This window comes from Mytilus californianus, unplaced genomic scaffold (assembly GCF_021869535.1).
Source record: "Mytilus californianus isolate M0D057914Y unplaced genomic scaffold, xbMytCali1.0.p SCAF_8, whole genome shotgun sequence".
Taxonomy (NCBI): Eukaryota; Metazoa; Mollusca; class Bivalvia; order Mytilida; family Mytilidae; genus Mytilus; species Mytilus californianus.
In genome coordinates this window covers 110,936,918-111,078,686 of record NW_026262734.1, presented here as the reverse complement: position 1 = coordinate 111,078,686, position 141,769 = coordinate 110,936,918, and the positions used below count along the sequence as shown (strand labels likewise).

General features: G+C 32.3%; 3 protein-coding genes and 1 long non-coding RNA gene across 4 annotated transcripts; all 4 read right to left on the bottom strand.

Annotated features, from left to right (window-relative positions):
• Positions 1–3,741: 3,741 nt before the first annotated feature.
• On the bottom strand, positions 3,742–18,664 carry LOC127712977 (ankyrin repeat domain-containing protein 50-like). Its single transcript, XM_052219559.1, has 4 exons — positions 18,613–18,664; positions 10,910–10,984; positions 5,028–6,992; positions 3,742–4,532 (listed from the first exon to the last, which is right to left on the bottom strand). Exons 1-4 carry the CDS (start codon positions 18,662–18,664, stop codon positions 3,742–3,744), a joined length of 2,883 nt encoding a protein of 960 aa, XP_052075519.1.
• A 29,273-nt stretch (positions 18,665–47,937) lies between these two features.
• LOC127712976 (ankyrin repeat domain-containing protein 50-like) lies at positions 47,938–55,299 on the bottom strand. Its single transcript, XM_052219558.1, has 3 exons — positions 54,687–55,299; positions 53,909–54,211; positions 47,938–53,375 (listed from the first exon to the last, which is right to left on the bottom strand). The coding sequence occupies exons 1-3, from the start codon at positions 55,093–55,095 to the stop codon at positions 52,945–52,947; spliced, it is 1,143 nt and encodes a 380-aa protein (XP_052075518.1). The 5' UTR covers positions 55,096–55,299; the 3' UTR covers positions 47,938–52,944.
• A 2,098-nt stretch (positions 55,300–57,397) lies between these two features.
• On the bottom strand, positions 57,398–63,968 carry LOC127712975 (ankyrin-1-like). Its single transcript, XM_052219557.1, has 4 exons — positions 63,932–63,968; positions 58,735–60,320; positions 57,611–58,332; positions 57,398–57,401 (listed from the first exon to the last, which is right to left on the bottom strand). Exons 1-4 carry the CDS (start codon positions 63,966–63,968, stop codon positions 57,398–57,400), a joined length of 2,349 nt encoding a protein of 782 aa, XP_052075517.1.
• Positions 63,969–71,416: 7,448 nt separating this feature from the next.
• On the bottom strand, positions 71,417–100,970 carry LOC127712611 (uncharacterized). Its single transcript, XR_007987206.1, has 3 exons — positions 100,660–100,970; positions 95,135–95,186; positions 71,417–71,511 (listed from the first exon to the last, which is right to left on the bottom strand). It is a non-coding gene; the product is annotated as an uncharacterized LOC127712611 (long non-coding RNA).
• Between the last annotated feature and the right edge of the window lie 40,799 nt (positions 100,971–141,769).

Here is a 141,769-nt window from a genome sequence, read left to right as displayed (position 1 = left end):
CCAAGTTTAATGAAAAGTCTTCACTTATCATTTAACGACTAAAATCCCTTTTACATTCTTGTTCTTAAATAAGGCCTTATTAAGAATGATTCATTTTACAATTAAGCGCAAGACATAAATGATTTATATAACATTAGATATTTTTTCAAAGATAGAGTCAGAAGATGGCTAATTTAAGGAGACAGCAGTGTTTACCGATGTTCCAATGTTAAGCTAAATGACCAAAGATATTGGGTATACAACAATGAGACAACAACCTAACACAACAAATCAAAAGTAATGTTGAAATTGCAATCTCAGTGTTAAAATACAATCTACAATGTGTTGAATTTTGAATTCATTTTTGTATGTCTATCATTTTTGGGAAGTTTGCTATAGCAATACTTTCCTAAGGCGTCGGCCTCAAACTTCCGGTGACAGACTATCGCAAATGTTCTGCTCCAAGATAATGTAGTACTAGTGTTTGATTACTGATTTTAGGAAGATGCTTTTGAAATTTTGAGTCCTTTTGAAAAGATTACAGCTTGAATAAAAAAGGAATGAATGTTCACCGATAATTCAGGTGAATTTAACTTCATTTTGAAAATGAGTATCACAAACACTACTTCGCGGATTTTCCATGCGCTGAAGAGAAAATCAAAAGAAATCTACGCGAGACATCGTTTAATTCATGAATATATCGTGAATGAACATTTTCCCGCGAAATGTTTACTACGTACGATATTTACAAATGTTTATTATTAAATATAAAGCTCGAGTGTATCGAAAGAATCCCGTATGACTGACATTACTGAATGCAACATGTTTTATATTTTGACCAAGCTGTGAGATAATTTATTTCCACAAAACACTGGTCAAGTTGAATTTTGGTGGCGTCGATTTTACAATTCTAGAGTTATGCTCCTTAACAATTGGAAAGGTTGCTTGAATTTTTTGTTTACGATTTCTGACTTTACTTTGTCTCCACCAACTTTTATGAATCTTGTACACAATGCTCATTATCACAAAACACTGATTAAATTTGAATTTTGGTGGCGTCAGTTTTACTGTTCTAGAGTTATGCCCCTTTACAAATTTAAAAATTGCTGATTTTTGTAGAGCCGTTGACTTTTGTCGAAAAAGCGAGACATAGCGATCCTACATTTCGTCGTCGGTGGTCGCGGCGTCCACAAATATTCACTCTGTGGTTGAAGTTTTTGAAATTTTAATAACTTTCTTAAACTATCCTGGATTTCTACCAAACTTGGACAGAAGCTTTTTTATGATCATATGATAGTATCCAGAAGTAAATTAAAAAAAAACAGTATTTTACTTATAAATGGAGTTAGTTTTTTCTGCCAGGAAACATTGCATTCACTCTGTGGCTACAGTTTTTAAAATTTTGATAACTTTCTTAAACTATCCTGGATTTTTACCAAACTTGGACAGAAGCTTGTTTATGATCAAAGCTAGTATCTAGAATGAAATTTAGTTAAAATTTTGTTCTTGTTTTTCCGTATTTTACTTATTAATGGACTTAGCTTTTCTTCCAGTTAACATTACATACAGTCTGCAGTTAAATTTTTTAAACATTTGTTAGATTCATAAACCATCCTGGATTTTTACCAAACTTGAACAGAAGCTTCTTACAATCAAATGATAGTATAGAGAGGAATATTTTTATTATTTGTGTCCTCATTTTTGTCGAGCCTGCTATTTACAGCAAACGTAGGCGAGACACCAGGTTCCGCGGAACACTTACAATTTGTTTTTCAATTCCGTGATCTAACTTTAGTGTGCCTCAACCAAATGTTACGAAACTTATACACAATACTTTTAACCACAAAACCAAGACCAAGTTTGAATTTTGGTGCCGTCATTTTACTGTTATGGTTAAGGTTATGCCCAGTTACAAATGGAAAAAATACTATAAAATCACAGGCCCTAGATATGGCATGGGCACATAAAGAAATTAACAGAGCTTATTGTATATTTGATTATTTTAGATCTACAGTTTAAGGTTGCAATAGAAAATATCAAAATTTTATATGACAAACATATGAAAAAAAGTGATATTGCTGAAAAGAAAATGGTTTAGTTAAAAACATCAAAGCTGTGATTTAATACATATTTGAAATTATACACATCTATAACCTATTTGAAATAATACACATCTACAGTTACAAACTTCCTAGAGGTGCTATCCAGCACTTTGATTTCCAGTAGTTTTTTCATGCATACGTTTATTTATTTCGCAAGGACAAAAACGCTCACTTTGATAACGTTGTCGATGAAAGTATTTTTTTCCAATTTTAAAATTTTACTATGAATCTCAATTGCACAATCAAGTAAGTAATCAAACAGATTTTTACTATATGTTGTACAAAAAAAAAATAAGTTGTTTTTCATTTGTTCCGTTGATTGATAGCTTTTATTTTGTCAGTTTTTATGGACTTCCTCTTTTTGAATTTGCCTTCGAGTTCAGCATTTTTGTTATACTTTTTTAAGAAGCAATTGAGAACAATGGTATTCTCTTCCTAGCAGTAACGTTCGATAACTGAGTATTTATCGTTTTATAAAAGTGTTTCTACTAGCAATTACCATTTATTTGTATAAATACAATCTTTGACACATAATTACATATTATCTTTTGAACTAATCATCTCATTTCTTGAGATTGCATACATAGAAAAAATAACAACAAAATTATTTTCATTTACCTGTGTATAATATTATTGTAAATGGCGGATTTTTGTTTAAGGTTATTGTTGTTTTTCTGAAATTTTTTAACATTTCATAGCGGTATAATACTGTTACTTTAATTATTCATCCCTTATTTTATTAATATTTATTGAGTCTGTATTTACATTGTATCATAGATCAAATTTATTCGTTCAGTGTATGTTTACTTGTGTTAATATGTCTTTTGATTGAGTTTAGCCATATCAATTGATATTTTATAGTGTGTCTTTCTATGTTGTGATGTTACACTATTGTTTCAGATAAGGGTGAAGGTTTGGTACCAATGAAACTTTCAAACCCGCTGCAATTGTTTGCACCTGTCCTAAGTCAGGAATCTGATGTTCAGTAGTTGTCGTTTGTTGATGTGTTTCATAAGTGTTTGTCGTTTCTTTTTTTTTATATAGATTAGACCAGTTTGAATGGTTTTACACTAGTAATTTTTGGGGCCCTTTATAGCTTGCTGTGCGGTGTGAGCCACGGCTCCGTATTGAAGACCGTACTTTGACCTATAATGGTTTACTTTTATAAATTGTAACTTGGACGGAGAGTTGTCTCATTGGTACTCATACCACATCTTCTTATATCTATAGAAAACATGCAGTGATTTAGCTGATTTTCTAAAATAATCCACATGGCATTAAACAACATTTCATTTTATTTAGATGGAAGTTTGAATAAAAGAAATATAAGTATACGTCTTGAGGTTTGTTAATTAATTAATCATAGGCTCCCAAAAATCTCTATAACTTCTTGAAAGAAATATACAGTAAGAAAAAAATTACAATGTATAGAATTGTCAAAACACAAATAATATGAAAGTATCTGTGATTGAAAATTCATGATTGTCACATTAATATTTATTTGCACTTTTTCTGAATCGTAATGATTCAATTCCAAAATGGCAATTCTCCTGTGCCACATTAAGAGGATTTTGACATTTACCATTACACTTATTGATATTAGCTGAATGTTGTAACAGTTTTTGTTAACAGCATCAACATTTCCTTCCTGATTTGCTATTTAAAGAGACGAATAACCATCAACACTACAGTGGTTGACATCTGGCGAATGCTTAAACAGTTCTTTAAGAACATCAGTATATCCCTGCTGACTTGCTTTATCCAGAGGTGATGCACCATCATTGGCACACTGATTTACATCAGCTGAATGTTGTAACAGTTCTTTAACAACATCCACATGTCCATTTTTACTTGCTATAAGAAGAGGTGATACACCAATATTGTTACATTTATTGACATCACCTGAATGATGTAAAAAGTTTTTAACAGCATCAACAAGTCCTTCCAGACTTGCCCAATAAAGTGAAGAACAGCCATTGTTACCACAGAGATCAATATCAATATCATCACACCGCAGAAGTACACGTACAACCTCTATCCTGTTGTTGTAACAAGCAATCTGTAGTGGTGTGGTACCATCATTACTACATTTATTGGCATCAGCTGAATGTCTTAAAAGTTCTTTAATAAAATTAATATGTGCGTCCTGACCTGTAATTAACAAAGGTGATACACCATCATTTGAACATTTATTTACATTAGCTGAGTGTTGTAACAGTTCTTTCACAACATCAACATGTCCTTCCTGACCTGCTATAAACAGAGGTGATTCACCATTATTGGTACATTTATTAGCATCAGCTGAATTTTGTAACAGTTCTTTCACAACATCAGCATGTCCTTTCTCACTTGCTATATACAGAGGTGATGCACCATTTTTGTTACACTTATGTACATCAGCTGAATGTTGTAACAGTTCTTTAACAACATCAAAATGTCCTTTATGACTTGCTATACACAGAGGTGATACACTATATTAAGTACATTTATTTACATCTACTGAACGTTTTAACACTTCTTTAACGACACAAATATGTCCTTTCTGACTTGCCCAATAAAGTGAAGAACATCCATCATCATCACACAGATCGATATCAACATCATCACACTGAAGAAATACACGTACAACCTCAATCCTGTTTTTGTAACAAGCAATCTGTAGTGGTGAGGTGCCACCATTACTACATTTATTGACATCAGCTGAATATTGTTACAGTTCCTTAACAACATTCACATGTCCATTCTGACTTGCTATAAACAGAGGTGATATACCATTATTCTTACATTTATTGACATCAGCTGAATGTTGCAACAGTTCTTTAACAACATTAACATGTCCTTCCTGACTTGCTATATACAGAGGTGATACACCATTATTGTGACATTTATTAACATCAGCTGAATGATGTAACAGTTCTTTAACGACATCAATATGTCCACCTTTACTTGCGCAAAACAGTGAAGAACATCCAGCATCATCACAGAGATCAATATCAACATCATCACACTGAAGAAGAACATGCACTACCTCAATACTGTTGAAACAAGCAATCTGTAGAGGTGGAATGCCATCATTGTTACATAAATTGACATCTGCTGAATAATGCAATAGTTCTTTAACAACATCTACATGTCCATTTTGACTTGCTATATACAGAGGTGACACACCATTATTCTTACATTTGTTTACTGCTGCTGATTTTTGTAACAGTTCTTTGACCACATGAACATTACCTTGTTGACTTGCCCAATAAATAGATGAACGATCATCATTATCGCAGTGATCAATAGCAACATCAGCATACTGAAGAAGAAGATTAACAACCTCAATCCAGTTGTTGTAACAAGCAATATGTAGTGGTTGGATCCCATCATTTCTACATATATTGACATCTGCTGAATGCTGTAGCAGTTCCTTAACAACATTAACATGTCCATTCTCACTTGCTATATACAGATATGATACCCCATTATTTTTACAATGGTTTATGTCAGCTGAATGTTGTAACAGTTCTTTAACAACATCATCATGTCCTTCCTGACTTGCCCAGAATAACGAAAAGTAACTATCATGTGTACAATAATTGATATTGCTTTTTCTGTATATCAACCATTTGACCAAGTCAACAGTTCCCATATAGCAACACCCTCCGAGGGCTATATCTATACTGTTCATATCTTGTTGACATGCAAGTTCTTCTTGTTTTGATCGATCCAGTTTGTTTATATAGTTTATGAACTTCTCTGTAAATGAAGGAGAATGCATGTTTCTATTCATAAATACATTGTCTACATAACCGTTCTCCCAGTCTTTAAGTAATCTTTTTATGTATCTATTGATATGATTATCAGATATTTTAATAACAAACTCTATATATGTGTCTATGTTACCAGGTATTTTCCATAGAAATCTTTCACATATGAAGTCAGTTTCAGAATGATCAATAAAGAGCTGTAACATATTCTCTCCAAAGTTCTTGGCCAGAAAATCAAACAATTTATCATGGATAATTTTGTATGTACTATCGTCTTTGACCACATATGTACCTTCAAGTGTTTCAAGGGATTTCTTTAAACGTTTGACTGATGTTCCTTTATTCAGTTCACACTCTACAAGTAAATCTTCAATCACTGCTGCTAGTTCCTTATCATTATTGGACAGGTTTTCTTCTGTAATTGTGTTATTAAACATTACACAAAGGACTAAGCCACAATATTTCATCTTACCATCATCACCTTCAATATACAGGTTTTTAAGTTCATCTTTAAAAACATCAAATGGGTTGCTGAAAAAATTATCTAGGGTTACATGTTTGTGGAGTTTCTGTTTCTGATACAAACTACATAAAAGTGGGAAAAAATCATATGTCCCTGATAATTCAATAACCTTATCAGTATTTTCATTGATGTACATTTCAGCTAAAGCTAATTTTTCAGTTTTGTTTAGTCTGAATTCGAGAGAACTTAAATCAATTTTATTCATTTTGAATATAGATATACTGCTGAATTTTTCATCTTTATAAACTTCTTGTCTACATGTGGAAATAATTTTACAACATTTGTCTTCAAGAAGAGATTTAATATGGTCAAGCCTTTGTATCCACTCATTGAAGATCTGTTGATTAAGGGTATACCGTCCACAAACATCATCAAAGACAAATAAAGTGTTCCTTTGATGTTTAAACCATTGTCTTACATCGTCAGGAATACTACATGGTATTATGATATAGCCTTGTTCCATCATCTTCAGGGCAATATGTCTTGAAAGGAAACTTTTTCTAGTGCCCGAATTTCCAATGATTGTTATACAACTTTTTGTCATGATAGTTTCCATTACTTTTTTTTCTGCCTCTGTATTAACAAACTTTTGGTCATCCTCAGACCACTGTTTCAAGCGTTTTTCAAACTGCTCTGAAAAAATATAAGACCAATTGTACTGAACATCAAAGTATATTTTTTTTCAAATCATTGTCAGTTTGATTGAAAAAATATCTCAAAGTAATATTGTAACTATTTGTCTTTGTACTGAATTAGCACAGACACTCTCAATATAAGATGAGTTATCTGATTTTTGCAGCATTTCTTTAAAATTAGAAGACCATTTATTTTCACAAATTTGAAACTTTCTACAAAATAATGGTTCATCGGCGTAGGTGCCAATTATGTTGACAATTCTTAAAAAATGGATTATACAACAAAGACACCACGAATGTGTCGCCAAAAGCTTTGTTATGCAAAAAAAAAAAACAATTTAGGTGTTGTAGTATAAGATATTTAATTACTGTCAGTTTTGCAATCAGAGAAAATATAGAAGATGCTCTAAAGTATTTCTCTTGTATATTTAAAATTAATATATCTAGAGGGTTGGCATGTGCAAAAAAATTATTTTTGTCTCGTTAATCTGTTGATAATGCCCTTAATATGTTCATCTGTAACAGTATCAAAAGGAAAACCACAATTAATGTTTCTACAGTGGTGCTCCAGATCAACATATGTGGAAGTCCAAAATCAAAAACGTTGAAGAGCATATAGGACCAAATAGGACCACTTTAAATAAAACAATATCCGTATTTTCATGACAGTATATTAGTACTGGCTACTGGGACTAACATTCAACCAACAGAGGTCTAGACTCAATGGTACACAGAAAAAAAAGTTGCTGCTTTATGTAGAAGGGATTTCTAAATAAAGGCAACAGTAGTATACCGCTGTTCGAAACTCATAAATCGATAGAGATAAAAACAAATCCGGGTTACAAACTAAAACTGAGGGAAACGCATCAAATATAATACAACGACACAACAAAAACAAAACATTAAAATGTAACACACACAGAAACGAACTATAATATAACAATGGCCATTTTCCTGACTTGGTACAGAACATTTTAAGAAAAAAATGGTGGGTTGAACCTTGTTTTGTGGCATGCCAAACCTCCCGCTTTTATCGCAACGTCAAACACAACACCAAAACGACAACATCACATGACAGGACCACAATAGAAATAAATGGGAGAACATATAGGACAAAGAAACACACGAATAATAGCTAACAAAAGGTACTAGGCTTAAAATTCAATACGCCAGACGTGCGTCTCGTCCACACAAGACCAACCAGTGACGCTCAGATGAAAAAAGTTTGAAAGCCAAAACTAAGATTTTGATATATAAACAAAAATTAAAAGTGTTGTACCTTTATTTTTGGTTGCTTGAAGTATGGTGTAATGCATTTGATAAAGGAATATACCAAACAGACCCTTTTTAAGGTGGCAATGTAATCATCAAACTTTACGGTCTCAATGAGGGAATCACCAGCACAGTAGTCAGCGTTTCTGTGTTGTCATGAATTATCATTGATAAGGACAACATTTTTAATTAACTGTTTTTAAAACTTGAAATTTTTCGAAATACTAAGGATTTTCTTCATAAGGAGTAGATTACCTTATCTTTATTTGAGGGAAACTTTCGGAATTAAGGTTCCACGTTGCTCTTCAACTTCTGACTTCATTTGGCTTCACTTTTTTTATTCGAGCGTCATTAGTGAGTCCTTTTGTAGACGGACCGAACGTCCTGCGTACAAAATGTTAATCCTGGTATCTATGATGATTTATTTACAAGCACTGGGTAGATGCCACTGCTGCTGGAGGTTTCCTCTCTGAAGGTAGAACCAAACCCAGTAGTCAATACTTCTGTGTTGACTTGAATAATCTTTGATATGGTCATAATTAGAAATTAACTGTTTTTTTAAAACTTTGAATTTTTCGAAATACTAAGGATTTTCTTTTATACACTACAAACCAGCAAAAGTCTAAAATGTCCTATATCTTTTCTCGACTACAGATTTTTACTCGACCAGTCTGAATTGTTCTAAATTTTACCCAATATTACTAGACCCGAATGTTAACTATACTCGACTGTACTGATTTGTACTTGACCTTATCTTTGTCATTGACAAAAGTCTGAACTATTACTCGACCTGTCAGAAACGGTCTTTATCCATTCCAAGACCTGTACTTGACCAATACTCGACCAGTTCTCGACCTATTTTTCAGTCTGCACCATACTCGACCAAAGGTCTGAACTAAACTCGACCAAAGTCTGAACAGTACTCGACCAGTCTGAACCATACTTGACCAAACAACCTATCAACTTATTAGTTTTAACTTTTAAACTGACACGACAACAGCAACAATATACATCCTTACATGATTATCAGATTTATCAAATAGAGATAGTCAAATTATCTAATTTTAAAGTCTCAGTCTAGGTAAAAATTGATTTCTTTTATCTGAAAAATATACCTGTTTTAAGGATAATAAAACCTTATTAAGATACCAGAGGGGCAGTCAAACTCATAGATCGAAAACAAACTGACAACGCCATAGCCAAAAATAAAAAGACAAACAGACAAATAATAGTACAGATGACACAACATAGAAAACTAAAGACTAAGCAACACGAAACCCACCATAAACTGGGGGTGATCTCAGGTGCTCCGTAAGGGTAAGCAGATCCTGCTCCACATGTGGCACCCGTTGTGTTGCTTATGTTATTACAAATTCGGTATATAGTCTAAAGACAAGTCACATAGTAACGTTCGTTGTGATGACGTTGTTGCGGTTCCAATTGAGATAAAAAAAAAACGTCGTATATACCCCGGCAAGTTCCTGACTATATACTGACATTTCTGTGTTGTTATCCAATCACAAAACTCGACATATTTGTAATCCGTAATATATATATATATTCTACAGATGTCGTCGCGATGATAAGGAATACAGAAAAGAACTTGAGATGCGCTGTTTGTTTTAATCACACATCGTTGTCAATATAATGGAATTTTATGCGACTGTCATACAAGTGAGAGGTTTAACTAGCTATAAAACCAGGTTTAATCCACCATTGTCTACATAAGAAAATGCCCTTACCAAGTCAGGAAAATGACAGTTGTTATGCATTCGTTTGATGTGTTTGAGCTTTTGATTTTGCCCTCTGCATAGGGACTTTCCGTTTATAATTTTCCTCGAAGTTCGGTATTTTTGTTATTTTACTTTTTATTAAGACATTCAAAGCAATTACGTAACTTCATACTACCCCCGTGGTGTTACATATCTTGAAAAGTCCCGTGAAGGATGAACATGTTAGAACAATTATATTATGTTATATTTATTGTGAAAGTTTGGTTTCAAAGCTATATTAAATACATTTTGAATTTCAAGTTATTGTCTTAATTTCTAGCCAAGGAAAATAACCGTTGATAAAATAGTTCCTAAAGGAATGAAATACAATAGATAGATACAGAAATAGGTCTAAGTTGGTTCTGACGAGGTCAAATATGGTTCAGACTAGGTCGAGTAAGGTTCAGACTTGGTCGAGAATACACTCGGTTAAGTATGGTTCAGACACTTATAAAACGATTAAGTGCTGGTCGAGATTCTTCATTCCGTCTGATGTTTTGTTAGTGTTTTCCTGAATTCTTTTTTAATTGTACGTTCTTTTGTTTACTTTTTACACTAATCAAAATTAAAAGGGGGAGGGAAATGTTTTTTTATGAAACTAGTTTAAACTTGAAACTATTTATATTATGACTGTCGCATGTTACAAATGTCGTCAGTGGTTGTCTTTTGTTATAACCTACCGATTTCGTCATAAAAATGGATAATGTATTGAGGTTATCTTTGATAATCTCCATCACAACATTTTTGAACTTTTGGCAGACTGGTTCTTGACCTATTGTATTTGTCTTTGTAATATTTCTATTTTTGAATACAGAAATCTGATCTGTAAATGCACTTGTAATGTAACACTACCTGAATGAAATAAGCTTACCAAGAATGTTTTTAGGAACAACTTCGTCTTGTGTACGTGCCAGTTCTTCGATTTTCTTATGAATCAGCTGAAAATCTTAAAAAAAAGTGATTTGTTTCTTTATAATCAAAATAGGAATTTTAAAAATTTAAAAACTATTGAACCAAATTTCTCATTTTTATAATATTGTAAGATACACAGTGCCCTGAAATAAAACCTCTTTATCAAGTTATTCATAATTGAGATAAAGTAGCTGTCAATTACATAAAATTGTGTAGCAGTTGGAAGTTTATCATTGTGTATAGGAGTTTTCAGTTTTTTTAATATTTCAGTCGATTTTCATTGTTTTTATAAAAAATGGGAGCAATTTCAAAAGTCATGATGGAAGTTATTATAGAAAATCATTATGTGCACATGTATAATATTTTAAAATTGAATGCTATATGAGTATGAAAATGTGGTATGATATTTGGTTGGGTTCGTGTTGCTCCTTCTTTAGTTTTCTATGTTGTGTTTTGTGTACTATTGTTTGTCTATTGGTCTTTTTCTTTTTTAGCCATGGCGTTGTCTGTTTATTTTCGAAATATGAGTTTGAATGTCCCTCTAGTATCTTTTGCCCCCTCTTTGACAAGGAGACAACTCTCCACCAGAGACCAAATGACATAGAAGTTAACAACTAAAATTCACTGTACGGCCTTCGATAATGATCAAAACACTTACCGTTAACATGGTAAAGACCAATATTTATACCAATAAAACAATATTCAAAGTTTTAAGTATATAGTTGAATTGGTAACCTTCTAGAATAAGTTTATTTAAAGGACCGATATGTTAACCAGATCGTATCTAAATTTCCTCTCCCGGTAAACAATATCCGTTAACAATTAGTATGTGCTTTTATACTGTTGAAACTAAGTTTTCTACTGGTTCAGCCAAACTTCCAATCCTAATCTATGAAAGAATTTAATAAATGTTTTAAGTAAATTGTTGTAACGAAATCCCTGACTTCATAAATTACCAGTAATACATAGATTACGTTCATTGAAATCCAATACGTTTACTTTTCTAAATTGTGCAATTTTTTGATAAAAATGATATATGCAAAAATTGTATAAAATACAGAGCCAAATATAAAGAAGTGTATCTAAAAATTGTACAATTGGTATTCTGAAGATTAATCAAAGGTCGATTTTTTTTTCATATCTTCTTCTATGATGATCAATATTATTTGGAAATGTTGTCTATTTGAAAACATCCTATGGACACTTTTGTTTAATCCTGCGTTTTTATTATACTCTGCAACATGCTAATTATATCATATGCCTATATGATTGCATTTATTTTGCATTCCTGTGTCTGAAAATATTAAGTTTTGTCTTAATCGTTACTATATTTCATGATGGCACTGGCTAATGACAAATCCTTCAATTACTCAGTTTAATGACTTGTCGCATTGTCGCTTAGTGTGATCTTAAGCATATATATCAAGTACAGTACAGATTTTTATTTCCTTTCCAATACCTAATAAGATATGCAAAATAAAAAAAGAAATACAGTCGAACCTCGTTATGTCGAACTCGGTGGTTTCGAAAACTCAGATGAGTCGAAGTAATTGCTGGGTGTCGGCACAATTCCAGTTCAAGCACTGTATTTAAACCTCTGGTGAGTGGAACTCGGTTGATTTAAATTCTCGGTTAAGTCGAATAAATTCTATAGTCCCATCGATGGAAGATTAATGTATAAACCCGATTTCTCGAAGGCAGAAAGTACGAAATTTCGAAAAATGCAGACATAAAGATAAAAATTCAAATCGGAAGTTTTTTCTATGTAACCAAATCATTTTCATAAGTGTTTAAAGCTGTGTAACACTTGTATAACAATTAAAATGATATATCTATGGTGACCGGTAATTAACACTTTTGCTGATCGTCCAAGCGGAACTTGAGTGTGATGAACATATTTCATCTGATATAAAAACGAAACTAATTCAAATGACCAAAGACGATAATTGAATGCAAAGCAGACGATCCAGTGATCTTTCAGAACTTGTTTCATTCCACGAGTAATTCCATAATTTATAGGGACTGACCTTTGTAAATATTTTTGTATTGATTTTATTTGTGACTGTTTTGTATCTGTACTTTTGTGTTTAATTATTATGATGGACCACAAAATTTGGAGCTTGAATGCACATCATAAATTTTCATATAAAAAAGGCACAATGTTCAAAATAGAGAGGTTAAGCAATGGAACGTCTACGTGTACGTCTGCATGTAGCAGGGGAAAACCCTCGATTTTCTGCGTATTACGTCATCGGTTTTGTTTGGTGCTAAGAAGTTCACGTATAGGACAACATGTGAGTCGGCGGCTACAAAAAGGTAAGAACTTGTGGCTTCTATTTCTTTCAAACCAATTATTTGTGAAGTTATATATGTACAGAAACTAGAGAATGTGCCATTTTAAAAATTATATTTAAAGCTTTTATCACTACAGTTTAAAAGCACAATGAAACGGTAAAAGTGCAAAGCATTTGATGTAAAATGACGGCATATTGGAGGTTTGCCCAATAGGAATTTAAATCAAATATGACATAACAACTTCTATTAGACGCTAATATTATTCATTTTTTTTAGCCAATAAATCATGTGACAGCGTTTTGTCGTTTTTTAAGAATTTCAATTCATGATTTCAAGATCGCTAAAAATGCGTGTAAGTGGGCAGATGCCCGGTAAATTATGTTGTCAAATGAGTATAAACTCGGTATTCTTTCCGAGTTCAAAGAAGTGTATCAATGAGATTGCATAATAAAATTTAAGGGGGACTTATAGTGTTTAACAACAATTAGATGGGGATATTAAAATTTTTTTTGTCGCACTTCAAATCATTTTGTGTTTTCGTAGAATGAACAGTGGTAACAGAAAGACACAGGTCAGATTTCAGCCAAAAGATGACCTTTGGTCAACTCCGAGAGGTCTTAGCAAAATTCCCATTTAAAAATAAATCAGCCAGGACTTAGATAGTTTCAACATTGTCTAGATTAGATTTCCAACTACACACAAGACGTATTACAGAAAGACCATGCTAGCTAATTGAGCAACATAAGAAACAAAATGCTCTGTCTTTAAAAAGGTACTAATAATATATCATAGATATAAGAAGATGTGGTATGAGTGCCAATGAGACAACTCTCCATCCAAGTCAAAATTTATAAAAGTAAACCATTATAGGTCACATAACGGTCTTCAACACGGAGCCTTGGCTCACACCGAACAGTAAGCTATAAAGGGCCCCCAAAATTACTAGTGTAAAACCATTCAAACGGGAAAAACCAACGGTCTAATATATATAAAAAACGAGAAACGAGAAACACTTATGAACCACATCAACAAACGACAACTACTGAACATCAGATTCCTGACTTAGGACAGGTGCAAACAAATGCAGCAGGTTTAAACGTTTTAATGGTACCAAACCTTCACATGATTACTTCAAATTTACTGAAAATAAATCAAATTAAAAAAGTAAATATCCATATAAACAACATCTGATAAAAAATCTCACATGCGCCATTGAATGCAAACCTTCAAAATGTTTGGTCTAACCAATGAAAGTTCTACTAGTTATATACATATATGTGTAGTTGTTAAAAAATATATGGTTGAAATCACATTTTGAAAATGATAAATCGTACATAATTTCTTGAACTAACTAGATTGCATGTAAAATTTAGAACTGAATTTGCTTTATGCTAAGGAAAGATTTTGTATATCTATTGAAAAAAAATAATGAAATGAGTTTTATTCATAGGAATATAAGTTCCAATAGTTTTTTTTAAAGTGGTATCATAATAAAAAAGAAAGAAAACAAATCGTTATTTTAGAATAGTTTTGACCAGAGACTGTATTCTGTGCATTTAACTAATTTAATAATTCTGGCATGTCAATTGCATGCTCGTAATAAGTTTTTTTTTTGTTATATTGCTTGAACATTCCAGATCAGGAATAGATAAAAAGTCCGGGGAAAAGGAAACGTTATTGCAGAAAATCATATCTTTTATTGAAAATGAACAGCAGCAGAAAGAAAATATAAACAGATAAGGGAAACGGATGAAAATCGTGGCAAAGACACCAGAAAAAGAGCCATGGGAAATAGATAGATCAAAATGAGTATTACTTTAGAAAGGGCAAAGTATAAAATTAATGCAAAGAATATAGTACATAACAAAAATGTTTATAAATATTTCAAAAGGTTTCATTATCTTACTGTAGGCAGCATTATTTTTAAGTGTAGTTGGCTAATACAAGCTGTCTCAATTTCAGATTCTTATCTACATCTACAAAAACAGAAATATAAAAAGGTGTAGAGAATAAATGATCTTGAGAAAAATAAAATTACAAAGCTTGAAATATATTAGCAATAAGTGGTTTCCATGCATCTCATAATGAAATATGAAAGGATATTCGCACTGTACAATAACATGATGTGTTTATTTCTATTAAAGGCGATAAATATATGAAAAAACTTCACTGAATGAAACTAACCTTAATATTGGAACAGGGACATAAACATAAATTGCATATCACAGAGGTTCCAAAGGTTTTTTGGACCTCAGTGGTGTTTGGTCCAGTAATTGTTCAAGCATTACTGGTCTAGTAAGTTTTAGAGCAGTCTTTTACATTAGGAGTATTACAAAATTCTTACATTTTCACTGGTCATTTTGTCCAGTAATTGATGACATTTCACTGGACCAAACCATTTATCAATGGACATTGCGCATGTCCAACAGACCTTGGGAATGACTTATATCAAGTGTTTTAATTATCAAACAGATTTAGATTGAATTGAATTAATCCAAATAGTATATATTTTAGGTGATGATGATTCTAATGATGCCACTCCATCCAAAAGAAGTAGTTCCATTAATATTGTTGGATATTTGAAAGAGAAAAATGAGACGAAACTAGACTTTAGAAAGCAGGAACTGGGTGTTAGGAAACAACAGCTAAAATAAGATGAAGAAAAATTGAAATTGGAAAAGCAAAAACGACAGCAAAATTTAGAAAAATGAAAAACACGAAAAAACAGCGGATGTTTGATTTGTTAAAATAAGTGTTTAGGTGACCTAATTTAGACATGAGCTATAAACAGATTTATATGCCCTAGACAATAAGTAAAAGTTATTGTATATAAAAAATGTCATCCCTGGTTATTGGCCGTATATACATTTATATGTCTCATTGATACTGTGAATAGTATGATATCATTTTAAGTGGGAGTAAAACTATCTACCTCTAGTACAAATTAAATCTATTGATAACTAGAATTTTAAAGTTGAAATGTAGTGTAGTTGGCATTAACTATTTTCTTCCAAGGAGAATTATTTCATTTTTTCTTGGAAAATCTGATTTATATTTTGTCATTTACAAACCAAAGGTCTATAGTTTCCTTCACTGATAAAACTGACCATGTGAAAGTATATGTTTAATATAAGGTTATAGAAGAAAAACTACTCCAATTTGAGCGTCTAAATGAAAATATGAAAAAAGGAGATTTGGGATTATTACAATGAAACAGACAGCAATCCATATAACAAATATAACCAAAAAAATTAAAGAGGGCAACATAGAGTCGTCAGTAGAAAAGGGTCAAGTTCTAAATTGTCTTGAGTCTACAGAAGTTGTGGATATATTTAACAGAACAAAAAAATCAAAGGTCTGTCACTATTACCTTGGGCAATTCAACGAATAACGACACACCTTATGATATGTCATGCAACAACTATTGGCAAAGTTCCTGACTTGGGACAAGCAATTTAAAATGTAGCGGGGTTAAACTATATTCCCATTTTTAATCTTAATCCGTAGATCAATAAAGTGCACAAAAGAACGTACGATAAAAATCAGTACAGAACAGAAGTAGTATTTAAAGCTACGGTAACGATATAATAGTGAACAAAACACCAAAAAGGTAAATTATACCATATCAAAGAATGTTCCAATTACTCAAAGCTAGCTAGCTGTATGAAGCCAACTCAAAGTACTTAACTCCCTGATATGACTGTCATATTAAAAAACTCGGTACATGCATTTTGAGTGACAATAGACGGTTAAACCTGGTTTAAAGTGGAATTTGGAGTTTACCCAACCAAGAAAACAAGATGAGAAGGGTCTCAGTGGCCAAGTCTTCTAAGTAGTTCAACTGCTGTATCACTAGTCTGTCAACGCCGAAGTTGCAATTTTGAGTTCTGCACTTGGCAGGTGCGTTCGACTCCATTCTTAATTGACTGGGAATGTTAGCTTTCCTACCGAATGTCGATGGTTCTCTCCAGGCACTCCGTATTCCTCCACCAAAAAAAAACAACAAAAAAACAGTGGTGAAAGTGGTGTTAAACACCAATCAATCAAACGATATGAGAGTTGTTATTGTAATCTAGTAAGACAACGAAAATAAGAACAAATTTTAGAAACAGTATTTTAAAACATATTCCAGGTAAACATCAAAAACTTAGAGAATTTTGTTCTTCAATGCAAATGTCAACAGAATAGACCATCTGAAATTATTTTACTTGGATTTCAAAATTGTTGTCCGGAAAGTTGTCAACCAATAAAGTATTCCTCTAGTGTTGGTGGGTGTACATTTGTTTCACTACCAAAGAGACTAGTATGACAGTCTGTCAAAAGAACTGCTACCTTGTAATACTTTCCCACGGGCTGAAGGAATAATTTTTGGTTTTTCTTGTAGTTCAAAAATGCAAAAAGCGGCAACAATTTCCCAAATGCCCACTGCACCCAGAAGCGTACTGCAGACATTCGTTTGTAAAAAATCATCAAATTCCTTTGAATGGTGTAATTATTTATCCATCATCGCGGAATATGCTGGATCAAAAATATTCTTCCCTGTAGAGTTGTCATGTGTACTCGTATTTGGGTTAAAATATCACTTTCTCGCAACATTTCCGCGTCGTGACGACGACCTTCTATAGGCCTAAATAAGTTCGAGATTAGCCCATTTGCTGTAACAATACTTTTAAATTTCAAGGCATGAGATCATTTTGGCCATTAAATGCAAGTCTTTTATTTTCCTGTGGTCTGCATATTGGCCAGTTCCTGTCTACGTCGGATAGCAGATGACAATGGTTAACATATAAATAATCAAGAACCTCATTGATTACATAAGAAAGTTCTAACTTGGATCTGCCAAAGATGGGTTCAAGATCTTCAAGACGAAGCATACTTTTATTCTACTCGTACGCGTTCACGTACACGCACTTTAGCTTAACCTCTCCAATATCTCGTTTACACCAACTTGCCGTATTTCGAATTCTTGCATCCAAATTTTTTCCAACACTATCGACCTCGGATGAGTCGAAGCTCAGATAAGTTGAATAATTTTGTCCATCTCTTCGACTTCGACTGATGTATTTATCAAGACCTTGGTATATACCTGTATATAAATTTGGTATCACTTTCATAGTTTATGAATGGCCATTATCGCAATATCTTCTTACAATTGTAGAAAATTCCTCTCTAGATGCATTCAATTACATTCATATATACGTTGGATTTATTGTTTCGTTTTGTACCATAACTTCCATGATTTTGTTGTAAGAAATGAAACACAAACATGACAAATGTTACCATAAAATACCTGATTTGTTTAAACTTGCATGAAAGTATATACCAAAACCAGTTAATCAGGTATTCATGGAAAAAGATCTTACTTACTTTTCTCTTTCAATGCATCAACATTTTCTTCAAGGGCATTTAATCTTTTCATCACTTTTCTTTAAACCGTCAAGTCTCTTAATATACATATTTCTTGTTTCCTCATCCATGCAGCATGTTTCCATTAAATCAATAAACTTGTCAACAAAATCTCCTGTTGCTTACCTAGGTATGTCTCAAGTCTGCCTGCAATGTCTTTGAACTGTGTAAAAAACTGTGGAAATTCTGTAACGTTCACTTGTTCATTACCTCTGTGAAGGATTTCGTTTCTTAATCTTCGGATTCTTTCAAGGTCATCCCCTGGTGTGATATCGGTCGGACATGTTAAAGACGAATGGTTCCATCCTTTTGTTGGCGGTTGTAGCAAATTCAAATTTCTTACAAGTTTATAAATAAATGGGATATCAAAGTTCGTATATCCTTTTGTCGCAACATTATTTAACAATATCAATTCATCAGGTCTTAGATTGTTTGATAGGTACCAGTTATTGTTAATATCATGTGATAATCTATGTGGAGGCTCCTTTATCATCATAAGCTCCTGGAGAATATCAGGAAACATCTGCTGCGCTACATGGCCTATTCTTGCAAAATTTGTTGACAATGGCTGAGATGCAGCAGATGAAGATGCACTCGTCATTACTGAAAAAAACAAAACAAAACAATACATTAATATGATACTATGAAATCAATATCAAATGTATATTTAGTGCATATTTGTTTATCTGAATCAATAGACTATCAATCATAATAAAGAATTTACCATAAAAATCTGGTTCCTGAAATTAACATTGATAAACTTGCAGGAAAGAGGGTTCATACAATATTGCGAGAAAACAAATGGCATGACGTAAATACTACACCGGATTTATATAAATTCTTCTACATTCAAGGCAGTTCACTCCAAAGAGAGATAAGAAGTAAATAGTCTATCCTTTCCTTGTATCAGCTTAAGTCATCCCCTGAATATTTGAAGGTGACTACTTTATATTCGGTACTTGAATTAAACAAAAAACTTTAGTCTTTCAATTTTTTTAACTAATGTCCGTACTGCAAATAACACATAGAACGAACTTATTATTAACTTTGATAATACAGCATACGAAAATAATAGAATAAATCAATTTTGAGTGTAAAAAGAAACCTCTTTGGATGTTTAAGATAAATCGCATGCTTTTTGTTCTTTCAATTTGGTTGACAAGTAAAACTTTTCGACTCTCTAAACTAAAATGTACACTATTCATTATCTGAACAAATAAAAAAGTTTCTTTATATAATTGAAATGTGTTTTGACAATGTGACTGCAAATGTATTTGCTTCAACTCATAATATTATCATTCTGAAATGAATAAAAGGAAATATGGTAGCATATTTACTTTAACTGTGATGAGATTCGTAAAGCTATACACTTTATCCTTAAAACATCGATATTTTTTTCGGCAATGAAGTTTATCTAAAGGTTGTAGGTATTGCTATGCGCTTTAACTGTGCCCCTATAATAGAGAAATTTTTCCTGTATTGTTATGAATCAAAGTTTATTACCAAACTCAGAAAAGATTAATCTTAATTCCATTTAATTGATAAATTCAACCACACTTACTTTGATGATATTTTTTGCGTTAAATAGTCTAGCCTTCTTTAATTATACTGCAGAAATTTACAGAAAAAGGAATTGACTTCAAATAATTTAATATAAACAACAATATAACTTTCTTTTCTAGAATTAGAAATTACAACTGGGAAGGAACAAATTATACATAGAAAACAAAAATAATGTAAGCAAAAAATCAAACGAAACGATCATCATCAAAAGACTACATTTTGTATTTAGAGAACATTTGTTTCCATTAGAGGATGTGTTATTAACAGATAATTGGCATTCCTACTGGTACCAACTGTGCTCCTCTGTTTGCCGACTTATTTCTTATTCTTATGAGGCAGAATTATCCAGAAAAATGAAAAGATTGTAAATGGGTTTTAATTATTAGTAACAAAATCGATGTTTATACTGATAAAAAAATAATAAAAAATAAAATAGAAGTGTTAAAATGGTAACCTTTCAGCATATTTAAAGGATCGATAAGTTCGCACGGATCGTATCTAAATTTACAAGCTCGATAAACAACATCACCGTAAAAAAATATGATTTGCTATCCCGTTTGTAATCGGTTTTCTACAGGAACATCCAAACTTCGAAATTAAATATTTATATTTATGAAAGAATTTAGTAAAGGTTTTCAGTAATTTGTGGTATCTAAATACTTACTTTATAATTTACCAATAATATATGGACAACGTTTATTGAAATCCAAGGCCAATAGAGACACAGACATACCGTAAGATTGGACTAAATCATTGTCAAAAAAAGAAAATTAACCATAGGAAACGTAAAATCGTCCCTTTTCTTAGTAATCGTGTAAACTGGGATATCTTAATCTAGAAAAGTTATTGCTGTTTATATTTGATTTATTAAAAGTAAGTTTCTAAGAGTAATTTGGCAGTATAATCAGAGAATTCTTGATCATCTAAAATAAAACGTTTCACAAAGTGTCATTAAGGTTAGGGAATGGATTGTTGAATATATAATTCAAATCGAATTTAGACGGATCTTTACTGAGTATCGCAATAAACTGAGATTCATAACAATACAGAAATAAGTCTTCTATTACTGGAGCCCAATCGGTGCCAATAGGAATTCTTACAACCTGTCAATAAACTTTATTGCCGAGACGTACAGAGATGTTGTCAAAGAGAAAGTTTACAGCTTTGACCATATAATTGCACTTCTAGTTAATATATCTAGCATTACAGAAGAAGGCTTTATATAAAGATATATTTTCCATCAGATGTTTCAAACAAGCATTTGATTGAATAGAAAAAAAACTTTTGTTTGATAAGATTGTGTGGAAGTGTAGTGTAGAGTGTCGAAAAGTCAATCAAATAAAAAGGGACACCAATACCCCTAAAGTTATCTTAATTTCCAGGTAATTTTGTACACTTAAACAAATATTTGTATATGCTTTATTATAAGAGTCGATGAGAAGTTGTTTGGTAGTAGTTGAGGTACTAGTTAAAAACACTGAAAGATTAGTTGTAGAACACTTCCTAGAGGCGGATATAAAACGATTTTTTACGGGGATTATATGTAGTGTTGGTAACTATTACATAGTAGGGATCTTTAAATGTTTAGATGAGGCCTAAAGCTGAGATGTGATAATGATATGATGGTTAACCTGTGACTCCCTGTTGAACGCACGAAGTTAACCTTTTTTTGAACCCGGAGGCAGGTTTCAGCTGGTCCCTAAACAAAAATGTGTTCTTGTTCAGCAAAAAAGGACGTCACATTAAACTCCGAAACATATAAATGAACCAAAAAAAAAAAAAAAAAAAAAAAAAACGTACAAGACTAACAAAGGCAAGAGGCTCCTGACTTTGGACAGGCGCAAAAATGCGGCGGGGTTAAACATATACCTCTAGCCAATGTAGAATAAACAAACACACAGTAATACACACAGTAAAAATCAGTTTAAAAGAAGTCCGAGTCCGATGTTAGTTTAGGAAACAGAGAAGAAACTAAGCAAAATGACAATGATACATACATTAACAAAGGACTACTAGCAGTTACTGACATGCCAGGTCCAGACCTCAAATAAACTGATTGAAAGATTATGTCTTCATCATATGAAAATCAAGCACAATCTATCCCGTTTAGGGTTTATTATCATTCCATCATAAAATATACAAAAAGAACATAACCCGTATCATGCCAACAACTGGTTTTAGAATAAATGTGTTTATTTCCGATGCAAAGACCCTATAAGTGAATCAATAGTAATTCCAAAAAATATCATCTTTAGTGACCTGACAACAGTATCGTAACTATATCCCTTCTGAATAAGTCTATTTAAAGGTTTGGTTAATTTTGAGGTGAATGTGCTTTGCATATAATATCACCATAAAAGATTGGATTTGAAATACCTGAACGTATAAGATGTCTGCACGTCGATTTTTATGTAACGAGGATAAAATTTATTAAATGTTTTGACAAGTTTGTGATATCAAAAACCCTGGTGTAGTACTTTTTCAGTAATACAGAGATTTCTTTCGTTAAAATCAAATATGTTGTTACAAGGGAACGTTACCATCTAAAAATGGATGATTAACAAAAGGAAAGAAAAATCATCTCTTTTATCGTAAATTTTGGTAATAAGCTTCCCGTTAAAGATAAAGATATTAAGATCCAGGAAAGGGCAGTGTTCATTGTTAGTATTAGCTTTATTTAAAGTCAGTTCAGTAGGATAAATCTCTTTAGTATGATACTGAAGTCATCGTTATTGAGAGCCAATTTATCATCCAAATATCTAAAAGTGCTATTATATTTCGTTTCTGTGTGTGTTGCATTTAAGTGTTGAGTTTCTGTTGTGTCGTTGTTCTCCTCTTATATTTGATGTGTTTCCCTCGGTTTTGGTTTGTGGCCCGGATTTGTTTTTTTCTCAATCGATTTATGAATTTCGAATAGCGGTGTACTACTGTTGCCTTTACTTTTTGTATCAGATGTTGTTTCGATAGGTCTTTGCTGATTTTAGTCATTACGTGTAACTCGTAACAATATAGAAACAGGTCCGCAATAAGTGATGCACAGTTAGTCCCCATGGGAATTCCGATAACTGGACGATCTACGGAATCTTCATAGCGAACAAAAATGTTATCTAATAAAAATTCAAGTGCAGTTATCGTATCAAAACTGGTCCAAATGACATAGTTTTTTTTTTGTTTGTTGTTAATAAAAAATTACCTAAAAGAGTTTGAACATATATATCGCATTCTGACTTTTTAAATACCCATTTAATGAGGTGTGTGAAATTTTTCTCAATGAGATTATGAGAAAAGTGGTATATAGGGTAGAAAAATAAAAAATGTGAACAGATTTGAAATCACCTATATGAACATGCAGTTTATCAAGTACTTCCAACAAATTTTTGACACTCCAAAAGTAATTAATTCCACTATTTTCAAAGGCCTTATTTGAACAATTCATTACCAGGTTTTTGATTGTACCAATTGCACTTGTAAGTAGAATAGACAGTTTAGTAGTGGAACAATAGCTTGAAGAAGAAATAAATCTATATTTGTAAGGTGTTTTGTGCAGCTTCGAAATGTATACTCCATACGCGCGTGAAGTTTGTATATTGCTGCTAAGGTCAATTTAGCATTGAAATCATATAATCAAAATTGAAATCGTCTCATTTGTCATAGATTCTGGTACTGAGATGACCGTTGTTGTCAAATTCGAGGTAAATGTCTAGAAATGATGCGGAGGTAGCTGTATCCGTCGTTTCTTTACTCTCTAGTTCAGGAGGATGTATTCTGAAATTTTGCTAGTGTTTTGTTCGGACAGCTGCAGATTTACATGTTCTGCTCATTGCTCAGTTCTTTACTTTTCTCGGCAGGCATTTTTGTAATTTAATACGGTCCTTAGTGAAATTTAATTTGGTATATTTTTATTAACCAGTGTGACGATTCCTAATGAGGAACAGGCACATTTATCGGGTCTTCTTATTATCTGACCATATTCAACGCCATTTTGGTTAAACACTTTTGACCTCTGACTGTACAACCTAAACCAGTTGGCGTAATAAAGGTATATTTATTCTCTTCTTAACCTGCCAATAAATTCCACGTCTAAAATGTTTGGCAATTGATAATTTTATCGTCTATTCAAACAAGACTGTTATAAACGGATTTTACTTAAAATGAGTAACACTATGGGAGCCATACCACAGTTAGACAAGTAAATTCTAACATTTTTATGCTAATGTGTTTATCTTTTAATACATTTGTATTGGGGTTTGAACTGCAATTGCTTTAATAGCAATTTTATTTTGCGATGCCTGTGTTGTGGTTGGCAAATTTGATGAGATCAGAATATTTATCTCCAACTTGAAGGCGACCAGATTTTTTATTTTCACTTAGACGATGGACAGAATATTTGTTTTATGCTTGTCCAAAAAGTGACAGAAAAACTTCATGAATTCCTCCCTATCCCTTTCGATTCAACTTGTCGTCCCCTTAAGTAATTTAAATTTTATGATACAGATCACATTGTCTAAAGGATACACAGATAGAGTAGTGTAAATGAAGTATGGAATTTTGATTGTATATAAATCCGAAAATATAAAAGCATAACTATCAGGGGTTGATCCAGGGGTTTGAATGTCCAGAATTGTAAAATATCTGCCGAGTGTAGCAAGGAAACAAATAATTTGACGATTTTATATAAAAAAAATATAAATTGTTCGGTCAAAACGGGGTATATATGATTTCCTGATTAAGTTATTGACAATACGTCTTAAATGAAAATTGAAATAACATTTTATAAATTTCATAGCTCCGATGTGCTTTTCAGGATTGTCTTTAAAATGTTTTACTATAGTAATTCTTTGTAAATGTGACGAGCGAAGCGAGCCCAAAAAATTGATAATAATGAATATTTTTCTGCCAGAATATATATTTTTATGTGTGATAAGGCAAGAATATTTATTTTCAACTGAATGGGGACCAAATAAAGCTATAAGGAGAATATATGATAAGGCCACTTGCTAAGCCTTTGATAAGAAAATAAAATTAGAGAGATTTATAAAATATCAAATGATATTGTTCAGATGTTTAAAATGTATACGTATATCAGAGCATTATTTTGAATTGTCCATATTTAGGTTGGGGTGTCAAACATCTTGCATTTCAGGCGAAATGCAAACCTCCCAAGCTAGTATAATCTTTTAAAAAAAATTTTATATATAGAGATGTTATGAGTCTGTGTAAAATATCTTTTTTGGGAATAAGGTCTTGACTGTAATTAACTGTATCAACTCTTCTAAAACTATTTTTAGGTCATATCAATAAAAATACTACAATATATTGGCAATCGCCAATGGCAGTCAGCAGGGTTTAAGAACATCCGAGGTTCGACCTGCTAGTCAAATGCGTTTTGTTAAAATATACTTTTTCTCTTTTTAGGTCTTTTGGAAAATGTTGTTTGTGCTGTATTTAGACCCCTCTACCAAGAAATTTGTTTTGCATGCACACGTATAAAAACTGCAGTTTTTATCCAACGCAATCAAAGGTTTAAACGTTGTTTTCAATTTAGACTTGTTTGTATTTTTTCGTTTGGGCTTGTATTATATTTGACTTCGGGTTTATATGATCCGTTCATCCTATTTCGAATCTTCAAAATTCAACAGTCTATCCTTAATTGAGGTAAATTATATGGCTTTCCAAATACCGTTTCGATTCCTAACATCACTGAAAAGACATTAATTATCGAAATCCGGTTATGGTGTACTAATTTTTGCACCTTTTGTGTGCGGTATACCATCTTTTCCGCAAGTTTATTGTTTTCTGTTTGGTATTAAATTATTAGTTAAGATCCATTTTGTTACATCCGGTGATCCGTTTATTTGGCAATCGCCAATGGCAGTCATCAGGCTTTAAGAACATCCGTTGTTCGACCTGCTAGTCAAATGCGTTTTGTTAAAATATACTTTTTTACTTTTTTGGTTTCTTTGGAAAATGTTGTTTGTCTTGTATTTAGACCCCTCTACCAAGCAATTTGTTTTGCATGCACGCGTATAAAAATTGCGGTTTCTATCCAACGCAATCATAGGTCTGAATGTTGTTTTCAATTTAGATTTGTTTGTATTTTTTCGTTTGGGCTTGTATTATTTTTGCCTTCTTGTTTATATGATCCGTTCATCCTATTTTGACTCTTTAAAATTCAAGAGTCTATCCTAAATAGAGGTAAATTATATGGCCTTCCAATTATCGTTTCGATTCCTAACATCACTAAAGAGACATTAATTGTCGAAATCCGGATATGGTGTACTAATTTTTGCACCTTTTTTTTGCGGTATACCATCTTTTCCGCAAGTTTATTGTTTTCTGTTTGGTATTAAATTAATAGTTAAGATCCATTTTGTTACATCTGGTGATCCGTTTATTTGGCAATTGCCAATGGCAGTCATCAGGGTTTAAGAACATCCGTTGTTCGACCTTCTAGTCAAATGCGTTTTGTTAAAATATACTTTTTCACTTTTTTAGTCTTTTGGAAAATGTTGTTTGTGCTGTATTTAGACCCCTCTACCAAGCAATTTGTTTTGCATGCAAACGTATAAAAATTGCGGTTTTTATCCAACGCAATCATAGGTTTGAATGTTGTTTTCAATTTAGACTTGTTTGTATATATATATATATTCTTTTTCACTTTTTTGGTCTTTTGGAAAATGTTGTTTGTGCTGTATTTAGACTCCTCTAACAAGAAATTTGTTTTGCATGCACACGTAAAACAATTGCGGTTATTATCCAACGCAATCATAGGTTTGAACGTTGTTTTCAATTTAGACTTGTTTATATTTTTTCGTTTGGGCTTGTATTATATTTGCCTTTGGGTTTATATGATCCGTTCATCCTATTTTGACTCCTCAAAATTCGAGAGTCTATCCTAAATTGAGGTAAATTGTATGGCTTTCCAAATACCGTTTCGATTCATAACATCACTGAAGAGACATTAATTGTCGAAATCCGGATATGGTGTACAAAAACCTTTGCACCTTTTGTTTGCGGTATACCATCTTTTCCGCAAGTTTATTGTTTTCTGTTAAGTATTAAATTTATGATTAAGATCCATTTATTACATCGGTGGTCCGTTTACTTGGCATTCGCCAATGGCAGTCATCAGGGTTTAAGAACATTTGTTGTTCGACCTGTTAGTCAAATGCGTTTTGTTAAAATATACTTTTTCACTTTTTTGGTCTTTTGGAAAATGTTGTTTGTGCTGTATTTAGACTCCTCTAACAAGAAATTTGTTTTGCATGCACACGTATAAAAATTGCGGTTTTTATCCAACGCAATCATAGGTTTGAACGTTGTTTTCAATTTAGACTTGTTTATATTTTTTCGTTTGGACTTGTATTATATTTGCCTTCGGGTTTATATGATCCGTTCATCTTATTTTGACTCCTCAAAATTCAAGATTCTATCCTTAATTGAGGTAAATTATATGGCTTTCCAAAAACCGATTCGATTTCTAACATCACTGAAAAGACATTAATTGTCGAAATCCGGATATGGTGTACTAATGTTTGCACCTTTTGTTTGCGGTATACCATCTTTTCCGCAAGTTTATTGTTTTCTGTTTGGTATTAAATTAATAGTTAAGATCCATTTTATTCCATCCGGTGATCCGTTTATTTGACAATCGCCAATGGCAGTCAGCAGGCTTTAAGAACATACATTGTTCGACCTCCTAGTCAAATGCGTTTTGTTAAAATATACTTTTTTACTTTTTTGATTTCTTTGAAAATGTTGTTTGTCTTGTATTTTGACCCCTCTACCAAGAAATTTGTTTTGCATGCACACGTATAAAAATTGCGCTTTTTATCCAACGCAATCATAAGTTTGAACGTTGTTTTCAATTTAGACTTGTTTGTATTTTTTCGTTTGGGCTTGTATTATATTTACCATCGGGTTTTTTTGATTCGTTCATCCTATTTCGACTCTTCAAAATTCAAGAGTCTATCCTTAATTGAGGTAAGTTATATGGCCTTCCAAATACCGTTTCGATTCCTAACATCACTGAAGAGACATTAATTGTCGAAATCCGGATATGCTGTACAAAAACCTTTGCACCTTTTGTTTGCGGTATAACATCTTTTCCGCACATTTATTTTTTTCTGTTTGGTATTAAATTCATAGTTAAGATCCATTTTGTTACATCCGGTGATCCGTTTATTTGGCAATCGCCAATGGCAGTCAGCAGGGTTTAAGAACATGTGTTGTTCGACCTGGTAGTCAAATGCGTTTTGTTAAAATATACTTTTTTTACTTTTTTGGTTTCTTGGAAAATGTTGTTTGTCTTGTATTTAGACCCCCCTACCAAGAAATTTGTTTTGCATGCACGCGTATAAAAATTGCGGTTTTTATCCAACGCAATCATAGGTCTGAACGTTGTTTTCAATTTAGATTTGTTTGTATTTTTTCGTTTGGGCTTGTATTATTTTTGCCTTCTTGTTTATATGATCTGTTCATCCTATTTTGACTCTTTAAAATTCAAGAGTCTATCCTAAATAGAGGTAAATTATATGGCCTTCCAATTACCGTTTCGATTCCTAACATCACTAAAGAGACATTAATTGTCGAAATCCGGATATGGTGTACTAATTTTCGCACCTTTTGTTTGCGGTATACCATCTTTTCCGCAAGTTTATTGTTTTCTGTTTGGTATTAAATTAATAGTTGAGATCGATTTTGTTACATCTGGTGACCCGTTTATTTGGCAATCGCCAATGGCAGTCATCAGGGTTTAAGAACATCCGTTGTTCGACCTTCTAGTCAAATGCGTTTTGTTAAAATATACTTTTTCACTTTTTTGGTCTTTTGGAAAATGTTGTTTGTGCTGTATTTAGACCCCTCTACCAAGAAATTTGTTTTGCATGCACACGTATAAAAATTGCGGTTTTTATCCAACGCAATCATAGGTTTGAATGTTGTTTTCAATTTAGACTTGTTTGTATATATATATATATTCTTTTTCACTTTTTTGGTCTTTTGGGAAATGTTGTTTGTGCTGTATTTAGACTCCTCTAACAAGAAATTTGTTTTGCATGCACACGTAAAAAAATTGCGGTTATTATCCAACGCAATGATAGGTTTGAACGTTGTTTTCAATTTAGACTTGTTTATAATTTTTCGTTTGGGCTTGTATTATATTTGCCTTCGGGTTAATATGATCCGTTCATCCTATTTTGTCTCCTGAAAATTCAGGATTCTATCCTAAATTGAGGTAAATTGTATGGCTTTCCAAATACCGTTTCGATTCCTAACATCACTGAAGAGACATTAATTGTCGAAATCCGGATATGGTGTACAAAAACCTTTGCACCCTTTGTTTGGGGTATACCATCTTTTCCGAAAGTTTATTTTTTTCTGTTTAGTATTAAATTTATAATTAAGATCCATTTATTACATCGGTGATACGTTCATTTGGCATTCGCCAATGGGAGTCAGCAGGGTTTAAGAACATTTGTTGTTCGACCTGTTAGTTAAATGCGTTTTGTTAAAATATACTTTTTCACTTTTTTTTGTATTTTGGAAAGTGTTATTTGTGCTGTATTTAGACCCCTCTAACAAGAAAATTGTTTTTTGCATGCACACGTATAAAAATTGCGGTTTTTATCCAACGCAATCATAGGTTTGAACGTTGTTTTCAATTTAGACTTGTTTATAATTTTTCGTTTGGGCTTGTATTATATTTGCCTTCGGGTTTATATGATCCGTTCATCCTATTTTGACTCCTCTAAATTCGAGAGTCTATCCTAAATAGAGGTAAATTGTATGGCTTTCCAAATACCGTTTCGATTCCTAACATCACTGAAAAGACTTTAATTGTCGAAATCCGGATATGGTGTACAAAAACCTTTGCACCTTTTGTTTGCGGTATACCATCTTTTCCGCAAGTTTATTGTTTTCTGTTAAGTATTAAATTTATAATTAAGACCCATTTATTACATCGGTGATCCGTTTACTTGGCAATCGCCAATGGCAGTCAGCAGGGTTTAAGAACATTTGTTGTTCGACCTGTTAGTCAAATGCGTTTTGTTAAAATATACTTTTTCACTTTTTTGGTCTTTTGGAAAATGTTGTTAGTGCTGTATTAAGACCCCTCTACCAAGAAATATGTTTTGCATGCACACGTATAAAAATTGCGGTTTTTTATCCAACGCAATCATAGGTTTGAACGTTGTTTTCAATTTAGACTTGTTTATATTTTTTCGTTTGGGCTTGTATTATATTTGCCTTCGGGTTTATATGATCCGTTCATCTTATTTTGACTCCTCAAAATTCAAGATTCTATCCTAAATTGAGGTAAATTGTATGGCTTTCCAAATACCGTTTCGATTCCTAACATCACTGAAGAGACATTAATTGTCGAAATCCGGATATGGTGTACAAAAACCTTTGCACCTTTTGTTTGGGGTATACCATCTTTTCCGAAAGTTTATTTTTTTCTGTTTAGTATTAAATTTATAATTAAGATCCATTTATTACATCGGTGATCCGTTCACTTGGCATTCGCCAATGGCAGTCAGCAGGGTTTAAGAACATTTGTTGTTCGACCTGTTAGTTAAATGCGTTTTGTTAAAATATACTTTTTCACTTTTTTTTGTATTTTGGAAAATGTTATTTGTGCTGTATTTAGACCCCTCTAACAAGAAAATTGTTTTTTGCATGCACACGTATAAAAATTGCGGTTTTTATCCAACGCAATCATAGGTTTGAACGTTGTTTTCAATTTAGACTTGTTTATATTTTTTCGTTTGGGCTTGTATTATATTTGCCTTCGAGTTTATATGATCCGTTCATCTTATTTTGACTCCTCAAAATTCGAGAGTGTATCCTAAATAGAGGTAAATTGTATGGCTTTCCAAATACCGTTTCGATTCATAACATCACTGAGGAGACATTAATTGTCGAAATCCGGATATGGTGTACAAAAACCTTTGCACCTTTTGTTTGCGGTATACCATCTTTTCCGCAAGTTTATTGTTTTCTGTTAAGTATTAAATTTATAATTAAGATCCATTTATTACATCGGTGATCCGTTTACTTGGCAATCGCCAATGGCAGTCAGCAGGGTTTAAACACATTTGTTGTTCGACCTGTTAGTCAAATGCGTTTTGTTAAAATATACTTTTTCAATTTTTTGATCTTTTGGAAAATGTTGTTAGTGCTGTATTAAGACCCCTCTACCAAGAAATTTGTTTTGCATGCACACGTATAAAAAGTGCGGTTTTTATCCAACGCAATGATAGGTTTGAACATTGTTTTTAATTTAGACTTGTTTATATTTTTTCGTTTGGGCTTGTATTATATTTGCCTTCGGGTTTTTATGATCCGTTCATCCTATTTTGTCTCCTCAAAATTCAAGAATCTATCCTAAACTGAGGTAAATTGTATGGCTTTCCAAATACCGTTTCGATTCATAACATCACTGAAGAGACATTAATTGTCGAAATCCGGATATGGTGTACATAAACCTTTGCACCTTTTGTTTGCGGTATACCATCTTTTCCGCAAGTTTATTGTTTTCTATTTAGTATTAAACTGATAATTAAGATCCATTTATTACATCGGTGATCCGTGCATTTGGCAATCGCCAATGGCAGTCAGCAGGGTTTAAGAACATGTGATGTTCGACCTGGTAGTCAAATGCGTTTTGTTAAAATATACCTTTTCACTTTTTTGGTCTTTTGGAAAATGTTGTTTGTGCTGTATTTAGACCCCTCTAACAAGAAATTTGTTTTGCATGCACACGTATAAAAATTGCGGTTTTTATCCAACGCAATCATAGGTTTGAACGTTATTTTCAATTTAGACTTGTTTATATTTGTTCGTTTGGGCTTGTATTATATTTGCCTTCGGGTTTATATGATCTGTTCATCCTATTTTGAATCCTCAAAATTCAAGAGTCTATCCTAAATTGAGGTAAATTGTATGGCTTTCCAAAAACCGTTTCGATTCATAACATCACTGAAGAGACATTAATTGTCGAAATCCGGATATGGTGCACAAAAACCTTTGCACCTTTTGTTTGCGGTATACCATCTTTTCCGCAAGTTTATTGTTTTCTGTTTAGTGTTAAATGCATAATTAAGATCCATTTATTACATCGGTGATCAGTTCATTTGGCATTCGCCAATGGCAGTCAGCAGGGTTTAAGAACATTTGTTGTTCGACCTGTTAGTTAAATGCGTTTTGTTAAAATATACTTTTTCACTACTTTTTGTCTTTTGGAAAATGTTGTTTGTGCTGTATTTAGACCCCTCTTACAAGAAAATTGTTTTGCATGCACGCGTATTAAAATTGCGGTTTTTATCCAACGCAATCATAGGTTTGAACGTTGTTTTCAATTTAGACTTGTTTATATTTTTTCGTTTGGGCTTGAATTATATTTGCCTTCGGATTTATATGATCCGTTCATCCTATTTTGACTCCTCAAAATCCAAGAGTATATCCTAAATAGAGGTAAATTGCATGGCTTTCCAAATACCGTTTTGATTCCTAACATCACTGAAGAGACATTAATTGTCGAAATCCGGATATGGTGTACAAAAACCTTTGCACCTTTTGTTTGCGGTATACCATCTTTTTCGCAAGTTTTTTGTATTCTGATTGGTATCATTTTAATAGTTAAGATCAATTTTGGTACATCTGGTGATCCGTTTAATTGGCAATCGCCAATGGCAGTCACCAGGGTTTAAGAACATCTGTTGTTCGACCTGCTAGTCAAATGCCTTTTGTTAAAATGCAATGTTTCACTTTTTTGGTGTTTTGGAAAATGTTGTTTGTGCTGTATTTAGACCCAACTACCAAGAAATTTGTTTTGCATGCACACGTATAAAAATTGCGGTTTTTATCCTACGCAATCATAGGTTGGAACGTTGTTTTCAATTTAGACTTGTTTGTATATATATATATATATATATATATATATATATATATATTTACTTTTTCACTTTTTTGGTCTTTTGGAAAATGTTGTTTGTGCTGTGTTTAGACCCCTCTAACAAGAAATTTGTTTTGCATGCACTCGTATAAAAATTGCGGGTTTTATTCAAGGCAATCATAGGTGTGAACGTTGTTTTCAATTTAGACTTGTTTATATTTTTTCGTTTGAATTGTATTATATTTGCCTTCGGGTTTATATGATCCGTTCATCCTATTTTGACTCCTCAAAATTCGAGAGTCTATCCTAAATAGATGTAAATTGTATGGCTTTCCAAATACCGTTTTGATTCCTAACATCACTGAAGAGACATTATTGTCGAAATCCGGATATGGTGTACAAAAACCTTTGCACCTTTTGTTTGCGGTATACCATCTTTTCCGCAAGTTTATTGTTTTCTGTTAAGTATTAAATTTATAATTAAGATCCTTTTATTACATCGGTGATCCGTTTACTTGGCAATCGTCAATGGCAGTTAGCAGGGTTTCAGAACATTTGTTGTTCGACCTGTTAGTCAAATGCGTTTTGTTAAAATTTACCTTTTCACTTTTTTGGTCTTTTGGAAAATGTTATTTGTGCTGTATTAAGACCCCTCTAACAAGAAATTTGTTTCGCATGCACACGTATAAAAATTGCGGTTTTCATCCAACGCAATCATAGGTTTGAACGTTGTTTTCAATTTAGACTTGTTTATATTTTTTCGTTTGGGCTTGTATCATATTTGCCTTCGGGTTTATATGATCCGTTCATCCTATTTTGTCTCCTCAAAATTCAAGTCTATCTTAAATTGAGGTAAATCGTATGGCTTTCCAAATACCGTTTCGATTCCTAACATCACTGAAGAGACATTAATTGTCGAAATTCGGATATGGTGTACAAAAACCTTTGCACCTTTTGTTTGCGGTATACCATATTTTCCGCAAGTTTATTGTTTTCTGTTTAGTTTTTAATTTATAATTAAGATCCATTTATTACATCGGTGATCTGTTTATTTGGCAATCGCCAATGGCAGTCAGCAGGGTTTAAGAACATGTGTTGTTCGACCTGGTAGTCAAATGCGTTTTGTTAAAATATACCTTTTCACTTTTTTGGTCTTTTGGAAAATGTTGTTTGTGCTGTATTTAGACCCCTCTTACAAGAAATTTGTTTTGCATGCACACGTATAAAAATTGCCGTTTTTATCCAACGCAATCATAGGTTTGAACGTTGTTTTCAATTTAGACTTGTTTATATTTTTTCGTTTGGGCTTGTATTATATTTGCCTTCGGGTTTATATGATCCGTTCATCCTATTTTGACTCCTCAAAATTAAAGATTCAATCCTAAATAGAGGTAAATTGTATGGCTTTCCAAATACCGTTTCGATTCCTAACATCACAGAAGAGACATTAATTGTCGAAATCCGGATATGGTGTACAAAAACCTTTGCACCTTTTGTTTGCGGTATACCATCTTTTCTGCAAGTTTATTGTTTTCTGTTTAGTATTAAATGTATAATTAAGATCCATTTATTACATCGGTGATCCGTTTATTTGGCAATCGCCAATGGCAGTCAGCAGGGTTTAAGAACATGTGATGTTCGACCTGGTAGTCAAATGCGTTTTGTTAAAATATACCTTTTCACTTTTTTGGTCTTTTGGAAAATGTTGTTTGTGCTGTATTTAGACCCCTCTAACAAGAAATTTGTTTTGAATGCACACGTTTAAAAATTGCGGTTTTTATCCAACGCAATCATAGGTTTGAACGTTGTTTTCAATTTAGACTTGTTTATATTTGTTCGTTTGGGCTTGTATTATATTTGCCTTAGGGTTTATATGATCCGTTCATCCTATTTTGACTCCTCAAAATTCAAGAGTCTATCCTAAATTGAGGTAAATTGTATGGCTTTCCAAATACCGTTTCGATTCATAACATCACTGAAGAGACATTAATTGTCGAAATCCGGATATGGTGTACAAAAACCCTTGCACCTTTTGTTTGCGGTATACCATCTTTTCCGCAAGTTTATTGTTTTCTGTTTAGTATGTAGTAGAGAATTGATAAGAAGTATTGGATTCGTAAACGATAATCAACGAGCGACTTAAGTCGCAAGTTGATTATCGTTTCCGAATCCACTACTTCTTATCAATTCTCTAGCTTAACCCATTTCTAGTAAAACGACTGTCTGTTTTATGTTTTGACAATGAATCAACGATATCTCATAAAAATAGTTTCGTATTTTGTCTTTTTTATTCTATAATAGCTGGAAATGATTAAATCCACACGGTTCGCATCTATATTTAGACATTTGACAAGTTAACATAAGTTTAAAATAACTTAAATGGGGTGTTAGCTCCCCTTTTTAACACCAGATTTTATTTTTGTATATACATATTTCATTTAATGTTTAATCATTACAAATTATTTAAATTGAATAGATTTTGGTATATTTAATTTATTCAAAAAGACGTATATTAATATACAGAATTTATTTATCTTGTTTTGAAAAGTTAAAAAATTTTAATTACCAAAATTTAGAACCTTCAAAATGTATTTATATAATATTTAGCAACTTGAATTGGTATATTGGAGACTAATCACCTTGAAGCCGTTCTTAGTCAGATAAATATTATTAGCGTTGATGCCATAAACCTGCCCTTTCATGATAATGCTCAAATTCATGTTGCTTTCCATAAGTATTAAAACTATGTGCTATCGATTTAAATTGAACAATTATATTTAAATTTTGTTTAATATGTTTCCGTTCCATTAAATTAAGATTATTTTAACGTTATTACATTTGGCATATATCGTTCACCGGTCAATAAACTAGTTTTATCTGTGGTACGGATTCTGAATCCCCATCAGAATTGCTCTTGCTACGGACTTACAATGAATAAGTATGTGGATTTCATTCATTTACCTTCAAGCTGTTCATAGCCGTGATCGTCTAGTCGTTGGTAACGAATGTCATAACGGTGATATTAGCAGTGCAAAGTTCGAACCTAGTATCCGGAATGAAATTTTTTCATTGCAATTTTTTTCTGCACCAAAATATTGTTTTAATCCTAGAACATGTAAAAGTATTATATATATTTCATTTTCATATAATTGCGATGATTTTGTTTCTGCTTTTACTGTCAAAGAAGTAGTTTTAACCCATTTCTTAAAAAAAAAAACAACACCCAAAATAAAAGAAAAATCAATAAACATGAACAAACTAAGATATATATATATTTCATTAGATTACAAAAGTGAATTATCAATGAGACAGAAATACAGTTAAATGACATGTATTGACAATTAAGCACTTTAAGAGTACTATTCATATAATGATTGATGTCAGCCATCGTGGTCTAGTGGTATCATGCATAGACTGAAGAGTATTGATTATAAAGAAAATACGCGCGGGTTCGAATTCTACACATGCCACTCGTTTTTGAGAGGATAAAAGATCGTAAGTTAAAAGGTTAAAGTTATAAATAAAGTTCTCTTAAGTTAATACTGTGGTCAGTGGATTCTTGAAAAATAATCTACAGTAAGAACAATAGACTGACGTCAGAGAAATGGGTTAATAAATGTATAATTAAGATCCATTTATTACATCGGTGATCCGTTTATTTGGCAATCGCCAATGGCAGTCAGCAGGATTTAAGAACATTTGTTGTTCGACCTGTTAGTCAAATGCGTTTTGTTAAAATATACTTTTTCACTTTTTTGATCTTTGGAAAATGTTGTTAGTGCTGTATTTAGACCCCTCTAGCAAGAAATTTGTTTTGCATGCACTTGTATAAAAATTGCGGTTTTTATCCAACGCAATCATAGGTTTGAACGTTGTTTTCAATTTAGACTTGTTTATATTTGTTCGTTTGGACTTGTATTATATTTGCCTTCTGGTTTATATGATCCGTTCATCTTATTTTGACTCCTCAAAATTCAAGAGTCTATCCTAAATTGAGGTAAATTGTATGGCTTTCCAAATACCGTTTCGATTCATAACATCACTGAAGAGACATTAATTGTCGAAATCCGGATATGGTGCACAAAAACCTTTGCACCTTTTGTTTGCGGTATACCATCTTTTCCGCAAGTTTAATAATTTCTGTTTAGTGTTAAATGTATAATTAAGATCTATTTATTACATCGGTGATTCGTTCATTTGGCATTCGCCAATGGCAGTCAGCAGGGTTTAAGAACATTTGTTGTTCGACCTGCTAGTTAAATGCGCGTTAAAATATACTTTTTCACTTTTTTGGTCTTTTGGAAAATGTTGTTTGTGCTGTATTTAGACCCCTCTAACAAGAAATTTGTTTTGCATGCTCACGTATAAAAATTGCGGTTTTCATCCAACGCAATCATAGGTTTGAACGTTGTTTTCAATTTAGACTTGTTTATATTTGTTCGTTTGGACTTGTATTATATTTGCCTTCTGGTTTATATGATCCGTTCATCTTATTTTGACTCCTCAAAATTCAAGAGTCTATCCTAAATTGAGGTAAATTGTATGGCTTTCCAAATACCGTTTCGATTAATAACATCACTGAAGAGACATTAATTGTCGAAATCCGGATATGGTGTACAAAAACCTTTGCACCTTTTGTTTGCGGTATACCATCTTTTCCGCAAGTTTATTGTTTCTGTTTAGTATTAAATTTATAATTAAGATCCATTTATTACATCGGTGATCCGTTTATTTGGCATTCGCCAATGGCAGTCAGCAGGGTTTAAGAACATTTGTTGTTCGACCTGCTAGTTAAATGCGCGTTAAAATATACTTTTTCACTTTTTTGGTCTTTTGGAAAATGTTGTTTGTGCTGTATTTAGACCCCTCTAACAAGAAATTTGTTTTGCATGCTCACGTATAAAAATTGCGGTTTTTATCCAACGCAATCATAGGTTTGAACGTTGTTTTCAATTTAGACTTGTTTATATTTTTTCGTTTGGGCTTGTATTATATATGCCTTCGGGTTTATATGATCCGTTCATCCTATTTTGACTCCTCAAAATTCAAGAGTCTATCCTAAATTGAGGCAAATTGTATGGCTTTCCAAATACCGTTTCGATTCCTAACATCACTGAAGAGACATAAATTGTCGAAATCCGGATATGGTGCACAAAAACCTTTGCACCTTTTGTTTGCGGTATACCATCTTTTCCGCAAGTTTATTGTTTTCTGTTTAGTGTTAAATGTATAATTAAGATCCATTTATTACATCGGTGATCAGTTCATTTGGCATTCGCCAATGGCAGTCAGCAGGGTTTAAGAACATTTGTTGTTCGACCTGTTAGTCAAATGCGTTTTGTTAAAATATACTTTTTCACTTTTTTGATCTTTGGAAAATGTTGTTAGTGCTGTATTTAGACCCCTCTAACAAGAAATTTGTTTTGCATGCACACGTATAAAAATTGCGGTTTTTATCCAACGCAATCATAGGTTTGAACGTTGTTTTCAATTTAGACTTGTTTATATTTTTTCGTTTGGGCTTGTATTATATTTGCCTTCGGGTTCATATGATCCGTTCATCCTATTTTGACTCCTCAAAGTTCAAGAGTCTATCCTAAATTGAGGTAAATTGTATGGCTTTCCAAATACCATTTCGATTCCTAACATCACTGAAGAGACATTAATTGTCGAAATCCGGATATGGTGTACAAAAACCTTTGCACCTTTTGTTTGCGGTATACCATCTTTTCCGCAAGTTTATTGTTTCTGTTTAGTATTAAATTTATAATTAAGATCCATTTATTACATCGGTGATCCGTTTATTTGGCAATCGCCAATGGCAGTCAGCAGGGTTTAAGAACATTTGTTGTTCGACCTGTTAGTCAAATGCGTTTTGTTAAAATATACGTTTTCACTTTTTTGGTCTTTTGGAAAATGTTGTTTGTGCTGTATTTAGACCCCTCTAACAAGAAATTTGTTTTGCATGCACAAGTATAAAAATTGCGGTTTTTATCCAACGCGTCTCATGTTATGCGTATTATTAGTATTTGCCTATCATACAGATGTTTATTCAACATATATGACATAAATAAATAACCGTAAAGATACCCGAATAACAAGACATACATACATAAACAATACAGTGTGCAAAGCGATATAACTCTAATACATTTAACAGACAGTAGATGTGGGTGGCGCATATTCACCAAGAACACATTTTTGCTATTTCTTCTGTAAAATGTATGTGCCTTTACCCAATACTTGCCTAAAAAGATGGTAAAGGCTGTTTGTAATGTTCGAACTGTTGATATTTCTCTTTACCCCATTTTCAAGGTTATTCGCACATATAAAGAAATACGCAGGTGTTTTTAAACGATTTTGACAATTATGTAAGATTTATATGGCAATCATGCGCAGTCTTAACGTAAATATTTGTGAAAAAAATCGTATAGCAATGATCTCTCAGCTAATTCATGTTATTGCAAACATTCGTTTTGATAATATACCAGGATAATAATGATGGTCATATCATACATTGCGGCGAAAATGTGTCCCCTATGGTACACGAACAACTTGAGTGGCGTTTGTTTTTTTAACATTTAACCAATGTTTTGAAGATGATTCCTTTATCAAACATGTTTTTTCATATAGTTTAATATCTGATACCTACATAAAAAGTTCCAAATATTCGAATGTAGGTCGGATGTAAGTGGGAATGTACGAATTATGCGGCGAATATGGTTCACTCACTCTGCATGTCTAAAAAAGTATAAACTGGCAATCTGAATACAACTAATACAATTAAAGTGTATATTTGAAATGTATAAATCAAGTTAAACCTCAATCCTCTACCCAAAACAAAATAATCAACAACATTACCGAACTCCAAGGTAAATTCAAAAATGGGGAAGTCCACACAATCTGAAAAAAAAAAAACAAAGGCCCGTCTATATCAACCAACGGAAGGAAGGGGGAAACACTCATATTCCTGACTTGGTACATGCAATCTTAAAAATAGATTCAGGATTAAATGCTACATTCTGTCTAATGACGCTAATCACTCATCTATTTATGAATTAATATTCCAGTTACTATCATGTTTACATGTAATTATCGATGTTTAGGTAACTACACAATTAACAGAACACACACAGTACATTATACCAAAATTAAATCAAAAGTCACAGACAATACAGCAAACTTAAAATACATAGAAAAAATGTATATGTCGAAATTTGTGGAAGACCCTCTAGTTAAAAATTTAAAACTAAGTACACGTTTTAACAAAGATGCAAGTGCTGTTCGTCATTTCGGACATTGAGCAATAATATTATAGTGTCTACAATCTATGCCAATAAGTTTGTGGCCCCTCTTTTCCGTGCATGACAATTATACTAGTATATAAGTGCATTATTTGATTACTCGAAGGGGCATTTACTGATGACAAACACCTAATGTATCTAATTGTATGTTCATCAATAGGCATTGTGACTGGTATTCAAAAGAGGATACGGGTTATTATGAAACATTAATTTCGAAGTATAAGATGATGATATTTTAAATGTTTAACTAATAGAAACAAATATATAAGACGATATGCAACCTCGTTGCATGTAAATATATCTTCATACCAAGATCATTTGTCAAAAAATAAAATAAGTTAAGACTTGAACACGGTTGTATGAGAGGAAGATTCAGAAGAATATGAAGAAATATTAGTAAAACCTTATATCGTCTTAAAGCAAAGGGGACACACATTAACAGTTTTTGTGATTTCTTCCTAGCAACCATGTTCCAAAACCCTTCATTTATATAAATAAAACGGGCCCAAAAGGCATAAGCAAGTACTATGGACTTTGACTAGGGTTCTTAGTGATTATATTCACGCTGCATATAATTAAAAACCTACACTTATAATAAATACACATGTCATAGATATCACATAACAATATAAAACATAACTATAGACAAAGGGGAATAAATCAAATATGCTCCAAACTATATTTCTCAATCTGCTATTTTAATGCACACATAAAGTGTCATACTAATGTGCTATAGAGTAAATAATCTCAATGGAAGTGTTCCGACATATTTAAAAAAAAATGCAATACTAAGAAAACTGACAGTCACAAACTAAAACATGTAACACATTCTTACCATATATGTAGTAGATAAATTATGCACGAATCCATCACACACTAAAAGGTACCAGTATATTGTCTACTGAGTTCTATATCATAACCTGAATAAAATTAATATTACATTCAGTTCGTTAATTTAGACATTACTCTTACATAAATCAAAACACAATGTTCTCAACAAAATGTCTTTCAGTTTCATATCTTTGTACTAATGTAAAAAAGAAGATGTGATATGGTTGCCAATGAAACAACTCTTAATGTTCTCTTAAGTATATGAACATTATAAAGTTTATATACTGTGTTATGTGATGACAATTACCAAATATGTTTTATTAATAAAGGTTTATATTTTAATATAAGTGGTAATTATTTTCAATTATTTCCTCTGTATACTCTCATCCTACTCATTCATTCATTTTTTATTCAATATGTTAAAACATCAAAATTTTAGTTCATGTTAGTAAATAGGAAATAACTGACCTGTAGAAATGAATAATGAATTCCAACAGAAATATGAAATATATATGATATCCAATATTATCCAATAATGTCAACATATCACCAAGGCTAAATAATACAGGTAAGTAACAATACTGTCCCAAAAAATTGGTTCATAAAGAAATCAACAAAGAATACATATTGAACTCAGAAGTGACCGATATAATGAACACACCAAGGTAAATTGAAAACGGAGATGTCCATAACACTTTACAACAAAGGTCGTCTTTATCAGCCAATGGAACTACTGGAAAACAGCTGTCACATTCTTGACTTCTTTCAGGCATTCTTGACTTCGTTCAGGCTTTTCTGAAGAAATCAATCATTGAATACAACTCACAGTAAAAATGAACCATGCCAAAAATCTTTAAAACCAAAAAATAAATTGATAGATCAGGGAAATTTGCAGTCTATGTACAAATTCAAGATTTTTACTGAAATCAGAGAATTTGATACACTGTCAAAAAATTATGTTAGGCTTTTTAAAATGAATCCATTTAATATTTTTTAATGAATGCATTGACAAATTAAAAAAAAAAAATTAGATCTTAAACTCTAAGCTTAAAAATGGATATACCTCAATTTTTTTTTACTTTTATAAAAGAATGTGCAGCATATATATCTAATTAGTTTGATAGGAAGTATACAAATATGACTGAATATTCAAATAACAAGTAAGTTTGTAGCCCTTCAATCTGTATTTTTGCAAAAACTCATACAGAGAAAAACTATGTTCATGTGTTTACAAAGAATGAAATAAGAAATGAGAAACTACCCTGATTGATATGTTTTCAGAAAACATATATAAGATAATCCTTAGAAAATGGGAAGTTAGCTCATCATATAGTAAGACCACACCAGCAGCGTTATTTAAAAAAATATAAATTACATTTTTGAGTAACAATTTGCAAAGGTAAAACAACGCAAATTGCTCTAGCTTCATTTTGTCATCGTGTAACTAAGAATTTGTATTTATTTTTGTATTAGTTTTAGCTAGAGATAAATAATTAGCCACCCTTATATGACTTCAGATGGTTTACATCCCATATAAATCCTTAATATATCTATTAAATGTTTGTGAACTTTTGCATTTGTTGTAAAGAAATAAATGCTGTTATTCAGGGTTCAGAAAACTAGAAATTAATGACTGCAAATATGTCAGGTGGTGGTACAGAAACAGTCATGCAGAATAACGTATGTGAGCGATTTCGTGTCTCTAAATTCTTCCTTCGAAATTAAATTTAAAAGTGGGTACCATTTGTTTTTTTTCTATATTCCAAATGCAGTCATACGAATGCAATATATATGTATAAAAATGTAGATCGGCCTTTACCATGTTTACAACTAAATGTCCGGTTAATTGAACCAAAAATACTATTGGCTTTAGTATTGCTGTGTAAATAGTAGATACTTTTAAATAATACTACCAATATCTTTTTTATTCATTTTCAATGATATCTTAATTGTTTATAGCATAAACATATTCAGAATTATTTCTTTTATAGTTGACGTGCTTTCATTTATTGACATTACATTTAATATCCAATAACTTATAAAGTTCGAGATTGCATGTTAGTTACGTAAGCGCGTCACTGTTTGTGATATCCTATGGTGTCTGCCGTTGATGGAATATGTTCTATGTTGTTCAGCGGTTTGCATGTTGTGTCAGCTATAATATTATTTGTTTGTGCTTAACTCTGCGATGAATGTTCTTGCGTGTGTTTGTGCTGTATTTCTGTCACATAGTGTTGTCATTTTAGCGATATTTTTTTAACATTGTCATAAAGCGGGATATTTGACTAGCCATTAAACAAGGTTCAACCCACCATTTTTTTTAAATGCCCTGTTCCAAGTCCTGAATATGGCAGTTGTTATCAAATTGTTTGTTTCTATGTATATATTGGCGTTTGTTTTCACTTCAGTGTTCCTGTTGTGCTTTTTTTTCCTCTTATAGTTAATTTGTTACTCTCGGTTTTAGTTTGTAACCCGGATTTGTTTTCTCTAAATTGATGTATGACTTTTGAACACCGGGATACTACTGTTGCCTTTATTTGATCAGTTGTAAAGTGCATCATAATCATTTTGTAAGACATATGATATTGTAGATGGTGCATAAATTTTGATTTAGATACTAGAAGGAATGCTTCATACCTTGATCTCTTCCTCAATAATGACACAGATGGACGACACTAAAATCTTTGACAAACGGGACGATTTCAACTTCCCAATTATCAATTTCCCATTTCTAAGCAGTAACATACTCTTTGCTTCATCGTATGGTGTTTACATATCTGAGTTGATATGTTATGCTCGTGCATGTTCACACTATACGGACTTCATATACAGGAGTGTGCTCCTTACGCAGAAACTGCTCCAAAAAAGTTATGAGGAGGAAAGATTAAAAATGACACTCAGTAAATTGTATGGATACCATCACGCACAAATTGATTGATCCATCCGATGTGTCTGTCTCTAAACTAACTAAGGACATCTTTACCATGTCTAAGATTATGGTTTACCATTTACGTCGTCTGGTCTTTTAAGTACCGAGCGTGACCTATTCCCGAATATGACTGGTTTGCTGAGTGTGAATTCGCATTGCTATAAAACGTGTCTCGGTATTTGTTTATCCAGCGTTCATGTATTTAGTTATGATGTTTTATTTGTAATTCTGATCGGATATTGTTTTGTGTCTTATCGTTCGTAGTTGTAATTCTGTTTTTTTTAATTTTTATTTCGTATGTAAAAGTAAAGATACTTAATCACCCAGTTCATTTGTATGTTTTTAGTTTAAAGCAACTATGTGTACAGGATTTATTTGTTTTACACTGCTCGATTTTGAAGAAAGGCCGACATAGTTAGATAGTGCTGTTAGTTGCACAATTACTAACACAATTCTATATTAATATTCTTGTAATTATTATAAAATACATCGAATAACATAATTACAAACTTAATCTCGATTTCTATCTTATTTTTAGAAATTTACCTGTGACGTCACTTTTTGTGGTGTTAATAAATTTGTGTGACAAACAGTTCGTAATTCTATTATGCTTTTTTTGTGTACTGTCCTAAATTAATTTTAGGTATTCGTTGTTATTCTGGGGTTAACATGTCAAAATGTACTATTATATTATATATTTATGTATTACCAAATATAAATTAGAGCATATAATATTCAAACCAAATCTTTTAGAAACATATAAAATGTAAACCAACGTGTCTAGTAAGTCATGACGTTATATTTGACTTTTCATTTTTTTTTCCAAAATGTCGGAACATTTCAAAATCTCTACCAAAAAGATAAAATGAACAAAACTGAGACAAACCTTTGCTGATATTTATTTCTTCTATCGAATTGAACTTTGCAGTTCATATAATATTCTGGGGCTTGCGATTCTATGATTCATTGATGCTGCTTGCATGACAATTTTATCAAAGATCCCATGTATGGAAACATTCGAACGTTTTCGGACGCCATCAGCATATGCTGACAGTGGTAGTGCCAGGTAAGTCACAAATGATAATGGGTATTTTCCACTTCCACAATCTTTTCTTATTTTTTTGGTACACGAAGATGATAAATAAACAATATTAATCACAGAATTTAATTATCATGATTCTTCCGGTGCATCCTTCATGATGGCCCCAATTCAATTCACAAACACGTGTATGTATTATCGGCATTGTTTTGTCATACAAATGTAAAAAATGTGTATGCTATCGCCACTGTTTGATATCTAGAAACTTTTTTGAATAATATGCAGTCTTTTGTTATAACTTTTTATGTTTACATGTTTGATAAATGGCGTCAAATATGTACCCTTAATCTAAAGAAATTATCAAATACCTAAGAAAACAAAAAGCTCGTGGACAAATTTATTTATATCTGGGTCCTTTCACTGGCTCTGTCGGCCAAGTTCGGGAAGTTTACCCGATGCATAATTAATGAGATGACTAAGCACACAACACGATATTAATTATGAAATATTAACACTACTGTAGTTTTGGTAAACATTCCAAAAATCTTATTGTGAGTTTTAAGTACATATCTTTGATTTTAGCAGCTTTAAAACTTGGTTATAATTTTGTCAAAATCGTATCTACTATCCCTTTAACACTTTGCTGGATAATATTCATGGAATGTCGAATCGTTATGACAGGTTAGATATCTTCCTGTAACATCAACCAATTTGCAAAGTGGACTGACATGTAAAGGCGATTGACAAGTTTTTTCTAGGCTGTTCGTGCGTGGTATGCTGTCTAGACATATTTAATGTTTTCGTTATCATCTGCTTCAAGCCATCTGTGCCATCATTTTGTTAACTTATTTATACCATGCAAGGATAGTGTTGTACATTTTAGTAATTATACCAGGTTAGCACACATGTATTTCTGATAAAACAATTTATTGAGTGCATGTCCATATAACGGTTATTATTTGATGTAAGTATGAAACACATGCATATATTTCAGAGCACAATTTGCCAAGTTAGAATTAAGATTATGCTGAAACATTGGAATTGTTGTACTATTGAACGATTCGCCAGACGTAGTTGAGCTATTGTTGTTGACAATATTGTCCACGGCTGCTTTTGTGAAACCATCAGGTTTCATGGGAGGAACCACATACTCAATTTGGAATATTTCATCAATGGAATCCTCTAGTACTGTAGATAAATAAATAATTGGATTATTCATAAACGACAAATGTAAACTGTACATTTTGTCATTTAATACCTCCTCCTTTATAATAGAAAAATAAAACAAGACGTTACATTGAAATGCAAAATGTCATATATGCCTCAATGAAATATCTTGACTGCATCTGACTATTTGGCCAAACGATTATCAACTAACATGACTAATGTGCTTAATACTGTTGAACCAATTTTTGCCTACATTATGACTTCTTGAACTACCGGTATCGCTGTCATACAAACAAATTGTTGCGTTTGCTTGTTTTATTGCAAAACCAAAATAATCACTTAATAAAAGAAACAAGCCCCTGCCTTGTGAATGGCCTGGTATTACTGCAATTATTAGATCATTACTATGTCTACTTCAAGTGGATCACAGAGAAAACTGTCCGACACTTGAAATATACGTTTTAGTTACGTCTAGCTTAAATATTTGAATAACGCCAGTGTCTATACGTGATTCACTCTTTGTAGACAAATGTTCTGCAGGAATGGTACTGTAGTTACGATTTTCTATACTTTCCTCACACATCTGTTTATGTTGAATGTGGCATACACTTGATGTTATAGAGCACTTAGCTGAAGGTATTTTAAACTTAAACACTTTGTAACCTTCTATAAGGGAATTTTGTCGGTTTTGATATCATATGGCGGTCATCTTGGAAAAGCTGCAATATTTCAATTTCAAGTTGGGTCCATAGCTTATATTGTTCGAAGCACACAGCACTACTTAAATGACAAAATTACACTATATAAAGGATGTTTGTTGTTTTTGATATTTTGTGGCGGCCATCTTGGAAAAGCCGCCATATCGAATTTTCATGGCAATATTTTTTAAACCACAAGCACTACTGCCATGCCAAATTTGACTAAAAATCTGACCTTATATAAGTGATATATGCTGTTTTTGATATTTTGTTGCGGCCATCTTGAAAAAAAGCCGCCATTTAAAAATTTCTAGGTGGGTACACAGCTAATGTTATTCAAAAAACCAAGAACTACTTCAATGCAAACATTGGTGCTTTTATCATCAAACCTACTGATCTACCAGACTACAATGCAACTTGCTGTCTACGTTCAGTTACAAAGTCAGTTATCTATTGAACACGGATACCGTTTAAATACAGTCTCTTTCATAATCTTTTTTTGACTATTTGTAACTAAAACTGTATAAATTTCCCGCATTTCAAGCTCCTTTCTTGGTTTTCGCTAATCATGAATGCTCCAGTCCATATATTGAAAAGCCAAGACTTTATCAGAAAAGAAACACTTTCAGAGCTATATGACAAAACGAGGCCTAAAACAGTCATGTCCGTTTAAGGTTTACCTTGCCTGAGGTAGCTGGAACCTTAGTTTCTTAATAACTTCTAAATTTATTGAAAATGATACATGTGTTACACAAATGTCAGGACAGTTTCGATATAAATCTTGAACAATTTACACAAAAGACGATAATTTATCAACCCTTTAGGTCGGAATCAAATGAAAAAAATAAATATAAATCAATCGTTCGTATATGAGTTTATTAGAAAGAATATGTTAATATGAAAATCTACAATAAAAATTTTTATTTACAGTATGATTCTTGCGAGTCAATGTATGAGAAATTTACTGCTTCCTGGATTCTGCAATTTCTTTCCAGAGTATGGAATTCCCCTTCTTCCATTAAAGACATAAGAGACATTGTCACAATCCAACTTTTAAAGTTTCCAAAACAAGAATATGTTAATTCAGATTGTATTAATGACCTACTCAAAATTTGCCAAAATCAATAAAAAATTTTTTTTTACCTGTTTGTATGGATTGATTTCTTAAATAGATATTGAAACATTTGACTGCAATGTTATTAAGGTACAATCAATAAGCCAAAAAAACGTTACGATATTTAAGTACACGGCTGAAGATGTTATTAATTTATTTTCATGCATGTGAAAAATATATATCTACGGCCGTATCATTTTCATGTTCTTTTCATTACAGTATATGAGTAAAAGGCTCATTGCGTGTATGTTGTTGACCATTCTTAATTTAGAAAAAAGAAAAAAAAAACATATTACAATAATCATTTTATCTAGAACACATGTGTTAGTATATATCTTAAATATTATCAAACTTTTTCACTCATATTTTATAGGGATGATCACAAGGAAAACAATAAAGAAACGCTATTGGAATATACAAAACATACTTAATTAGTATAGATCTACAGATGATTTCTTTGCGCTGATTGATTTATTTACATTTATTGCTTTTTTGCTTTGTAGAATAAAAACACAATTGCAAATATAGCATATTATGAAATCTTAAATTCTAAAAATACATGAGTTATTTCGTAAAAGTGTCCCGAACATTAAATAAGGATCAAATTGAAGACATTAAAATTCACAATGACCTACTCTCTGTTATGCACCAAGTTCAGATTTAGATGATCTGATTACTTCGAAACATGATTTACCAGTTTACATAAACATATAAATCACATTGACCTACTTTTTATGTACATGTATTATATGTGTATAATGCATAAAAGGAAATGTGGAGTAAATATTAATGTACCAGTAAAGCTTAACGACACATAACACAAAAGATATCTAAAAATAGAAATAAGGTCTCAATCAACTGACCTATGTCACATGCATGTCTAATAATTTGCCAAGCAATTTATTAATGAGAGTGACAATAAGCATATTTACACAAGTTTATGTAATCTTAATCATTATATTCACAAAGATATATGTATGAATTCGCACGTTAAACAAGACAAACACCACTTTGATTATTAAAACATGCACTGTATTTTAACCATAACATATGGGTCACATAAGTTTCCTCCTGTTTGAATATGAGGATAGTGGGTCTACAATTTACTAAAATTGATTTGACATGGAAGTGGTGGATACCATGATTGTTTTTCCTCAAATTCAATGAGACAAACTCAAAACGTCAAATATTAACCATAATTATTTCTATATTAGCAGACATTCTACAAAGCAAGTTATGACACATATCAATAATTCGTTAGAACATTCCAATGATATCGTTAAGTTATACAAGATTATACAAATTTTCAGGTAATTACTCAATAATTAGAAAAATAATCAAAAATAAAAATGTTAAGATCGCTTATCCTCAATTATTTCCAAAAATTAAAAGACAACGACAACCAACTATAGGCTCCATAGAGTAGTTTTGTTCACCTAGCTCTATTTGCATTTTTAACGATAGACACCCTCCAACATTGTGGATCTTGTATTATTGATTTTTTTTCTGTTTACAGTTTCTCTCCATCTTCTTTAGTATTTGTCTAAAAACTAAAAAAAAAAGCCTACGCAGCTATATATCAGCCACAACAAAAGTCGATAACTCTTTTGCTACAAATCTTCTGGAAAAGGGTCGATAAGTTCTTACATTAAATTATGTGCAATAAAGACAATAAAGACAATAGTAATATACCGCTGTTCAAAAGTCATAAATCGATTGAGAGAAAACAAATCCGGGTAACAAACTAAAACCGAGGGAAACACATCAACTATAATATATATGCAGTATATCTACGGTAGGTCAAATATTGATAAAAGTTTAATCAACCAAAATTGTTAAAATACAAAAATCAAAAATGCCCCAAATCATCTGCATAGAGTTCAGGCTTAAATGTTGACGACAAGTTTTACATACAGAAAATTAGAAAAATTGATGTATTTTACTCTTGATATAGTTAATCAAAATGTTATGTTAAACACTAAGAGGCTGAACATATTAATATTTAATTATTTGTTTTCATTATTATTGTAATGATATATTATTCAGTGCTGTGAGTGAATATTTTCCCCGGGGACAAAGTATGTCGTATATTACTTTAAAACCAAAGACAATTGTCTCTGAAAAATATACCTATATACTTTTAAGGTGCACTAGCTACGAGATATGAAAAAAAAATAGAATATGATTTTGTATGGTTCAACCATTAATAAAAGTGAAATAATGAAATAATAATTCGCTATTAGCAGCCAATTTGGTTCAATTTTGTCAAAACGAGCAAAGAAACATCGCTGATGAATTATTCACTTGCAAGTGGATGATTCGACCTCATTGAATCCGTATTCATGTGACCTTCTATTTAACCCATTAGCCAGAGATTGGTTATGCATAAATTAGTCGTGGTCAGCCATTAAAAGGAAAAGAATGTCAACATTTAAAGTGAAACTAAGGTGAACCATTCATTGACTGATTCGATCCACAAAAATACATTCTTATGCAGGTAAAAACGATAATTAACTGATGTTTTAACCTATAACATGAAATCAAACAATCCTAGACAAATTCAATTGCACGAGGTCGCTATCTAGTTATATTGATGTTTATGTCGGGTTTTGTGACCATCGGCAGTCTTTGGAGGTCATCTCGAAAGTTAATCAGATGGCGTATAGACTCAAATACACACGAAATTCTGATATATATTATCTAGAATATGCATTGGTAACTGTTTATTTCAGACTTATTGAAATTTGGATATACGTTTTAGTATCTTATCATGGAAATATGAGAATTTGAGTCAAAAACATGAATTTGACTGCTAATGCCCCTTAATATGACACAAGATACTTAACTAGTATATTTGATAACATTGCAATTGGAAATAACTTTGTACACGTGATTACAACAAGTATTGGTAATTTGGTGTTGCATACGTTTCCTATGTATATCTTGAATAATGATAAAGCACGTAATTTAAACAAAATTTAGACTGTCATTACTAACATTTTAGGAGGAATTATGCTCGACCACTAAGGAAAGAGATGCAAAGGTAGAAAAAAGGTCAGATTTACGAAATGATTTAGGTTATTCAAGGGCCTATGCAATTTCTATGAGAAAAACTGGTGAAGTGCCAAGTCATGAAAGTCAAAGTGATGTCTGAATTTGTTGTTAATGCGTAAACAATTCGTCCTTTAACTATTCATATAAAGGGTCTTCCAACAATTTCAGCAAAATTTGACTAATTTAAAGATCTAGTCTTGCTGATCTTTTTTGCCTGTTTACGTCATTAAGATATTAGGCATCAACGCAAAAAATTGCTAACACATTCATTGTTAAAGGGCAATAACCCCTATGAGGATATTCGGACGATTTTAGCCAGTTGACTTATTAGCAGATATTGCCTTCCGGATAATTTTTGCTATTCAATGTTTCTCTCTATCAATAATTGATTTAAAGATAATAATCAATAATGAAAAAAAAAAAAATGGCAAAATTTGTCATAAAGGGCAATATAGCGGTTTTCAAGATAAAAGGCAAAACATTTTATCCCTATTTTATTGTTTTGCCATGTTGGCCATGTTTATTAGAAAGCGGGGTAGTCGGACACATTTTTAAAACTAGAAACCACGATGATGAATGCTGTTAAGTTTGGTTAAATTTGGCATATCAGTTTTCCTGAACTATATTATCTCCCTCTCGTAGCCAAAATTATTATGAATAGATCAAAAAAGAAAATGTTTGTATTGGTAAACATATTATCCTTTCATTTGAAATAATATAAATACAATCGCTCAACTAAACATTCATGCAAATAAAGTCACTCTTACATTCTTTTTCTTTGATACAGCCTTAAAAAGAATGCTTAATATTACAATATAATCGAAAAGAATAAATGAATAATAAACATTGATACAACTGTTACACTATATATTTTTATTTCACTTAACATTTCTTCAAAGTGTTAGAAGATGGTTCACTCAAGGCGACAGTAGTTTCAAATATTAAGCTGAATGACAAAAGATATTGGGTATACATCATTGAGACATCAGCCTCACACAAGAAAACAAAAGTAATGTAGAAAATACCATCTCAGTGTTAACATACAAACTACAATGTGTTGAAATTTTAGATTCATATTTGTATGTTTATAATTGTCCAGTAGTTATTTCATGAATGTATAAGTTTAATTTCTTAAGGACTAATACTCTCACTGTAATAACGCTGTCGTTTAAAGATAAATTGTCAAGTTTGAAAATTTTATTTTGCATTTCACATGGCACAAAAAGTATATAATCAAACACAAACATTTCAAATGTTGTAATGCAAATTAAGAAGCAATTGAGAACGATGGTATTCTCTACCTAGCAGTAACGTTTGATAACTTAGTATTTATCATTTTATCAATTTTTTTCTATCATTTATTGGAAAATGTACATAAAATTACATATTATCTTTCATGTCTTTTGAACTAATCATCTCATTACTTGATATTGAACACAAAGCGAATATGTAATAATTTGGTGATTTTCTCATATATAATCAACGTGGCATTAAACCACATTACATTGTTTATATGGAAATTTGATTTAAAGAAGATACAGGTATAAGTCTTAATGGTTGTTAATTAATTAATCATAGACTTCCAAAAATCTCTTTTAAAAAAAAACATATACAGTAAGAACAAGATTACAATGTATGGATTTGTCAAAACACAAAAATATGAGAATATCAGTCAATGGAATTCATCATTGTGACATTAATGTTGATTTGCACGTTTTCTTAATAGCAATGATTCTATTTCCAAATGTCCCTTTTGATGTGCAACATTAAGAGGATTTTGACCTTTACAGTCACACTTATTGACATCAGCTGAATGTTTTAACAGTTCTTTAACAACATTAACGTGTCGATTCTGACTTGCTATATACAAAGGTATTTTACCATTATGGTCACACCTATGGACATCAGCTGAATGTTTTAACAGTTCTTTTAAAACATTAACATGTCCTTCCTGACTTGCTTGATAAAGTGAAGAACATCCGTTTTCATGACAGAGGTCAATTTTAACATTATCCAACTGAAGGAGAACATGTACAACCTCAACCATGTTGTTGTACCAAGCCATCTGTAGAGGTGAGGTGCCATCATTAGTACATTTATTGATATCAGCTGAATGTTGTAACAGTTCTTAAGCAACATTAACATGTCCTTTCTGACTTGCCAAATAAAGTGAAGAACATCCATCATCATCACAGAGATTAATATCAACATCATCACACTGAAGGAGAACATGTACAACCTCTATCCTGTTGTTGTTACTAGCAATCTGTAGAGGTGAGGTGCCATCATTAGTACATTTATTGATATCAGCTGAATGTTGTAACAGTTCTTAAACAACATTAACATGTCCTTTCTGACTTGCTATATGCAGAGGTGATGCATCATTATTGTTACATTTATTGACATCAGCTGAATGTTGTATCAGTTCTTTAACAACATCAATATGTCCTTTCTGACTTGCTTGATAAAGTGAAGAACATCCGTTTTCATCTAAATGATCAATATCAACATTATCACACTGAAGGAGAACATGTACAACCTCAACCATGTTGTTGTAACAAGCCATCTGTAGAGGTGAGGTGCCATCATAAGTACATTTATTGACATCAGCTGAATGTTGTAACAGTTCTTTTTTACAACATCAACATGTCCTTCCTGACTTGCCAAATAAAGTGAAGAACATCCTTCATCATCACAGAGATTAATATCAACATCATCACACTGAAGAAGAACATGTACAACCTCTATCCTGTTGTTGTTACTAGCAATCTGTAGAGGTGAGGTGCCATCATTAGTACATTTATTGACATCAGCTGAATGTTGTAACAGTTCTTTAACAACATTAACATGTCCTTCCTGACTTGCTATATGCAGAGGTGATGCATCATTTTTGTTACATTTATTGACATCAGCTGAATGTTGTATCAGTTCTTTAACAACATCAATATGTCCTTTCTGACTTGCTTGATAAAGTGAAGAACATCCGTTTTCATCTAAATGATCAATATCAACATTATCACACTGAAGAAGGACATGTACAACCTCAACCATGTTGTTGTTACTAGCAATCTGTAGTGGTGAGATGCCATCATTAGTACATTTATTGGCATCAGCTGAATGTTGTATCAGTACTGACTTGCTATATACAAAGGTGATTTACCATCATTGTCACACCTATGGACATCAGCTGAATGTTTTAACAGTTCTTTTAAAACATTAACATGTCCTTCCTGACTTGCTTGATAAAGTGAAGAACATCCGTTTTCATGACAGAGGTCAATTTTAACATTATCCAACTGAAGGAGAACATTTACAACCTCAACCATGTTGTTGTACCAAGCCATCTGTAGAGGTGAGGTGCCATCATTAGTACATTTATTGACATCAGCTGAATGTTGTAACAGTTCTTTTTTACAACATCAACATGTCCTTCCTGACTTGCCAAATAAAGTGAAGAACATCCTTCATCATCACAGAGATTAATATCAACATCATCACACTGGAGAAGAACATGTACAACCTCTATCCTGTTGTTGTTACTAGCAATCTGTAGAGGTGAGGTGCCATCATTAGTACATTTATTGACATCAGCTGAATGTTGTAACAGTTCTTTAACAACATTAACATGTCCTTCCTGACTTGCTATATGCAGAGGTGATGCATCATTATTGTTACATTTATTGACATCAGCTGAATGTTGTATCAGTTCTTTAACAACATCAATATGTCCTTTCTGACTTGCTTGATAAAGTGAAGAACATCCGTTTTCATCTAAATGATCAATATCAGCATTATCCAACTGAAGGAGAACATGTACAACCTCAACCATGTTGTTGTAACAAGCCATCTGTAGAGGTGAGGTGCCATCATAAGTACATTTATTGACATCAGCTGAATGTTGTAACAGTTCTTTTTTACAACATCAACATGTCCTTCCTGACTTGCCAAATAAAGTGAAGAACATCCTTCATCATCACAGAGATTAATATCAACATCATCACACTGAAGAAGAACATGTACAACCTCTATCCTGTTGTTGTTACTAGCAATCTGTAGAGGTGAGGTGCCATCATTAGTACATTTATTGACATCAGCTGAATGTTGTAACAGTTCTTTTTTACAACATCAACATGTCCTTCCTGACTTGCCAAATAAAGTGAAGAACATCCTTCATCATCACAGAGATTAATATCAACATCATCACACTGAAGAAGAACATGTACAACCTATATCCTGTTGTTGTTACTAGCAATCTGTAGAGGTGAGGTGCCATCATTAGTACATTTATTGACATCAGCTGAATGTTGTAACAGTTCTTTAACAACATTAACATGTCCTTCCTGACTTGCTATATGCAGAGGTGATGCATCATTTTTGTTACATTTATTGACATCAGCTGAATGTTGTATCAGTTCTTTAACAACATCAATATGTCCTTTCTGACTTGCTTGATAAAGTGAAGAACATCCGTTTTCATCTAAATGATCAATATCAACATTATCACACTGAAGAAGGACATGTACAACCTCAACCATGTTGTTGTTACTAGCAATCTGTAGTGGTGAGATGCCATCATTAGTACATTTATTGGCATCAGCTGAATGTTGTATCAGTACTGACTTGCTATATACAAAGGTGATTTACCATCATTGTCACACCTATGGACATCAGCTGAATGTTTTAACAGTTCTTTTAAAACATTAACATGTCCTTCCTGACTTGCTTGATAAAGTGAAGAACATCCGTTTTCATGACAGAGGTCAATTTTAACATTATCCAACTGAAGGAGAACATTTACAACCTCAACCATGTTGTTGTACCAAGCCATCTGTAGAGGTGAGGTGCCATCATTAGTACATTTATTGACATCAGCTGAATGTTGTAACAGTTCTTTTTTACAACATCAACATGTCCTTCCTGACTTGCCAAATAAAGTGAAGAACATCCTTCATCATCACAGAGATTAATATCAACATCATCACACTGGAGAAGAACATGTACAACCTCTATCCTGTTGTTGTTACTAGCAATCTGTAGAGGTGAGGTGCCATCATTAGTACATTTATTGACATCAGCTGAATGTTGTAACAGTTCTTTAACAACATTAACATGTCCTTCCTGACTTGCTATATGCAGAGGTGATGCATCATTATTGTTACATTTATTGACATCAGCTGAATGTTGTATCAGTTCTTTAACAACATCAATATGTCCTTTCTGACTTGCTTGATAAAGTGAAGAACATCCGTTTTCATCTAAATGATCAATATCAGCATTATCCAACTGAAGGAGAACATGTACAACCTCAACCATGTTGTTGTAACAAGCCATCTGTAGAGGTGAGGTGCCATCATAAGTACATTTATTGACATCAGCTGAATGTTGTAACAGTTCTTTTTTACAACATCAACATGTCCTTCCTGACTTGCCAAATAAAGTGAAGAACATCCTTCATCATCACAGAGATTAATATCAACATCATCACACTGAAGAAGAACATGTACAACCTCTATCCTGTTGTTGTTACTAGCAATCTGTAGAGGTGAGGTGCCATCATTAGTACATTTATTGACATCAGCTGAATGTTGTAACAGTTCTTTAACAACATTAACATGTCCTTCCTGACTTGCTATATGCAGAGGTGATGCATCATTTTTGTTACATTTATTGACATCAGCTGAATGTTGTATCAGTTCTTTAACAACATCAATATGTCCTTTCTGACTTGCTTGATAAAGTGAAGAACATCCGTTTTCATCTAAATGATCAATATCAACATTATCACACTGAAGAAGGACATGTACAACCTCAACCATGTTGTTGTTACTAGCAATCTGTAGTGGTGAGATGCCATCATTAGTACATTTATTGGCATCAGCTGAATGTTGTATCAGTACTGACTTGCTATATACAAAGGTGATTTACCATCATTGTCACACCTATGGACATCAGCTGAATGTTTTAACAGTTCTTTTAAAACATTAACATGTCCTTCCTGACTTGCTTGATAAAGTGAAGAACATCCGTTTTCATGACAGAGGTCAATTTTAACATTATCCAACTGAAGGAGAACATTTACAACCTCAACCATGTTGTTGTACCAAGCCATCTGTAGAGGTGAGGTGCCATCATTAGTACATTTATTGACATCAGCTGAATGTTGTAACAGTTCTTTAACAACATTAACATGTCCTTCCTGACTTGCTATATGCAGAGGTGATGCATCATTATTGTTACATTTATTGACATCAGCTGAATGTTGTATCAGTTCTTTAACAACATCAATATGTCCTTTCTGACTTGCTTGATAAAGTGAAGAACATCCGTTTTCATCTAAATGATCAATATCAACATTATCACACTGAAGGAGAACATGTACAACCTCAACCATGTTGTTGTAACAAGCCATCTGTAGAGGTGAGGTGCCATCATTAGTACATTTATTGACATCAGCTGAATGTTGTAACAGTTCTTTCACAACATCAACATGTCCTTCCTGACTTGCCAAATAAAGTGAAGAACATCCTTCATCATCACAGAGATTAATATCAACATCATCACACTGAAGAAGAACATGTACAACCTCTATCCTGTTGTTGTTACTAGCAATCTGTAGAGGTGAGGTGCCATCATTAGTACATTGATTGACATCAGCTGAATGTTGTAACAGTTCTTTAACAACATTAACATGTCCTTCCTGACTTGCTATATGCAGAGGTGATGCATCATTTTTGTTACATTTATTGACATCAGCTGAATGTTGTATCAGTTCTTTAACAACATCAATATGTCCTTTCTGACTTGCTTGATAAAGTGAAGAACATCCGTTTTCATCTAAATGATCAATATCAACATTATCCAACTGAAGGAGAACATGTACAACCTCAACCATGTTGTTGTAACAAGCCATCTGTAGAGGTGAGGTGCCATCATTAGTACATTTATTGACATCAGCTGAATGTTGTAACAGTTCTTTCACAACATCAACATGTCCTTCCTGACTTGCCCAATAAAGTGAAGAACATCCATCATCATCACAGAGATTAATATCAACATCATCACACTGAAGAAGAACATGTACAACCTCTATCCTGTTGTTGTTACTAGCAATCTGTAGAGGTGAGGTGCCATCATTAGTACATTTATTGACATCAGCTGAAAGTTGTATCAGTTCTTTAACAACATCAATATGTCCTTTCTGACTTGCTTGATAAAGTGAAGAACATCCGTTTTCATCTAAATGATCAATATCAACATTATCACACTGAAGAAGAACATGTACAACCTCAACCATGTTGTTGTTACTAGCAATCTGTAGTGGTGAGATGCCATCATTAGTACATTTATTGGCATCAGCTGAATGTTGTATCAGTTCTTTAACAACATCAACATGTCCATTCTGACTTGCCCAATAAAGTGAAGAACATCCGTTTTCATCACAGAGATCAATTTTAACATTATCACACTGAAGAAGGACATGTACAACCTCAACCATGTTGTTGTTACTAGCAATCTGTAGTGGTGAGATGCCATCATTAGTACATTTATTGGCATCAGCTGAATGTTGTATCAGTTCTTTAACAACATCAACATGTCCATTCTGACTTGCTTTATACAAAGGTGATACACCATCATTGTCACACTTATTGACCTCAGATGAATACTGTAACAGTTCTTTAACAACATTAATATGTCCTTCCTGACTTGCCCATAATAAGGGAAACCAACCATCCTGTCTACAAAAATTAATGTCACTATTCCTACTTATCAACCATTTGACAATGTCAATAGTACCAATATAACAACTTCCTGAAAGTGCTATATCTTTACTGTGAATATCTTTAGTACAAACAAGTTCTTGTTGCTTTGATGGATCAAGTTGATTTAAATGTGTTACAAATGTTTCTGTAAATAAAGTAGAATTCATGTTTCTGTTGTGACATACATTGTATACATAACCGTTCTCCCAGTCTTTCAGTAACCTATCTATATATCTATTTACATATTTATCAGGTATTCTTATTACAAACTCTATTTCTGTGCCCATGTTATCTGTCATCTTCCAAAGAAACCTCTCTCTTATGAACTCAGTATCAGCATGATCAATGAAAATGTGTATCATCTTCTCCCCGAAGTACTTAGCCAGGAAATCAAACAACTTATCATGGATTATTTTGTATGTACTATCCTCCTTGACCACATAGGTACCTTCAAGTGTTTCAAGGGATTTCTTTAAACGTTTGATGGATGTTCCTTTATTCAATTCACATTCTCTTAGTGAATTTTCTATAACTGCGCCTATCTTCTTATCTTGTGTGGACAAATTTTCTTCTGTTAATGTGTTGTTAAACATCACACAAAGGACTAAGCTACAATACTGCATCTTACCAGCATCACTTTCTCCATACATTTGTTCAACTTGATCTTTAAAAACATCAAAAGGATTGCTAAAAAAAGAGCTAATGCTTACATTTTTCTGGAGGTTCTGTTTATGATACAAGCTACATAAAAGTGGGAAAAAATCATATTTTTCTGACAGTTCCTTTACTTCATCAGTATTGTCCTTAAAGTACACTTCAGCTAAAGCATTTTTTTCAGCGGCACTGAGTTTAAATTCTTGTGAACTTAAATCAATGATACACATTTCGAAAAAAGAGAGATTGCTAAAACATTCATCTTTGTAAACTTCCAATCTACATGTAGATATTATTTTACAACATTGGTCTGTAAGAAGAGATGTAATGTGATTAAGATTTTGTTTCCAGTCATTGTAAATTTGTTGATTAAGAGTATATCTGCCACACACATCATCATAGACAAATAATGTTTTCCTATCATGTTTAAACCATTTTCCAATATCTTCAGGTTTACTACATGGAATTACAGTATAGCCATGTTTCATCATTAAGAGGGCAATGTGTTTAGAAAGAAAACTTTTTCCAATGCCTGAGTTTCCTACAATGGTAACGGAACTTTGTGTCAAAACGTTTTGCATTACACATTTCTCTACTTTGGTACTAACAAACTGTTGATCATCCTTCTTCCACTGTTCCAAGCGTCTTTCGAACTGCTCTGCAAAAAAAAAAAAAAAATCAACAAAACAAATATGGAATTTAAGTTTAATTCTCAAGGTGCAATAACACCAATAACGCCACATACGGTTGCATGCGTTGTACTTGTTTTAAAGCAATATTCGTTTTTTTTAGTGTTCCTACAAAATACTTTAAACTTGAGAAAACCTGGTTACTAACGTTTGTAAATGAGAAAAAGGGAGAAAATCAGTAAAGATCCGTCTAAATTCCATTTAATTGATAAATTCAACAACACTAATCTAACCGTTATCATGGTGATTTGTTTTCGTTAAATAACCAAGAATTCCCTGAAAAGACTAGTACTGCCGAAATTTACCCAAAGTAACATTTTTTTTAAATACATCAAATATCAACAGCAATAACTAGTTATAAGAAGATGTGGTATGAGTGCCAATGAGACAACTCTCCATCCAAGTCAAAATTTATAAAAGTAAACCAATATAGGGCAAAGTACAGTCTTCAACACAGGACAGGTGCAATTCACTGTAAAATATCTGTCCATTCCTAGATAAAAATTAGTCAGTTTTAAACAGAAACTCGGCATGAAAATTAACGACAAAAGGGAAGAGTTTTACTTTCCCTATTGTTAATTTTTTTTTCTTTGGACGGCGATGTTCCTTTGGCACCGCCTTACGGTGTTTATATACATCAACTCGTTAGCTGTGTCCATGCTTTTAGTGGCATTTTGGATTTCAATAAGCGTAATCTATGTATTACTGGTATATTGTTTTATTTGTGGAGGAGGCAGGAATGCCCAGTGAGAACCTCTGAAATTCGACAGGAAAACGACAATCCTAGTAAATTAAGAGTCCAGCACACCTGCCTCGTGTAAGTTTCGAACTTACAACCTCAGTGTTGACAGGCTAGTACTCCGTGTTTAATGCCTCGCTATGAGATGAAGAACAGTAATAAAACTGCAATAAAGGCGCTGTTCCTTTGCTTTGTTGTGTGTATTTTACGGTGCATGTACTAATTTTGTTTTTCTATTCTAGTGATACAGTAGGTGAACTACTTAGACTAGTTGACCACCGAGGCACTTTTTTTAAATAAAAAAAAAACATTAAATGTTCACATATATTTATAGTAATTTTGAATCAGAATCTCATGTCGTTCTTAAGGCAGAGGCGAAAGATATCAAAGGGACATTCAAACTCAGCTAATAAAGAAAAAGACCAATACTTTTGGAATTTTGCGTTAAAAAGGGTGACAGATGGACAGACAAATTGAAAATTATAGATATATCCTCGATACGAGCCCTTATCGAGTTAATAATTCGTGTGCATGTTCTTTTGTTTGTACTAAAGATGCCTTGTTGTAGGATTAAGTGAATGTTCAAATGTTCTACATCAGTTCACATCACGCTACTCAAGTGATATTATAAGTTATCTACGTTCATATACGTAGATATGTATATTTTAAAACCCTGAAGTATCCAAGTACATCCTGAGGCGAAGCCGAAGGTGTACAGGGTACTGAAGGGTGATAAAATATCCATATCTACGGATATGAACGTAGATAACGAATTAATCCCCGGTCTTAGTCCAAATCTGGTGATTTTTTGAGAAATTCGACCACAAAGTGTACCGTGAAAGCAACGTTTTTTTTCATAATTAAAAAATGTTTCATTGAAATTTGGGAATATGACATATTTCTAACGGGGTGTAGGGTACTTACTTTGTAGAACCCTACAGGTAGTCAAATATAAGACGTTTTTAATACAGCGACATAGAAACTGGAATGGGTCGAATTTGGCGCTCGATATAGTGAGAGTTACATCATAGACGTTGTGACGACGTCAACTTTGGTCATTTGCATAGCTAGGTCAGTAGTCGCATTCATTGACAATGTGGCAGCCAAGTAATGCATTTACTAAAATGAGTGCAAATGATCGACATAATAAGATAAAATCGTTAGTGGATTAAATATATTATTACAGACATCATGAATAATCTACAGAATTCGATATTTCACAAGGAACAACCATCACTAGTAACCAGTATTTAGCTTGATCGGCCAAATAGGTATTAACCATCTTTAAAAAAATTTACTGGAATATTGAATCAGATTAACAAAAATAAAAAACGGGTTTCTATCTTATTCAATACATTTTAAACTATTTTAATACCAGTCAAATAGATTCCCTTGTGGTCATTCAAGTTATTTTAAGACCAGGGACCTGTTTATCGAAACTGTCCTAAGATCGGTCCTAAGAATTTCTTAGGACAGAAATTAGGATAAAGTTAGGACCGACTTACGACATGTCTAAGCATGCACGTCGAAGCTATCTTAGGATTATCTTAGCTAGGATATCCTAACCGCTGTCCTAAGTATTGGCGTAAAAGAATATAACAAATTAAAAATAAAAAAATGAAAATATTGTATAAAATTTATTTAACCAATAACTATAATTAAAAAAAAAGAGAAATAATTAGAAAATAATTATTAGTTTTAAATTAAAGGTGATAAATACTTTTTATATTATAATTGTACATTGAAACTCATAACACAAAACAGGATGAAATTTGAAAAAAAAGGCAGAACAGGAGTTTGGAGTAAAAAAAAGGCAGGATGAGAAACTTTGCCAAAAAAAAAAACAAGATGACAGTTTACATGTATGTAAAAAATTCAGGATAAACTAATAAAAAAAGGCAGGACCGAATAGAGTGAAAAATAAAAAGGAAGGACAGATATTACAACAACAAAAAAAGCAGAACAACATTTTTCATCCTAGCCCCCCCCCTTCCGTCATAAAAATCAAATGGTAGTTCCCTAAAGAGAATGCAACCAATACAGGCAATATTTGTTTATAAAATAACCATCCTTAATATATATCCTTAAGTTAGGACCATCCTAAGACCATCTTAAGACACCTAAATTGGTATCCTAAAGTTAGGACAATTCCTAGGATTTTCCTAAGTTACGACATGTTTGATAAACCCACTTAGGACTAAGATATGTCCTAAGTTGGTCTTAGGACACGTCCTAATCCTAAGGCTGCTTCGATAAACAGGCTCCCGGTTAACCTCCGTCAAACTAATAAGCCACGCCTCCGTTAAACTAATTCAAACGGATGTTAAGTCCTTTCTAACTTTAATGTGTCCGCCTTCTTGTAAGGTAAATCACTCAAGCAGAAAAGCAACCCCGATAGATATATATTTATCTTCAATCCATTCCATACGTTATAGATTTTCGTAATAAATATTTACAATTAAAATGACTTAATGACAAATAGATAAGAAAATAAGTAACTTAAAATTATTGATCCAAGATATTTTTTAAATGCAGCAAGAAAAGTGAACCAGTTAGAAATAGAAATTTCCAGTAAATAATATGATTTTAATATGTCCTCATGTAGTAACTCTTTATCTGAAAGAGTGTTGATGATTGATAAGAAAACTCGTGTTTTCTCAGTATTTGTTGTCTCTAAACAATAATTTCTAAAAAAAAATCAAACGAGAAACTAAATCAAGGTTTGTGAAAGACAATTAAAAAAAAATCAAATAGAAATACATTAAATACAATAATGTATCTGTTACTCTATATGGTGATTATTTATATTTCTGTTAATTTGTCGTATTCCCGTATATTAACTTTTCCTCTTCGTCTGTATTCCTATTGTGTATTCCATTTTGATAATTAATAGAGGAACAAATGTAAAAGGAACAGACAATAGCCATTGTTTACATAAATTAAATCGATATAATATTGTATCCTTAAGGTTAATAAAAACTTTTTACAATTACCGACAATTAATACAATATATATTAAAAGTTTTATTAAATGAAACCTTTGATTGTGAAAATGTTAAAATTGTTGACTCTTTTCCGTAAACAGTATAGTCTTGTTGAAAGTAATAAATGAATTAACAAATCAATCTACTTTTAACTCTGTTTTAAAGTTGTAATATTTGTCACTGGTGCAAAAAAAAAAACCATTCACAGCGGAAAAGGCTGAAAATACCAAAATGAAACATAAAAAATAATAAGGCGCGGTTATACGATTGTGTTTGGTAAACATTATACACATGAGGGGGTGGTGGTTCTACACGCTCTTCTGAGTGTGATTAATGGAATATTTTTTTCTTTTTTAAATTGATAAATCGTTTGTAATACACAGGCCTACAGAAAGGGTAATAAACATTACGATCCAAGATAATAAGTCATTGCAAAGCAAAAAAGAAATTATACATTGAATATACAAAGTACATACACAATTAAAAGAGTATGATGAACTTAAACGTGTTAAACTTAAATTTAATCTAGGTTTGTAGAATGTAGAATGATAGTTGTATATGCTTGCCATTTGAAATATTTCCGTACATTCTTTAATATGTTTTTTTTTATCTTTTCGTACTTAATGATGTTCCTTTCTTTCCAAATTAAAAATTTCCATGTTAATAAAACCGTATTGAAAATTACATCCTATATGTATGATTCATTTGCAATACACAGAATAATAGATTCCTCCAATTTGTTTTTAAGTTTTGCTATGATTGTTTTTTTTTATATATATCAAATGAAATTATCTTGTTAAAACAACTACTATACATCATTTGTTTTATCCAATACGCGAGAATATGCACTTGTGTTTCTTAAACATTATTACAAAAGTAACAAATCCCATTGAATTGCTGGAATTATTTTTTATCTCTTCTTCAGTATATACAATATTATGAAATTTTCCATTGTAATTGGCTAGCTTATCTAGTTGTAACATTATTTTGTAAATCTTTACTTATATCACAACAAATTATTTTTGGGTCTTTTATAGCTTTTTATAGCTTACTTTTTGTTTTTGAAACGAAAATTTACGAATAAACTGTAAAATTCGCCACACTGCATGTAAAAGATGTCAAGACAGTACGTTTCATAGTTGATACGAAAAACATGAACCTGGAAAGCTGAACAATTGAATAATTAACGTTTTTAAGTGCAGGCTGCATGGACTATGTAAATAAATTCATTAATAAAGATAATTAAAGAACACAGGAAGGTCAATACATGAATAAAATTCAATTTTTTTATATGGCAGTTTGTTTGTTTGAGAATCATCAAATGTGTTGATACAATACGACGTTTCATCGTGTGATGACTTTTTAGATTGCTAATACTAATAAACTCGTACCATTACCTGTGTATTAGAACAGGTCATCCAATAACGTATTCACAATTGTCGGTTTGCGGAATTGATGCGGTTAAATCTTATCGGTTGCACGTGGAGATGTCTTGATGAATAAATTAAAATGCTATGATTTAGCTTTACTGTTTTAGATAGTCATGCGAAATAATTAGTTTATATTTGGTAATATGAATACTAGTATTTAGGTGTAATACCACCAAATCATAGTACGTCACATCCGGTTGCATACGAAAATAGGTCGAAAAAAAATATTCCCTTGAATTTGACAGTTGTAGGTAATTGATCCTACATTTCATTGCAGTAAAACATTTCTGAGTCATAAACATATATCTTGGGTATTTCAAAGCACCATTATTTCTTTATTTGGGGTTTCTATAGAATATTTTGGAAACTTGAGGTTACATGGTTACTAAAGCTTGTACACAGGTTAAAAAAGGGGGAAAATTTGATTGGTTAACTTCCAGTGATGGTTATTTTCTTATATGCAATGAAATGTTACGTGAAATTTTTTCTATAGTACTGGACAGGATAAAACTTAACTCATGCCAAGTATTTCTTTATTTGAAACAAAGATAAATTCTGCACAATTTTTTGACAAGTGCAAATTTAACAAAGACTAATAGGGGAAAATCAATGGTGGTATTACACCTAATATGGGAAGCTGTACATGCACCTTTGACCTTGTGAGTACTCTCATGTGTTAAAATTTCATGCTATTTAAGTGAAATATTACAAATAATGAAATATTCTGAGTGGATTGAGTCTCCAAAATACATTTTATAAGAAAATCTCCTTGAAATAGGACTTTACCATGAATATTAGTTGACAGAACAAGCCATACTTAGAGTCTTGGGGAGCTTTTTCTCCTTATTTCTTATATTCTGCTATACTAGAAATTTTTTCCTAAGAAATACTTTAATAAATATATAGTTTTAAGTAAATAAATTTTTTTTTACAGCAGTAACAACAAATTATTCACCAAAAGAGAAGTTTTTTTTGTCCCTCTCTGGAACGCGGCGTAAATATAAGTTTTACGTAAGGACTTATTGAAACCTCCTTGGAGACAGTAAACTTGTATACGGATAGTTCATTAAGCTTGAATACATCAATTAATCATTTATAATAACATTTCTATCATAAATGAGTGAAAGTTACCCCAAAATGTTTATTTATTGGCCTAAAAAGTAGAAATTTTGAGGAAATGAGAGGTATAAATGGACCAAAAGAGACCTCATAAGGAAGACAAAGAGGTCCATTAGTAGTATTTATCATATAAAGTCATATTTTGTATCATATTCAACTGTTTGTAGGCAGATGAGATAAATATTGTATCATTTATTGGTGCACACTATATTCTATCATGATGCGGCTTGGTTTGAATTTTTCGAAGAAATTTTGCTCAAATCGCTGTAGATGTCGTCTTACATTATACTAGATTTTTCTCAAACTATTGAACTGATTATGACAAAACTTGACAGGAATGCTTGAAATAACCAGTATAACAAAGGAAAAAAGTCACATTCAGTTTATTTAACAAAAAAGTCTTCTTTATGGGAAGCTGTACATGCACCTTTGACCTTGTGAGTACTCTCATGTGTTAAAATTTCTTGCTATTTAAGTGAACTATTACAAATAATGAAATATTCTGAGTGGATTGAGTCTCCAAAATACATTTTATGAGAAAATTTCCTTGAAATAGGACTTTACCATAAATATTAGTTGACAGAACAAGCCATACTTAGAGTCTTGGGGAGCCTTTTCTCCTTATTTCTTATATTCTGCTATACTAGAAATTTTTTCCTAAGAAATACTTTAATAAATATATAGTTTTAAGTAAATGAAATTATTTTTAAAGCAGTAACAACAAATTATTCACCAAAAGAGAAGTTTTTATGTCCCTCTCTTTAACGCGGCGTAAATTTAAGTTTTACGTAAGGACTTATTGAAACCTCCTTGGAGACAGTAAACTTTTATACGGATAGTTCATTGAGCTTGAATACTTCAATTAATCATTTATAATAACATTTCTATCATAAATGAGTGAAAGTTACCCCAAAATTTTTATTTATTGGCCTAAAAAGTAGAAATTTTGAGGAAATGAGAGGTATAAATGGACCAAAAGAGACCTTATAAGGAAGACAAAGAGGTCCATTAGTAGTATTTATCATCCTAAAGTCATTTTTTGTATCATATTCAACTGTTTGTAGGCAGATGAGATAAATATTTGATCTTTTATTGGTACACACTATATTCTATCATGATGCGGCTTGGTTTGAATTTTTCGAAGAAATTTTGCTCAAATCGCTGTAGATGTCGTCTTACATTATACTAGATTTTTCTCAAACTATTGAACTGATTATGACAAAACTTGACAGGAATGATTGAAATAACCAGTATTACAAAGGAAAAAAGTCACATTCAGTTTATTGAACAAAAAAGTCTTCTTTATGGGAAGCTGTACATGCACCTTTGACCTTGTGAGTACTCTCATGCGTTCCAGAGAGGGACATAAAAAACTTCTCTTTTGGTGAATAATTTGTTGTTACTGCTTTAAAAATAATTTCATTTACTTAAAACTATATATTTATTAAAGTATTTCTTAGGAAAATTTTTTTAGTATAGCAGAATATAAGAAATAAGGAGACTCTAAGTATGGCTTGTTCTGTCAACTAATATTCATGGTAAAGTCCTATTTCAAGGAAATTTTCTCATAAAATGTATTTTGGAGACTCAACCCACTCAGAATATTTCATTATTTGTAATATTTCACTTAAATAGCAAGAAATGATTAATTCAAGTATTCAAGCTGAATGAACTATCCGTATAAAAGTTTACTGTCTCCAAGGAGGTTTCAATAAGTCCTTATGTAAAACTTAAATTTACGCCGCGTTCCAGAGAGGGACATAAAAAACTTCTCTTTTGGTGAATAATTTGTTGTTACTGCTTTAAAAATAATTTCATTTACTTAAAACTATATATTTATTAAAGTATTTCTTAGGAAAATTTTTTTAGTATAGCAGAATATAAGAAATAAGGAGACTCTAAGTATGGCTTGTTCTGTCAACTAATATTCATAGTAAAGTCCTATTTCAAGGAAATTTTCTCATAAAATGTATTTTGGAGACTCAATCCACTCAGAATATTTCATTATTTGTAATATTTCACTTAAATAGCAAGAAATTTTAACACATGAGAGTACTCACAAGGTCAAAGGTGCATGTACAGCTTCCCATATTAAAGAAGACTTTTTTGTTAAATAAACTGAATGTGACTTTTTTCCTTTGTAATACTGGTTATTTCAAGCATTCCTGTCAAGTTTTGTCATAATCAGTTCAACAGTTTGAGAAAAATTTAGTATGATGTAAGACGACATCTACAGCGATTTGAGCAAAATGTTCTTCGAAAAATTCAAACCAAGCCGCATCATGATAGAATAAAGTGTGGACCAATAAATGATCAAATATTTATCTCATCTGCCTACAAACAGTTGAATATGATACAAAAGATGACTTTAGGATGATAAATACTACTAATGGACCTCTTTGTCTTCCTTATAAGGTCTCTTTTGGTCCATTTATACCTCTTATTTCCTCAAAATTTCTACTTTTTAGGCCAAAAAATAAAAATTTTGGGGTAACTTTCACTCATTTATGATAGAAATGTTATTATAAATGATTAATTGAAGTATTCAAGCTGAATGAACTATCCATATCAAAGTTAACTGTCTCCAAGGAGGTTTCAATAAGTTCTTACGTAAAACTTAAATTTACGCCGAGTTCCAGAGAGGGACATAAAAAATTTCTCTTTTGGTGAATAATTTGTTGTTACTGCTTTAAAAATAATTTCATTTACTTAAAACTATATATTTATTAAAGTATATCTTAGGAAAAAGTTTCTAGTATAGCAGAATATAAGAAATAAGGAGAAAAGGCCCCCAAAGACTCTAAGTATGGCTTGTTCTGTCAACTAATATTCATGGTAAAGTCCTATTTCAAGGAAATTTTCTCATAAAATGTATTTTGGAGACTCAATCCACTCAGAATATTTCATTATTTGTAATATTTCACTTAAATAGCAAGAAATTTTAACACATGAGAGTACTCACAAGGTCAAAGGTGCATGTACAGCTTCCCATAAAGAAGACTTTTTTGTTAAATAAACTGAATGTGACTTTTTTCCTTTGTAATACTGGTTATTTCAAGCATTCCTGTCAAGTTTTGTCATAATCAGTTCAATAGTTTGAGAAAAATCTAGTATAATGTAAGACGACATCTACAGCGATTTGAGCAAAATTTCTTCGAAAAATTCAAACCAAGCCGCATCATGATAGAATATAGTGTGCACCAATAAATGATCAAATATTTATCTCATCTGCCTACAAACAGTTGAATATGATACAAAAGATGACTTTAGGATGATACATACTACTAATGGACCTCTTTGTCTTCCTTATAAGGTCTCTTTTGGTCCATTTATACCTCTCATTTCCTCAAAATTTCTACTTTTTAGGCCAATAAATACATATTTTGGGGTAACTTTCACTCATTTAATCCTAGTCAATAAAGATGGAGTCGAGCCCTCCTGACATTTGCTGGATTTGAACTCACAACGTCAGTGTTGACAGGCTATTGATACAGTGGTTCAACTATTTAGACCCCTCGGCAACCGAGGCCTAACTGACACGACAAGGTATTGCTTCTTTTCAAAAGATATACTGCTCAGACAAAATTTACGATATCGAAGATTTATCTATTTATCATGTTATTTGGATTTAATCTGAAATAAATTCGTGGTTAATTGAACATCTTTCAAGTCCAATACATAACACATTATGATTATTGTAGCAAACACCGGAAAGCTGATTATATTTTTACTTATCTACTTTCTAACTATAATTTGTTTTACTTAAAATTCTCCCAAACTAACTCCGAAAGTATTAATATATAATAGTACCTAGTAGAAATTGCGATTAGACAAGGGAATTACATACCTATTTCGTGTAATGGCACTTCAACTGAAATAAAATTTTAGTTTAAAACGGTTGTTTCGTAGATAATGATAATATAAGTTACAGAAATAAATCAGACATTCAGCTCAAGAAATAACGAACCTTCAGAAATACGAATATTTTTTTACTAATCATTAGTTTTGACTTTACTCTTATTACTGGGATAAATAGAATCAAGAAAGTTTATTCAAATTATATTGCACGTAGGATCATAATGTGTATATTCTGCTTAAGAACTCTCAGTATTAGCTATTCCATTCCATTTGTCGTTGATATTAATAAAGTTCTGACATTTTTTTTACTCAAACAACAATAACATCCAGTGAGCACATTAAAGCAAGAGCAACACGGCTTGTGCCACATGTAGAGCGGGATCTGCTTACCCTGCTGGAGTACCTGAGATCACCCCCCAGTTTTTGGTGGGGTTCGTGTTGTTTGGTCTTTAGTTTTTTATGTTGTGTTTTGTGTACTGCTGCTTGTTTGTTTGTATTTTTCCTTTTTAGCCATGGCGTTGTCAGTTTGTTTTCGATCTATGAGTTTGAATGTCCCTCTGGTATCTTTTAAAGCCAGCTTGATATATTGGAGCTGGCTACAGCAGTAAAGAAATATCAATAATAACTTTTTTTTCGATAAATTGAATTAAATTATCATGAGAATGTATTTCTATGGCAGAATATCGACTCATCCAATTTCGACTCATCAGGAGTAAAAATACATGTATCTATATGGCACAAAGTTCGGGACAAGATGAAAATTTCGACTCATCCGAAATTTCGACTCAACCGAGTTCGAGACAACGAGAGTTAATATAACTGTACAATGAATAAGTAATACAAAACCTTTTAATTTGTGTTGTTTTGTCCTCATGAATGTGCTATATAATATCATTTTGTAATCTGCGCTGATTATCAAACGCAACATACCTTCACTTCTGTGTCTTTTTTTCCTTTTTTTCGTCAAAAATATTACAAAAAACACTACTGCAACTGCTAATGGAACGACAATCCCAATTATAATACCAGCACTGAAATGTATCGAAATTAAATTTATAGCAACTATAGAAGCATGGGTATATTCCCATCTTTGATATCAAACACAGGATGTAGATTATTTCACACTTTGAAACGTAACATAAGACCGTTGACACAAGAAGGAAATCATGACAATTGATACAGTATGTTCCTTTTGGAACTCTAACCAAAGATAAAGAACTCCATTCTTTTTTACATTACACAATGTTGACTGCTGTACCCCTATTTTTGACATTTTTACCAATTATGTCTGTTTGTTTTGTTCACACATCGTTGTTAATATAATGGATTTTGATGCAACTGTCGTACAAGTGAGAAGTTTAGCTAGCTATAAAACCAGGTTTAATCCACCATTTTCTACATCATAAAATGCCTGTACCAAGTCAGAAATATGACAGTTGTTATCCATTCGTTTGATGTGTTTGAGCTTTTGATTTTGCCATTTGATTAGGGACTTTCCGTTGTGAATTTTTCTCGGAGTTATTTTTTTGTGATTTTACTTTTTAATGTTTTGGAAATGCAAATTACATGTATTGTACAAAATCATGTTATTTTAATGGAACTATCAAGTGCCTCGTAAGAAACAGTCTCTCTGATGTTTGTCTATTGTTTTAAGAACTGAATGTCTATTAGTATTAACATATATTTACACTTAAACATGTTTAACTATTTACCGCCCAATAATTACTCTTGAGGGATCGAACGTGCTCGCATTTTCGTTAATCATGTGTTCTGAAGCCTACGCATCATATCACCACGGGCGCTGTGATACCAGACATAAATTCAATGTCATGAAAATTCTTTGGACGAGTATTGTGAAAATAAATGTATAAAGTTTGAGATTGCATGTTGCATGTGTTATTTACCTAAGCGCGTCACTGGTTTTTATATCCTACGGTGTTTGTCGTTGATGGAATATGTTCGTTGTTGTTCTCCAGTTTGCATGTTGTGTCGACTATTATATCATTTGTTTGTGCGTTTCTCTATGATGAATGTTCATGTGTGTGTTTGAGTTGTATTTTTGTCACGTAGTGTTGCAATTTCAGAGATATTTTTAACATTGTCATAAAGCGGGGGGTTTGGAAGCCATTAAACAAGATTCAACCTACCATTTTTTCTTAAATTGTCCTGTACCAAGTCATGAATATGGCAATTGTTATCAAATAGTTTGTTTCTATGTATTTGATGTATGCTGGGCGTTTCTTTTTGTTGTACTTCAGTGTTCCTGCTGTTCCTTTTTTCCTCTTATAGTTGTTGTGTTTCCGTCGGCTTTAGTTTGAAAACCGGATTTGTGTTCTCTGAATCGATTGATGACCTGTGAAGACCGGCATACTACTGTTGCCTTTATTAGTATTTGAATGCTGTTAAATCTTCGTTTTTGTTAACGCAATAAGTTATTTATATTTGCACTGTATGTTGTTTAAAAATTTACACATCTTAATCATTAAGGATAAAGGTATCATGTGTATTAGTTATTATGTATCCAGGGAGAATATCTTATTCAATCTATATATGTGATAATATTCCATATCTTTATTTTATTTATCCCAATGCTTATCTAAACCATAACAGACCTTCACAGTTACAGTTACTTGTGTGTGTTTACTTTTCATAAATAGTTCATAAACAACCAGTACAATCACATAAACAGATTCCCTAAAAAATTACGAACTGTCTTGGGATTTAACAACAGACAGTTAATCCCCTAGGTCTAAATGACAATATCATGGGCCAAGGAAACAAATGTTATATCATGACTATTGATGATAAAAGACGACGTAATCATAGGTCTCAAGGCATGGGAATCGCATTAACCGCAATCAAAGAAAAAAAAAAATATCGTTCTAATTTTGCACTTGAAGATTTTTTTATCTATATCTAAAACCAATGGTAGACATCAATTGTTATGCAAATTGGGTAAAATGCCAAATAGTAATTACATAATATCTGTAACGAGTGTGATACAATATCGTTTTTCAGTTCAAAATATGAGTCTACACGGATTATTACAGTTCTTTGTCACCATAGGCTGTTCCTTCAAATTGACAAACCTGAAGATCATACAAAGTATTTTTTCAAAAATAGATTACATTATAAGAGGAAATGGTTTTATCAATTTGTCTAGTATTTTTCATGATTATACCGTTCAAAACTTTATACCTCTATATCATGTATATTTTGATAACATTGAGCTATCTATAATTTCTTATTCGTATTGAAAAAAACAGTTAGTAGTTTAATTATACGTCAGTTACATCAGACGTCAGTATAGAAATTAATGATTCTTCAATATGAGAATGTGAAACATCGAAGTTTAGATATGGTCCCTATAGCCATGTTATTCCAGTGGACCTCAACATCGTTCAGGACAGAGAGGTTATAAACTTTCTGAAAAAGGACCAAAATATCGCACACCGTCAATAATAAATTTGGAAGTGTGTCGTCAGATTATTTAACATATTCTTTCATCAAAGCATTTGTGTTCGAACCGGTCTACAAAACAGCAAATATTGTGGCGGTGGTATGACGTAAAACTACACGGAAGTCCTTACGAAGGAAATTATACATTCAACTTCATTTAAGGCTGTACGCTCCACAGAGAGTCATAGGTAAATAATCATGTCACTTCTACAGATCAGCTTTTAAAAGGCCTCCTCGAAACGTTTGAAGGTCCCCACTATGCACTAGTTACCTATACTTAACAAAAACCCCTTAAAGTATTGTTTCATCTCGGCCTTTAGTAAGTGCTCTACTATTAATCTTTCTGTGCTTTTATCGAGTTACTTAACTACTATCGTTAATTTTTGTAATAAAACATATGAAAACAATGGATGAATCATTTTTGGAGCGTAAAAATTTTTTTGATGCTTTAGATATATTACGTGCTTTTGGTGGTCCTTTTGCCTCGGTTGACAGTTTTTACTTTTCGTTATTCTAATCTTCCAACAATCTACTGAGAAAAGTAAATGCTAGATATACTTATTGAAGGTGCGATGGGATGATTAAACCACCACATTTTCTCCTTGACAACATTTAACTACGTTTTGGCAGTAAAGTTTATCGACAGATATCAATATACTTAAAGGCACCAATTGTGTCCCATTAAAAGCAAATATTTTTATTTACTTTTATGAATCATAGTTTACGACCGAACTCGTTAAAAATCACGAACTCTCTAACTATACTGCTAAAATCTACCCAAACGAACACCAGGGTTTTCGATATCACAAACTAGTCAAAACATCTACTTAATTTTATCATCGGTACAAGGACATCATTCGTAAACATAAATCAACATGCAGACATGTTATACCTTCAAGTATTTCACATCCAATCTTTTATTGTAAAATTCTTTACAAAGCACAAAAATGTCGGCATTCACCTCATAAGCTAACCAAGTTTTTATTACTATAATGTTGTCAGCTCATAAAAGATGGCATATTTTGGCTTTAATATTAGTTCACTTATAGGGTCTTTGCATCGGAAATAAACACATTTATTTTGTTTTTTTGGTTTCCTGGCAGTGCTAGTTATGATGTGTAAATTATATAAATATTATTCAAGTCTTTCGTTTTACGTTTTATAAAGGTTCTTAATTTTCTTTTCACGGCGTCACGGCGAAATAAAGTTAATTAGATCCCGTGCACATGCAGGGGTGGATCCAACCATTTTTAAAAGGGAGGTCTAACCCAGGATAAAAGGGATATTGAAAACCGTGCTTTTGTTCACATCTGGTTTTTTTTTAATGTCTATGGGTTGTTTTCTCATTGACACAATCATAAACATTCCAAATTCCACGAGTAGGGGTAGGGGGAGGAGGATGAAGGACATGGAAAATGAATAATATGTCCAAGTTAAGAATTCAATAAAATACACAATATTGCCGAAGATAAGACTTGGTGGTTATAGTAATATTAGCTCAACAAACTGTACGACAAGGGTTTTGCTAATTGTTAAAGAAATATGTGACATGGATTTGTCACATATTTGTTTTTATCATATGGATATATGGCACATTTACAATCATACTACCTCTCCTTATTTGTATGTTACGGGACGACCATTTGAAATTCAAAAAGGGGCATTATAAACGATTTTGTTTTGCCTGGTAAGAACTGAAGAAAAAAAAACTTTAAAACCAAGATAGGATGAAAACTTATATACTGCCAAACTGACTACGATAAGGACTTTGCTAATTGTTGAAACCCGTGCGACATCTAGTTTTTTGGTCTATTGATTGTTGTCTCTAAACAATCATACAGCATCCCTTTCATCGGATGAAATGAATGGTTTACCCAAGAAACTGCAGGAAACAATTGTGTACAATAATGGAAATAATTTTCCGCTCCACAAAGGAAATGGTCGTCTTCTAACAAAGAAAACAGCCTTGAAACTTTTTAGAAAATTAAAAAAAATTTAACAATATGTAACACCAACGTCTTTATTGCTCATCATATTTCTCAAATAAAAACGAACTCCGTGACGTCAGAATTTATCTCGAAAATTTGCGTTTTCGATTATAATTAATTCAAAATTATAATTGTTTAAAGTTCAACTGATACATCTTATTTCAAGTTCTGATTATCCGTTTTAATGCATATTACAAACTATCTTATTAAAGCGCAACATAAAACAATATCGTTTTGAACTAAAAATAACTGAAGGCACAAAAAAGTTGCATTTTCGGAATTGAACTGAAGAGTATAATGAAAATTTAAAAAATCTACATCTTTCTCTTTTAAAACTAGGGACTGCGTCGGACTGCAAACAGTTATCGGCAAAGGAAACCCTACTGGTAATCTTCTTTGGTTCATCATTAATGGCGATACATTAAACTGAAAAGGCATTGACATTGGTCCCATAGGATAATATCCATAAGTCGTCAAATACTGTAAGGGAGAAGCACTCGCGGAAGTTACTGTAGAGCTAGTTGTAGTAGTTGTAGTAGTTGTTGTAGTTTGAGGTGTTCTTAATTTTGGAAACTCGACGCCATAAATCTCTGGTTTGGATTTTTTGGCTGTTCCGTGGTTTTTTTGGATACTTCTCCAAAATTTGATGAAAAGACCTGGCGGCCGCGTCTAAGTCTTTAGGTATAATATCCCGGTAATGTTTTTCCATAATTGCAATGTCAGGATGAATTAAAACCATTTGAAAGTTGTCTCAAACCAAAACTTCCTACTGGATAGTACTAATCTGTGTTTGTGTTGACAAGATGTGGTAAAACTTTGCTAAAAAATGTGTCGCACGTTTTTTCATATGTTTGCTTTTTCAAATGAAGGTTTTGTTTCAGCTTCTCAAGATCCTTGGTAATATTTTTGACTGTTGAAGATGCATCGTAAAACTGCTTTTTCTCAACATCGTGCTTATCAAGATCATTACAAATCTGTGGACCTTCGCAAACGCCAAAGTTCGCAATTCCGCGTTGTATGTCCTAGTCTCATGTGACGCTGTCCATACTGAGATTTGGTTTAGTCAACCTTTAAATTCGAATTGGTGAACTTTTTCTCCATGTTCTCCAAATAAAATTGAGAATGGAAATGGGGAATGTGTCAAAGAGACAACAACCCGACCATAGAGCAGACAACAGCCGAAGGCCACCAATGGGTCTTCAATGCAGCGAGAAACTCACGCACCCGGAGGCGTCCTTCAGCTGGCCCCTAAACAAATATGTATACTAGTTCAGTGATAATGGACGTCATACTAAACTCCAAATTATACACAAGAAACTAAAATTAAAAATGATACAAGACTAACAAAGGCCAGAGGCTCATGACTTGGGACAGGCGCAAAAATGCGGCGGGGTTAAACAAGTTTTTTGAGATCTCACCCCTCCCCCTACACCTCTAGCCAATGTAGAAAAAACAAAAGTACAACAGTACGCACAGTAAAACTCAGTTTAAGAGAAGTCCGAGTCCGATGTCAGAATAGGAAACAAAAGAAAATAAACAAAATGACAATACTACATAAATAACAACAGACTACTAGCAGTTACTGTCATGCCAGCTCCAGACCTCAATTAAACTGATTGAAAGATTATGTCTTCATCATATGAATATCAGGCACAATCCCTCCTGTTAGGGGTTTAGTATTATACCATCATAAAATATATGAGAATAACATAACCCGTGTCATGCCAACAACTGGTTTTAGAATAAATATGTTAAATTCCGATGCAAAGACCCTATAAGTGAATCAATATTAAAGCCAAACTATGCAATCTTTAATGACCTGACAACAGTATCGTAACTATATCCCTTCTTAATAAGTCTGTTTAAAGGTTTTGTTAGCCTTTGAGGTGAATACTGACATTTTTGTGCTTTGTAAAGAATATTACCATAAAAGATTGGATGTGAAATACCCGAACGTATAAGATGTCTGCATGTTGAGTTATATTTACGAATTGAAGTGTTCTTTAGCACTTTCAAACTCCACACTTTTAATGTTGACTTTATCTTCCAGCTCATCAATTAACAACTGTAATGGAGATCTGTACATATTTTTCCGTAACTGACGCTTACAGTTGGACTCGAGTGCTTCAACGGGATCTCTGCTTGATTTGAAGTAGCATTTCGGTTCCATAACATTTCTTTGTTAAAAACCCACTAACCTAGGGAGAGCATCCATAAAAAATTCTCAATTTCATCCATATCATGTAGGTTCCCTCGATCTCCTTTGAGCATCTAAACGATTCCGTTATACAAGAATCACTGACGACAATTATCCAGTTTTCCTCATTATCGAGATATTGGTTTCGAAATATTTTTCCTCCTAAACTAGGAATTCGGCACTGAAGGTCACTTTTTGATTCCTCATATGTGCATGGAGTTTCTGGAATATAGAACCTTTCCCAGGCTCATACGTTACTTTAATTTGTGTTTTGTTCATGATCAAGATCTTTGTTCTGTGCATGTAGCTCGTGCATCCCAAGATACATTCGGTTTAGTCTATTTTCATACATGTTAAATGTACTGTTATAGATATAAATCATCGTTGTACTAGTAGCCCTCTTTTGGACGATACCACTGGGCTTTTGTTTGTTTTTTGAAAGGTTAGACACACACGTTCCGTATACTAAAGTCATATGAGGGTGTTGATGGGGTTTACAGAATAGAAAATTATGATATTTAAAAGTGCAGAAAAAGAGTTAAAAAAAAAAAGAATACAGAAAATTACCTCAAACGTGAATTATGGAATACAGAAATGAAGGACTCCACATCCAGACCCTTTTATATTGTTTTAGTAAAAAAAAGTGAGGTACATGTACAGAATTACAAAAAAAGAATTTCATGAAGTATAAAACAAACACCAAAAAAAAACAAAAATTTGAGCATAATTAAAAGGGGCAGTCGAAACCAAGGGACCAAGTCGAATAAAAAGACACAAAATCATTGGCCAGATATAAAAACTATAATGATACAAACAATTTTCAACCCCCTCCCCAAGAAAATTACAGATTACAAATGCATCATTTCATTTAAATAAACAATGCTTAAAATTCGAATAAGGTTAATGTTTTTAAGCTTTAAAGCAGAAAACTGCAACCCAATATTAACCCGGCCAAATTATTAACTTAGCAAATCGCATAAATCTATAAATAAGCGATTTCCCGCTCACTTAAAAAGTTGGCGCATTTCTAAAGCGAATCTAATAATGGCAACAAAGAAAAATAGTTACGGCCGAGAATACTTAGCAGGAATGGCTACGGGGCGAAATATGAGAAGTTTAATAATACAGGAAATGATAAAAGATGGTGCAAATTTGAAAACTGGTGATGTACCAAGAGGAGTGTACACAAAAATTGCCGGCAAATTTAAGATCAACAGACAATCTGTAACAAATTTCTGGAAGAGATATGTCTCAGAAAGCTCAATCTCACAGAAAAAGAAAGAAAAAACAATGATAAGAAGAAGAAAATTTAAATGAACCAGACGTTAGATAAATTGAATTTATTAAGAAAGAAAATCTCTCAATTACAGCCAGGGAATTGAAGGATAAGTTACTTCGCTATTCGCCTGCGAATGCTAATGTAGATGTGTCCACTATTAATCGCACAATGTCCAGAGATCTTGATTTTACATTTAGACGATTACATCGTCCGTTCGGGGATAGATTTACACCGGGAAATATAAGATATACCCAAGCGTATTTAGAACTTATCCAAATTAAAACACCACATCAAATCAAGTTCTTGGACGAGAGTGGTTTCAAGTTGGTCACTGCAAGCAGAAACTATGTTCACTCACAAAAAGGGGAACAGTGTATCGAAATTGGGAGATTTATTCCAGGTGCAAATTTAACTTTAAACTTTTTGATAGGTCTTGACTGCGTTTTATATTATAATTTTGTCGACGGTCCATCAAATTCAGAGCGTTATCTTAATTTTTGGCACGAGGCAAGTCTAATACGGGACTGTTATGGCCGACCGACCTTTTTCCGGGAGATTTGATATTTGTTGATAATTGCGCTATCCACCACCATCGAGCTGAGGGAATCCTTAATAATTTCTTTAATATGCAAGGTATTGATTATGGGTTTCTTTCGGTATACTCACCGGATCTGAATCCCGTTGAAATGTGTTTTTCAAAACTTGAAACTGTCATAAAGCAAGAAAGGTTTAAGGAACGTTTTAGCCAAAACCTTAAATAAGCCGTGATTAAAGCAATTCAGGAAATAAACAAGTCTGATATTAATGGATGTCATAGACATACCGGATATTTCAATGTTTAGATGTTGTTCTTGTTTTTTGTTTTGTTTCATTGTAACAGTGAGTAGTTGTAGTAGATTCTTTTGTAGTCACGTGAGTTCATTGATAAAATTAAATCAATACCAAGATTGTTGTTTTTATGTTATAGGCCAATGAAATCGATCGATACATTCCCTTTTGCTAAATACAAACAACATTGTTACGATTGATTGGGCAAACGCTAAACTTGACTGCAGTTGAGTGTATACAGCATGAAGTTCACCAAAACCTGTAGCGTTATTTATTTTCATATTGAATAAAGCATCTGTAGATGCCTTCATCTTGATTTTCCTAGACATACACTTTTAACTTTTCCTTAATTTTTGGCATTTTTGATGTTGTTTAACGTTCTTTGTAGTAATTTCAATATCAGGATAGAATAGGAATATTGATTTTCAAAACAGTAAACCTCAACATTAAGTATTTTTGTTGGTCAGCTGCTATATATTTCTTTTATCATACCATCCAGATATATATTTTTGTATTGCCTAGTTTTTCAAAATTTATGAAACAAGATTTTTGTCAATTGCTTTCACACAATTTTAATTTTGTTTTCGATCAGCTTACCAACTCTTTTATTACACTCATTTGTATACATTTCATTATTCAATTGATTTAAAATGTTTTAATTCACAAATAACTGAACTATGTGAACCCAAACCTCTTTATTTGGACTGTACCAAAAGATATCAAGATTGTCTGAATCGTTTGCATAATTTCATAATTAAAAATGAAATTTGATATTTTTACAGGTAGTTTTCATTATCTAAAAAACTACTGTTTTATGCCAATATCCCTGCATGTGTATATTTAAGGACACTTGTAGATTTTAGGGTGCACTATGATGATCAGAACATTGAAAAACAAATGTTTGATAATACAAGGAAAGCAATTGTTTCGTAAAAATTAAGTTCCAACAACGAGGAAGTCAAATATTGTGCTTTTTTCACCAAATGAATTAAGATGGGTGTAGTCCTAACCTGTACAAATATTTAACTTTAAGCAGACTTTATGACTGCTTTCCAAGTTAAATGAAGACATTGTAAGCAGGCTAGCAAGTTAACTTTATCGGTGGTAGACCAGACCTATGTCTGCTATTATAGGACTGCTGCAGATTGTTCCAGACCAGACCTGTGGACAAATCTACTATTGACAGGTCCTGGGAACAAGTTTGCCCGGACAAGAACTGGAGATAGGTCTCGTTATGTCAGATTGCCGTCTTATTAGTACTGAGCTTTTATTATGTAAACAATAATCGTATTGTTCGATTTTATTTCATTTTATTTTCTTATATACATTATATTATTGCTTTAAAATAGGGATGGCAACGAGTACAAGAGTACTCGAGTATTCGATCGGAAGGCCGAGTACTCGAGTACAATTTAGTACTCGGATGCTTGTTTTGCCTTTTATAAATATTAAGATATTTCTCCTCACATTTCCCCTTATCTTAGTTCTGTTTGAAATATTACCTTCGTAATAATTTTAATTAATATCTATTAACAACGTAAATACGTTTATCCTGAGACTACTATGTGTTATGGTAGTCTCAGGATTATCCATAATCGCAAAACGTCTTTTAGCAGTACCAGCCACGTCCGTTCCGTTGGAGAGGATTATTCATGTGTAGGACTGGTTGAAACAAAACTTAGAAACATACATTCATCTGAAGTTTTGGATCAGATCATATTTGTGAACAAGAACAAAATCAAAGTGCCCTTCGATGAACCTTACGCAACTGATTAGAGACATGTGTAACTGTGTTTGTAAATGGATTACCACTTTCATGGACTAATAACTGAAAAGCCGTAAACGTACCTTTGTTTTTTTTTATCAAGACTTCTTTAGAAACGTGATTGGTTTGAGTTGAACATTAAATGTAATAAATGTTTTGTGAACCTTAATTATTGTTTAATTTGTAATTTAATATCGTTTCATACAAGTAGCTTATGGTTCAATATTTTGTTGACAAATTATGGCAGAAGTCCTAATATAAAAAGTACTAACTGCACAGGAACAGATGATACAGATTGTCAATCAAGTCGGACTTTATAATTGGCATGTTTCAAATTTGGTTAATGAACATGATGAACACACACTAATTGCTATTATGATAGGAAGTTTTAGAAACGGTCGTCAGTTATTCGTTATTCAATTGACACAAAAAAAGGACTAGCGATACACATAACCAAGGATTAAGTTAGGTTTTGAAGTTATATAGTTTGAGTACTGCAATAATATGTATGCCTTTCGTTAAGATGTTTTGAGCGATGTCATTATATTATAGTTTGGTTTATTAAAAATAATAACACAAATACCGCATTGCAACAAAAATCAAAATTTTCGCTAGACGTTTAAGATTTATCCGAGTACTCGAGTATTAAATTTTAGATCTTTTGACATCCCTACTATAAAAGTTCACACTTGTTGATCGAAATATATACATGCAACCAACATCAAAGAAAGCCATGACAGTTTCTTTTTAATTGGAAATTGATGCAGAAAAAAAAATGAAGTCATTGAGTTCCAATATTGCTGTTATTTGTATTAAGCAATCCATCCGGAGTTAAAAAAAGTTACTAATTTATTATGCGGCTATATATATTTTCATAATAAAGTGCAAATATGGTCAGTTTTAATTGATGCGGTCAAACTTGTGTTAGAAGAGTCAGCTTGAAATATGAAAGCTTCAGATTTTTGGTGACGATTCAATTATTTGAATAAAAAGATGACATGCTGGCACTCTAAATTGAAGTAGAAATTCTTTTTTAGTCATTGCGTTCCAATAATGCTCTGATTAGTACTGTAAAATCCGTCCTAATTTAAAATGTTTACTGATTTATTATGCGGCTAAATATATTTTTATAATAAAGTGCACATATGATCAGCTTTGGTTGATGCGGTCAAATAATTTTGTTATATGAGCCAGCCTGAGATATACATACTTCTGTTTATTTGTAACGATTCAATTATTTTTATAAAAAGAGGACGTGCTGGCACTCTTAAATGATACAGAAAAAGAAACAGTAGAAGTGTGGGCACTCTGAATTGTAGCCGACAATAAGTATAGGTAACTGTATACCAATATTGCTTTCATTTATCATGATTATTGTATATAATGTAGGATCTATGCGATTTTGTCGTTTTTTATGTTTTTACGACTTAAAAAAGGGACTTTTAAGAATTTGATATTTATTGAGATATATATTCAATGCACGTTAGCAGTGTTACCATTATCGTTATCGATTATTCAAAAAAGGTCACGGAGAAATTTGTACGACAAGCAAAGTTTTAAGTATACTTTATTTACAAATACAAATGTACTTAATCATGTTAATATGTATTGTTTAAATCAAGAAACAATGACATTTCAAAATAATTTATATAAATCGATGTAGGGCGGCCCTGGTTACATGTAATCATTGTAATAAGTTGACTTAGTTTTAAGCAGACCAGCCAACAGTTTTCCTGAGATCTGGTTCCATCGGATTTGTCAAAATCAAAGATAACTTATGGCAGAACTGGTTTCGAAGTAGACTTAAAAAAGTAACAGGCCTGTATAAAGTTATTTTTTCGGCAGTCATAAAAACAGTCATAGGACCAAGTCCGTTTTTCAAGTTAACTTGATTGTGGTCCTTGGACTGATCAGAATTTCAGAATGGCAAATGGTATTGGAATAAACAATTTTGTGAAGTGTTCGGGGTTAAAAGTTAATTTTTCTTTAACCGAACCAACATGGTTTGGAAGAAATACATGTAACAAAGAAGGTTCCCTTCCCATTCAATGGACAGATGGTTTTAAAACATTAGGTTTAAAATTTAATGCTTTTGAAGAAATTGTAAATACTAATGTAGATACATGGATAGACAAACTGGAATCAATAATTTAAATGTGGAAGATCAGAAACCTTAACTTGATCGGCACAATTATAATTCTTAAATCACTTTCAATATCAAAGCTTATTTATGTCATTTCATCTACTCATGTACCAAAATCTTATGGAATCAAAATTCAACGTGATATTAACATTTTTTATGGAATGGTTGTACTCCGAAAATTAAATGCGATGTTATTCAAAAGTCTGCTTGCGAGAGGGAACAGAAAACCCCAAATTTGGAATTACTGCTGTTATCCTTTATATTTATTTGTTTTTATAGTGATTAAGATCATAACACAATGTTGACTGCTGTATCCCAATTTTTTGACATTTATGTCTGTTTGTTTTGTTCACACATCGTTGTCAATATAATGAAATTTTATGCGACTGTCGTACAAGTGAGCGGTTAAGTAAGCTATAAAACCAGGTTTTATCCACAAATTTCTACGTAAGAAAATGCCTTTCCCAAGTCAGGAATATGACAATTGTTATCCATTCGTTTGATGTGTTTAAGCTTTTGATTTTGACATTTGATTAGGGACTTTCCGTTTTGAATAGTCCTCGGTGTTCGGTATTTTTGTGTTTTTTTTTGCTGCTTTTTCGTATTATGTGAGTAAAAGATGTCTGTTAGAACATGACTCCAAATGGAAACATGTTTCCAAAGCATTCTTCTCTCTTTTTGATTTACAGGATTTATTTATGAGCAGATGTGCATTTGAGTTTCTAAATTAAAAGGCACCTCTTTATTATGAAGAAGTGTTATCTGCTTGGAAACGTTTCAAGGGGATTTTCAATCCGTTACATGCATTTCATGTGAGAAAAGAATTTATTTGGTTCCATATTTTTTCAAAGTTGACAGAACGAGTATTTGTTACCGATCTTGGTACATACGAGGAATTGTGGAAATTTTTGATTCACTGCCTTTTAAATGTACTATAGAAAGCAAACTTCAAGCTTTTCAATATGAAATGATACACAGAATAGTCTCTCATAATTATGCTCTTGAAAAATATAAACCTTTTGTAGAGAGATAGAAACTATTAAGCATATTTTTTTGAATGTACAGAAATACAACAATTTGGCAAAGAATTCTCTTAATTTGTGGTATTATTTTTTTGGAGTAAGAATATTTTGAATAAACACAGTGTCAAGTTTAGTGTTTTAAATTCTGATAACTTTGTTTTAAATTATTTTATTCCACAGGCAAAGCATTTTGAATACGAATGTATCATGTGTGTATGTAATGAACTCAAGAGTAGTTTAAAGATGTATCATGTACTTTGTATTCACAAAGTATGTTGTAAATGTTTACTATTATTTAGTCGCATAATAACAATTATAACAATGCCATTAATTGTATTCACTTATGTCTTGAAACAATCAATGTATGCACTGTAGTTTGAACACCAAAAAGATCAATAAAAATAGAAATTGAACAATATCGTTGAAAGTATACTGACGTCAACATCAAACACTAGTGACCCACAATAAATACTACTGACATCACAAAAAATAAGGTTCCCTGTCCCTTTTTTTATTGAACAATCTTTTATGTTGACAAGGCCCGGTATCACAAGCTTTTGCACGATTTATAAGTCAAAAGTTTGTTTTAAATAACACAGAAGAACGCTAGAACGTCAGGTATGGAAACTGTAACATATGGTATCCTGGATCACTGTTTAAATCTCGACCATTTGTTAGTCAAGACGCATATGAAATGAACAAAACAAGTCCATTCAAAGGATTTAAATCTAAGCATATCGGTATTAAATATACAACATAACGCAGCTATATATATCTCTGGTTAATGCACATTTTTTAATCCTTGTTTTGTTTGCCTCTTTTCTAGCTTCTTCTTGTACTTCTGATACATGATATACATTTATGGAGCAAATAACCATAATATAAAAATAAATTCTCTATCTTTTCAGACAGATTTACACCATAAGTTTGTTTTATAAAGTACGTTTAATAGCGAATTTGATACAAACCTGAACGACTAAGGCGAAGTAAAGGCTACTGAAACACAATAATAAAATATGGTATGCTCGCTTTTACATAATGAAGAACAAACAATTATATTCAATATTCTTGGACATCCCCTACACAGTCTCAACGTTTAATCAACCTTTTATGTGTTTTCAAGGTAGCATGCTCGACTTGAGTGTGGAAGACTCAAACTCCGACCTGGTCAAATTATTGGTATTTGCTGCTTCCACGTTAAGCACGCGGCATTTAGCCGTAAGAACAACACATTTTCATGTGTGTGTAGATTAAAAATTATATTTCAATTATCTCCGAATCGTGCCTTTCTCAAATTTTTTGTTATATCTTTTTCTCTTTTTTGGGGAGAGGGTCACTTTTTTATATAAAAAATAAGAAGATCTGGTATGATTGCCAATGTGACAGCTATCCACCAAAAATCAAATGAATTGTTGATTCTAAGCAATTATAAGCAGTCATAAGATCTTAAACTATGAAAAAAACATTACCGTATAGTCGGTTTAAACTACACCGACATGAAAAAATTGACAAAATTCAATAGGAAAAAAATATCAGCCTTTAACAAAACAATTTACTGAAACAAAAATTAATGACATGAACCTAGGACAATCACTCAACTACAGTCTCCTGACTTGGGAAAAGCACATATATAATGTGGAGGGGTTAATATGAATAAGAAGGGGTGGTATGAGTGTCAATGAGACAACTTTCCATCAAAGTCCAAATGTATCAAAAGTTTACAGTCATAGGTCAAAGTACGGACTTCAACACGGAGTTATAGCTCACAACGAAATGCAAGTTTTAAAGGGGCCAAAAAAGACAAGTGTAAAACAATTCAAATAAAACGGTCTAATCTACATAAAAAAAAGAAACGAGAAACACCTATGAACCACAACATGAACCATCAAAAAACGACATCTACTAAACATCAGGTTCCTGACAAGTCATTAAAATGCAGCGGGTTTAAACGTTTTAAACGGCGCCAACCTTCACCCTAATCAGAGACAGTAGTGTAACATTAAAACATAAAACGACACACTATGAAATATCAATTTAAATGGCTTAACTCTAAGTACACTGAACGAATAAGTTTGATATATGACACAAGATAAATACAATATTAAAACGTATTTTCTCGCTGCATTGAAGACCCATTGGTGGCCTTCGGCTGTTGTCTGCTCTTTGGTCGGGTTGTTGTCTCTTTGACATATTCCCAATTTCCATTCTCAATTCTATAGCCTATATAACATAGATTTTCAGGCAGTAATACAAAAAATATGTACAAAAATGTCAATAAGACAACTCTTACCTGAGGCAAACTGGCGTTAAATAAAAAGAAACGTACACAGGTAAATTAAAACATCATTATTTTGTCGTAAGAAGAATGGAATTAAACCTGTTGGACAAAATTAATAAATTTGTTGTGCATAGTATGAGTACAGAAGCAAAAAAGCATCGTCATAGTTGGTAAATATTAAAAAAAGCGAGACAAAATATATCGCAATATAACTAAACATTAAATTACAGAATTGCATTACCAATTGCGTCAACAGGTCAAATTAACACGAACGTACAATATGAGAGTCCTCGCAGTTACTGAAAGCTAGTTAAAAGCAATTAAGGTATTTTTTGTATATTTAATTGTAATATATTTTTTTTAAAAGCACACAATTCACGAATGAGTCAATACCTAGTTTTGTTTTGAAATCGAAGAAGTGGTTTTTTTCAGTGTTTCAAGAATTGGATCCAATGGAATTAAGGTGAACAGACTGCTCCTACTCGCTAGGCACGAGAAAAGAATAACAACGGTACCTCCAAAGCCATGCATGTTACTTGATGTAGGGGTTAGTTTAGTATAGAATATTGAAGAGAAAGGCTGTCAGGTAACAAACGTAATCATGGATGATGATACGACAACCATGCATAGCAAGAATACGCAGCAAAATAGACCATGAAGTAAAAAAAATGAAGTGATATGGGTCATATTAGAGTACAACTTGGAAGTTTATTATAAAAAAATGAAGAAAAAAGATAAATACTTATTTGCTGATATTATTCATGATATTGCTCCCCTACACAATTTTTACATGTTTGCTGTCCTGTGTCAAATAAAATGACCGGAAATCAATAGCCGAAAACATTTCCACAATCGTTCCCCATATTCTTAACTGTCATTATTATTGTAAAGAACTCTGGTGCAACTGAATTTAAAAGAAAAAAATTCATCCAACCACAGCTACAGATAAAAACGCATCAAAAGTCACCGGCTTAACCATTGCTCACAACTTTCTATTTTACAGCGGTCACACAGTAGATTCATGTCTACAGCAAATAGCTCTACAAAAATTCATATGCTGGTTAAACGGTATCCCTTCTAGGATATTAATTTTGTTAGGACATGCGTTACCTCAAGATTTTATTATATATTCCGTTTACACTAAGTCTTGCATGAAACTTTGAAAAAACTCCAAGCTGTCAGTTTGATACAACTCTTGAAACTACTTCAAGACCAAATTGTCTCGTCTGTAGAATTGAAAAAAAAAATGCGTACCGTGGTTTAGATCTTGACCAAACATTGCTAGCATACAATCGAGAACACGAAAACGGTATACAAAGTATACTGTCTAAGAAAAGAGATGACGGACAAGTCAAAGTTACTAAATACAAGTCTACAGCGAAGAAAATTAGAGAATTCTTTGCAAATAAAATCGACAAAAACTAGACCTTTTTGAAGACCTGCTTGAGCATTATTTCTTGTGTAAATTAAGAAATCATTATGCATGCACTTTGCAGCAACAAAAAAACTATCACAACGAATGAATTACGCATACATATAACACTTTGTATAACTCTACATGTACATGAACAGTGATGTACTCTAGGTGAGCTATCACCTTGTCATTATGATCCACTTTTTATAAAACACAATCTCGCTGAAACATCCGGCTCATTTGTTATTCGCATCCTTTATATTACAAAAACAGCAAACACAACTTAACGTTTTTTGTATAAAAATATGAAGGATTCAGGATAATGTGTTCTTCCTTTTGTAATTAAATGTTAAAAGGGTATCGACACTTTATTATTTGTTTTAAAACGAAAAACTAATGTATTAACAAGCACATTCTATCGTATTTATTAAATATACAATAAAATATTCTACAAAAATTGTACGGTGATGTGTAAGTAAAATCTCAGTTTTAACAAATAATAATCTCTTGTTTATTATTGTTTGATATAAGTCAGTCTATCAATACTATTACTGTCTATGTAATAAATTTATTCTACTCCTAAATTTATTAATGTTACTTTGCAAACGGTATTGATGGAGCATTGACAAATTATTTTAGAAGATTTTTTTATATGAATTTGGTTTTGATTTAGAAAGAATGTTTTACGGAAAACCAGATAATGTTTTCGGTGGGATATCGGATTATCGATGAAAGTTCATTAGTTAAGGTAGTATTATAAAAATATTATACACCAGACCAACTGACGAGGATGTTAGCAACTATGAGTAATCGGACTGTCTTCAACAATGAGAAAAAAAAAACACAACTCATTGCAAGCTATAAAAAACCCCGAAATGACTAATGTAAAACAAATTAACGTTACGAGGAAACCTTTTATTCACAGAAATCACTGGTAGATATGTTTTAACAATGACAAAAATATATTTCACCTTGGCATATATTTCGGCGGGAATGAAATAAACCCTTATTCAAGAAATTAATACAAATAAGATCATAGTGATATGATTGAGAATGGAAACGGGGAATGTGTCAAAATTACAACAATCTATCCAAAGTATAGAAAACAGCCCGAGGCCACCAATGGGTTTACAACACAGCGGGAAAATCCCGCACCGGAGGTGGACTTCAGCTTGCTCCTTAAAAAAACGTGTACTAGTTCAGCAAATATGGACATGATACTAAATTCCGAAACATATGAATCAAAAATAAAGTATTATACAAGACTAACAATGGCCAGAGGCTCCTGACGTAGGACAGGCGCATGAATCCGGTGGGGTTAAACATGTTTTGTGAGATCTCAACCCTCCCCTTTACCTCTAGCCAATGTAAAATACACAAAACACACATCAATATGCACAGTTAAACTCAGTAAAAAAGAAGTCCGATGTTAGAGCAGGTAACAGAAAAAACTAAGCAGAATGACAATGATGCATACATTAACAGTGGACTCAATTTAACTGATTGAAAGATTATGTCTCCATCATATCTAAAATCAATCACAAATCCTTCCGTTAGGGGTCTTGTATCATACCATTATAAACGAACATAACCCACATCATACTAACAACTATTATTTTAGAGTAAATGGGTTTATTTCCAATGCAAAGACTCTATAGGTCAATCAGTATTAATTTTTAAAAAATGCCATTTTTAATGACTGATAACAGTATCGTAACTATATTCCTTCTCAATAAGTCTATTTTAAAGTTTGGTTAGCTTTTGAGGTGAATGACGATATGTTCTTACTTTGTATGGAATATTACCATAAAAGATTGAACGTCAAATACCTTTACGTATACGATGTCTGCATGTTGATTCATATTTACGAGTTATGTCCTTGTACTGATGATAAAATTTAGTAAATATATTGACAAGTTTGTAAAATCACAAAAATACCGAACTCCGATGAAATTTGTGATATCGAAAACCCTGGTGTAATAATTTGTCAGTAATACAGAGATTCGTTCGTTTAAATCAAAGACTTTGATACATAAACGAGCGAATCGAACCAGTTGAGATATATCAATACCATAAGATGGTGACAAGGGAACGTTACCTTCTAAAAATGAATGATTTACAATAGGAAATGAAAAAGCATCTCTTTTATCGTAAATTTTGGTAGTAAATAAACTCATCATAGATACCAGTAAGCTTCCCGTTAAAGAAATAGATATCAAAATCCAGGAAATGACAGTGTTCATTGTTGGTATTAGCTTTATTGAAAGTCAGTCTCTTTAGTGTACATATTGAAGTCATCATTATTGAGAGTCAATACATCAGACTTAGGGTCATTTACATTGGAATGTAATGAATTGAATTACGCATTACATTACAAAAATTATCAATGACACTAATTACCATTACACAGTTTTGACAATGTAATTAATTAAATTACAATCACTTTACCAAAGTAATTAATCAAATTACACATTACATTTTATCCTAATTGTTATAACCAATATGTAATGTACAGTATATATAGAATAATACATGGTAAAATCTTTATCGCATGCTGTATCACCACGAGAAACCAATATCAGTACCGAGGGCTGATATTGGTCGAGTGGTGATACAGCATGCGATACGAATTTTTCCATGTATTGATCTGTTTATCATATATTTTAACAAAATCAGATTCAGGATATGTAAGGGAACAATGTAGGGGCCTGGCAAATTTTAGAAATAAATATTCTGGAACTCATCAAGTTTAGATGAAAAAAGATAATCTTGTCTTATACATGTACATGAAAAATAAATATTCTGATCCCAAACACATTTTTTATCATTTACAAATCCGGAAAGAAGTATTATCAGTTGTTGTTTTGAGGGATATGCAGTGAACGTCACCCCCTCCTTATCGCCTAAATAAATATAATTTCGTATATGAAATCTCAAAAAAAAAAAAAGAAATTGCTGAGGGTTGGCGAAGAGGGGCAGATTTGGGGATGATGAGAAAATAAATATTCTGGCCCAGGCGGAGTGAACATAAATAATCTGGCCACCTGTATCATGTGTATGTTTGAAATAAATATTCTGACCTCATCAAATTTGCTAGCTCCCCCTCCTCCTAGCCCCCAAACAAATCTAGATGGCCATCCACTAGCAGACTGCTGCTAAGCACTCTTGCTGGTGCCTATTTATTGTGGTTACATTTCGTATCATGCCAGGAAATTCGACAACTTGACGTCATATGTCCAAATTTGACGTCATTCGATATATGACGTCACGCTTTGATGAAGTAACACTGTAGACCTAGCGAAGCCTCAGAAAAAGATTAATTTATATGATTTGTGGTCTTTAATTTGAAAGAGATGCGGTAATGAATAAGTAATTGCATAAATTTCAAGCGGATAACAACTGAGTAGTTCCGGAAACAATCTCGAGATGTTCCAAAAAAGGTGCGATACGCGGTATGCGATACGGGTTTAGCTATGCGATACGGGGTATGCGATACATGATAGATGATAAAGACTGGAGTTCAGAACCTTTATTAGATATACAAAATTTCTGTATTTAGTACTACATATATGATAGATATATATATAACTCGTCTCAAATTAAGCATGTGTAAAATATTCATGTAAGCTTATGTAACAATTTGGATGTAAAGTGTTTTCATGTACTTGATATCTGGTATTTTTTGTCATCTATTGTCATTAAATTTCTTAACTTTTCAATATTAACTATTGCCAAACTATATGTCAATGGCAACAAACATCACTATAGCATTCCTTTATTATTATTTTTTTTTTTTGGCATTTGGTCAAATACTATTGAATTTCCTTTAATTAAGGTAGCCAACTTAGGTTGTCAACTTATTTTCTTTTCATTTTTAAGAAGAAGGATTTCTTTGAAATTTAATTAAAAAGTTTCATATAAATTTCAAATTTATTTTTTTCTTTAAAAATTTAAGAAGAAATATGCTTGTCATTATATTGAAAATAATTGAAGTATAATGGCATGGCTTGATAAATTTGTATTAATCTGCTAATTGGATAAAATGCATGAAATAGCATGGTCCCTAGGCTGTTTTACACACATATTAATCAGACTAATTGCCATTTGTTTTTACAGCTGATAATTTTATTTCTATAAACTTATTGTGTATACTAATTTTACAAAATTAGAGTGTGCAAGGATTTAAAACATTTATACCGTCATGTGAGTCAAATATTTTAGAAGTACATTGATGGCAATTTGCTCTAAAATTTTCATGATGATCTGTTGGTTTCTCATTAATATATGTGAATTAGATATTGTCCTACAATTACAGTCGAACCTCGTTGTGTCGAAAACTCGGATGAGTTGAAGTAATTTCTCGGTCCCTGTAAAATTCCCGTTTGATCAATGCATAATTACCTCTGATGAGTCGAACTCAGTTAATTCGAATACTCGGTTAAGTGGAGTATACTTTATAGTCCCGTCGATATAAAATCAATGTAAATTGATCCCGATTTCTCGAAGTTCGAAAGTAAGAATTTTCGAAAGATGCACCCCTAACGATAAAAATTCAAATCGGATGTTTTTTTAATGTAACCTTATTGATTCAAAAGTAGAGTAAACATACTTGTTTGTATAACAGTTAAAATGACCTGTTTATGGGGGCCGGTAATTAACACCTTTGTTGATAATTCAAGCGGGGCGTTAGTGTGTTGAACATATTTCACAAGAGATTAAAACGAAACGAATTTAATTGACACAAGCCGAGATTAAATGAATCGAGAGAATTAAAACTCATTAATTACTATAAATAAAAGGATTAAGACAATTATGATAAATTCAAGATAATTTAATGTAAAGTAGACGACCTCATCAGAGACCGTTCAGAAATTATTTCGTTCCGCGAGGGATTTCATAATTTATAGTGTTTACCTTTGTAAATATTTGTGTATACTATTGATTTTATTTCTGCAGTCGAACCTTGTTGTGTCGAAGTCGAAGGGACCGGACAAACTTATTTGACTCATCCGAGGATCGACTCATCCTGGGTCGCGTGTGTCGTCATAATTTGTAAATAACTGAACGTGCTATTGAATTTTAATATCAGATATTGTTTCGATGGGTCTTTTCAGATTTAGGTCATAAATTTTAACTCATATCAACACACTTATCTGCAATAAGTGGTGCACAGTAAGTCCCCATTGGAATTCAGATAACTTGACAATATTCGGAATCTTCATAGCGAACAATAATGTCATCTAGTAAAAATTCAAGTTATCGTTTCAAAGCAGACCCAATTGACATAGTTCATTTGTTTTTGTTGCTTACAATTTACCAAAAAGAGTATAAATATATATATATTCACATTCCGACTTTTTATTTTTTTTTTGCTATGGCCGTGCCAGTATTTCTCTTTCAGCTTTTCTATAAAAAGTTCGAAGCCCAAAATAAAGATATGTAGGACAAAAACCAAAATAGTTTTTAGAACATATATAGAGAATATCATATGGCTTTTTCAATATCACATCCGTATCAACCCGAGACACCAATATAATCCCAAGAGCTCTGCTCGAGGGATTATATTGGTTGAGGGTTGATACGGTGTGTGATATTGAAAAAGCCATATTATATACACTTTATTATATACATATACCTCACGTAGATGTTTTTTTATGTGACATGACGTCATACAGGTAAGGAGGTTTGAAATGACGTCATACAGATTAAAGGTTTGACATGACGTCATACAGATTATGGGTTTGATAAATAAAGGCAACAGTAGTATACCGCTGTTCGAAACTCATAAATCGATAAAAACAAATCCGGGTTACAAACTAAAACTGAGGGAAACGCATCAAATATAAGAGGAGAGCAACGACACAACAAAAACACAACATTAAAATGGAACACACACAGCCTTTGCAACAGTGACTGTAATGGATGACGTGACGTCATACAGATTAAAGGTGTGATAAAGCCTTTGCAACCGTGCTGATATCGATATCATCACGGGTGGCTGATACAGCACGCTTGCCAATGATTGTATTACACATACAATTTCTCTGTGTTTACTACTAAATATATAATAAAACAGTCTATCCTATCCTGCACATCGAACGAATGTTGTAAACAGCCAAAGAATGTTGTGAGGCAAATATAAAATTGGACAAATGACTAATGATTATTTTTCTTTTGATAAAAGACTCAAACGAATTTCGGACACATATTTTTGGTAAAGGTTTATAAATAGTATGTCGAAGAAATATTACAAAATATATTATCATATAACTCTTACTTACATTTGAATCTCAGAGAATCTACTGTTACCAGTTGGTTTGGTATCACTTTTGTCTGCAAATAAATAAATTATAATATAATGAGCTTTTCCTTTCATCAAAATAACACTAGTTAGATATATTGTTTAAGTAAATGGAAACACGCTGAGATCCCCATAGAGGTTGTACTAGGGAACGAAGGTGGAGTCGGATAATTCGAACACACAGTGGATGTACATTTCACCCAGTGATCACACTGTATTCAGTAGATATTAACTAAGTTGCATGATGGACATTTCTGCAAACGAACACAGTTACTTCGAGAAACAAGAAACATATTTGCCAGTGCGAAGAGCATCATTTTGTTCTTAGCCTAAAACACTAGATTATTAAAACAAAACCTTCCATCCAATATCAATATGTTATGTTCAGGAATGAACGTAATTGCCTGGAAACTTTATGTGTAATTGTTTATTTCAAATATACACAGAATTAAAGCAACACGAGCATTTTGATATTGAGATATACTTTTGCTGACCAATAACTGGCTTATAACCAGCTGAAATGAAACAAAAGATATGCAACAACTTTTTATAAGAGAAGGTGAGAATGGAAACTTTGGTAAATTTGGATTTTGACATGTTTAATGTAGTTCATATTTTAGGGTGTTATGAACCCTAGATTAAAACTCTTCAAATATATCAGGCTTAGGAAGTGAAACACCAGACTTGCGTTTTGTCTACATAAGACTCACCAGTGGTGCTCTATGTGAAACATTTGGAAAGCCAAATGAAATATTTTGATTTTGAACAGAATGAAATACCAAACAAATCGGTTAAGAATGTATTGAATTCAGCTAAGCCAAAGTAGTTTATACCGGAGGGTAGAAAATTTCCAGTTTTAATATTTCTTTAACATTAAATAAACTGAAAATGAAATATCAATGTGGTTGGAGGAACTTACCAAAAATAGAAGGTTTATAGTTTAAAATTATAGACACGCGTTTCGTCTACAAAATACTCATCAGTAGCATGCAAATCAAAACAATTGCAAAGGCAAGTCAAATTAAAGAGCATTAAAAACCGACATTCCGAAGAGTTGTGCCAGATAGGGCTAAGGTAATCTAAAGTAGAAAACCTTACGTTTGAATATTTAAACACTTTAGGAACAGTGAATAACCAGAAAGGAACATATTAATTATATTTCATATTAGCACAAAAGTGCACCAACTGTTAAATCCCATGTGTTATAAAAGCTCATCAAATATAACTCGCTAACAAATTAGTACATCCGAGCGTTTCGTCTACATAAGACTCATCGGTGGTTCTGAAGTCATGATAAACTTGTTAATACTGAAATCATTATATAATCCAAACGTCCTATAGAAAAAAGTTTCTACAATTCGACAGAAAGACGAAGTTGAATCTTTAAGACGCAATACTTTGCATCTCTTACCCCAGTAACAGTATATCGGAAAATATTATATAAATGGGCAAAAATCTTATCGCAAAAGATCATGCGTGCTTGAGTTGAATGTTTTGTCCAAAACAAGAAAAACTCAAAAGGAACTGATATAATATTTCGTTTCATATTTCATTATATTAAGTTATTAATGCTACAATTGAAGGTCTTTCCATGTTAATTTTCTTCATAAATGATAAGAAGCTACTTCCGGTTTACTCAAATTTACTTTTAATTAAGGATTTCTTCTTTCTGATTCAATACATATATGGTTTCTATAAACATAAATCTGAAATATTGGAGATAACTTCCGGTTTAGAAAATATCATTTCCGGTCTGATAATTTAGCTGTATTTACACTAATTTCAAAAACGTTGGTTTACATATACGTGTGCCTGTTAAAAGAGATATAATTGGCTACTTCCGGTTAAGAAAATGGCATTTTCGGTTTTACTTGATAGTTTTATATACACTGATTCCAAAAATATAAAGTTTGTATATACTTACGCCTGTAATAAGGAAATAATTTGCTACTTCTGGTATGTAGAATATCACTTCCAGTCTCAAATGATAGGTTTATGTATGACCATTTAAAAAATATATGGTTTCTAGATAATTTTCCATAAAATAAATGCAAACATGACTACTTCCGGTTCATTTATGATCTCTTACGGTTGACATTTTTCAAGGTGATATGACACTCGACAATTTTGCTTTATCATGTAACAATCTGGAGTAATCATCAATTTACCTTAAAATAAAAAAACTTTTCAGGGGCAATAACTTCAATTAGATCTCATTGGATTATTTGGAACAATATATATCATATCTTCATCACAATAAAGCAGAAATTTTCACTAGTACTTTTGTATATAACTTCAAATAAGAGTAATAGAGAGAATGCAAAAACAAGCAAAAGTCAAATTGAGAGCATGACCTTGATCTTTGACCTTGACCTCATTTTCTCAGAAAGGACCCAGGGACCTCAAATAAAAAGACTCTAGGTTTATACGGCTTGCTGTTTATGAGTTACGAAAACATAACGACTAATTTATCTGGTAAAGGGAGATAACCCTGATAAAATTTCACCAAATCAGCCAAAAATTCCTGAGAATGTAATGAACAAATATAAAAATGAATTTTGTCGTTATCGTTATTGGTTATGGAGGAGATACACTAACAAGACAAACAGTGTTTGAGGAGATAGCTCTTACAATAAAAAAAAGTCTTCGGCAAAACAAGATGAGTGTTAAAGGCGCAATAACTGTTCGGTATAATGTTCAAAATATTTAAGCGACATCATGCAAATCAACTTTATACAAGAAAACGGTTTGGCGGAAGAAAAAAAAACAATAATAAGAACATAATCAATAGTTCTTTCTAATGAACAGTGGAAAGACCTAATAATCGGAAAAAATCAATAGGTCTTCCATGAAAATATGAAAAATCTAATTAATACCACCATCAATATATTGGTCAGGTGTAATGCATTTGTAAAGACCCACTACAAAGGAGTAGCTGTTTTTAAATAACAAACAAAGAAAGAAGCTTCGAGCTATCAAAAATGTTTAATTTAAGTTTATCTGTAATTTATAAATTCTACAATTCTCGTTCTCTAATTTTTCATTTACAATTTATGTATACTAATTATGATATTCATTAAATTGTAAAACGTCGGATGCACTGTTTAATCAGTGTAAAGATGGTAAATACAACGCATAATTATGACTTTTATATCTATAGATGTGTTCAAATTTTCACCATGAGTTTAACGGTACCACATATATTAGAATGTAAAGATACACAAAAATAGAGTGTTTTGATATGTTCTTTTTTTGTAAATTCACGATTATAAAATGTTGATTTACGTAAGGCAATAAGGTTGTTCTACCACCAGGCATACATCACAGTAGCTTAGCTGGATTTTCGGTCTATTATGCTCTTCAACTTCCTATTTAAATTCACCTCCGATCTGTTTTGATTCGATTTGATGGCAATGGTAAATCTTATGTCAACGAATCGGGCGTATGATAAGCCTGGTATCTAAGATAATTTTTTCAAAAACTAGGCCGTTGTCAATATAGTGATGTTTTGACCCGACCAATCACTTTCCCAGTAGTCAGCACGTTTGTGTTGATATATAATTTCTTTGATATCTTAATGATCTTTTAGAGTTACTAATTTTACAAAGCTGAATTAATCGAAACACATTGCTAAATCTACACTTTGACATAGATAGACTGAGCCATATATTGGACAACTTTTCCGAATTTCCGTTAGCCGATGCTCTTTGTAGTTATTTAAGCCTTAAATTTACTGATTTTAGCACTACCGGTGTGTAATTTATTTTTGACAAAAAGTCTATCTGACATATTGAATAATGAACTTTGTCTTTTTCTGTGTTTTTTTTTAACTAATACTTGGTCAATGCCTCGGCTGGTGGACGGTTTTTGACCGATCATATTATCTGCATAGTGTCATCAGCATCACTTTTCTGTTCAAATGAAATATCATTAATATTGATATATTTTTGTTTTGTAAACTAACTGTCAATAAAAGTTCGATTCCTTTGAAATATTTTATTTCATGCCAAGGCATAGATTGCCTAGGCCCTCATTTAGCACAATTGTGTTAATTTCTTGTTTGATTTGGCCTTCCTTCTATTTGATTAGAGCACCGTGGATGATTAATATACAGATTAACCATGTATCTGTTAATAATGCTCGAAAACTAATATTCAACCGAGATATATAGATTCTACTACTTTATCATATACTTATAGCAAATAACATATAATTTGTACAGTATGATAATAGCATTGAATTTACGTGAATTCCATATTTTTCCGAAATGGTTTTTACCGGGCTGAAATGAAAAATTTATCACATGCTTCGATTATTATCACATGCCTTTCGTAACGTTATCGCATGGCATTCCGGCGATACTCGGCAAATTCCGGAAAATACACCTCAATGGTACGTTTTCAGTGAAAAACATTACAATTAAAGTAGGGTACAAAACAATTATTACGATACAGGATAATATATCATGTAAAATGCACACAAAAAAAATGTTCAAATAAATGCATTTTTAAAAGTTTCCAGCATAATTTAGAAAGTTACTGTACAAATGTTTTTACAAATTTTTCCAAACAGTGTTCATTATGTTTTGTTGATTTTTTTCATCGTGAATAAAAAAGTATATCAAGCTGTTGTTTTTTCACTCTGTTGAAGCATATGTTAGAAAGATTTCATATCGGATGTACTCCATTTGGCGTCCGACGTCCGTAAACTTTTCACTTTTGGAACTTCTACGTGAGAACCACTGAAAAGGATCAATATATTAAACTGTTTTTTTTCTCCATTGATGAAGCATATAAAAAAAAGATCATAACATGTCATTTTTCATATCAGATGTATTGTCAACCCTTGGTCAATATCAGCCCTCGAGCCTTTGGCTCTTGGGCTGATATTGAACCTTGGGCTGATAATACATCTGATATGAAAAATGCCATGTAATAATCTGATAGTATCAAGTGTGATACGATATTCATCTACTCGAGACAGTTAAATTTTCAAATTTAAAACGCGAGGCTAGTCGATTTTTAAACGATATGCAGACAAACTCAAACTTGTTTTTTGAGTGATCTGCAAGTAGATGTGTAATTTTTATGGGACGTCATCAGACATGATGGCCTTTTTTCATGACGTCACAATAGGAAATTCATAGGACAGCAAGAAAATTTGACGTCATAATCGAATTTTGACCAATGAAGAAATGAGATCAAACGAACCCCACGTTGATTAAATAAAAATAAACAACAGGTCAGGAAAATGGTAAATCGTGTAAGATTTAGAGAAACTTGTATCTACGTTGGCCATTCTTATTTTAGAAGCTAATCAAGACCAATTCTTTCTTTTGTCTTTCAGTTTGGAATGGGGAATACTTGAAGTTAAGGGTAGAACAGTTGAATGTTTTAAAGCTATTGCAAGAATAAAGAAGATATGTAATCTGATAGATCATTGGATTTTTTTATTATCCTCATCTTATTCACATCGACTTCCTACTTATTCAGTATTTGCACTTACCTGTGAATACTTCTTCTTCCAATAAAAATTTCTTCTGTCCTAATGTTACACCATATAAGCAGGAATACGAAACATTAAGATCTTCTTTTGTCAGATTTTGTATAACTAAGGTATATCCATCCTGAAAAACCTTTCCATCATACTTTTTATTAGGGTGTCCTGCTTTGACATCTATAAACAGTGTCTGTTGTATTGGAGTCCATCTGTCCCATCCTGCATCTTTTGGACAGCAGTTTGGAACATTGCAAAATAATGTCACGTTTTGCCCATAATCTGTTACCTTTCCAGTAACTGTCCATTCCAAAACACCTGAAACTGTTTTATTTGAGTTATTTCTAGGCAAATGTTCTATACTTTGAGAAAAATATAAATAATTCAAACAATGATAAATAGATATTAGAAGATGTGGTATGAGAGCCAATGAGACAACTCTCCATCCAGGTCACAATTTGTAAAAGTATAAACCATAATAGGTCAAAAAACGGCCTTCATCACGAAACCTTGGTTCACACTTAACAGCAAGCTATAAAAGGCCCCACAAATGACAATGTGAAACCATTCAAACAAGAAAACTAACGGTCTAATCTATATAAAAAGCGAGAAATGAGAAACACTTATGAACCACATCAACAAACGTCACTACTGAACATCAGGTTCCTGACTAAGGAAATGTGCAAACAAATGCAGCGGTTTTAAACGTTTTAATAGGCGTCAACCTTCACCCTAGCCTGAAACAATAGTGTAATATCACAACATAGAAAGACATACTATAAAATATCAATTGAAATAGCTTAACTCAATCAAAAGACATATGAACATACACTGAACGAATAAATTTGATCTATGACAGTGTTAATACAAAAATAATTTAAAAAGATGTAAAGCAATACCAGAAAGACAACCATATCATTGGACAGAATGCCGCCACATAAAATAATAAGTTCAGGATAACAAATAAGAAATTAGAACATCTATTGATTTCTTTTACAGAGTTGTCTCATCTGGTTTTTATTTACAGTATCATACCACATCTTGCTATTTTTATGTTTACATTGTTATTTGCATACACATAAAAACATACAAAATAACAATATAACAATTCCAATATGTAGCATGACACTGTAAAAAAAACACACGATGAGACAATTCTCCGCCAGGGACCACATGACGTGAAAGACTATAGGTTCTACCTTTAATAATGAAAACTTATACTAGTATTTAGTATATATTTCCATGAAAACAAAGCAGAAGAGTAACACATTTAATGGTGTATTCGCTGCAATTCTGATAATTCTAAAATTTTAATAATTTCTGAACGAAAGTCAACTCGCTAGTTTCGGTAGAGCATGATAATACACCAAAATATTTGCCTACCTATTCATAGTTATAACTTCTCAGCCAATACATGACTGGCATGTATCTCAAAATGACATTGTGTGTGTGTGTGTGTGTGATGAAAGGCAGCATAAAATAATCTATATTGAATTTCGTGTTAGCTTCAAGTTGTATTCATTTTCAGAGAATTCCTCAAACTTGCATTTATATCTATTGTTAACTTGTTAATAAAATATACACATGATGACATTTTTAGTTACCTTGTATCATATGACAATTTATTAATATCAGCAAAGGTAGTAATTGCTTCATGTCCAACATATATCTGAAAATAAAATAAAAAAAAACACAACTGTTATGTTCTTTACTTTGCACTGGCACTTTGACCAAACCTGGTTTCATAGCTAGCCAAACCCAAAATTATATGCTTCGCCATATTGAGAAAATTGAATGTGTAACCAAAACAGACATAACTGGTCAATGTGACAATAATTGTGATCCATCAGTCCCAAGTGTGTATTCATATATCACAGACATACAACACAAGACACAAAAAACTTCAAACATACACAAAAATAAAATTGATAAAGACGCAATTAAAAAAGTCTTCCTAGTCGATAGTTCATACTATATCACCACCACGTATAACCCCGATACAAATGAATCCGGACGTTGACGCGTTCGAATTGAACACATCGTGTACCACTGAGTTCAGACAGTGAATAATTTATACTTTTAAAGAAAATCCAATATTTTTTCTTCTGATATTTTGCTTCAATATATGCTTTGTCGTACTACTCATTACTTAATACAAGGATTTTCAAATATGTGATATTTTTATAGGCAAATTATAAAAAAAACGCACAACCATGCCACTGATAAAATCATGCTTGCTATTTTTAAATATTCAAAAGTTTCTCGTGCCTCTTAGTTTTTAAAACATACATTTGTGGAAGTATCATTGTTTAAAATTAATATGATATTAAAAACAAATGCCTATGTTTGGCAGTTATATATACCAGTCTGTGATACTTTTTGTAGAACGACGAAAATATAACTCATATTTTTAGTTTTCAATTGCAATTTACTTATTTACGAATAAAGTGAAAAACGAATACCTATTCATAATTTTTTAAGAAAAGGTTAAAACGAATTAAAAAAGATTCAACTAATTAATTATTCACGTTATTCAATTTTCATTATAATTGAACATTTCTTTCCAGTGACTGTTTTCCAGTGACTTTTTCCAGTGACTTTTTTTGCCACTTTTCCCCAGTGATTTACTACCGTGCTAAAAGTTATGAGGTCAGTCATTGACCTGCTACGTCACCGGAAGTTTGGAATCGTCTGCTTTATTTACATTTCGTATAATTTTATGAATGGTACCAAAACGCACGAAACTGTCATTGTCATTTTGGCGAAAAATGCCAATGCAGCATTGCATAAGGCTGGTATGAAAGGACTTGATATTGCACCGCAAACAGGACATCCACTTCTAACTACTTATGGAGTTTTAACTCGTTTTAAAGGGTGAGGAAATTCGGAAAACAAGGAGAGAACAGGTAGGTCAAATCGTCTAACACCGTGGGATACTAGCAATTTTTTAACCACTGTCAAATCAAATAGGAAACGTCTACTTCATGAACTAATTGCTGCTGATTTTAACGAATGGAGAGAAGAGCCCGTTTCTAAGCGTACAGTTCAGCGAAAATTGTACGAAGAGGGGCATACAAAGTGTGTTGTAAAATAATCCATTAGAATTCGTGCTGCAAATGTAAAAAAAAGCTGGCATGATGTACTTTGAACTGACATAAAACAGTGGGAGATTATTGGAGAAGAGTTATCTATAGTGATGAATGTCAGGTGGAAATTGCACAAAACAATCGACTTTTAGTCTTGAGACAAACCAGTGAGGAATGGAAACCTTCTCGTTTTAATTCTGACCCTGGGATACGTTTAGATTTGATGATCTGGGGCTGAATTACCTATGGAAGTGTTGGTACTATTACTATTGTAACTGGTAATATTAATGCTTTTATGTATATTGAGATTGTCAACAATTTTGTTTGGCCTGTTATTGGTCGTCATTTCCCTGGTGACAATTACATATACCAAAATAACAACGCCCCGGTTCATAGAGCTAGTTCTGTGAAAGATTTAATGGAACAAAATTAACTTCATTGTATAAAATGGCCAGAAAAATATCCAGACCTTAAAATCGTTGAGAATATGTGGCGTAAAATTCAATTTAAACTGTTAAAACAGGCATATAGTACCACCAAAAAGGTTCAGATGGAGACTGCAATTCGTAATATATTGACAAATATACTCGTAGAATTTATTAAAAAAAAACTTTATGATTCGATTGTAAGACTTCTGACGCAAATGGTAAGGGCAAAAGGAAACATCACAAAATACCGGGTGAGGTCGGATCATTTTATTAATATAATTACAAAGGATGAAAGGTGATAGGTACTTGAAAACTGTAAATGGCAGCTATCTTGGAATAGTCTTCCCTTTTGTCATAAGTCTGCTCACATATAAATTCAACACTTTTATAAAATAATAACTAAAAGAGTCAAAGGCGTTATTTCGCGAAAAGATGTAGTACAAAATACCAATTGAACAGTCAACCGAAAGGAGAAGTGAGGGATAGGTACTATTTGTAAACCATAAGTTTTTATTAAACGCATTAAGCAGAGTCGTCGTATTACCCAATTGAAAGTAAAGTTAAAAGTTATGAAGAATTATAGATTGGTCTTACTATCAAATATACAAATGTTGCGATACACAGCCTATATAGACATACGAGACATTACATTTACAATAAAACACAAACAAATCAGACAGTTATTTACCAGACACATCTGATTCATTATAATACCGCGACCTCAACCACAGGGATTATATAAGTTGAAGGTTGAAACATGCACGGAGTGTGATATTCAACATAATATATACTGTATTCAAATATATAGATGTTGTTTTTGTTTTCACTTGAACTGATATCTGATACAGAACAAAAGCCATTGATTGTGTTACACATAACATCTACAAGTATATATATTTACTACAGTGTATAAAAGTATACATTATAGAAATTATTAACACACACACATCTTTAATAACGGCTATAAATATCCGATATCAGACAAAATTCAAATTACGATTTCAAAATGTCCATATTGTAATTGATACAGTAAATATAAAAGTGATTGTAACGGTTTCCCCCGAGTCAGTTTTCTTTTGCAAAACCTTATGCAAACAATTTTATTACCCGCCACATTCAATTTTAATTCGACAACTTATTTTCCTGTTTGCAAACAAACCGAATTTCCGTTCGCACTGTCATCGTCACATGTACACTTTGGGTCTAATATAAAGTGTACACAGTGTCAGTCTGAGTCCTAGTGTATATTAATCCAGCATCTCTAACTTATCATTTACTTTGTAATAAATGTACACTAATTAAAACAATAATTAACGTTTGTGGATACTATGAAATGACATTAAAAAGACTATCAAACTTTCGTACTGCCACTAATTGCGATTTTCGGAATGCCAATTAGAATATTTCTATCCACAACATTGTAGGATAGAATTTCCTTTCAATCAGTAAGATACTTTCCGTCCTGTTAAAGGTCTCTCAATATAAACACAAAATTCTCTCGAGATTGCTCCTTTCCATCCCATCGTTATACGATTTTAAAATTAAACATATGTTTAAAACCCTGAACGCTACAACGATTGTCAAATGTTTACTTCAGAACAATTTATTAAAATTGTAAAAACAACTAATTAATGTAGCATGATGTCATTCGCCCAATCTTTTCTTTAACTTTTACACATTATTCTCCTTGCTTTTCTACATTTATCATGTTGAAGTGATGTGCGTACCTACTGTCAGGAACATTGAGGTATTGTATCGTTGTATATGATTATGTGATTTTTTCCACTTTTCTTTATCTAAATAATCATGTGGGATAGTATATTCTCAGAAGGGAATGTATTTAATATTGTCTTGGAATGAAAATATCTTTTATTGCACCTTTTCAAGTTTCATTTATAAATTTATAAAATGAATGAAACTTGTTTATAAAAAGTGATAATGAGACTATTCTTGTAAAAAAATGAGTAACACGCAACCAATTTCAGGTACTCCGGAATGGTAAGAAAATCATGCACAACATAAATCACCTGACGTGTTGTTCGAAATTTGATTCTATATTTAATAGTTTTACTTTTAAAATTCTACCAGTGGTGTTAACCAGATGTGGATTCTCAAAAATTCTATAGATCTACTGCTAAATCTTAGATCACAGTCTCTGCAATTTAGCAGCAACATTTAGACTTTTGATTTTTCTACGCTTTACACTACAATTCCCCATGCTCAATTGAAAGATCGATTTCATCATCTCATTTAACAGAGCTTTTTCTATAAATTGAAATAGTAGATACAAATTTCTTGTTTTTGTGTTATAATAATTCTTATTTTGCGAAGAACCACACTGATTCTATTAGAAAATATACTGAAGATGATATTATCAAAATGCTGGACTTTTTGATCGATAATTTATCTGTTAAGTTTGAAGGATTGATATTACAACAGACAGTCGGTATTCCAATGGGTACTAATTGTGCACCCCTGCTGGCTGATTTGTTTTTGTACTCGTATGAAGCAGAATTTATTCAGAACCTTCTAAAAGACAAAAAGAAATAGCACCTTTCGAAATTCTTTAATTTTACTTTCAGATATATTGATGATGTCCTATCACTGAATAACCCATATTTCAGCCAGTTCTTACATATCATATATCCCAGTGAACTTGAAATTAAAGATACTACTGATACTAGAAGGACTGCTTCATACCTTGATCTCGTCCTCAATATTGACACAGATGGACGACTTCACACTAACATCTATGACAAACGGGACGATTTCAACTTCCCAATTATCAATTTCCCATTTCTCAGCAGTAACATACTCTCTGGCCTATCGTATGGTGTTTACATATCACAGTTGATACGTTATGCTCGTGCATGTTCACACTATACGGACTTCATATACAGGAGTGTGCTCCTAACGCAGAAACTGCACCAACAAAGTTATGAGGAGGAAAGATTAAAAATGACACTCCGTAAATTTTATGGACACCATCACGAATTGGTTGATCCACACGATGTGTCTGTCTGTAAACTAACTAAGGGCATTTGTACCACGTCTTAGATTGTGGTTTACCATTTACGTCGTTTTGTCTTTTAAGTACCGAAGGTGACCTATTCCCGAATATGACTGTTTTGCTGAGTGTGAATTCGTATTGCTATAGACGTGTCGAGGTATTTGTTTATCCTACATTCATGTATTTAGTTATGATGTTTTATTTGTAATTCTGATCGGATATTGTTTTATGTCTTATCGTTTGTAGTTGTAAATAAAGGCAACAGTAGTGTATTTTTTAATTTCTATTCGTATTTAATAGTCATGATAATAAAGATAATTAATCACCCAGTTCATTTATATGATTTTAGTTTAAAGCAACTACTAGTATATGTACAGGATTTATTTGTTTTACAGTTTGATTTAGTTGAAATACCGACATGGTTAGATAATACAATTAATTACACAATTACTAACACAATTCTATATCAATATTCTTGTAATTGTTATAAAATACATCAAATAACATAATTAAAAACCCTATCTCAATTAATATCCATTTTTTTAGAAATTTACCTGTGACGTCACTTTTTGTGGCGTTGATACATTCGTGTGACGCATAGTTCGTAATTCTATTATGCTGTTTTTGTGTACTGTCCTGAATAATTTTAGGTATTCGTTGTTATTATGTGGTTAACATGTCGAAATGTACTGTTATATTAATTATGTATGTATTTCTCTGTCCTGAGTGTTCTTGCATTTATGTGTACTGTATTCCTGTCATGTAATGTTGTCATTTTAGCGGTATATTTAACATTGCCATAAAGCGCGAGGTTTGGCTAGCCACAAAACCAGGTTCAACTTACCATTTTTTCTTAAAATGTCCTGTACCAAGTCAGGAATATGACAGTTGTTATCTAATAGTTCGTTTATATGTATGTTGCATTGTCGTTTGTTATTAGTTGCACTTCAGTGTTTCTGTTGTTTCGTTGTTTTCCACTTATAGTTGATGTGTATCCCTCGGTTTCAGTTTGTATAAAAAGAAGATGTGGTATGATTTCCAATGAGACAACTCTCTATAAGAGACCAAATGACACCCGGATTTGTTTTCCCTCAATCGATGTATGACTTTTGAACAGGGTATACTACTGTTGCCTTTATTAAGGTATTTGGATTTCTATCTTTTGGATTCAAGCCTTCCTGATCTGGAAAAAGAGTAAGCCAGAAGATGCACGTTTCGTCTAAACAACAATCATCAGTGGTGCTTGTATCAACACATTTTGGAACGCTTTATTAATACGAAGTTTATGAGCATTTAAGATTAAAAAGTTGTGTCAAATACGGTTATAGCAATCCATTAACGTGAAAGAAAACCTTAAGTGTTCCGAAAAATTGAACTTTTCATAAACAGTGAAATTACAGAAAATAAACCTATCAATGAAATTTCATGTCAGCAGGAAAGTTCTGATTCCTGGGCTGGTGGTATGTTTACCAGCAGTGGCATCTACCCAGTATTTGTACCACTCTAAAGATAAAAAGCTTATATCATAAATACACCAAACGTCCGTTTCGTCTCTTGGGGTGTGAATGCAGTATATTTAGTTTTTTGTTTTGAACATAATTTAGAACGTTTGTTTTCCTGTTTGAATTGTTTTACATTGAGGTCAGTTACAGCTCACTATGCGGTATGGGTTTTACAATTTGGTGAAGGCCGAACGGTGACTTATAGTTGTAAACCTCTACGTCATCTAATCTTAAATAGAGAGTTATCTTATTGGAAATCATACCAACTGTTTTTATTTCTATATGTAGTTTGCATTTCAATCAGGATAAATAATGATCAATGACCTGGTTAGGTTATTAGTGTTTGCTTCGAAATAGATATCATTAAACCTGTGTATTGTCCGAATTGTTTCTTCCAAATTAGTCCTGAACATGCATGAAATAATTTCGATAGATTTTAAGAAACAAACAATCAATCATTCAATCAAAATAAAAATGCCTATCGGTTTGAATGGAAATACCTCAATATGGCCATCGAGTACTTTGTATGGGTTAAAGAAAGGCAACAGTGGTATACGCCGTTCAAAAGTCATCAATCGATTGAGAGAAAAAAAATCCGGGATACAAACTAGAACCGAAGGAAACACATCAACTATAAGAGGAAAACAACGGAACAACAAAAACACTGAAGTGCAACTAAAACAAACGCCAACACACATAGAAACGGACTTTTTGATAACAACTGCCATATTTTTGACTTAGTATAGGACATTTTAAGACAAAATGGTGGGTTGAACCTGGTTTTATGGCAAGCCAAACCTCCTGCTTTGATGGCAATCTTAAAAAATATCGCTAAAATGACAACACTTCGTGACAGGAATACAGTACAAAAAAACGCAAGAACACTAAGCACCGAGAAACGCATAAATAAGTTATATAATACCATTATCTAGTAGTACATTTCTACATGTAAACCGCAAAATAACAATAGACATCTACCTTTAAGAGCCAGTCTGCCATAAAACCATGCAAAATCCTAAATTTCGTCCAAATTGGTAGTTACAACTTGCCAAAATTATATATATTTCCAAAAACTTTAGGTACTCAGGAGTTAAGATAAAAAAAATTTTTTTTGTTAATGTGCGCTTTTTTCCATTAAATCGCCTAATTTGCATATTAGTGAATTAATTTGAAAAATGGCTAAAAAAACACCTTATTTAGGCACTTTCTAAGGGTCTGGATAATTGATATAGCTCTTAAATGAAATATTATTTTTATCATATTTTGAAGGAACATTAGTTAATAACCAAAAAAAATAGCTTTTTGAGAATTTCGGACCTTTTGGCAGGTTGCCAGAAAGTTCGCGCAACAGATGTAATAAACAACTTGTATATACTACATGTACTCAATAGCAGTTTTCTCTCAAGATCATATTTTTTATTCTTAACTTTTATAATATTTTGAAAGGTGTATATCAGTTCTAAGACAGGTAAACAAAATTTAGCTTGGCAAATAATGGAAAGTTGATCATAAATACTCTTAAAATAACCAAAAATGCAATAATTCTAATAGTTTTTGTTTCTTGTTATTTAACTAAAATTGCTTAAAGTAGGTGGTAACTGGGCTAAAATTGATTTATTTTATGTTGAAAAATATTTCTGGCTAAATGTATGGTTTTTTTCTAGTTAATTTGCAAAATTTAACACTAATTTACCCAAAGGTAGCCTCAATGTTATTTTTGTGGTTAAATTGTCTCCCTTAGTGGAAATCTTTCACTGGCAATATGGTAACTTCCAGTGATGAAAAGCAGACGTGTCTGTTCGGTACGATTTTTCTAATCTTGGAGGTTGTTGTGGACAATCAAAGCACTATACAACTCAACTGTTAGACAAGGTTTATCTTTGTACAAAGGACACAACCACCACCTTGAATTTATCCACAGCACTGAGGGCAGTGAGACCTGTTTATCAAACTTTCCACATGTTCCAGGAGGACTATTTTATACACATAAGTGACATTGTTTTCTGTTGATCGTGCTGTTATAAAATTGTCAATATTTCCATGCCTATGGCACAGAAACTCTTTTGGGATATATTGGCGGGACTATTCAACAAAGTGTGGATTCAAAGATCGTCCTGCTGACATTAAGGCAAAACTACAAAAGGCGAAAAGCTGATAGTGATGGAGGAACCACACTAACCCTATCATAGGAATACTGACTTTTGTAATGACAACTAATTCTAAAAGGGTCAGGTAAACTACAAAAATAAATTAGTTAATTATGACAGGGGCGGATCAAGCCAATTTAAAAAAAGGGGGGATGGTGGTTCTTAGCAGGATAAAAAGGGAGGTCCATCCATGTGTCCCTATTCAAAAGCATTAATCAGCCAAAAAAGGGAAGGTTTTAACCAACTGGTCCCTAGTCCAAATATATATGACGTCTTTTTTCTATTTTCTTTTTTTTGCTTTGACATGTTTGACGCCTTACAGGCTTACTGCGATGCAGGCGCCATAGGCATAGCCATAAAATAAAATGGCCTTTCAAGACGTAATAATTATTTTGACCACCGGTCCCTCCCTGGATGGATCCACCACTGTATTGTGAAAAGATTCATTTTTAAAACTGCCACATATGCATGACATAGTTGTGAGGTATATAATTATGTGATACAATGAACATATATACATGTTTATGGAAAAAGGCATTTATTTCTAATGCATGTAGATATGTGATATATGCAACACGCACAACCACCATCTAATTACGAGCTGTAAATTACCAGAAATGAGTCATTAAATATAAAAAAAAACAACCTGCACTACATGTATATATGGTCAAGGTACAAAAAATTGTAAATTATAAATTTCTATAGAAGCAAGGACATAACAGGGCGGCACTACATGTAAAAACCAACCTACAATATATTCCTTAGTTGGAAAGGGCACACATAAATGTAGTGAGGTTAAACTTGTTTTGATTTTGTCACTAAAATCTCAATTCCCCTTTTATTTGTCTGAAATGAAAGCACAAAATCTAGGTTTTTATAGGGTGTGAGTTTCTCACTTGAAGTTGTATGACGTTTTACATGTAGTCTTGATATTCATTCTGCTTACTGACTTTGATAATGTCTCCATCATGTCCATGTATTCGAATGAGGCATGCCTTTTTGTAAATAAATTAGTTTTAACCTTTAATTTGATAAGACTTGGATGGAGAGTTGTCTCATTGGCACTCATACCACATCTTATATCTATTGTCTATTATAATTTATTCACTGGCATCATGCCGTAGAACAACAGGTTTATAAATTGATTGATTGTTCACACCTGAAACATTATTCATCTGGACATTGATATGATCGTGTTTTATTGATGTTTTTAGTGTGTATGGTACCATTGACTGGCTGCATTATTCCATTTTTTCACAAAGGCTTACATTGTAGGTCTCTGCAAGCAGTGTTTTGCACAGATTAGACAAACAGTAGCTGATGGAGGTATCATAGTTGATACAAAAAAGATTATGGTGAGAAAACATTCATGTATGAGAATGTTATTGCATTTATAAAAAAAAGAAGTGATTTGAATTGATTGCAAATGTGACAATGCTCCACAAGAGACTAGATGACATAAAAATTAACAACTATAGGTCACTGTATGGCCTTCAACAATGAACAAAGCCCATACCGCATAGTCAGCTATCAAAGGCCCAGAAATCACAAATGTTTAACTATTTAGAATGAGTAAATATATGTACAAAACAATGAACGAAAAAAAACAAATAGGGTATACAGCAACAAACAACAACCACTTTGAAGTTAAATTCGTTTGAAGGCGCCAACCCTCATCTAACCTGGGACAGTAGTGTTACAGTACAACATAAGAAATCAGTCATGTGTCAGTTGAGGCTTAAGTTATCAGATTGACACAAAGCATAAATTCATCTAACAAAATCAGAGATCGGATGTGGCAGGGTTCTTATACATCCCCACATAGTTTATTTACAGGGGCAATTGAAAGGCATTTTGAAAATTTTAAACTGATTGTAAAATGTACAGAGATACAGTTAGTGGGAAGTTAGGGAATCATGAGACGACCAGTGGTAAAATTTTTAACCATTACCAAAAAAGTGATAATGTCATAAATATTACTGTATATTCTGAAATTATTGCGATATTTTTTTTGGTTATAATCGCACTAATTTAAAGTCGCATTTTGAAATTTACTATATGAATTAAACAGGATTTTTCTGAATATTGCAAAAATTAAATTCGCATTTCAGTCTAAAATTACATTACAAAATCGCAGTTATTAATGCACGCAATAATTTCTGAATTTACAGTACTGGGTATAGCTTTGTATTAGTTTTATTATGGACTTGGATTCAATCAAGGACCTCATTAGAATTTCCTAATAAACATTTATAATTAGGTCATTATGACCTACATTTTCACTTAAGTGACACTAGATATAGTCATGAAACATGTAGTATAGCTATGATATTTGACCAGTGGATAGGTTTTGGGTAGAGCAATAGGGTAAATGATAAAAATTAGGTCACCTTGACCTACATTTTCCACATGAGTGACATGGTTAAGTTTTTTGCATTAAGGTCAATATCTCGGGTACAAAATTGTATAGTTTTGATACTTAACCAGTGTATTGATTTTGGATAGTCCAAGATGATTCACTTTTATAAAGGTAATGTTGACCTACATTTTCCACTTGAGCAACTTTGTTAATTTTGTGTGTTTAGGTCTCTCTGTAATAGACATGGTATTACATTGATACTTGACTATAGCTAGTGCATAGATATTTTGGGTAGTACAACATGGTTACTATTGATAAGGTTACTTTTGCCTACAATTTCTGCATGAATGGTTTGGTTAAGTTTTTGCATGAAGACATTGAGGTTTTATCAGATATACTAGATGTGGTAAAGCAATGATTTTACTCCCCCAGTTGTGATATCTTATATTTTTTTTTTCATTGGGTCTCAATCAAATAGATTTCATAGTTATCTCATATATCATGGACATTGTATATTTGAGAATTCATTTATCTTTAATTTAATAAGGGATATATTATTTTTTTTAAGTATATTTGTAGATTTATTTTTTTATCTTTTTAGATGGAGATGAAAGCTAAATTAAAGATGCTCAGGTTGTCATAGGAGTATATGCACAGCATCAACTAATTTTTCATAATATTTAGCATCAGATTGGGAAGCAGATAACATTTCTGACCGGGAGAAACTCAACAGAGGCTTGCATTTCCTGATAGTACCTGTTGAATGTTCATAGTATTGTAAAAAAAACAGCCCATTAAAAATGATTTTAAATAAACTGAAGTATTCTACTTTTGAAAAGTGACTTCAATAAGTAGCGATAAGTTAATACATGCATTTAAAACAAATTGTAAAAATGCTAAATTTTGGGGCTTAAAAGGGGTCTTACCAGGCCTACTTCTGTAGTATATTTTCAATTAAAACTAGTTAAACTGAGTTTAATCAAACAAGATAAGCAATAAACATTATATCTGTCATTATTTTTGTTATATTTTTACTATCACATACATGTCGACTGTTATCCCAGAAGCTACATAGGGATCACTATCTGTCATTCATGTCAGCGTCACAAAATTTAAGTAACACTTTTCTCAGCATCTGCTTGATATTTGACAAAAAGCTTATAAAGATTAATTCCAATATAAAAAAATGGACCCCTTTTCTAGGTAAGAAGCACCCAGTCTCAATTTTTATATGTGTATGTATTATCATCAAATACAACATGTATTTAAATATCAAGACTGAACAAAAGGGGCCATATCCATTTTAGACAACAAACGTCTAAAATTAGCACAAATGCTAAAATTGTAAAGATTTCAGAAATTTTACATAAATTAATGATGAAAGTACCTGTTGAATGTTCATAGTATTGTAAAAAAACAGCCCATTAAAAAATTATTTTAAATAAACTGAAGTATTCTACTTTTGAAAAGTGACTTCAATTAGTAGCGATAAGTTAATACATGTATTTTAAACAAATTGTAAAAATGCTAAATTTTTGGGCTTAAAAGGGGTCTTACCAGGCCTACTTCTGTAGTATATTTTCAATTAAAACTAAGTTAAACTGAGTTTAATCAAACAAGATAAGCAATAAACATTATATCTGTCATTATTTTTGTTATATTTTTACTATCACATACATTTGTAAAGTTTCTCTTGTAACCAATAAAAGATTCATAAATACGGCAAAACTGCCATCTTGTCCATCTTAAATTGTTATTTTATCGTAAGAAGGTATCATTTGCCGAGCACCATTTTCTTGCATTTTGTAGATAAATATATAAGCTTCGTGCTGTATTACATTTTATTAAAAACAAAACTTGATCTTACAAGATTCAGGTCTTAAAAAAAGACAAATTTTGCTGAATCGGCACTTTTTCAAAACCATGCAATATCAACCTGCTAATAGGAGTATTGAGAAATGTCAAAACTTTGAAAACTATCCTAATTTTCTTTCATTTTAAGTTGTTGGTTAAGGTATGAGTTATCATTAAGCTGCAACTTTTCTATAATAATACAAAAAACCAGGTCAAAATACCCTAAAATAGGCTTAAAATGGCCTTTTGTCAGTACAGAAATGGACAATTATCAAATGTTCTGCATACACAAAAAATGGCTGAATATTTTTTCAAAATATTTTGCACAAATACTTATTACATATAAGGTATCAAAAATACAAAATATCAGTCTGAATGGAAAATTTTGGATTCGTACCATTTTGCATGATTTTTCCACAGACTGGCTCTTAACTACAACACAGCAGACAAAAAAAACAGCGACGTATTTTTGTGACGTTTATATTACCTTAATATTCATACAATTATATGAAACGAGATCCATAATTATCATGATTAGGACGGTAAAACTTAAAAGTAATGCCTGTCTCTACCACGGACTATATAATTGTGTAGAAATCATATCAAATGGTTCTGTTGGGCCAGCATTGGGATGTTAAAAATGCACGTTCATTTAATAGAATTGGATAATGTACACGATTACCTGCATAAATGAATCAGCTTTTTTAACACACACACAACTCATTGTTTATAACATTTTGAACAGAGACTGACACTGACGAAGGCCATTTGTTGTGAAAAAATATCTGTCAATACGAATTCATTTCATCTTGTCCGTATTTCATTAGAATCGTTGCCCAAACCTAAATACCTTTATAAAAGAGAGACGAGAGATGCATAAAACGAAAAACGGCTTATATTATGTTATTTGTCTGTTTGTACAAACGTTGGAGTGTCTGATATGAATAAACAAGCAAAACAAATTGCTAATGACACTTCGATATGTCATTAATAGTTAAGCGAATTTTTTTTGGCAGAACATCAATAAATCTGATTTTACGAAGGCCAGACAGATGGATGATTAAATTTAACCCAAAATCTGAAATTATGGTTTTATTGTCACGGGTTGTAAAACCCCTTAAAATTATATCTTACAAATCCCTATGACAAGTTAAATACTCTTTTACATGGAAAACAACCAATAAAATTGCCGTATTTCAGACATAAGTAGAACAGCCCTTTTTGTGAGGAGGTCTTTTAATGTCAATATTAACTTAATCATTGAACTTTTACTGACTTACAAACCGTCAAAAACATAAGAAAAGTACACAAAAAGCAATTGCAAAAACCTAATTCCTCTGAATGTGACGAGTCTAAAGATGTTCAACTTTATTGATAGTTAAACAGTACTCAGACCGATATGTACAATTAACAGTTATCAAATTGCAATGGAAACGGACCGATTAAATGGCATTACATCATTTAATTATTTATTTATTATAAATTTGTTAGCATTAAAATAACACCAAATGATAGTTTTACAAACTTAGGCGGGTAAATTCATATATTGAATCGAATTTTTCGAAATAACGATTTCTTATTTAATAAATGAGGCAATCAAAACCCTATACATACCTCATTTATAACTGACCAATGAATATTCTGCACAACAACGTCTTGTTATATATATTTGATGTTTTTAATCTGTCAGTAATCATGAAATAGATTCGTAAAGACCAGATCTTATAAAACAGTAAGTAAATTCTTCCGACAATTAACTTTTAAACTGCTTGTTTCAGAACTTCTAATCGAACAGACCTAGATGTATAAGGCCCTTCACAATATGTATCCGGTAAATGTTCATTTTGTATTTGATTCTGTAATTTTCCAACACTACGTTACATGCGAATGCAAAATAATTGGTGTTGTTTGTTCAGTCTAATTAAATAATAGATCTTGCTTTTTTTGTTTTTTTTTAATAAAAATTATGCATGCAAACTTCAATGAATAAAATCGTATTATATGAAAACAAACTCTTTTATTCTAGTCGTCCGTATTCCCTTTTGTTGTCTAAATGAAGCAAAAACACCTGAAATTTGTTTTACCTTTCTTAGTTTTATCCTTGCCTGACAAAAAATCATATGTTATAAATCGTATTAAAACATTAGATAAGAAGCATATTAAAAACGTATTACAAACTTTTTTATAAGCAGTCAGTAATGTAATAAATTGAAGGAAAAAAAACCCCCCAAAAAACCATAAAAATTTAAATGGAAATTGTACATTATAGCATTTTACAAGATCTTGTCTTTGTGTGCTAAGTACATGGAACAATTTATGAAGTTGATTGATTTTTGTTTGCTTTACGTCCAGTGGCAAATATTTCATGCATGTTCATCACTATAACAAATAGATTTAAATACAATGGGTAGGTCGTGCAATAGGAGGTCAACAGTGAGGTTGGACGTGAAACTTTAAAATGCCACTGGAAAATGAGGGTATATTGAATAAGGACAAAAATTTAAACTTGCAACAGCTGGCCACATTCGGACCACTCAAATAATTGATGCAAGAGTTTTTAATTTGCCGAGAGCGTTGATCCATGAAATCTTCACTGAAGTCGATCATCGATGTTTACGTGTAGTTTGAAATATCATTTCACGTATCCAATTTAGGTTAGATACTTTTAGCTCGCTTTAGTAACTGTGAGAATTCTGTGAAACTGTTTTGTTTATCGTACTTGATTTTTTTTTATATGATATTCTGTACTACCGCTCTCCTGGTTGGTCTCGAGAGCGGGAGGTCGTTTGTTCGAATCCCGACCGGGCCAAACAAAGACGTTAAAATTGGAATTTGCTATTTCAACGCTAAACACCTGACATCATAGAGTAAGAGCACAGACTGGTCGGCTCAGAGTCGGAAATGTGTCCGGGTCGGATGACTTTTCTTACTGCGAACTAATATCTTGTAAAATTACACGTTAAAAAAAACGACTCAGCGTGTCAGTCTAGTACAAAGCGGGGTTAATACTCATATCATATTTACATGTTATCGTCCTGAATATTCATTTTATATGCCGCTGGTCGTCATCCATTATCATCATTAATTTACCGTTATATTATACAGTGTAGTGTATTTCTTCTACTGTTTTATAGTACAACTTCTTAAATTTTCACCGATCAAAATTAAAATTGGGCAGGTGAAATTTTTCAACCAAACACTTCTTGTGATTGATGGGATACCTTTGACGGTAAATAATATTAAATCAAATGTTTCTTTTGGGATATATAATATTTGACGGTAAATATTATTGAATTAACTCTGTATATCATGGGGCGGTTTTGAGCTTTTTATTTTGTATACGCATCTTTCTATAAAAACTGAATGTTGAATCTTAATGTTTTGATTTGTCTGTGTCTTTGGGTTGCTGTCGCATTAATGTATACATTTATATCCTTTTATTCAAAACAAAATGATTCACTTGGGTATAGAGATATTGACATGTCTGGACCTCTCCCGTCCCACAGTATACCCTTGCCTTGGGTGCGTTCGTTTAGCTTGTCGGATATATAAATGCGCAGCTTTGTCTGATCGATGACTGGTATAGTGGGAATTTCACGCTATCTATACGTTAAAAAACATTAGAGGGAAATACAATCTACGCATGAGTTGAATGATTGAAATGTGTTAACAACAAGAAAGATCGGCTAAATCTTTTCAAATAAGTCGCATGGCTGATTTTAACACATTTTTTGCCACTTTTGCCAGGACAATTGTAGATGATGTTTTTTTAACAAAACCGATAAACAAGACAATATCTAAAAAAAAATGAAATGCTCAAAATAAGTTGAATCCTTATATAAATTAATGTCAACATTTTTTTATCCATTTTTGCTTTTATGTCAACTATCATACCAGTCTGAGATATAAATAAACTTTAAACAGCAAATGTTGTCACCTAGACGAGACAGTCGTCATTGTACGCTTCAATATAAGAGTTATTGCCACTCAATAAAGATTGGTTTTCTGTTCTAATCCCCTCTCCTATTAGTTTTGCTGGAAAGGATACAATGTAACCCCTGATGTGTAATACGACAACGTTTTTTAATGTTAAAAAAAGATTAAATGCAAAGAGAAAAATGATGGAAGAAATGCTAAGATTTACGCTTAAAAATGCAAATGTAAATAAAATTAAAATATATAAAATTAGGAAAACTGTTAGAGACAATTATCAACTGAAGACAAATGATTATATATCACTAAATGAAGCTGATAAATTAATTGCTCCATTAATGTCCAGTGGCAAATATGTCATGCATATTCACGACGAGTGGATCAACCTGAAGCAAATGATTACAATTTTAGAGTGGCACTTTTTACAATAAGCTTAAGGCAGAGCGTTCTATTGAGGTAAAACGTATGCCGTAATAGAATACAGTTGAACCATGATGGAAGTCGTGTAAGTTAAGCTATTAGCCCTCCTTCCCTTTTTTTTCCACGGTAGACGAATGTCAAAAACAAAACGTCATGAATTTACAATCACTAACGGCCACTATGAGTAAATGAGATATATGAACTTTTTTTGTAAATAAATTCCTATTGCAGCCAACGTCTCCCGGTTCGAGACAGGTTAGTATTTCCACCAAAATACCGTTTTATTATTGACCGGAGATATTAAAGCAACCAAAAGCACATTGAATAAAAAAAATTTTAAATTGTAAATTTTGGTATTTTGCTGGGTGTTTTCCCGATCCTATTTCGGACCCCCTGATTTTAAAAGGGCGTATCTAATTAGTCATGCCCGATTAACTTTTAGTAAACTGAACCTCAACTTAAAGACCTTCACCGGATAAATAAGTTCGAGGTACATTACGTAGACAATAGAAATCCTTTGTTAAATGAGATCGTCCCAGGTCTCTTAGATAATTATTTTGCGTTGAATAACAATGAAAAATGCACGAGCAGGTTTGTAAATGTATATATACAGCAATTGGTAACCAAATATGGGCACATTATTTGCTCGTTTTGGCTACATGACATACACTTAGTTGTTCATAAGGTTGGAAAATTCCCCTTTGAATTGCAAAATATAGTCATTTTGTTTCAATGTATCTTCATAATAACCATGATAATATATTTCAAGTTCACTCAACTTGATAGCTTAAAAAAGGTTGAAGCATTAAACATGAAAATTAATTAGAATCTGATTGTTATGACCTATCCCCATTGTGGTGGGATAATGTTTTTATGTGTCCCTCTGAATCAGATTAAGGTTTAAGTTTACCGTGAAGTTGAGTGAAATAAACAGACCAGAACTGTTACGTATACTTATGATAATCAAATTATTTTTCTTTTCTATTATGAGGTAATAAATTGCTTTTATTTGGCCCACTACTGTGAACCAAAAATGCTTATTGTGTATGTCTTCTTTAATCTATGTACAGATGTCTTTCCTAGTAAACAACTACATTTAAAAGCGAAAAGTCTTATAAATTTGCCAATGGCGAATTTCACTCTAAAATTGTTGAATGTGTTCTTGGATACACGCGTTTCATTAAAGTTGAATATTTGATTTATCGTCTTGATTATAAAAAAAAATCTGTTGTTTGATAGAACGGGTAGTCATTGACGTTTATCTTGTTTTATATTATTCAAATCCTAGTATATCATTTTGAATGATCCTTTAGTATTTTTCACCACTCGTTTATATTTGAAATGCACTCCTGGCGCTATTAAATGATGGGTACAATAAATGTTATTTTAACATATCAGGTATTAAAGTTAAATGTCGTATCCTTTTAGAAAATATGTGTTAGTGTAAGTTTTCGATCGATATAACTTGTATTTGTTTACAAACCAGGTATACGGTTTTTATGTACCCTCTTTTTATTTATTCAGGGTACGCAACAAATATTCAAATATATATAAAAACGCAAACCCAGTGCCAGAAAGTAAATTATTTGACATTATTTCTCAATTGCAAACAAATAAATAATTAGGGGTTTAAAGGGATTATTGTGGCATAACAGAAAGCCTGTCGATATGTAGTATTGTCTAAAACCTATACTTAATAAATATGTGTTTTTGGGAATGTTCTTGGTAACTCATATTTTCGTATTACGTTTGTATTTCTCGGTAATATATTCAACCTTTGAATACGTGCCATTTTTAAAAATTTTGTTAAATCATATTTCCGATTTTCTTTTGTAATTCTAAAAAGTTCAACAATATTTTAAAGATTGTATTTCAGCGCAGTGGTGAACAATACATTGTTCAGACTTTAAATACTGTCACGTACATTTAATTTTAGTGAAATGTGATGAGTCTTGTCGAACAACAATAAATAGAATTTAATTTGAATACCTACTTGACATTTATAAAAGGCTTTGACACACCCTTTTTCGGAACAGGGACGAACATTTCACCAAAGTGTCTCTTTAAACTATTATAAATGTTGCAAAAATGAATTAATAGACCGAGAAGTCGGATTCATGGAAAGGGGAGATATCAAGAAGAATTTTTGATTTTTTATTTTTTTAAAAGAATAAAAAGAAAATCAACGCAGATAATTTGTCAGAAAGTGTGTTAAAGGTAGTTTACCATAAATCGGTTGGGCAAACAATTAATGTATTTTATCTTTTCTTTTAATCAAGTGTCAGATGCAGAGTTTTTTTTTTAATTTAAAGGCACCTCGAAAGTCTGGCAATCCTTTCCTTACAGGCCGCCATATTAAACTAGAGGCTCTCAAGAGCCAGTGTCGCTCACCTGATTCTACTTTGGTTTTGGAAATCATGTAAAAATAGATTAAAATCATAACAGATACCCTAATAATGAGTGAGGCCAAATTTGGTTTAATATTGGTCCTGTAATTTAATAAAAAATCCTGGTGGCCATCTTGAACAGTAAATCGGCAACAAAGTAGCAACACTTCATCAGCACCTCATAAGAAACATTTATGCCATGTTTTGGTTTCATTCCATTCAGTGCACCTCTAGAAGAAGCATTTTTATGAATTTCCCACAGGGTCTTATGTTAAAGGAAGTCCCCCCATTGGCGGCCATCATGGATGAAGGATCAGCTTCGAAGTAACAAAACTTAGTCAGCACCTCATAAGGAACATTCATGCCATGTTTGGTTTCAATCCATTCAGTATGTGGTTCTCTAAAAGAAGACATTTGTATGTATTGTCCATAGGGTCCTTTGTTAAACATTGTCCCCATCGGGCGGCCATCGTGGATGAAGGATCAGCTTCAAAGTAACAACACTTGGTCAGCACCTCAAAAGGAACATGCATGCCATGTTTGGTTTCATTCCATTCAATGGTTCTCTAAAAGAAAAACATTTGTATGTATTTCTCATAGGGTCCTATGTTAAACTAAGTCCTCCACTGGCCGCCATCTTAGATTATGGATCGGCTTCATAGTAACAACACTTGGTCAGCACCTCATAAGGAACATTCATGCTTTGTTTGGTTTCATTGCATTCAGTGGTTCTCTAAAAGAAGACATTTGTATGTATTTCCCATAGGCTCCTATGTTAAAATAAGTCCCCCGCTGGCTGCCATCTTGGATGATGGATCAGCTTCAAAGTAACAACACTTGGTCAGCACCTCATAAGGAACATTCATGTCATGTTTGGTTTCATTCCATTCAGTGGTTCTCTAAAAGAAGACATTTGTATGTATTTCCCATAGGGTCGTATGTTAAACTAAGTCCCCCGCTGGCGGCCATCTTGGATTATGGATCGGCTTCATAGTAACAACACTTGGTCAGCACCTCATAAGCAACATTCATGCCATGTTTGGTTTCATTCCATTCAGTGGTTCTCTAAAAGAAGCATTTGTATGTATTTCCCATAGGGTCCCATGTTAAACTAAGTCCCCCGCTGTCGGCCATCTTGGATTATGGATCGGCTTCATAGTAACAACACTTGGTCAGCACCTCATAAGGAACATTCATGCCATGTTTGGTTTCATTCCATTCAGTGGTTCTCTAAAAGAAGCATTTGTATGTATTTCCCATAGGGTCCCATGTTAAACTAAGTCCCCCGCTGGCGGCCATCTTGAATTATTGATCGGCTTCAAAGTAACAACACTCGGTCAGCATCCCATAAGGAACATTCATACCATGTTTGGTTTTAATTCCATTCAGTGGTTCTCTAAAAGAAGACATTTGTATGTATTTCCCATAGGGTCCTATGTTAAAATAAATCCCCCGCTGGCAGCCATCTTGGATAATGAATCAGCTTCAAAGTAACAACACTTGGTCAGCGCCTTATAAGGAACATTCATGCCATGTTTAGTTTCATTCCATTCAGTGGTTCTCTAAAAGAAGACATTTGTATGTATTTCCCATAGGGTCCTATGTTAAACTAAGTCCCTCGCTGGCGGCCATCTTGGGTGATGGATCCGCTACAAAGTAACAACACTTGGTCAGCACCTCATTAGGAACATTCATGCCATGTTTGGTTTCAAAACAGTGGTTCTCTAGAAGAAGTTCAAAACGTAAAAAGTTAACGACGACGACGGACGACGGACGACGGACGCCAAGTGATGAAAAAGCTCACTTGGCCCTTCGGGCCAGGTGAGCTAAAAAGCAGTTAAATATTGTATTTTTTTTTGTATGTTGACAACTATCGCAATTACTCCATTTCGGACATAAGCAATGTTAAAAGGTAACCTGATATTCTCACTCATCGTCATTGGAATTATTGACCTGTTCTGAACAGGTAACGTATCCTTCGCAATTTCAATGCAATATTACGAAATGAAAAGAAAAAGATGACTTCATGTGACAACAATTTAAAAATATGTAGACCTGTTTTATAGAGTTTAAGACGAAACATAACATATTAAAAGGAACATAAAGATTAAGTTTACCCGGAAAACTGAGTATTATGATTAAAATATTTGTAGTTTCATTCCAAATAAAACATGCGTATCTGGTGAAACCTATTCTTATCAGGTATGTTACATTTCATTGATCGAAATCTATTTAGACATACACGGTTATCTAACAATATTCTCATTAAAATGAATAAATATTTCAACAAGACTATCTAGTATTTGAGAGCAAATAAACCGAAAGCATATCAACAGAATAGTTGAACGTCAAAGATCAACTTTACTTAGGTGGATTTTCATCTAAGATTTAGAATCATACCTTAAGGAATTAGGAGGTAAGAAGATAACAAAAGGTAAACAACCCCCATTATCAGGTGAAAAAAATACAAAAAAACGTTCATATAACACATACCCATAAAACTAAATATTAGTCCAACACAAATCTCAAGAACAATCATTTAGAAGGGCGGTGAGGTTGGGTTTCGGATGAAGTTGAACTCGGATGTTCCTAAAGGATGAACAGGTTGCTCGTGCAAAACTCAAGTCAGGGATTATTCGGATTATTGGATGTAATAAAAAGTAATAGAAGACGAGGAGTAATACAAAACAAGATGCAACCTTTAATAAATGCCAGTTCCAAATTAACTGATTGGATATCTATCTCAAGGGTTGATCATCCACTAGCAGTGGGATCAATAATGAATGAACTTATGGTCATTTCGTTTTTGAAAGTTTTTAGCATTATGGTGTATACAACCTGTATATAGTATATGATAAACACAAACAAATAAACGATCATTACTCACTCCCAGCTAAACAATGTTCTTGTTGTTGATTCTGCCGACAACCATGTTATATCCCGACTGTTTTGTTGAATAGTCTGTATAAAAGGAATATTATATACGTAAAAACAAATCACATTCCTAAGTTATATGAAAGCTTTAATTTAGTTGACCGACACATTTACCTAAGGAATTACTCCATTAAATTGGACATATTACGATCTTTCGTGTAACTTACAAGAAAACTATCCTAGCCATCTTCGTGTAACCAAATAATAACCGTAATAGATGAACCCCCTTTTTTTTTATAAATATACGACATTAACCAAACGTATGAATCTAGTTGATCTGGACGATGAAAACTATTGTTGTGCTGAAATTCACCAATATGATCTTTTTAATATTATGTTCGTATTTTATTGTATAAAACTGTATGGAAATGTTTTTGTTGTACGCTTTCAATAATTGCAGTCCTATTGTAAATGAAAATGCAGGAAATGAGTCGATGACTTCTTCTAATGGTTTTCTTGAAATCAAAATCCCCCAGAAATAAAGGTAGCAGTTTGTAGGCGGAAGAATGTTCAAACTATTGAATACGATTTTCATCAAACTGCAGGTCGTTAGGCTACTGTAATGATAATCTTTCCTTCCATATGAAGAATGGAAAGTCAGTGGATCCTCATCTTTCAGATACGTATACTATTATCAACGGACGGGCATTAAGAATTGCCTCTACTTATGTTATTATAGTACAGTATTAAGTACATCTAGACATAATCTCATGAAAACAAAGTAGATGTTCAATTTGAAAACAATCCTCTCAGTAGAAATAACATGTTTATAAATTCTTTCCTAAGAACTGAACGAACTTCAATAAGTGGTATACGAATGTTGGTATAAGGCGTTCAGGGCAATAAATGAGTAAGATGGTAACTATGAAACATGTGTGTTATTCCATTTTTTCTGCTTCTCTTATGGCTGTGTTAAGTAAATGTTATCTATTAATGCACCCCATCTGTGTGTAAGTCCATGCGAAATAATGTAATATGTGTTGTTTTATGTTTGTCATCTAATGTGTGCATTCGTGATATCGATTAATAAAACCTGAATATCGTTGTGGTCAAAATTATACGTGTACACTAAAAATACTACAGTCATTAATATTTGATTTATGTCATAAAATGTATATTGAATTCGTCCCAATTAAAAGCGGTCCGAGTTTTATAAACACATATAATTACAAAAACGAAATAAATAGTTAGTACACTAAAATTAGTATCAAACCTCAACCAGAGATCAAATGAAGGAGATGTTAGTAATTACAAGCAGTTGCACGTCCTTCATCAATGAGAAAACCGCATATTGTATAATCGGGCATAAAAGGCCCCGACATAAAAAAAAGATATGGAAGAATAATCAGAAAACCAATAGCTTAATCCTAACAAAACAATTTACGAACAACAAATATGACAGACAAGATCCAACGACAACCACTGATCTGCAGGCACATAAGGAATGTGGCGGAGTTATACAAGTTCCTACTTGTAGTTAAAAATTAAAAAAAAGACAAAAATCTAATACATGACCATAATGTGTACAAATATATAAGAAGACAGTTAAAAGAAAGTTGATGAGCAGCGGACGAATAAAGTGCTTGCTCAGATGCAACTTGATACCAAATACACGACAAGTTATTCAGACGAGCGGCGGAAATTGGTCAACCAGTATACCCTTCTTACAGAGAGGTGGTTTAAATAAATGTTTTTATTGACTGTATTTTACATCTTTTCATGTTTTAAATCAGTAAACATGTTTACTTACCTTATCACAACAATTATTTAACCATCTAGTCCGTTAAAGGATTTCATAAAATAAAATGAACAATCGGAATGTGAAGTTGTGATGACTTCCGTGTGTACAAGTAAAACGGAAAAAAACATGACTGCAATGATCGCTCTGCTGCATTTACGGAAATACGATCATTCTTTCGTATAGATTAAGGAAATCCCTGACAAAAACGTTTTTGTTAAGGTTGTCTATTAATAAGTTTGTGAATGTTTAAATCTTATACATTGATTTAGAAGAATATTAAAGATCACAAACAAAAACTGAGTATCAAAACCGGGTGCACCAATCATGTGAGCTTCACATGTTATGTGTATTATTAGTAATTGTCTATCGTACAGATGTTTATTCAACAAAAATGACATACATAGATAACCGTAAAGTACACGAATAACAGCACATACATACATAGAGCATTCAGTGTAGAAAGGGATATAACTCTATTACATTTAACAGACGTTACATGTCTAAAATAGTATAATTTGGTTCTGTTTTATCTGAATACAAGTGCATATTGGCAATTGAAATGTATAAATCAGGTTAAACTCGATCTTATACCCAAAACAAAATAAACAACAAAAATACTCAAAGTTAAATTCTAAAGGGGGACTCGACTAGTATATCAATCAACGGAAGGAATAAAAAACAACTGTCATTTTCCTGACTTGGTACATGCAATTTCCGAAGAAATTAGAGTCAGGACTAAGATCTTCATACATCGAATGCAGTATGGTCTATATCAATGTTTTACGGTCGATCATCTTCTCATACTATCTTGTGCTATGCTAAGTTGGTATATTATTTGTTCTAATTATTCTTGGAAAAATGATCTTGGTTTGACGTGATGAATCTTTATAGATTGAAGTCAATGTTATGTTTGTAATATAGGTGTTGTAAATTCTTCTCTTTGTTGGATAGATACAGTACTCCTCTAACAAACGCATGTAAACGCATGTGGTTGAACGGTTACTGTACTTGCTGTAATGTTACTAATTAAAATGTTGAACTTGTCGCTGTGCTGGTACTTAAAACCTATCATCGATGGTTTAATATCTAAATATGTAGGTATAAATGTATCTGTTTGGTGAGTTATAGCAGATGTGAAGTATAAGGTACTGCTGTGTTTGCCATGACTTAAATGATGTTTTACTGTTAAGAGGTATACTGACTCTAAGCTGATTTAAACAAAGGTATTCTATTGTTTGATCTTAAAAGTTTTTTTCCTCAGCAGTTTATATTTGAACTTAAAATACCACAGTGTTGTAATGTTTGATGTCCGGATACATATATATATATATTTGATCCGTTTCTTTCAATTAAACGTTTGCCTCAATGATGTAAATATATCAAATACACGGAAATGAATTCCCATATGCACATTCATTGTTGATAATTTTTTTTAATTGTTTAAGTGACGTGGTCTTAAGTATAAAATTTCTTGGCTATGACTGAAGCTGAAGAATCTGACTCTAATAGACATAAAGTTGATTCGATGAGTCATCCACAAAGTTCAGGTAGAATGATGGACATAATCTAGTTTCGTGAACTCTTCCTCTAAACTGACGAAAACCAAATCTCTGTTGATACGATGTCGTTTATTTGTCACGTTGTTTTTGTCTTGTTGATCTTGGCGCTTATAGTGTTGTCAAGATTCGAGTTGTTAATGTTCTGTGTCGATTTGATTTAATGTTACGGCCAGTACAGTTTTCCTCCTCTTTTTTGCTGCTACAATCTGCTTTGGACTATCTTTCACCTTGAGTAGTCTCAATTCTCCTCAAGGCTACACGGAAACTTTTAAATACCTGGTAGCATTCTTTCTCAAAGTGCCATATGTCCTTAATTACGTTACTTAATCCTTTCCAAAACATATCATGCATCATGGTTTCTGCCTACGTATTGCTAACTTTCCTTTAGTGGATGGCTTTGTCAAGTATATCTCACAAGCAACAACTCCATGGTTACATCCTCAGTTTCCTTCTGTTTTGCATAGTGAAAGTCACTCATGAAAATTTCAAATTCATCTTCATTGCCAATTACGCTTCCCATCTAGGCCATGATCTTTGTAAATGATGCATCTGGTCTGAAACGCATTGCAACTAATCATGCTTCATCACACAAAGATCTAAGTATGGCTTCTTCTGAGTAGATCTTATCTTTCGTTACTCAAAGTACCTCATGTTTCCAAGGCTTATATGTGGTTCACCTTCTTTCCAATTTACGAAAAACTAATCTGACAAACATGAACCAACGACAACCACTGAATTACAGGTTCCTGACTTGGGTAAGGCACATATAGAATGTGGCAGAGTTAAACATGCTCAAACCACCCCTAACCTTAGACAGTGGTGCCAGTTTGTGAACTGCATAAAATATGTATAAGAATGTATTAATGCACATGCACTGCAGTGCACAAAGTAGACATAAGTGTAAAAGAAAGGCGAAAGATACCAAAAGGGATATTCGAAGTCATAAGTCGATAATAAACTGAAAACGACATGGCAAAAAAGAAGCCAGGTAAGAATATACTTCAAAGATATTCACAAATGTAAAATATTTCATATCTATGCCAGTATGCATTGTTATTTAAATAGTTTCACACTTTTTTTAATCATTTTAACCCGTTTGACTGTTGAAACATATGCAATCACTTCATGTATTGCCTTTTCTGATTAAGTTGACGTAAATCGTAAAAGTTTATAGTTGTTGTTCTTTTAATTTGTAAATGATTTATTCCATTCACTCTGAACAAAAAAAATCTTTAAAGTTCTTCAATCTGGAAATTCTGGTATAACGGTATGTTATACATGATTTTATGGTTCACATTTTCTCGCTAAACTAAAATAAATTGTCAATAGTGAATGCCTTTTATTTTAGTATTATGGTTTATGATAGACATAATATTTTATTTGATCATTTTCATTGTCACTAAACTAAAAAATACAACGAGCTCCAAAGAAAATTCAAACACGCATTACGGAAAGTCCATTATCAAATGGCAAAATCAAAAGCTCAAACACATCAAATGAATGGAGAAAAACTGTCAAATTCCTGACATGTTAATTATATTTCCTTCTGTAAACAATGGTAGATTAAACCTGGTTTGATTTCTAGATAAAGCTCTCACTTGTATGACAGACGCATAAAATTCCATTATATTGAAAACATTTTGTGAACAAGACAAACAGACATAATGAATAAAAATATCAGAAATTGTGGAACAGCAGTCAACATTGTGTTAAAATCTTAGTCACTATAAAACTAAACAACTATGTTAACAAAGAAAAAAATAGCATATAGACGAAGCACAATAGTTAAAATGAAAGACATGAATAAAAAATGAACATAGCACAATAACACAATGAAGGGATGTATAAATACCGAGCCAAGCCAAACGGGTATTACCAGAAATGGACTAAACAGTAAAGGTTAATAATATAACAAGACAAATAAAAACCACACTATATAACAAGTAATTAAGATGATAAACAACGTCAGTACCTAGAATCTATACTTCAAGACTTTACAATTAACTTTACAATTACAATAGTATCTTTATATTATATTGCTAGGTCTGCCAAATGCAAAAAGTAGCCTATTTGGAAATTATAATGGTCAAGTTTATCAGCAAGCAAAGCCAAGCTTCAGAAATATTGTAAAACCAACTACACAAAAGGCGCTGTGAATGAAACATTTTGAAAGGATACTGAAATATTCCACTGGTGTATTAGAATACAAACAATCCAAGTCGATTTATCTTGCAATCAAGCTAAACTTTTAACTTATTTATTAAAACATTTCATTCCGATTTCATCACAATTCATTATGTAATAACACATAAATAATCAATAAATGTTTTTGAATTATTAATTGTGTTAATGTTTGAAATACCTACATATATTTAAAAACGACTTTTTTATTTTAAAGGTGTTGACTTAAATGATGAATTAGTTGTTAGATACTAAATAAAGATATCAATCAATTGCTACACCGGGTTTTCTCTTAATTTGCAATTCGTAACCAAGGATTGATGGCTCACCTAACAAACAAGAAAAGTTAACTCTTTATGCATCGAAGTACACATTCAAATAGATCAGTTGAAATGACTAGATTAAAGTATAATCTAAAAAAGTATTATGTAGTTGACAATTTAAATGTCTAAGAATATCCAATTTTAGCAACATTTGGTAAATTTAGTGTGCCTTCAAAGTTGATTGTTTCAAAACATGAGAACGATACACAACTCTGCAACGTAAGAAACTTTTCAAGCAATGATGTCGGCATTTAAATAACGGCATTTAAGGGATTGCGTGTCAAATGACTAAATGTTTAACCCAAATTGGTAAATGTTAAAGAATGTATGGATTGCAAGATATATGTAATCATATCACAGAAAAGTACAGTTTTGAAAACAAGGCTAGGTTACTGGTTTCATCGATCTTAAAACCATTCTCATAAATACTGTTTGCATTGGTATTATTTGGGTCTCAAATTGAAAGAAAAGAAACCAAGAATCTGCTTAAATTTTGACAATTGACCTAATATGAGCTATTGAAGTCTTATATAAAAAGAAAAATGGGTGTTATGCGGCAAAATATTTTACTTTGTATCGTAGGAAAAAAAACAAAATTTCCTAAACTTAAGTAGAATTCGTTTGGCGTTTACTCATCTCTTCAAGTGTGTTTTTTCTACATTGGCTAGAGGTATAGGGGGAGGGTTTAGATCTCACTGGGCATGTTTGATCCCGCCGCGTTTTTGCGCCTGTCCCGGGTCGGGAGCCTCTGGCCTTTGTTAGTCTTGTATGTTTTCTTTAATTTTGGTTCATTTTTGTGTTCTGGAGTTTGATGTGACGTCCATTTTCGCCGGGCTAGTACTCATTTTTATTTAGGGGCCAGCTGAGGCCCGCCTCCGGGTGCGAGATTCTCTCGCTGCGTTGAAGACCCATTGGTAGTCTTCGGCTGTTATCTGCTCTTTGGTCGGGTTGTTGTCTCTTTGACATATTCCCCATTTCCATTCTCAATTTTATCTATCTGTATATTCAGTTTAATAGCAGAACTTTAGTTAGTTTACGTTACGTTTACGTCACGTTATTATGTCTGTTTGTTTTGTGCACACATCGTTGTCAATATAATGAAATTTTATGCGACTGTCATACAAGTGAGAGGTTTAGCTAGCTATAAAACCAGGTTTAATACACCATTTTTTACATAAGAAAATGCCTGTACCAAGTCAGGAATATGATAGTTGTTATTCATTCGTTTGATGTGTTTGAGTTTTTGATTTTGCCATTTGATTAGGGACTTTTCGTTTTGAATTTTCCTCGGAGTTACATATTTTTGTTATTTTACTTTTTACAAGCAGTCCATAGTTTGATACTACGCAATTCCAAATATACAGTTTATATGAAAGCGTTGAATCAACTAACTTCAAACTGAATACTGTGAGTTTGCATTTCTTTGTATTTCGATAGAACAATTTTACGTTTTAAAACTTATCGAGGTTATGCAGTAGTTATGATCATTCCGCATGAACAAGTATAATTAGATCAAACTCGCATACATATTAAATATCCTATTGTAATTACTACTCTATTCGTCCCTTTTGTATTTAAGATATACAATATTTGGTATTATCATCATGATTGCTTTATGCAAAAGTTATAGACGGTTGATTATTGACAAATTGAGAAATATATGGGACCACAGTATTTACGTATAAGGTAATTGTATTATGTTTACTTTTTTCCGTATTTTATTTGAACATTACAGTGTACTGAAGACTGTAACATTTACAGATCTCTTAAAATTATAAAGAAATTAATTAAAAAAGAAACGTTATAAATTTCATGCGTCCGAAGAACTTTTCTGGCTTTATCTTTCATCGGGAACGCTCTAAGTCGAATATTAGAAAGCTATTAGAGTACTAAAGGTACTACAGTTAAGGCGGTTCACAGGTTAACATCTTCGCATTTTATATCCTTCCAAATCCCAGAATAGTTTGATCCTTGAATTTCTCTTTCCCTTCATAATTTGCCTTCATTTTGTTGTATATAAAGGTTTATAAATAACTGCATGCTTTTCTTTCGCAGGTGAGGTTGCAGAACAAATAAAGGAGAAGAAGCTTTAAGATTTTCCCAGAATTTTTTACCGCTGTTGTTTGTTTTTTTGTTTGTTGTTGTAGTTAAACGTCAATGTAAGCATTCCTGTCTTTATCATGACGGTCATTTTCATTGTCGAGGGAGTCGGGGAAGCCGAAGAGACTACCACCTTTGGCACAAAATGTTGAAATATTTATCAAAATAAGATCTGATTTAACACATCTCGGCACTAGTGGGTTTCGACTTCACGTCCTCGGGGTTGACAGGCCTGTGAAAACTGTTGATGTCTCCTTTGTTTAAGACATACGTATTTTGGATTATTATTGTTTTAATGAAAGTGTTTCTGGTTTCAAAGTTAGTAGCAAATATTTTATGAATATTCAGAACAATTTTCTCCTTTTCCGCAAACTTGAATTTATTACATTAACAAAGAAGCGGGTGACAGAATTTGACGCTATATTGTAACTTATTTCTTCATACGCTAAACCAGAATAAACTTGTTGTCATGGTATAAGCAGTTGCAGCTGTTGGATTACAATTATTGTCACATTAATCAACTACGTCTGATTGGGTTGCTCATCAAATTTTGTCAATATAAAGGAATTATAAGCAACTGTCATATAAATGGAAGGTTTGGCAAGCATTAAAACCGGGTTTAACACATCGTTTCCTTCGAATACTGGCTGTACCAAGTCAGAAATATGACAGTAGTTTTCTATTCCTTCGTTTGGTTGATATAGTCTAACGTTTGATTTTTGTCAATTTTTATGTAATTCCTTCTTTTTTAATTCAACTTGGAGTTCATTAAGTTTGTAAACACTTTTTTATGATAATGAGATTGGAACTTAAGCTAATTTACGGGAAATAACGCGACTCTCGTTATTCTACGAAAAAGTCAGTGTTAAAAATAATTTCTAAAAAAAAAAAAAATGAACTAATTTATTTATAGTATCATATTTTTATCATCAAATCAGAAAAAGATTATCAAACATACTAAAGCAATTCCTCTTTAATTGACGCCACAGGATATGACTCACTAAACACTGTATAGGGGCTACACAGCGTATGTAACCAAGGGAACAAAAATTACTAACCCATTTTTTGTGGGCTCACAGTAATCAATCATTACTTATCTTTGAAGTATGAAGAATAATAGTTTAAATTTCGTCTTTCTTCCTTTTTCACAGCGTTTCTCTTTCCTCTACTTTTCATTGTCCCTTAGTTTACTCTTACTTCTTGGGTATATTTATATGTACAGGCAAACTATTTTGGCCTTAATCTCAATTTTGAAAAACACACAATTACTAGTACAGTCTTGAAATTATTATAATCGTGTTTAATAATAACATTATAAAATATTTCAATGCATATTCAAGCTTAACTTTATTTAAAAAAAATGTGCGTCTACAATTGATTGGGTAAATGCCTGTAGCTGTATCTGCAATCGGCCTGTATAAGACTGATTACACCACAAATGTAGGACAAGAAAGCTATAAGGAGAGAGTATGATAATAGGGCCACGTTTTGAATAAAAAAAAAAGATTAATATAATATAAAAAAATAGCATTCTTCAGATGTTCAAAATATATAATATGTCAGGTAGTTGTTTTGATAATTATTTGGTTTCGGGCCTCAAACTTCTTTTAATTAAGTCAAATATACAAACAACTCCCAAGCTAATCTCATTTTTCGACACATTTTTGATATAAAGAGATGTCAATCATTCTAGATATAAGGATTTCGCTGTATAAAGTTGACCAAAAAAATGTTTAAAATGAAAAAAGTGTAAAAAATTGTTACTACGTTCATATATTTGTATGTTAAATTTTTCGATTACTTTTGTTGATCAACAACATTTTGGTTCTCATTATCATAGTCTTGAGAGTATCATATAATTGTACATAAAATTATTATGACACTTTCGATTTCGACTTTAAACATGTTTAACCCCGCCGCATTTTTGCGCCTGTCCCAAGTCAGGAAAATCTGGCCTTTGTTAGTCTTGTATGTTTTTTTTTTAATTTTAGTTCATTTATATGTTTTGGAATTAAGTGTGACGTCCATTTTCACTGAACCAGTACACATTTGTGTTTAGGGGTCAGCTGATGAAGCTTGATAACGAATGTATAGAATTCATAGTTTGGAAATCCTGTAGAAGAAAGCGACAACATTCATTCAGACGGACGTTTTGCATAGGTAAACCAGTTTACCCTCTCCATCAGAACAGGTGTATAAATAAATATTCCTGCTGAGTATTATCATGTATACCTATCATTATAAGTTTTACTCACCCTATCAAGACAGTTGTCTGACTTTCTAGTCCGGTTAAAAAAATTCATAAAGTTTACATAACAACCGGAATGTAAAGTTGTGCTCACTTCATTGTAGAAGTTATTGGAAAGATTTAAATTAAACGTTTTCAAAACTATTATTGACACGATCACTCAGGTGCATTTAAAGTAATACAATATTTCTTCGTATAGATCTTTGACAAAAACGTTTGTTAAGGTTGTTTTTTGATACGATAGTGAATTTTAAATTAAGGCAACAATAGTGTACCGATGTTCAAATTTTATAAATTGACTAAGAGGAAAATTCAAGGTCACAAACAATAACTGAGAGAAATGCATAAACTTCAACAGGCGCAAACCCAGGTGCATCGACCGTGTAAGCGTTTCGTGTTATGTGTATAATTAGTTTTCTAGTCTACAGATGCTAATTTATCATATATGACATAAATAAATAACCGTAATTACACAAATAACAACACATACATACATAGTGTACAAAGGGATGTAACTCTAATTCATTTAACAGAAAGTATATGTCTGAAATAGAATTAACTGGTTCGGAACTATCTGAATACAATCAGCACAATCAAAGTGTATATTTGATATAAATAAATCAAATTACACTCGATAATATACCCAAAAATAAAAAGTATTAACAAAAACAAAATACCAAGGTAAATTCAAAAAAAGGAAAGATCCATAAAACCTGACAAAACCAAACACTTAACTATATCAACCAACGGAGGGAATGGAAAACAACTGTCATATTCTATACTTGGTACAGGCAATTTTCGAAGAAAAATATAGTACATATATTAAACTAAAATTAAATCAATAGAAACAGACCATACAGTAAACTTTAAAAAAAAATATTGCTCTTATCATGTAAATGGCGAAATCTGTGGATGATCATCTTGAGTCGTTCCAGGTTAAATTCATTTTTCTGTAGTCAACGCACACTCTTAGTGATCCGTTCTTTTTCTTTTCTAGGGCAATGTTGGAGGCATATTGGCTATGAGACCTCTTAATTATTCCTGCTCAGAGCATTGTACAGATGTCTCGTTCATCGATGGCACTATGTATCTATATCAATGTTTTAACGATCGATCATCTTTTAATAATATCTTGTGGTGTGTTAAGTTGGTACGCCAAATGTCATAATCGTCCTTTGAAACATATATCTTGGTATGACTTGATGAATCGTTTTGAAGTTCAAGTTGATGTGTTGTTTGATTGTCGATGGATATCTCGGATTGTTGTAATAAAGATGGTGTATTTTTTTTCTTTTTATTGATATGTTGATCTTTGATGTACATGTTGGATTTTTCTTATTAATTCATATAGGGGAACTATGACTGTTGAAGCTTTACTAACTCTAATGTTGAACATGTCGAGGCTCTGGCACTTATAATCTATCAATAATGGTTGAATATCTAAATATGTAGGTAATACAAAAGTATCTATCTGTTTGTTGAGTAATAGCAGATGTGAAGTGGTAAAGTAATTATGTGGTTGTCATGACTTTAATGGATGTTTTACTGTTCGGTGATATAATGACTCTTAGCTAATATAACCAATGGTACTCCTTTGTTTAATTTTACAAATTCGTTCTCCCTCAGTAGTTTACATCTACACAAAGAATACCATGGTGTTGTTACGTCTGATAAGCTTGAATTTAACGTTGGGCTCAATCATGTCAATATATCAATAGCACAACAATGAATTCCTAACTATGCATTCATTGCTGATAATGTGTTCAAATGGTTTAATTGATATGTCTTTATGCTGTTGAGTATAACATTTCTTGGATATGGTTAAAACAGTGGATCCTGTTTCTTATAGAGATAAGGTAAATTCGGTTGTCAATACACAAATTACAGGTGTTAAAATGGATTTGCAAAGATTGTGTATAGGGCTTTATATATTCATATCGATCGGCTGTCCTTTGTCGATGGCATCATCATATAGTTTAAACGTTGACCATTGACACAATTCAAGGCTCGACATTCACTGGCAATATGTGAGTTTCTACAAGCACCATATTATAGGTTTAAATCTATAAGTTGGTCTATGTTGACAGATTCTGATGCCGGGTCTGACCAAAACATCTACCATAACCCCTGTCATCCCTTCTATCATAAACTATATCCCTTCTACCACCTCTTTCGTGACCTCTACCTCTAAACTGACTATAACCCATCTTTTTTGATGCGATGTTGGTTGTGTGTCACGTTGTTGTTGTCTCGCTTATATTGTTGTTAAGATTCGAGGTGTTGATTTGCTTTAGTGTTACGGCATATTTAGTTTCCTACTCTTTCTCTGCTGCTACAGTCTGTTTCGATGTATCTTTTACCTTATGTAGTCTATCAAGTTGGTGTTCGTTCTCTATTCCCCTCTAGACTACACATAAACTTTCAAATGGCTGGTAGCGTTCTTTCTCAAAGTGGCTAATGTCCTTAATTAATTTACTTAATCCTTTCCAATGCTTATCATGCGTCATGGTACCTGCCTGTGGATTGCTAGTTTTCCTTGAGTAAAGGCTTTGTTAAAATACATCACAAGCGAAAACTCCATGATCATACATCCTCAGTGTCCTTCTGGTTTGCATTGTGAAGACAAATATGATAATTTCAAGTTCATCTACATTGCCAGTTACGCTTCCCATCTTGGTCATGACATCTGATGTGTTTGGTTTGAAACGCATTGCCACTAATCCTGTATCATCACAAAAAAATCTAAATATGGCTTAAATGAATGCTTCTTCTGAGTGGATCTTATCATTCGTGAGTCAAAGTACCTCATAACTCAAAGGCTTATATGTTGTTTCAACTTCTTTCCATTTCAGTTGTTGAGTATAATGTGATGTTGTTGATGATTGTGGTGCCGGATCCCAACTGTAATTTTGCCATTGCGTAAGTCTCATTCCACTCTTTAAATGACTTATGTGCATCGCCTTTGGTTTAATATCCATGAACTGTTCATAATCCTTTGAATCCGACATGGTGTCAAAATACGAGGAATCTCTTTTAAAGATAAACTAACTCTACAAGAAACAGAACAAATTGGAGTACATACAATATAAAACAAAGTTATGTCAAATAACTACAAGAGATGGGAAATGAATATGAATAACCTACTATAAAACAAAAAAAGACCATCCTAAAATGAATACCACCAGTAAATATCAACTACCTTAAAGTCTTATGAAACTTAAAATTTAAAAAAAAAGTTAAATATATTTTATATACTTGAACGGCTACGTTTTACTATAAAACAAGTGTACGTGCACATTCTTGTAAAAGGGCATCCTTTATCTCATCAAAATCTTCATAAATGTACCACTGTTGAATTATTGTCTTCCCGTAGACTAATTCTTCGAAATTCCCGTATCCAGTGACCTTAACTACGAGACCTCTCGTAAGAACTTCGGCCACTCACAGAGTAAGTGCGAGGAAAAACCCGTGATGAAAAAATGTAACAAACGTGGACTTGAAGGTTAATAGTAATACTTTTCGAACAAATTAAAAACACAAAATCGTATAACATGTGTTAAGGAAAAATTTGATTAACAAATGGGAACACATGGAAAATATAAAAAAATATTGGCATGGCTCATTGTTCACGTGTTCCACGTGCTCTATGTTGATTGTTTATCAATGTCACGATCCGTTTAACTTCGGCAACACAGTCGAAAGTTAATAAACTTGCGATCAACGAATCACTGAAATATTATTTAACTTAATATTATAGATTCGTAATAAATATAAAAAACGTGCATGCAGGACTTAGCTTAGTATAAATTAATGCATTGGTTCAATAATTTCGATAACATTATAATTACACGAAACTCGTTTCATATGACTTGAAGATAAGACAAAAAAATTTGAATTTGACAATACTGATGTTAAAATGTTTCTTTCGTTGTCAATATTATTCGAGCAAAGAAAATAAACAGCACTACAATGTAGAAATTTTCAACGATATCTGTTTTTTTTTTTTTTTTTTTTTGTTTTTTTGTTTAGGCATTATAACTTTTTATCGATACCTCTGCAAGGTTCGTTTTTTGAAGAAAAAAAAAAGTAACTAACGCTTTTTAATTTGGTGCCTCTGCTCATTTTTGGATGTAACTTCATCAGGTGTGATCAACCCAAACATTTGAATGCCAAGGATGTTTAAATAATTGAAGGGTTATATTCAATTTTTAAGTATGAAGCTATACCGCGCTTTATACAAAATGTGCTTCAGTCAACATTTTACGACCAATAAAATAACAAAATGAAGCATTTAATTCTTAATTCAACTGAAACTGGAGGTATAACTCTCAAAACAAAGTTTTCCCTTTTACACATGTTTTTAGAATGTTTACATTTTTGTCGTTATGTTGCTCTTATACATATTACATTGTTAGCTTAGCTGCTTTTTGTCTCACTTGATTTGTATCACAATGAATAAAGATTTTACCAGAAACACTCATCTGAAATCGGTACCATATGTTTATACATATTCTTGACCTGTATCTTTATTCCTCAAAAAATTCTGAAGCATAAGACCCAATTATACATGGTAATTGAATATTTTCGACACAATTCTCATCTTTTATGAACAATTTATCATTAATTGTAATTATAGTCTTGCGTCATATTCTATGCATAAGTTATCCATCTTTCCATTCTATACGATTAACACTTGCTTGAACACGCATAAATTTGTATTTCAACTGTTGAAACAAATAAAACAGCTGTGTCTGTGCCGTAAGGAAGATTCATTATAATTGGATTGAAAATATGCAAATATGCAGCTTTAACCATATTAATTGGGTAGATTACAATTGAGGGATACATGTGTTTGAAGAATTGCTACTTTTATTTGATATTTGAAAGTGACAAATGAAATTAAACGACTTATTCATGTTATTGCAAAAAATGAGGCAAAGATATAAAGGCAACAAAAATATCCATCATTCGAGGACAAAAACATTCCAAAAACATCAATTGACAATTCAAGTTCCGTAAACATAGTTAAATACGACACAAAAAGTAAAGACAGAGCAACAAGAAACTAACATAAAAACCTGAGCGAGAGAAAGGTTGAGGGTGAGAGTTTGGAGAAGCTATTCCAATACAGTCACCTTATTCTTATTTTGATGTTATATTCGTATAATTTCAAAACATTTGAAAACTTTGGAAACGTCGATTTCGATATGAAACAGGGTCTTACTGTCTGCAAGAGGAATACAGGGATGCATGTTCTGTACACAGGCAAAATTTGCTCATGAGATTCACCTCAAACGAGCTTATACATGAATCTCACGTGAAAATTTTTACATGAATTTCATGTGAACTTTACATAAAAAAATTGATATTTTTCATGATTTTGAAGGGGCACTAGCTACGAGATATAAAAAAATTATAAAATATGATTTTTTTTTTGTTCAACCATTAATGAAAGTGGAATAGTGAAATAATAATTCGCTTTTAGTAGCCAGTATTGTCTAATTTTGTCAAAATAAGCAAATAAATATTGATGATGAATTATTCACTTTGATGAATTATTCTCTTGCAAGTGAATAATTCGACCTCATTGAATCCGTATTCATGTGAACTTTAATTTAACCCCTTAGATATAGTTGGATAACGCATGAATTGCGTGCATGTTTGATTATTTAAAGGAAAAGAATGTCAACATTGAAAGTAAACAAAGGTAATTCATTTAATTGACTGATTCGATCCTAAAAATAAACCTTTTTATGCAGGTAAAAATGATGATTAACAAATATTTTTAATCTATAAAAGAAATTAAATAGACCTAGAAGAATCCAATTGCACGAGATGCGCTATCTATTTATATCTTTATTTATGTTTATATCCCTTATATGGGCATCGGTGGTTTTCGGGAGCTCAACTCGACAGTTAATTAGATGGCGTTTAGACTAATATACACACAAAACAAAGCTACATATTATCGATCCTATGCCCTGTAAATTGTTTATTTTAGATTTTTTATAATTTGGATAAATGTTTTACATTGTTATATAACAAATATGAGAATTTGAGTCGAATCGGTGAACATGAATTTGACAGCTAGTGCTCCTTTAATTAAATTTGAAAATTTAGATGTTATTTGAATTACTTTATTTTTAAAAATTCACGTGAATCTCACGTGACAAAAAATCATGTGGTTTTCACGTAACCTCACATGAACTGATTTCATGAGAGTTTCACGTATAAGCTCGTTTGAGGTGAAATTCACGTTAACTTCATGTGAGATTCACATAAATCTAAATTCACGTGAAATTGATGTGAGTGAAATTTCCCTGTGTATCTCCAGTCAACCCCAAAAAATAACTTAGACATAATCTTACAATATCTAACTAAGTCTATCATAACAGAATGCCACCGTTTAAAGTCATTCAATTATACAATATATTGTAATTTTCTTATTCTTATAGATTTGACTATTATATAAATTAGACTATGTACATGAGAGTTTTTATTAATTACCAGTATAATGACCGATTCTTACTCACACAACTATTGGACCATCACTAAAGTCAGAACAATCTGAAGTTGTTTATATTCAAGCTATCTATAGTGGCGGTGAGTTCTTTCCGAGATACCCCATTTCGTTATATTTGTGTAGTTTAACTCTGTCACATGCTTTAATTCATTTCGTTTAAATTTTCCAAAAGCAGCATTCAATATATGTATTTACATATTTTCGACATGAAAAATATATATTAATAACCTTTTGAATCCGAAAATAAAACTGTAAGCACAAAACATTTGCAAAAATTGTCAAGAGAGATGAAATTAGTATCATTCCATGTAAAATGAATGGAGAAGTCGATTTCACAGAAGAAAGCTCGTGATTCATTATAATTATACCTGTATATTATAGGAT

Excerpts from the sequence above, each read along its gene's own strand:
- LOC127712976 (XM_052219558.1), bottom strand. The coding sequence starts at position 55,095 with ATGGCTTGTTACAACAACATGGTTGAGGTTGTACATGTTCTCCTTCAG. Across the intron at positions 54,212-54,686 it reads TTCTTCACTTTATTTGGCAA|CAAGTCAGAAAGGACATATT; the intron begins GTCAGGAAGGAC and ends CACTTTATCAAG. Across the intron at positions 53,376-53,908 it reads TTCTTCACTTTATTTGGCAA|AACTGTTACAACATTCAGCT; the intron begins GTCAGGAAGGAC and ends ATGTTGCTTAAG.
- LOC127712977 (XM_052219559.1), bottom strand. The coding sequence starts at position 18,664 with ATGAAAAGATTAAATGCCCTTGAAGAAAATGTTGATGCATTGAAAGAG. Across the intron at positions 10,985-18,612 it reads TGATGCATTGAAAGAGAAAA|ATTTTCAGCTGATTCATAAG; the intron begins GTAAGTAAGATC and ends CTTTTTTTTAAG. Across the intron at positions 6,993-10,909 it reads TGTTCCTAAAAACATTCTTG|AGCAGTTTGAAAAACGCTTG; the intron begins GTAAGCTTATTT and ends ATATTTTTTCAG.
- LOC127712975 (XM_052219557.1), bottom strand. The coding sequence starts at position 63,968 with ATGGAATACACAATAGGAATACAGACGAAGAGGAAAA. Across the intron at positions 60,321-63,931 it reads AATACAGACGAAGAGGAAAA|AGCAGTTCGAAAGACGCTTG; the intron begins GTTAATATACGG and ends TTTTTTTTGCAG. Across the intron at positions 58,333-58,734 it reads GTAACAACAACATGGTTGAG|GTTGTACATGTTCTTCTTCA; the intron begins GTTGTACATGTC and ends AACAGGATAGAG.